This window comes from Trachurus japonicus, chromosome 17, assembly GCF_045865225.1.
Source record: "Trachurus japonicus isolate A0001 chromosome 17, Traja_1.0".
Lineage (NCBI taxonomy): Eukaryota > Metazoa > Chordata > Actinopteri > Carangiformes > Carangidae > Trachurus > Trachurus japonicus.
The window spans coordinates 8,012,924-8,141,365 of record NC_140923.1 but is presented as its reverse complement, the minus strand read 5'-3'; the positions used below and the strand labels follow the sequence as shown (position 1 = coordinate 8,141,365).

The 128,442-nt window shown below is 42.9% G+C and overlaps 2 protein-coding genes, 1 long non-coding RNA gene and 1 pseudogene across 3 annotated transcripts; 2 read left to right on the top strand and 2 right to left on the bottom strand.

Annotated features, from left to right (window-relative positions):
• Positions 1-13,933: 13,933 nt before the first annotated feature.
• Positions 13,934-55,364, top strand: LOC146970067 (transcription termination factor 1-like). Its single transcript, XM_085804584.1, has 14 exons — positions 13,934-13,998; positions 16,783-16,922; positions 17,401-17,586; positions 21,705-21,783; positions 26,731-26,855; positions 40,627-40,822; positions 42,939-43,031; positions 43,145-43,210; positions 47,729-47,814; positions 51,896-52,126; positions 52,594-52,655; positions 54,529-54,622; positions 54,723-54,892; positions 55,344-55,364. The coding sequence occupies exons 1-14, from the start codon at positions 13,934-13,936 to the stop codon at positions 55,362-55,364; spliced, it is 1,614 nt and encodes a 537-aa protein (XP_085660710.1).
• A 790-nt stretch (positions 55,365-56,154) lies between these two features.
• Positions 56,155-58,914, bottom strand: LOC146970066 (uncharacterized). Its single transcript, XM_085804583.1, has 3 exons — positions 58,874-58,914; positions 56,436-56,828; positions 56,155-56,338 (listed from the first exon to the last, which is right to left on the bottom strand). The coding sequence occupies exons 1-3, from the start codon at positions 58,912-58,914 to the stop codon at positions 56,155-56,157; spliced, it is 618 nt and encodes a 205-aa protein (XP_085660709.1).
• Positions 58,915-62,453: 3,539 nt separating this feature from the next.
• Positions 62,454-66,159, bottom strand: LOC146970065 (uncharacterized; annotated as a pseudogene).
• A 53,425-nt stretch (positions 66,160-119,584) lies between these two features.
• LOC146970064 (uncharacterized) lies at positions 119,585-124,166 on the top strand. Its single transcript, XR_015038020.1, has 3 exons — positions 119,585-119,681; positions 119,892-120,062; positions 124,110-124,166. It is a non-coding gene; the product is annotated as an uncharacterized LOC146970064 (long non-coding RNA).
• The last annotated feature ends 4,276 nt before the right edge of the window (positions 124,167-128,442 follow it).

Sequence of the window (128,442 nt, the reverse complement as noted above, 5' to 3'; positions counted from 1 at the left end):
ATGTAAACATAAACCATGACATCAAGATTTCAGCTTCATTAAAAAAATTGGCTGACCCACTGCTACTGTCTGTTGTGTCTTAAGTCCATTTGTGGTAATGATAGATCATAGATGGGTTAAATGCAGGTTAAATGTAGAGAAAGAATTTCACTGTACTAGCTGTATATGTGACAAATAAAGTAGCCTACCTTTAACCTTTAAAAAAAAAAAAAAAGTGTATTTTATTATTGTGGTTGTATTATTGTTATTGATAATAAAATAATAATAATAACAATATGATAATAATAATAATGCTTTTATTAAATTATTATTGATGATAATCATAATAATCATCATCATCATCATCATCATCCCCGCCGGGAGGGAGAGACCCCGGGGAAGACCCAGGACAAGATCCTTGGGATCCTCCCGGAAGCGCCAGAGGAAGTTTGGGTGTCCCTGCGCAGACTGGATGGATGGATTAGTGTGAAAATAAAACTCACATCCTCAAAGGGAATGCTACTAATGCCATTGTATTCAATGCATTCGTTAAATCTGGTACACACGTGCATTTTGAGCTGTATTGTTAAAAGAAGTCTTATGAGATCGGCTGAAAGCCTATTGACTAGGGATGTGGAGATTCACCGATTCATATCGGTGGTCCGATACAAACGTTTGCGATGCGACTGCACCGGTGGATTCAGGGTACATCGGATAAAATTCATGGTTGAATTTGCGATGCATCTCTGTAGCCTACATCGGTAAATTCCATGGTTAAATCGATCGTTTCATTTTCCGAGGCAACCTGAATGCACCACCGCTGAAGCCGTGTGCAGCCTCCCGTCCCTGACAGGTAACAGCAGCAGCAGCAGCAGCAGCAGCAGCAGCTGTAGTCAGAGGAGAGCCGCCAAGAAAAGTAAGTTTACAGTCCGATCTGAAGCGCTGGAGCCGTCACTGGCTGTAACTAGGAGCAGGGCCGTGGTAGTGGCTCTGGTTGTAGTGAGCTGGGAAGCGGTGGTAGCCGCGGATGCTAACCGCTAGTTAGCGGTAGCGGTTAGCATCCGGGACAGAGCTAACAGGGCTAGGAGCTCTGCTACTCTGCTGCACGGAGCTTCACCTGAGCTCTTTCACTGGCTGGAGAGAAAACAGACTCAGAAATGTCCCATGCACAACAAAACATCTGTGACTTGTCTCTTTTATGTTGTGTTGTGAAGCACTTGTGTTTTTAAAGGTGCTGTTTAAAGTTATTATTATTAAAACATAGCAAAAGACCAAAATGCAGACTTACCACCACACAGGAGTAGAAGCACATAGGTGATGATTAAGCTGGATTTCATTTGTATAAGTCTAGCATTTATTTTTGAGCAAAAACCTCTAGACTGTACCTTTCAAATATGAGTTGTTTGTCCCATAAAAATTAACCAAATAGGCTACCCTCAAACTGGTAGACAGTAAGGCAGAATAGTGGTATTGAGGTAAGAAACCTGATGTGGGTTAAGAAACTCTCGTATCACAACTGTATCGAACTGGATATATCATATCGAACCAACTCTCTTTGTAATTAAGTCATATCGTTATCAAATAACTTTTGAATCGCATCGTATCGTGAACAGGAGTGAATCGTATCGCATCGTATCGACAGGAGCTTCAGTGTATCGTTAATGTATCGTATCGGTGGCAGCGTATCGAATCGGCCTCAGTGGTGGAGATATACGACCCTACTGTAGACAAATTTTTAAACTGGCTCTTTGCCTTAACAAAAATCAGGAAAGACAAACAATGCAAATGTGTGTGAGAAAATAGAATATTTAGCCTATTACAACCAATATTAGTTTTTAGTTTAATGCTGCAGTCTTCACTATGTGTGTGTGCATGAGGTCATGTGTCTGTTATGGAAGGACTGCATTGGTTAGAGAAGCTCTCTATCAGATCTGATTACAGGTCCGATTTGATTTTCCCTGGGTTTTGAGACCAAGGTGGCTAAGGCCCTGGGGTGGGGGTATTGATGAGCAGCAAACCTATGATGGCCAGATGAAGCCTCATGAAGCATTGAAGCTTTTCATCAAATTGGTTCACTCAAGCACAAAGCTTCTTGGGGCTTCATTTGCTCTACTACGCCATCTACTGGCCAAAAAAAAACATCACAATGAGTGGTCTGTAGATAGACGTATATTTTGAACTTTGTACTGGTTTAAATAGGACATTTGTGTCCATAAAGAGTCATAAGGGAAAGTGGGAATGAGGGTGAGGACAATAAGCTTGTGTGACCGATGTTGTTCAGGCCATAGACTGTCTATAAAAAAAAAATAATTTCAAGTCTGCTCTGAGTGGGTCTCGAACACGGATCTCCCGCACCGCGGGCAGCGATGCTAACTGTTTCGCTAACCGCAACACGCTGACTCCGCTCCTTACTGGTGCCTCCTGAGTCGTGACTGTGACTATACCCGCGGATCTCCGTTACACTTCTGTTAACGAGGGTTGTGGGCAGTGAATGCGCTTGTTAGTTGAACTTGTGGAATAATTTTTATTCAGAATATAGATATAGATAATACTGTTGAAACACTTGTTGGAATCGATGCAGAAATAACACAGGATGCAGGGGAACCTCCACTGCGTTTCACTGTGCCTCCTATTTCGAATAGCGCACCAAATCGCGAACCGCTTCCTGAACCAGTAGGCGGAGCAACGGGCCGGCAAGGCTTCGGACGTCATCTCATACGTCATCGATACACGCTTCGATACGCGCTTCACAAAATACTTCCTGGATTACTCGACGCGCGCTTCGAAGCCTCGGCACGGCAAGACCCATCACTACTATACAGTGATGTTGATAGGTTTTCAATGTAGTGAGTCCCCGGGACCCACAGGTGGTGATTTGGGTGGGTCCCTGGGAAATTCAATGGGTCCCCAATAGGGTTGTCATGATACCAGAATTTCAGTAAATTTCCACGATTCTCGATACTTATTCGATACCACAATAAAAAAAAAAAAACTAGGGCCGGGACTTGATTAAAAAAATTAATCTAATTAATTAGAGGCTTTGCAATTAATTAATCGCATTTTTGATCACATATAAATATTTGACCTGACAACAGTGAGAAGATATTTTTTTTACTGTAACATGGATTTTAGTATACCATTTAATAATGACTGAATACATAAGCAAGGTGGTACTTAACCAAGACCAACAGACTAGGGATGCAAATTATCGATTAATTTGTTAGTTGATGGACCTCATTGATCAATTAACTATTAACTGATAAGCGGTGATTTTCCTGAGAACCTAAATTTAAGGTTAAAGTTTAAACTGAACATTCCTTATAGAGGACTCTACACTTGTTAGTTTATTTTTTAGAGTACACCACAATGAAAAATGTTTCAGTAACATGTTATTTAACCTTTAAATAGGCTAATGTTGAGGGTCCAATGTGACCCATTTTTACATTTAGGAACAGTAAAAACACCCTAAACATTTTTCCTCTGACTTTAAGTTGAACTTGTTCTTGACCAACAGAATATTTGATACATACAGATGAAATGGTCTTTCCTGCCACTATATGATTTCTGTAGTTAACTGCTTAAATCACAGAAGCATAAACTGATTTATTGAAATCAGCCTGATGTAAACATTAATAAAACTCAGTAACCAATCACACAGGCAGCTCCATGTTGTCCCTGTGTGATGTTCAGGGACAGGTCAGGACAGTCTGAAGACAGACAGCTCTGAGGGTGAAGTCCTATCATAATTAAATGCACCGTGAGCTGCCTACGTATGTCTTGACCACATGTCAGCTGTTCAGCTGCAGCAGAGGAAACTCCGCTGCACCGTGACGAGCGTTTTTTTTTTTTTTTTAATCTCCGGTAGCGACCGGCTAAAATACGGGAGGATATACCGGCGGATCCGGTGTGTTTATCAAAGCTTGGTCGCCGTGCTGAGGGACCGGGTCAGTTTAAGCTGCGTTCAGGCTGCATTAAAACTCCTCAGGCAGTTATCAGTGTCGGCGCGCGGCTTTTTAACTCGTTAAATGATTGTGCTCCAGTATAATCGGTACGCCTGAAACTCGTTCCGCGGTGCAAAAAGGCAACGGCAAAGTTGTATTTTTTCGGTACTCGCGGTACCGAGCGAGCGCTACTAGTTCCCATGATTTTAAACACGAGTTGTTGTTAACAATGTATCATTTTTCATGGGAAAAATTAGGTGCGTCCCCGGGACGCATGGATAGTGAGTTTACTGCGTCCTTTCAGATTTTAATGCGTCAGGGACGCAGGACGCGTACCTAGCAATATCACTGCTATATTTCCCTCAGTATAAAAAGCTGAACATTACATACGGGGCTCTACACCAGCGGTACTCAATAGGTGGCCCGTCAAACCTTCCAATCAGACCCGCGACTGAGTTCTACTAGTTTACATATTACTGTATACTGTATTTCTCGGGCTCCGTGCGCCTGTAAGTCAATGCGCTGGGACATGGAAACACGTGTGGAGTGTTTGTGTGTGCCTGTGAGGCCCTGCACTGGGATACAGAAACGCTGACGAACCCAAATCACCATGCGCGAGTGTTTGGGGGGCGGGCTGGACTGCAGGGTTTTCCCTGCCTGTCTGCAGAGACCGTGGGTGATTTTCACCGCCGTCTTGGTTCAACTGTGTGTGCATCATGCATGGGGGGCCGTTCAGATGAAGCGTCTTTTGCGCGCGCTCAAACCCATTCAATGTAGCCGCGCGTCATGCACGCTCACAACTCAAAAGCCGTAGCCGCGCCTATTTGATGAGATGCAATTGTTTTTCGTGCACGTCCGCGGCGCACAGCTGCACGACCTGCTTCTCCCCCGGTGTTGTGTCCCGGTGCCCTCGGCCTGTGTCTCTCCTACTGTTTCCCACTGAGCTCTGCCTCGTTTGAAAGGTGAAGGAAGCCCATGTGTGGAAAGACGTCGCCTCCGAGATGTAGAATGTGTATTATAGAAGAGAAACACACATTTCAGGACCAATGACTTGTATCCTCAGAACAGAGTCAGACATGTCCTGTGATGGTCAGGTCATATTTAAGTTGAAAATCACAGTCTGAGGATACAAGTCAGCAGTGTAAAGCTCCAGCATGATATGTAAATAATGATATGATAATGTCAAGATTTTCATTTTATATCATACAAAACAGCATGAAGTGTATAAATAAAAATATTTAAATTATTAGACAAAAAAGGTTAATTTAATTTCAATCTAGGCCTATTTGAATGTGCAACCCCCAAGGTGTCTGTTCAGAAAAATTCTGGCCCTTCGACAAATGTATTTGAGGGTTACACCCCGCCTTTCTGAAGCCCTGCCTTTCTGACAATAGACTTCCATTCATCTTAATAGCGGGGTTTTCTATTTTTTCTAAAGACCCCGCTATTCCGAAAAGGCTATTGGGGAAACCCCCAGCGCGCAGTGCGCATTGATCCTTTTTTCCTTTTTGGGGTCAAACGGATCATGTGCATAATTAACTGCAAAACAAGCAAATACTTCATATTAATGACATAATGTTCATTATGCTTAGCCTGTCTAGCCTCTACCTGGTCTTTTTACTAAACTCAACCAACTCCTTTCTTCATTGCCTAAGCCCAACCAAAGCATCTCCCTCAGTCAGCTGTCAGCACGAGCGGCGGCTGCAGCAGCCTCGCGCCCCTGTGAGCTCAAGCCGGCTTCAGCCGCGCTCGAGTGGAGCAGGGAGGGAGAAAAAGAGTGTATTTCTTTTACTGTGTGGGAGATCTCCCACAACAGAGTCGGGGAGAAAGCAAGTGGGACAGATCTGCCCAGTCCCTGAGCAGCGCACGTTTCACAGACAAGCCACAACGTTGAGTGTAAACAACGTCACATTGGACATTGGACAACTGCGGGGGGGGGGGGGGGGTGTCGGAACAGCGGGGTGTCGAAGTGGAGGTGTGTCGGAATGGAGAGCTGTCCCCGTATTTGAGTACCCCTGCTCTACACTAACGGGGACAGCTCTCCATTCCGACACACCTCCACTTCGACACCCCGCTGTTCCGACACCCCCCCCCCCCCGCAGTTGTCCAATGTCCAAGGTGTTGAACCGTGTGACGTTGTTTACATTCTGCTTTGTGGCTTGTCTGTGAAACGTGAAACGACTGGGCAGGTCTGTCCCACTTGCTTTCTCCCCGACTCCGTTGTTGGAGATCTCCACACAGTAATAGAAATACACTTTTTTTCTCCCTCCCTGCTACGCTCGAGCGCGGCTGAACCCGGCTTGAGCTCACAGGGGCGTGAGGCTGCTGCAGCCGCCGCTCGTACTGACAGCTGACTGAGGGAGATGCTTTGGTTGGGTTTAGGCAATGAAGAAAGGAGTTGGTTAAGTTTAGTAAAAAGACCAGGTAGAGGCTAGACAGGCTAGAAGCATAATGAACATTATATGTCATTAATATGAAGTATTTGCTTGTTTTGCAGTTAATTATGCACATGATCCGTTTGACCCCAAAAAGGAAAAAAGGATCACTGCGCACTGGGGGTTTCCCCCAATAGCCTTTTCGGAATAGCGGGTCTTTAGAAAAAATAGAAAACCCCGCTATTACGATGAATGGAAGTCTATTGTCGGAAAGGCGGGGTGTAACCACACTAACATTTGTTTGTTTACTTTAGGAGCACAATGAAAAATGTTTGAGTAGCATTTAAGCCTTAAATAATGTTGAGGGTCCAACATGACCCATTTTTACATTTGAGAACAGTAAATATAGGGCTTTGACATTTGTCCAAAAAATCATATTCGAACTTCGTTTGTTTATTAATATTACTATTCGAATATATTCGAATCAGCGTTTCCGCTAGAAAAAAATGTGACCGGACAATGTGACCGGCAGGTTTTCAATTTACCGGACAAATGTTTGAAATTCCGGTCATTATTAATAAATAATAGCCGACTGCACAACTGAAAATATTGTAGCAACCCCGCAGTAATGTTGTTGTTATGGTGTTTAAGTTCCGTAATTTCTGACTGACTGTGAATGTGTATGGTACGGGCCGGGCAGGTTGGATGAGAAGCTGAGGGGCCGGGGTGAGTGTGAGGAAGACAGCTGTAGGTGAGTGAGTGAGGAGGAGCAGAGGAGGAAGTGAGAGCTGTCAGATAAGTTTGTGTTATGTTGTTGTAGTTACGTCGCGCCGGACGCTACAATATCAATAAGAACGTGTGCTTATAGACGTCGGACGCGAATAGCCGCGGAGCGAAGCCAGTTTCCTTTCGGTGTCGTTAACCGATTGTGCCAGATGCGCCAGGGCGCACACCTCTGTGCCAGGCTCGCGCTCTGCCGCGATTTGTGTTTATTCATCACAGAGCGCGCAAGAGACACAGGCTACACACACATACGGGCTACACATGATACACAGACACACAGCTGAGGGGCCGAGGCGCGGCACGGAGAAATGCGCATCTGGTGGTGTGCCCCCAGTGGGTGCTCAACCTGGTCAGTGGGTGCTCGTGCCCCGGAGCACTGGCTCATTTCATAATAACGCGGCGAGCTGGCAACTTGACATGGGCTAATAATAATAAAAAGTCCGCTGCTTTGCAATAAAAACTCAACAAACAAACTGAAAAAAAAAATCCCTTGACAAGTTCTCTTTTTTTCTTTTACTTTTTACGCATTTTCGCATGTGTGAAATGTGCTGCAGCTGTTTTAAAATCTAATGTGTGCAGTGTCTCCATGCAGCTTGAAATGCGCATCAGTCTTGAGACTTTGCTCTCCACCAGGCGACTTCACTGTGCTGTTTTGATGCGATTCTGCAGAGTGAAGCCTCTCTCCACTCAGGGTAGATGTCGCTGAAATTTCCGATTTCGTTTTTGTTTTTTTAATAAAATTCAAATTGTGCTTGGACTCCGAGGAATATTTTCACCGGACTAAAGTTGCACGATACCCACGGTAGCCACGGTACCCCGCGGTGCCAAAACGTAACGGTTCCTACTATACTAGAAATTCTACACGACGGTACTACCGTGGATTACTACTACGGCGCCAGTTTCCGCTACATAGCGGCCGCCTCTCCTCTCCTCCCGGCTTCTCACTGCACGCACTCCCTTGTAAACAAAACCCACATGCACCCACTGCAACCCAACTACACAGCTGCTGAATGATTGGCTGTTTGCCTGTTACTGGTGATGTCCGGGGATATGATAGGCTGTTTCCGCACGCTGGATCCGCCCGTCTGTTATCTGATTGGCTGTTCATGGTTCATGCCGACAAGAACGGACTCTATGAAGACAGCTGAGACAGCTCCGGCCGCTTCGATAGAAATTCGCTTCAAAACAAACAACGAGCTAAAGTTCTGTCTCGCCCAGACGCGCACACGGCTTCACAAACATGAGACAACACACTGACCATGGCAGAAGCACCGGGCGCGAGCGCCGAGTCTGCCGCGGTGTCGTCGTTAGTGGCACTTAATTAATTTAGCTCTGTTTATTTTCTCATTGGCTAATATCAGGCTATATGCTCCGTGTACAGGCTGAGGAATAAAGAGTTAAAGGATGTCCAAGTGTAAAGCACCTAGAAATTGCATAAAAATGAAGGGAATCAGTTCCTGTTCATTGTATTTTGTCCTCTATGATTTATTATGTTGGAGAAGAAGTATTATTGTCAAATTTTTTTTTTTTTTTTTAACGACAGTGGATTTGTTTTTTATCCTAAGTTGATTATTTATATTTGTTAAACATAAATTAATGTGCAAGAGACTGAATGGTTATTTATTTTCAACCATATAAACTTCATTTATTTGTTTTTTATTGCTTATTTAAAAATATTTGTTTCAGTCTAATTCCTACTTCACCAGTATTATGTTTATCATGCACCAAACAACATTATAAGTAGCCTAATTAATAAGTATTTATAACTTGTACAAATACATTGCAGTTCATAAAAATAATAATAATAAAAAAAGGTTGCAGTATCGTGATATTACCCGGAACCGTGATACTTTGTCTGGTATAGTACCGTGGTTACTCATTTTGGTATCGTGACAACTCTACACCGGACATTTTGACCGGCGGGGTTAGAAAATTCCGGAGCAGCAAATATTACTACACGGTGAACGTGAGTCCTCTGTGCACAGTACATTCACTTAACATGATGCTACACAGATGTGCTAAGTTTAGCAGTACGTGAATCAAGTCCTCTGCTCTGTGCATGCAGTACACCAGGCAGTGAGTGACACAGCACAGTACGTGAACCTGAATCACGTCTGCAGCAGCAGCAGCAGCAGCAGTTCTCTGGTGCAGGTTCGCCAATCACGAGTGAGTGAGTAACAGCTTCCCCAGCGGCAGTTCTCTGTGTGTGCAGTAGGTTTGCGAATCATGAGTGAGTGAGTGGCAGCGCAAACCTGAATCACGTCCTTAGCAGCAGTTCTCTGTGTGCGCAGTAGGTTCGCAAGTAATGAGTGAGTGAGTGGCAGCGCGACCGTGAGTCACCGTGTCAGCTGAGCTCAACTACTGAACTGAGAGAGGAACGAGTCAGGTCAGGAAGTGATTCAAGTCACATTCACTTAAATAATTAGTTCCTTCGAACGAATCACTTGCGAACGACACAACACTACCAGGAAGTTAAGAAGCAGCGTGTCGTCCGGTGGTCGCGTGCAGCAGCAAGACGGACACAGAGGTGAGTTCAGAGCTCAGGAACTGGGTCTGAACCGGGTCTGGACCGGTGTGGGCGCGAGGGACGAGGTCTGACTGGTGGGAACAGCACCGATCAGGTGTGTGTGTGTGCGTGTGTGTGTGTGTGCGTGTGCGTGTGCGTGCGTGCGTGCGTACCTCGTGCTGTATAAACATTCAGCATGTTAAAGCAATACTTACCTTTCTGGAACTTTTGCACATTTCTTTGTCTAAGTTAAAATGCTATTAATAATCTGATGATACATTAAAATGTAAGAGAAGCCCAACAGGGTTAAAAACCCATCATTTTTTCATTCTCATATAATTCTGAGAAAAGTCTGACCAATAATATTATTCGGTCCGATTAATAAGATTTGACGAGCGACCGAACCTACTTAATATGTAATCACTTTGTGCACCCCTCTCCTCCTCTCCCCCCTCCCGACCAGGAAGAACGCTTATTGACAGAGCAGTAGCAGGACATGAGCAGAGGAGACTAGAGTCACAACACACACAAGGAAGAAGGTTTTTGGAAATAAATAGTTTTTTAAAAGACCAATAACTGCAGCCGCAGCTGGTCGTGGAGTTTCATGTCTGATATTGTAACGTTATAGTGAGCAGCCCCGAGTGATACGTAAACACAGGAAGTCACATGTGTCTATAAAGCATCCAGTGCTAACGGCTAGTAGCTATATAGGCTACTGTTAGCTCTGTGCTAACGGCTAGGCTACTGTTAGCTCTGTGCTAACGGCTAGGCTACTGTTAGCTCTGTGAGTTCTCAGCGGTCCGGACCCGGTGGAACTCCAGACCGGCGCGGCTCGACTCGGCTCGGTCTGGATTTATTTTCGGCCTGAACCAGCGCATCAGGTGGCGCTGGTCCGGCCCCAGCCCGGCTCGTTGAGAACTGTAATCTGTAACAATCACTTCCCCTGCGTCTCCAGTAGCAGTAGGCTAACAACAGTTTATTATAAAACTTATCAGTCATCATCACTGAGTCCGTTTATACGGTTTAAAACTCCGGTGTTGTGTTTGTTTGTGTTGTTCCCGTTTCACTCGCGCTCCTGTTCTGTTTACCGTTGCCATGCCAACGCATGCAGCAGGGAGGGAGGGGGCTCGTGGAGATGCTGCAGGAGCGAGAGGTGGGTGGGACTTGTGAGGGAGGTGGAGCTGTTGATTTTCAAATGTTTGTGCTGTGCTGAGTGAAATGCCAGATCGGTAAGTATTGCTTTAAGCTCCATGTTCTCTAATGTAACAGCTAACACCCTGGTGTTGTTGTTAATGAAAAGCACAGAGAGGTGTTTATTCATTCATTCTGGAGGTCGGCTGTACCTTTGACTACAGCCTAGAAGGGGCCACAGTGCTGAGATACCAGCAGCTGAAGCAGACCCGCCCCCCCCCCCCTCAAAGAAGAGCTAAACAGTTAGCCAGGTAGGCTACTGCTCAGTATGGGCTTTATGCAGCTCCACTACTTCCTGAAATAAGCCAGCTCCTTTATTTCCTGTCTTACATTAGTGGACAAACGGAATAATCCAGGTGTGTCTGACCATAGTTGTGAGGTCAGACACACCTGGATTCGCGTCGGGGTTCCATACAACCGACCAACTATACATTATCCCTTACGTGTTGTAACGTGACTTAAAGCAGAAGTAAGCAATCCCGTCGTTTTGGGTAATGCTGCGTTCCAGGCAGGCTTTTGAAACCGTAAATTACAGCTTCAAGTCACGACTTACGACTTTGTAGCGTTCCAGGCAACCCACTCGTAACTTCCGACCCGTGAACTCGTACCAGATCGAACTGGTACGACTTCACAGGTCGGAAAAACACGAGTTACGGGGTGCCTTGAACGCACCATAACGTCTTGTCACCCGATGGAGTTAGCAGCCCCCGCCCTCGTCATGGATCTATTGGTCCTCGTCCCTACGTCACCACATTCAGGCGCATCCCTTGGCTACACACACAGCCCTTCATGCCGTTCTCTCTCCTCATTGGATAAAACTTGTAGGATACGAGAAAAGTTTTCTCCTCGGCTCAGAGCAGAGTGACTGAGAGACCCGTGTTTCGATCCAAACACTCTATGTAAGTGATTGCTGTCGGAAGATATAACTATTTAATATTAACACAAAAATATCGCTTACTTCTGCTTTAACACAAAAATATCGCTTACTTCTGCTTTAACACTTTAACATTTATTCAAACAAACTCCGCTGTATCATAGCAACTACAAGTAAACATTTCTGCCGTGTGTTCAGGCCAAACCTCCCTCCTCCTCCCCCTCCCCCCAGAAGAAGAAGAAGAGGAGGTCAGAGACTCCTCCTCCTCTTCTGGACATCTGCACACCTGCGAGAGAGAAGAAGAAGAAGAAGAGACGGACAGAGGAAGAGGAGGAGGAAGTCATGTTAACTCCTCTTCCTCCTGACGAAGAGGAAAACAGAGAGGGAGAGAAAAAGAGAAAGAAGAAGAAGAAGAGACAGACGGAGGAAGAGGAGGATGAGGAGGTGAGGTTAACTCCTCCTCTTCCTCCAGATGAAGAGGAAAACAGAGAAGGAGAGAAAAAGAGAAAGAAGAAGAGAAAAGAGGAAGAGGAGAGTGTCGTTCTAACTCCTCTTCCTCCAGATGAAGAGGAAAACAGAGAAGGAGAGAAAAAGAGAAAGAAGAAAAAGAAGAAGAGAAAAGAGGAAGAGGAGGAGGTTGTTCTTCCTCCTGATGAAGAGGAGAACAGAGAGGGAGAGAAAAAGAGAAAGAAGAAGAGAAAAGAGGAAGAGGAGGAGGTTGTTCTTCCTCCTGATGAAGAGGAGAACAGAGAGGGAGAGAAAAAGAGAAAGAAGAAAAAGAAGAAGAGAAAAGAGGAAGAGGAGGAGGTTGTTCTTCCTCCCGATGAAGAGGAGAACAGAGAGGGAGAGAAAAAGAGAAAGAAGAAAAAGAAGAAGAGAAAAGAGGAAGAGGAGGAGGTTGTTCTTCCTCCCGATGAAGAGGAGAACAGAGAGGGAGAGAAAAAGAGAAAAGAGGAAGAGGAGAGTGTCGTTCTTACTCCTCTTCCTCCAGATGAAGAGGAAAACAGAGAAAGAGAGAAAAAGAGAAAGAAGAAAAAGAAGAAGAGAAAAGAGGAAGAGGAGGAGGTTGTTCTTCCTCCTGAGGAAGAGGAGGACGAACATAAAGAGGGGGAGGAAAAGAGAAAGAAGAAGAGGAAAGAGGATGAAGTGGAGAACGGAGGAGGAGAGAAAAAGAGAAAGAAGAAGAAGAAGAAGAAAGAGGAGGTCACCGTTGCCGCGGTAACAAGTCATAACGACTCCTTGGTTTCCATAGAAACTAATGAGACTGTAATAAAGGAGAAGAAAAAGAAGAAAGAGAAAGTGACAGAGATGACGAGAGGAGGAGAAGAAGAAGAGTGAGTAGTGAAGTACTTAGTTACTGTGATGAAGTACTCAGTTACTGTGATGAAGTACTCAGTTACTGTCAGGCTTGGGGAGTAACGGACTACATGTAACGGCGTTACGTAATCAGGATACAAAAAAAGGGTAACTGTAGTCCGTTACAAGTACAGAAAAAAAAAACGTAATCAGATTACCGGTACATTTGATAAAAACGGAGATTACTTGTCTGATTACTTCACATTTTAAAAATCAACCACAGGCTATAAAGCGGCCGTAGAAGCCACTCGCCGTCTCGCTGTGTTTCAGAGGTGAGGCACATAGAGCTGCTCTGCCTCTTCTGCCCCTACAGTGTGTGTGTGGCTGAGGCTACGCTGCCTCTTAAAGGGCAACTTCGGTTTTTTTCAACCTGGGCCCTGTTTTCATATGTTTTTCTGTAGATGTGAGTGATGGATAATATTTTTTTTGAGGTGGCTCCAGTATTGAGCCCGGCAGGCAGCCTGCAGCCCAGCTGATGCTCTTGCATGGGGCAAGTGGCTCCCGTCAAAGTTCGCCGTAAACGAGCATTTTTTTTCAAACTGACAGGCTCAGATAGTTACAATGAATGTCCGACAACATACTAGAAAGGAGAAATTAACGTATTCAGGGTTTTTTCTGGCCAAAATTTGGGTTGAGGCGGCCGCAGGGATATCTCTCCCTCCGGTCAAACGCCCCGTCCTGATCCACATCCACTGCAAGGTAAAGGTGCCGCCAGCTGTAATAGTGTAACATCCGCGTTTTTACAGCTGATTTTAGGATGAAACTCTGAACATAAATAATAGCCTAAATTACCATGGAGATCTATCCGGGTTAAACAGCCACCTTTGTAGCTGCAGCTCTCCGTCTCCGTCTCCTTCTCTCTCTCTTCACGCTCTGTGCCGGTGGGGTGTGTTTACACTCAGCACCAGGTTTGAACGGAGCGGAGTCTATGAGCCCCAATGAGCCCCGCCCCCGCAGGTACACAAGCAAGCCGCGCATCAACGGCATCTTGCGGTCTGGCCCGGAGCTGAAATCAAACACACCCCTCCTGCTGCGGTCGAGTTGAACCAGTTGAAAACAGCGCCGCTGAGCTTCCATACCGTAGCCTACATTGAGTTTCAATCAAGATTCCAGCGCAGCGGCAGACAATTTCAGCGAGGTCGTGCCGACCACAGGGTCTGGTATGTTGTCGGACACTCATTGTAACTATCTGAGCCTGTCAATTTGAAAAAAATGCCTGTTTATACCGCGAACTTTGACGGGAGCCACTTGCCCCATGTAAGAGCGTTAGCTGGGCTGCAGGCTGCCTGCCGGGCTCAATACTGCAGCCACCTCAATAAAAGTGTTATCCATCACTCACATATACAGAAAAACATAGGAAAACAGGGCCCAGGTTGAAAAAAACCGAAGTTGCCCTTTAACGTAACTCTACTAGTGTGAGCAGCACGTAAGTTCACGTTGCTTTCGTGAATTGTAAACAAACAGACGCCCCCTCGGTTTTAGCGTCCAGCAGTTTAGCGGCTAATTCAACAGCAGTGATGGATAACTCTACCGGAGAGGCTCAACAACGTAATGAGCTTCATTTGAGGAATAAACGGCAGCTTTTACCTGACGGGAGACCGACGCCTGAGCTACGGTAGCTAACAGCTAGCAGGTTACAGACTCTCTCTCTCTCCCTCTCTTCTTTACACACACACACACACGCGCGCGCGCGCACACACACACACACAGCCCAGGTTGTCTGTCACATCTGTTGTAAACCTTGTAATACTAGCTTGTTGAGTACAGTTAACATTATTGTTGCTTCGGTTTGAGTGTGGATTAACTCGTGGTTTGTGCCGCGGCTGTCACTAATGTTGATAAAGTGATGATTTACAATCAAGAGTTTATCCGTTGTGTTTTATTTTAAAATTTAGCGGATGCTCGGTGCGTTTCATTTCCTGTTTCCTGTGCGTGGATTGATGTGTGATGGCTGCGTGACTGAATTTGCATGTTTGGTATTAAAGTAATCCAAAAGTAACTAAATGTAATCCGTTACATTACTTTAATTTTGTGGTACTTAGAGTAAGTTACTAATTACATTTTCTAACAGGTAACTTGTAATTGTACTGGAATACATTTTTAAAGTAACCCTCCCAACCCTGGTTACTGTGATGAAGTACTCAGTTACTGTGATGAAGTACTCAGTTACTAGCGGTGTAACATCGCGGTTGGATACCTCGGTGTCGACGTCTCGGTTCGGTTCATTTCCCGTTCAGTAAAAGAACCAAATGTAAAACATACATTTACTTGTTGTTTATCAGGAATTTTTCTAAATCAAATTTACACGTTTTAGTCAAATTATTATAATTCTACTCACCTACTAATGTTATGTTGTACATCGTCCCTGATACAAATACACTTATTCAACTAAACTAAACCATTATACAAAATATGAAAGAAATAGAATACTGTTGTAAAGTGCTGCCTAATAAGTTCAATAAATTATTCTCAAATTAACAAAGCGGCGACGGCGAATATCGCTACATTTTAATTTTTTTAAGACGTTAGTTTAGGCGGCAGCTCTTTGTTGTTAAGGCGGCCGCCTTAACAGGAAAGCGCTGCGGGAAACCCTGCATGGCGTAACGGCTGCACGTGTAGCTGCAGGCGACTGTAAACACACAACTTCTGTTCAGGGAACTCACCGTGCTCAATACAAATACATGTATCATTACACCCAGAGTATTTATCATGAGTACTGTTGTTACTATGATAAAGTACTCAGTTACTGTGATGAAGTACTCAGTTACTGTGATGAGGTACTCAGTTACTGTGATGAAGTACCGTAATTTCCGGACTATAAGCCGCTACTTTTTTCTCATGCTTTGAACCCTGCGGCCTGTACAACGATGCGGCTAATTTATAGATTTTTACTGGCTAACGGCCTCCGGGAGGCGCTCTAGCAGGAAGCGCAAGTGAGACAGACATGTGGGGAAGGATTATGCGCCGAAGAAGACACTAGTTTTGCGTTTTGGTGCAGTGTTTTATTTTCTAACCAGTCATGTTACTGTCTGTTGGTGCTGTGTTGATGCCGTGTTGGTGCCTCCGGAGTAATTGTGATGGTTTAACTCGCTACATGACTTGTTACGAGTGAGAACGGAGGCTCTCTGTCTTCACCTGGCGTCTCACGGCTGAAAACCAACTTTGCAACATTACTGCAGCGCCTGGTCGCTGCCCCGTGTCCCAGCTCTCGTCTCTGCTGCACCGCAACACAAACGCGCTCCGTAACCCATAATCTTTTGTTCATGACGGTACTACACAAACACACACGCGTAACATCGTATGTTATGTAACGTTATCCACCGCTCCATTTATTGATTTTTCGCCGGCTTCGTTGTCAACAAATGCACATGGCTTCATTGTCAACAAATGCACATGGCTAGGAGCGTAACCAAAACAGCGGAAAAGCGAGCGGACTTGTATAGTTCCACACATCTTCCGTGTACTGTCTTTCTGTGTCTCATGTTACAACATGAAAAACCTGCGGCTTATATTCAGGTGCGGCCTATATATGTACAAAATCTATTTTCTTTTCAAATTTAGCTGGTGCGGCTTATATTCAGGTGCGCTTAATAGTCCGGAATTTACGGTACTCAGTTTGTTACTGTGATGCTGTAGTTACTGTGATGAAGTACTCAGTTACTGTGATGAAGTACTCAGTTACTGTGATGAAGTACTCACTTACTGTGATGCTGTAGTTACTGTGATGAAGTACTCAGTTACTGTAGTTACTGTAATACTGTGGTACTGTGTACTCAGGCTGGACTGGCGGTCGGTGGACAGGCGGTCGGTGGACGAGCTGCAGGAGTTTGTTCCAGACGTCAAGAAGAAGTCGCACTACCGGATCAAGAACATGCTGAGATACGACCTGCAGCGCTTCAAGTACTTCAAACAGCAAGGTACTAGTACTGCAAACCCCTCAGACACGTTACTAATACTGCAGCGCTTCAAGTACTTCAAACAGCAAGGTACAAGTACTGCAGCCAGGGTTTGAAATTAACTTTTTGACCTACTAGCCAAGTGGCTAGTAAAAAGTTACTCGCCAGACAGATGTTTTACTAGCCAAAACCAACAAGTTGCTTCACTATTGTAATTTGACATCACTAGTTATATAGTAGTCATAGTAGTACCATATAACAGTCATCCTGTTCTTCTAAATCAATTGTGCTCTGTAGATGCGAACCAGCTCAGTGGAAAAGGAGGGGAAACCCTACAACCCCGGTATATCACAAAACTATAACGCGCCCATTGAATTAAATTGACGTTCACTGTTCTTTTGCCGTCCATCATGGCGTCCGTAGCTACCGCGAGTGGAACGTGACGTCACGTGCAAGGGGTCAATACTATACTAGTATACTAATACTATGTACTCTGCAGGCGTGTCTCTGCGCCGCGGCCGCTACTCGCAGCAGGAGAACGAGCAGATCAGGAAGAACGTGTCGGACTTCCTGGTTCTGACGGGCATCGACTCGGCCAATCATCTGCTGTTCCCTGAGCGCTACGACGACCTCACGGCGGAGATCCGGAAGCTGAGAGTCCAGCACCGCTTCCTGGAGAGCCTCGGTACGTAGTCGCCATCGCCATCGCCATCATCATCATCGTGGGCGTGGTAGTGGGGGGAAAAGGGGCCCGAAAATCCTGAAAATCCTGACATTATTATTCTTTGTGTGTGATGTTTTTATTTTGAATGAATTGGGCCCCTCAGTTAATTGGTGTCATAATTTATTTCAAATATATTGATAACATCAACAGCAGTGGTGGACAGTAACGGAGTAAATTTACTTGAGTATTAGATTTCTTTGGTACTTATAACTCTTACTTGAATACATTTCCAAAGAAAATATTTTTACTTTTACTCGAGTTAATTTCTAGGAAGGCTGAAAAGTACTCGTTACTTTCAGGTCTGCTCTTTTTTTTCTTCTAAAATACTATTGGACTAAACGTGAAAATGACAATTGCTGTCCTCTTATGATCCCATTGATTGTATTTGTTTTTCTAGGTGTTTCTGCAGCTTTATATAACATTGTGGGGTAACGCTTTATATTAAGGTCCTTGTAATAAGCATTAGTTAATAGGTAATAAGGCCCTTATAAGTGATTACAAGATGCTTATTAACATTATTATGCATTTATAAGACTATATATGCATTAATAGACTCATTATAATATAGTTAATAGCAGACTATAAGAGATTTATAATAACTTATAACAAACTTAGTTAACTGTTTGTTGATGCTTATGAACATTAATAAAATCCTTATGAGTATCTTATAATTGTTCATAATAACATTACAAACACATATATTGACTCAACTAGCCCAATCATTATGTCTTTATTAATCTTAAGGTATGTGTAATAAGCGTTAGTTAATAGGTAATAAGGCTCTTATAAGTGCTAACAAGTATTAATAGTCTCATTATAACATAGTTAATAGCAGACATAAGAGATTTATAATAACTTATAAGAAACTTGTTAACTGTTGATGCTTAAGAACATTAATAAAATCTTCATGAGTATCAATCTAACCCAACCATGATGTCTTTGTCATGCCTTTATTAATCTTTTTTTTGTTTGATTTATTAACATTATACTTTATTGCTCATCTACATATTATAAGTTTACTTGTTTACAGTAAACTGTGCTTTTTGCAGGTACTGGATCTAAAGCGAGAACAATGTCTTATTAAGGCTGATAAATCTTTTATTATGCATTTGATTTTGGTTTTCAGAAAGGTGCGTCGGAGGAGAAGAGCAGACTTGTAGAGTTTCTTCTCACTTGAAACATTTTACCCTTTCGCTTTTATTTTGAAGGCAAAACAGCAAAACCGGAAGTTCCGGTTTAAGCTAGCAGCTGATAGCCCATGTGTGAAATGGAGGTAGTTGCCCAACATTTTTGCCCCCGAGTAGAATTCAAACCCATTCTGGGCCTCGAAAAGAAGCAGCTGACAAGAGGAAGCGTTGTGAGACGGAGGATGACTCTTCTGGTAAGTTTAACTGCTGCTAACTAGTTAGTACAAACTCAAACATGCATAGCTAACGTTAGCCGAAGCTAGTGTAGACCTAGCCGCCTCAAGACTGTTGCTGCCCTACGGAGCTCCTCTGTGTATCAGTGAGAACGTTTTTATATTAAAATGTAGTTTATTTTGTCTCCAGCTAGGCTTATATACATACAATGTACATTGTCGAAATATAGACTCTATTTAAAATGCTTGAAAATTCAACTGTAAAGTGTTATTGCAGGATGTATCGAGACTTTTATTTTTTATGTTTTTACATTAAACAAAATGTCATTATGAAAACTCAGATGTAAATTTCCTCTATCCTCATTCTCTCCCGACCCCTCCTCAGACTCCTCAAGCTCCTCAACCTCAGATGATGGCAAGAAGAAGAGGAAGAGGGAATTGCTTTTGATGCAAACAAGAGTGCAAAAGAGCAGCTGCGTTAAATGTTCAATGGAATTAAAAATTTAAAAAAATAAAAGTGTACTTTTTTTTCAAAGACCTGTTTTAGGTTATTTTTATACATTTTAAGTATAAAAATCATGTTGCACTTTGCAAAATTGCACTTTTTTGAGTTAAATTATTTGTATAATATGCCTAAATGTTTTAAAGGTGCTTTCTACCTGTTTTAGGTGATTTAGATTTTTATACATTTTCAGTAAAATGTCTCTTTACTTGACAGCAATGAATAAAACAATGTTGGGCTTCACTGTTGAAACATTTGTATTACTATGCAATCTTTTCTTTACATTTCATCAACCTTGACCACATGTATTGTTCATTACAGATGTGGAAGTTGTGAAAATCATTGTTAACCATTAATGAATGCATTACAAAAGATTTATTAGACTTAATAAGGCATTGTTCTCGCTTTAGATCCAGTACCTGCAAAAAGCATAGTTAACTGTTAACAAGTGCATAGTTAACTGATAATAAGGGCATAATAATGCACAATAAAAATATTTATCAGCCTTAATAAGACATTGTTCTCGCTTTAGATCCAGTACCTGCAAAAAGCATAGTTAACTGTTAACAAGTGCATAGTTAATTTATAATAGATGAGCAATAAAGTATATATTAATGTTAATAAATCAAACAAAAAAGATTAATAAAGGCATGAAAAAGACATCATGGTTGGGCTACACTCACTTTGTAATGTTATTATGAACAATTATAAGATACTCATGAAGATTTTATTAATGTTCTTAAGCATCAACAAACAGTTAACAAGTTTCTTATAAGTTATTATAAATCTCTTATAGTCTGCTATTAACTATATTATAATGAGACTATTAATACTTGTAAGCACTTATAAGAGCCTTATTACCTATTAACTAACGCTTATTACACATACCTTAGGATTAATAAAGGCATAACAAAGACATAATGATTGGGCTAGTTGAGTCAATATATGTGTTTGTAATGTTATTATGAACAATTATAAGATACTCATAAGGATCTTATTAATGTTCATAAGCATCAACAAACAGTTAACTAAGTTTATTATAAGTTATTATAAATCAATTATAGTCTGCTATTAACTATATTATTATGAGTCTATTAATACATATATAGTCTTATAAATGCATAATAATGTTAATAAGCATCTTGTAATCACTTATAAGAGCCTTATTACCTATTAACTAATGCTTATTACAAGGACCTTAATATAAAGCGTTACCCATTGTGGTTCTAAAAGCAGCACATCAGTGCAGCTGGTTTCAAAGAGTTCATTCTCAGAAACAAGAGTTAAAAGGTCCTTAAATTCATTTAGAAAAAAATATAGTAATTCATTGATGTGAAAAATAAGAAATTTACTCTTACTCTTACTTAAAGTAAATTTAAAAGCATGTACTTTTGGATACTTAAGTACCTTTAAAAGCAAGTACTTTTTTACTCTTACTCAAGTAACATGTCGACTGAGCTACTTTTACTTGTAACGGAGTAAATTTTGACCAGTAGTATTAATACTCTTACTCAAGTACTGGGGTCGGGTACTCTGTCCATCTCTGATCAACTGAGAGAATGAACTCCATGTCAAAGTCCTCCCGACATACTGGACATTCTGGGGTTCCCCTCTTGGAGGCGTAAAATGGTTTAGTCCGCCCATAGACAGCGGCCGGCAACAAGTGTAACGTCAGTGAGCCCAGATGGAATGAGGCTAGCTTAAACATAAATTGGGGTATCAGAAAAAGAAAGAGCAGAAAGAAAAAGAAAGAAGGCAGAATTACGGGAAGCAACTGTTAAAGGGATATTTCAACATTTTGGCAAATTGGCCCAATGCCATAAACCCTATAGTTTTAGAAGTAGATTTGTTACCTTTAATTGTCGGTGCAAGCTATTTTTAGAACGGCGGAGATATGATATGAGATAATAATGGAACGTTACGAGTTGTTTTCGAGGTAAATGCAAAGCCAGTATAGTGCCGAAAAGAGATTGCTTGCCGAAAAACCGCCCCCGACGGAAACACGCTTTGGCGGTTTTGTATAAATTTACCTCAGAAACAACTCTGCGCCTCGTGCACTGGCTTGGATAGAGATAGGGGCCCACTGACATTACGAGTGAATAGGGCCCAGAATTTGGTGCTACGCCCCTGATCATCGTCCTCCTCAGCTGGTTGCAGACGTCACCAGACTCTCTCTCTGTCTCTGTCTGTCTCTGTCTCTCTGTCTCTGTCTCTCAGCGGACGGCGTCCCGCGGCCGTGTCTCTGCGTCTACGCCAGAGCCACGTACATGTTTGATGAGAGGGACCACATGGGCAGGTCAGTGTCTCTGCCGCTGCGTCTCAGTGCAGCGGCTGCTTCCTGCAGCGCCGGCGGCTGCTTCTAGCCTCTCATGTCACAGCGTCGCCGCGCGGCCGGTCCCAGTCCCAAGGCCTTCCTATAGAGAGCCGGAGCAGAAGCAGGAAGTAGCCTAACGGTCGCCATGGGAACTCAACTCAGAAAAAGTCTCCATGTAAGTGAATGGGAGTCAAAGTTTTATTTCTAATGTGATTGAATAGTGTGATGATAAAACTCTCTGAGCTCTACCTGTTTAAAACACCACGGTTCATGAAGAGAAACCAGCAGTTTGTTGTAAAACTATTGTAAAATAAAACTCCTTAGAATCCGTAACCAGAAAGACTCCAGGTGGCGTAGTGACGTCACCACATGGCGCCCTTTCCCGTGTCAGTTGGTGACGTATTTTTAGTGGGACACCAGGGGCCGTATTCACAAAGAATCTTAGGGTTAAAAGTAGCTCCTAAGGGCCGAATTAGGAGCAACTCCTAAAAAAAGTGGGCGTGTCAGTCTTAAATTTAGGACTCCTAGTTTTTTTTAAATAAGAATAATTCACAAAGTATTTTAGGCCTAAAAGTAGCTCCTAAGTCTGGGAGAGTTTAAAAGTCCTCGTGAGGACTCCTAACTCAGTAAGACCTATTCACAAAGAATCGGAAATGGCTGCAGCCAGGCAAATGGTTTGGAGACAATGGAGGACTGCGAATTGCTGCAGAGGGGGGGTGCTGGAGCACCTGACCCTTTGCCCATTGATGCCCAAAGTGCCTTTTTGTCTGTGTTTTTTTTTTTTTTTGTTAGAGCAACAATATCTACAACATTTTCGCTATAAAACGGGAGTAGTGACGGTGACGGACTGTCTAATACAGGCGTCACAACGGTTGGACCGAGGTAACTGCGACCGCTGCGATGCAGTCGTGCTGATGTGAGCCAAAAATATTTTTTAAAAGTTGGTGGGTGCGCTAGACACATATCAGTTAGTAGAAGTAGCTCACGTGATAGGGCAGCTCCCCCAGAAAACCAAACTTGTTGTCAGTCTGGGTTCAAATCCTTCTACAGGCTACAAATTTGGGTAATGCATTTTCTTTTCTCATCATTATTATGATCACCATATATAATATTAGGGCTGTCAAAGAGTGTGAAAATTAATATTCGAATGTGGGAAGAAAAAAAAATCAGCGGCTGCTTTGCGAGTGTGCGCACTGACCCTCATAGGAGTTGCGTTTGCAGAGAGTCAGCGTCAGACCGCCGGCGCTCAACAACCAACCACCGTGTTGAGCGCCTCTAATTCGTGCACGAGAATTGACGTAATCCATAGCAACGGGGCGTCACCAGGGCGTCACTCTTAGTTTGCTCTTAGTGATTTATCCTTACTGTGCGTCCACACCAAAAGCTTCCAAAGCGTCAAAAACGCTCGAGGGTGGGCGTCAGACAAGACAGCTCCCAAAATGGCAAATATTTTCAGCTGCTTTGGCCGCTCGTCACATGACTGACGTCAAAGTTCGATCGCGCTGGTCATTGGGGAGCCGAAATACAAAAAAAAGAAAAAAAAGGCCGATGGACATCTCTATTCTGACAGGTTGCCGCCGAACCGCGTCATAGCTAATTACCCTAAAGTTAACCAGGGCTCAACTTCTCGTCTGGTGACGCTTTGGACGCTTTGGAAGCGCGGCGACGCCTGTTGACGCTTTGCACACTCAGTGTTGCCGGGCTCTCATTGAAAATGAATTGACTTCCGGCGTTTTGACACTTTGGAAGCTTTTGGTGTGAACGCACAGTTAGTATGAGTAGGTCTCAGTGGCTTGGTGAATTGCTTTTAAAGGGGACCTATTATGCTCCTTTTTGCACAAACTAAAATAGTTCCTGGGTGTCTTAAAGACATGTCTGTGACGTGCTTCGGTCAAAATACCCCAAAGATCAAACATCACAGCACTCTCAAAAACAGGGCTCTGCAAAACGGTCTGTTTCAGTGGCCCCTCCCTTTAAATGCAAATGAACCACTCCCTCAGCATTGCGTTACCATGACGATGTCTACTACTAGTACCTATACTGATTTGGCCAAAATGTAGTATGCAAACAAAAGCTAAATCTGCAGAAGGCAGATTGCCAGATCTCCAGTATGCATCTGACCAGTCTACATTGTGTAATGAAATGTGCCCATGACCTAGTCTCACCCTAACCAAAGATGGTATAGAGTAGTCTTTGCCATGTAGGCTATTGTAACCATGTAACATGTAATATAAAAATGCAAAAATAAATATATAAACTAAAAATATATGCAGACTGGTCAGTTCATTGTAAAACAGTTATTTATTGATGTAAATGTGGTGATTTGTGCACATAGACTACAGAGCTCCGCAGCACTGCTCCTCTCTATCCTCCTCCTTCTCACAGCTTAACTTTTCATTCAAACTAATTCAACTGCCACAATTGTAAGATTTCATCAATGAGACCAACATTTATCTCCTAAAAAGAATAACCACACGGTGGTAAACGTCTAAAAAACATGCGGGTATGTTTATTAGCAATGGTTTTCTCTACCGCGATGAGCATGGTCTGCCCGGCCAAGGAGGCCTGCAGACGGGCTCTGCCTGTGTGAGGAGCCGCTGCAGCTCCGGAGCTCCGGTGCTCCGTCGGTCCAGCGTTACGTCGGTCCGACGAACAACGTCGCCACGGCGGTACGTCGCTTCTCACACAGGTACAGCTTAGGGCTGGGCGATAAACCGAAAATTTATCGATATCGAAATTTACGACGATAACCGACGTCATTTTGCCCAGGTCGGTAAATTCGGTTTTAAAAAAAGAAGAAGAAAAAAAGAAACAAAATAAAAGTCGTTTTTGTCTTTTTTGGCTGTGTGTGTAGGTAGGCTGTGTGCATGTCCCTTTAAGAGCCGTACTCTGTGTTCAGCGTGTGTAGTCACGTGACTGCACCCATCCAGTCTGTAACAGGAAGTAGTTATCGTCCATTTATCGTTATCGAGGCAAACTGAACAATATATCGTGATATTGATTTTAGGCCATATCGCCCAGCCCTAGCTTCACTTACATGAAACGTCGGCGTAAACTTCTAAATCAAACGTAGTAAAGTGACGCTACAGCGCTAAAACATGCAGGGAAAAAGCAGGAAGTAGTCTGCTCCGCTCTCCGCTGTGACACCAGGCACAACAGAGCAGCATGGGAGGAGGCGGGGCCGGCTGGAGCAGAGACCTCGGCATGACCATGTAGGGGAGTCCGGCACGCCATGACGTCATGGCATGCCTCAAGTCAAAAAAAGTCAGTGCAACTGAGTGTAACAGGTGTGTAGAGAAATCCAAGAGAAATCCCAATCATCTAGCAGCAGTGTTTCCCCCAGAAAATTTGTTAGTTAAGGTGGTGTCTGACCTGTCGACGGGGGGGGGGGGGGCGCGGATCTGTTGACGGGGGGGGGGCGCGGGCGGATCGATCGCTTTCAACGCGCGCTGCTGTTATGCATGCGCGCTTCTCTGTGGTGTGTATGTGTGTGAGACAGTGTTGGGCAAGCTACTTGGAAAATGTAGTGAGCTAAGCTACAAGTTACTCTACATGAAATGAAGCTTCACTACACTGAAGCTACCCACCAGAGAAATGTAGCAAGCTACGCTACAATAAAATGACAAAAGTAGCTTAGCTACATCAAAGCTATTTTTTTAAGAAGTTAAATAAAGTTTTTCATTTATATCGGCCCATTGTGAGTGCTGAAAGATCTATGCAAGTACATTCCAAAAAAACCCGAGTGTCTTTTCAAACAGTGGTTCCTAAACTTTCTTGGTCAGATTTTTTTTTAATTCATCAATTAGGCTACTAGACATTTCAGGCGACCTCATTTGAATCTCAGGCGACCCCACGTGGGGTCCCGACCCCAAGGTTGGGAAACACTGTTTTAAAAGACGTCGGCCACGGACGGAGTGGGCGACATGCTGGGACAAGGAGCTTTCGTTTTAACTGCTGCAGCCTCTCTCCCTCTCGTACTGTTCAGGGTGTTTGGTTTGATTCATTAAAAGGCGCGTTCCTACAGGTACGAGCCCCTCACTCAGCCCCTCAGTGGCCGTGTCTCCGCTGCAGACAGGACGCACCGGGCTCTTGGAGCGACGTGCAACGGTGCGCGCGGTCGCTGTGCAGCGATAAAGTTGTTCAGCTACGGCTCTGATTCACGAACTTAACTATCCCTCCTCCTCTGTCACCTGCTGCGTGCTGCCCCGCTGCAGCAGACGGGCATCAGCAGATACGTACATTACGTCACATGGAAGCGGTGCGTTTAAGGTCTAGAAATCGCTACATTTTTTTTTTTTAAGACGTTAGTTTAGGCGGCAGCTCTTTGTTGTTAAGGCGGCCGCCTTAACAGGAAAGCGCTGCGGGAATCCCTGAGCAGGGTTTACCTCCAAATGCATTAACCTCAGGATATGACACTTCCACGGCCTCTAGAACCATTATCCAACATTTTAAACATATATAAAAGTCTGAAAAGCTGGAAAAGCATAATAGGTCCCCTTTAAGAAAAAACTCCTACGTAAAAACTTTTAGCACGAGTTAGGAGCACTCCTAGCGGTAAGATAAAAGGCTTTGTGAATACGGCCAGATCTGTAGTCCGTAGAGCGTCTTCACACTAAATACATTCTTCTGTTGCCGTGACAACAAACTGCTGGTTTCTCTTCATGAACCGTGGTGTTTTAAACAGGTAGAGGTCAGAGAGTTTTATCATCACACTATTCAATCACATTAGAAATAAAACTTTGACTCCCGTTCACTCACATGGAGACTTTTTCTGAGTTGAGTTCCCATGGCTGCATTCGGAGGAGCCTTCCAATCCGGACAGGCCTCGTGGCGCCGCTGTGATGTCATCGACCTTCGGATGGCGCTGAACTGGGACTCAGCGACTGAACCCGAGTGTTTACCCTCTGGTGTCGGTGTGTCTTCTCTCAGGTTCTCGGAGGAGGAGGTGTCTTCTCTGATAAAGTTACAGAATCTCCACGGCAACAACTGGAGGACGATCGGCGGGAAAATGGGCCGCAGCGTCAGTTCCCTGAAGAACCGCTTCACCACCCTCGGTAAATCCCCTAACAGCTGCTGCATCTCCTACTCATGTACTATTCAGAAGAGGTTTCATCTCACATTCAAACAGATAAGCTCCACTATTCACTAAGTATTCTCTTCTACCAGTTCACAAACTTTATATTTACCCTTTACCATCAGTTTAACATGTCCTATAGAGGTCCTATGTTCTGGAACCTCCTTCACTAAGATCTAGGGGTGGGAGAAAAAAATCGATTCACATAAATATTGCAATATCTTTTTTTTTTTGAATTTTTTTTAAATATTGTGCAATGTGCATTTGTTAGCCTTTTTTACATACAGAGAGTACAGGTTTTGAAAAGGGTTTAAGTTCACTTTATAATGGAGTATGTTAATTTATAGGCTCCTACAGTATTTGTGTGCAGATAAATTTTAAAAATGCAGACTAAAAATCGAGAGAATCTGCAATATCATAGAATCGCAATTTAAATCGAATCAAGCATAAAAAAGCATATCGTCCCAGCCCTACTAAGATCCAGATCTTCCTATTCACTCTTTAAAAAGCAGCTAAAAGTACATCTCAACTTCTCTTGAATTTCCTGCTCTCTCCACATCCCACATCCTACTCTGTCTTTTTATGATTTCAATTAATGAATTTTTTGTACCTTATTTCCATTGTCTCTATTTGTTACTGATTATTTTGTTCTTTATCTCTCAATTTTTTCTCATTTTGGTTCATTTTGCTCATATAACGTTGATTATCTATGCACTTTATCTCCTTTTTTCTATGTTTATTTGTTAGCTGTAGAAATTTGCCTTGCTGTAATTTGTTATAGGGGTGGAACTTATGTACAAGCCCATCGGCTGCGTTCCCTCCGTGCACCATTGAATTCAAATGTGTGCTAAATAAATAAATAAACCTAACCCTAAAACCTGAACAGCTCTGATTCTGGATCTACTAAAACCAGATGTGTCTCAGACCAGCACTGTGGCCTTCAGCACCGACACATCTGACCGGAGCAGAGCTGGTCTGAACTGGCGTCAGGGTGGAAACCTCCCGGTACCAGACCTGAACCTGGTCTTTCCCATCAGTCCCCTGCAAAATGTTTTAAAGGGATACGCCAACATTTTTTTTTTCATGTCTTACCTCACTCCCGAGTCCATGACCAGCAGATAGATACCATCCTTTCGACTGTGCGTGCAGTAACCATGGAGATAGAGCCGTATCGCCCGTAACTCCCGTTCACTAAACTGGAAGAACAAATCACCACAAACGACACACGTTTCATCTGGAAAAAACTCCAAATCATGACAAACTACAAAAAGAAACCCTCCTCCATACCTGGAAATGACAGTCAGCTTCCAGACACACTCAACTCCTTCTATGGCCGGTTTGAACAGGTACCGACTCCACCACCGCCTCTCCCTGACCCCCTCCCCCCCTCTCCTTTCACCATCTATGAGGAGGAAGTGAGGAGCACCTTCAAGGGACTCAAGAGGAACAAAGCTGCCGGCCCAGACAACATCAGCCCCTCTGTTCTCCATCACTGTGCTGCGGAACTGGCCGGGGTTTTCACTTACATTTTCAACATCTCCCTCTGTCTATGCTCGGTACCCAAGTGCTTCAAAGAGTCCACCATCATCCCGGTCCCTAAGACTAAGAACATCTCCTGCCTCAATGATTATAGACCCATTGCTTTGACATCTGCAGCCATGAAATCATTTGAGCGCATCATACTCAAACACCTGAAAACTGTCACCTCCCCCCTCATGGACCCACACCAATTTGCATACAGAGCCAATAGATCAGTTGAGGACACAGTCAACTTAAGCCGTTTTCCCACTAAAATTAGCGGGTCGACGCGGGTTTTTTAAACGCGGGTTGACCCGCTAACAATCGGCATTTGGCCCCTTTCCCATTGACCAAAATGAGCCGAGTCTGCCCCCCGCTGAGGGATCAGACAGAGCATAAACCAGTCGCCCCGCTCTCATCCGCGGTGCAAGAGACACACACAGTCATGCCACAGCCGCCCGCCGCGGAGTGTCCGTCCGCCGAGGCAGACTCTCTGGCTGACCTGGAGCACCAGGACCGCGGAGGACAGAGAGTCTGCTGCGGCCAGATGACGGACGTCCGCGGCACAACACGTCAGTTAAACAGACTGTCGCTTCTTTTCTTTTCTTTTTCTTTATCGTTTTTGGTCAGTGTTCTCTGATCTTTTGATCCCAGTCTCGGATGAGAGCAGAGCGGAGCAGAGCTTTGTTTTGGTACGTGATATGAGACGCGACCGGCGCGATGACGTAGCGTCACGTAACGTTCAGTGTCATCACGTAAATTAGCGGGTTGACGCGGGTCTGGCGTTCCCACTGCAAGCCGTTCGGAGCCGAGCCGATTAAAGGCGATTTTAACCCGCGTCGCTTGCCGAGTCGTTTGACCGCGTCGACGCGGCTCGGTGCACCTTTCCCACTGCCACCAAAAGCTGATTGTTAGCGGGTTTAAACGGGTTTTTTGGCCAGTGGGAAAGGGGTATTAGTAATTCATGACACACTGAACCACCTAGAGTCTGCAAACACATATGCCCGCATCCTGTTCATGGACTTCAGTTCTGCATTCAACACAATAAACCCGGCCAAACTGTTCACTAAATTAACAGATATGAACATTGACCCATGCATTTGTCACTGGATTTACAGCTTTCTCTGGAACAGGCAACAGAAGGTCAAAATCAACAACAACACATCCTCCCCTCTGACCCTCAGCACGGGTGCACCCCAGGGCTGTGTGCTTTCGCCCTGGCTATTCTCCATCTACACAAACCAGCTCACATCACACCATAGTTCTGTCAATCTGTACAAGTATGCGGACGATTCTACTATTGTAGGATTCATCACCAACAACCAAGAAATAGAATACCGTGCACAGATCAACCAAGTAGTGACCTGGTGCACAGACAACAACCTCCTACTCAATACATCAAAAACAAAAGCGTCAACAGGCGTCGCCGCGCTTCCAAAGCGTCCAAAGCTTCCAAAGCGTCCAAAGCGTCACCAGATGAGAAGTCGAACCATGGTTAACTTTAGGGTAATTAGCTATGACGCGGTTCAGCGGCAACCGGCGGCAGCCTGTCAGAATAGAGATGTCCGTCGGCTGCCTTTTTTTTTTCATTTTTTTGTATTTTGGCTCCCAATGACCAGCGCGATCGAACTTTGACGTCAGTCACGTGACAAGCGGCCAAAGCGGCTGAAAATATTTGCCGTTTTGGGAGCTGTCTTGTCTGACGCCCACCCTCGAGCGTTTTTGACGCTTTGGAAGCTTTTGGTGTGAACGCACAGTAAGACGCCAGCCATCTCTCAAAACCCCTGTGCTCATTAAAGGTGAACCCATCTCCATTACCGAGTCATTCAAACTGCTCGGAACCCACATCACCAATAACTTAAAATGGAAAATCAACACAGAACACATCTACAAAAAAGCTCAACAAAGACTCTTCCATCTCCGACAGCTCAAAAAGTTCAGAGTCAGGTCCCATCTCCTGCTCCGTTTTTACACAGCCATCATTGAAAGTATCCTCACCTCATCCATTACAGTCTGGTACAGCAGTCTTGATACACTTTCAAAGAAGAAACTACAGCGCATCATCAACAGAGCATCCAGAATCACTGGCTCCCCCTTACCATCACTTGAATCACTTCACCTCAAACGGACACTGCGCAGAGCCCGGAAAATTGTCCAAGATCACACTCATCCTGCACACTCTGCCTTCCAGCTGCTCCCCTCTGGGAGGCGCTACAGGACAGTGGCCTCCAAAACAACCCGCTTCAGAAACAGCTTCATCCCCACTGCAATAAATATCTTGAACTCTGTACACTGTGGAACAAGCATGGCACTATAAGTTGTAATTGTATGTTTGTCTTATATGTTTGGAACCTGTACCAATAAGCTGTACTGGAAGCAAATTCCACCAGCCTGGCTGTGTGGTCATTAAAAAAAAAAGAATCAATTAGCTTAGCTCAAACGCTGGAAGTGTATAGGTAGTGTTAGCCTGCCTCCACCTAAAGTCGCTAATTAGCTTAGCTCAAACGCTGGAAGTGTATGGGAATGGCTAGTGTGACGTCACGAGTCACTTCCATGACTGCTGCTAACGTACAGCAATGCATGTTCTTCATTGCTGTCCCCCCAAAACACACACACACACACACAATCATTTATAAGTTACATAGAGACGTTATAGAGGGATTACCAGCCTACGTCACAGAGGTTCTACTGCGCATGTCGCCTGCAGAAAGAGAGCAGCAAGAGCCGTGATCATGTCTTTTTGTGCTGGAAGTTGCACTAATTGTTTTGATAAAAATAACAAAACGCGCAAAATTTACATAATAGCGTCAACTCGCACCCCTTTCAAGGCAAACGAGAGAGAAAATAGTACATTGGCGATTAATTTCGAGCAATATAACGTGTTAGATACGTTGGTTTGAATGGTGATAAAGCTAAATGCTCACAGGCACAGCTGGAGAACTGCAGCGAATGAGTTGTGAAATGTTTACTACGACAGTGACTGAAGACGAGGTCACATACTAATGGAAAGCAAGCTGAGATTAATTAACGTTAAACTATATTGTTTTAGATTACCGGTACATACTCAGCCATGCACGTAACGTTACAGTTACGTTATGCAGTTGTTCCAGACGTTAGACAGGTCCGTCTCTTCCCTCTCTGACCAGGCAGCAGCTCAGTCCTCACAGACACTGAGTTTTGTAATCGCGAGTATTTTCCTGAACATTATTGTCTGTTAAATAACTGTAACGTTAGGGATGCACAGTGACAGTGTTGTTTTTACCGCTGACCGACCGACGCCGTGCTGTGAGAATCCGTGGCTTTGTCCCGTGGCTGAGTTGCCGTGGCCGTGGTACAAACTCGATCCTCCGTCCTGACGTTTTGTTTTTTTTTCCTGCCGTTATAAAACTATAAAACCGTCTATGTATAAAACACACACTACATCAGTAGGTGATAAACTGTTGTAGTAGGCTGACAACATCGCTAGCTAACACCGCTTTGATTACACTAGATCCATAGAGGTAACCATGACAACCGGTTCTTTCTGCAGTCAGGTTGCGCACGCATCCTGATTTGTTGGTAAACAGATAATCCCTCTATATGAGCAAACGTTTAGCGCTAGCTACTAGCTAACTAACGTTAACCTCCGTGACTGGACCACCGCGATCCACTGGTTCACTGGCCTCCTCCGGTAGTATTTACACATGTATACGGTCGCATTGTTTACGTTGTGTGTTTTAATTAATCCTGTAACGTTAACAAATCGTGGTGACCGCGGTACGGCACGGTGACAGACAGGCTCATTAATGTGCAGAGGGACCATAGACTGTATAAAAGAGAGGGACAGGGACGAGGTTAACTTTACAGCTGTTTCCTTCGTCCCCACAGTGACTCCCGACACTTAAACCTGAGCTGCTTCTATACTGAAAAACGAAGTCGAACTTTAGGATGTGTTAGAGGACTAATTAATCTGTCTAACCATCTATGACACCTGAAACGGTAAACACAGATGATCGAAATAAATCACTGAGTGAATTCACTTTCAGTCACTGAAAACAGCTGGTTCTTTAATGTAACTCGGTCAAAGTAAGATATAGCCTCAAGATTTTTTTCTGTTAGGTTATACATGATGTACATGCTGACAAAGTGCTCTGAGAAAATCGCTTTGTTACTTTCGTCCCACGTTACGTTCATCTTCTCTCTCTCTCTCTCTTTTCTTTTTTACGGTAAAAAAAAAATATATATATACTGTAGGGGAGAGCCGGGTCGATTGATACACGGGACGATTGATACACAGCGATTTCCTCGAAAACCACACCAGCTTGAGCCATCAGATTTTGTCACTATGTTCAGCACTCAACACCGACCAATCCTGGGAAAGCTTGTGAAATGACGTCACGCCATTCAAAAGTTATTAGCGCGAACCTGTTTTTTACTACGGAAAGTAAAATGTTACGTGCGGTAGTTTTTTTGTGATCAAAAGTTGTATTGTGTGTTTCATGCAATAATAATATGACCTAACAACAGATGAATTCGTACATAAACAGGTCCTAAACTATGCAATGTCATAGTTTTGAAGTTTAGAGGCAAAACAGGTTGAAGTGTCAGTAGTCGCTGCAGGGACGATTGATACAGCTGTTTCAATGTCCCTCACGCCTCCGTGCGTAGTGATTGTTCACACTGCGCGATCAATATCTGTGTATAAATCACCGTATTAATACTCTATTGTTCTGCAATGAACAACAACCGATTTGAATGAACAACATATTTTTAATAAACACCACATATTTTTAATGAACAAAACGTGTTTATGACATGAATCAACAGATATTCAGCAAAGTGAGGGGAAAATGCCGAGGGTAAAATGACAATATGTTCAACTGTGTATCCATAAACATGACTTAGGACAGGGAAATAAGTAAATAAAATGAAAATGCAGTCGTCCAACAACTCGTACAAAAGAAGAAAGGCGAGTTTAATCGAAATGCGGATCTTGACAATTACGCACGGGACAAAAATATTTATTTGACCTATTTATATTGTGAGAAATGATGTGACATTTTGGCAATAACGAGTACACTAGTATGTTGTCTGATATGCTGCATAAAAACGAGAGTAATGACAGTAGTTTCTGTTTAAAACATGCTGTTTCAACCGTCCCTCCTCTGTGTCTCAAACGACCCGCATAGGTGGGGCGTTTGAGACAAATGTCAACTCATGTTCAAAGTTATAAAACAGCGCGATCATCCAACATATGTGTTAAATTACACTTGTAACTAAGAGAATACACATGTGAGTTGTTGATCACATGATAAAAATGTTTGTGTACATAACGTCATCTTTGAAAAAGACGTTTAAATGAAAAGTGTATCAATCGACCCGGCTCTCCCCTATATATATATGCTATATTGTGCATTGAATTCATATACATGAATATGTGTTTATTTATTCATAAATGAAAGCTCCCGCGGTGTTTTTGACCCGGCTCTGCCTATTGTTTCTATACTGAATATCCTGCGATTGGACACGGAAGTGATGTTTTAGAATGTAATGACGTAGCCACTAGCCATTCCCATAGGTAGTGTTAGCCTGCCTCCTACCTAAAGTCGCTAATTAGCTTAGCTCAAACACTGGAAGTGTATAGGTAGTGTTAGCCTGCCTCCACCTAAAGTCGCTAATTGGATTAGCTCAAACACTGGAAGTGTATAGGTAGTGTTAGCCTGCCTCCACCTTAAGTCGCTAATTAGCTCAGCTCAAACACTGGAAGTGTAGTGTTGCCTCCTACCTAAAGTCTCTAATTAGCTTAGCTCAAACACTGGAAGTGTATAGGAAGTGTTAGCCTGCCTCCTACCTAAAGTCTCTAATTAGCTTAGCTCAAACGCTGGAAGTGTATCAGTGTTAGCCTGCCTCCTACCTAATGTAGCTAATTAGTAGGGCCCGACCGATTTATCGGCGAGCCGATTAAATCGGCCGATTATAGCCCGTTTGAGAATAATCGGTAATCGGCCAAAACTCGCCGATTGTCGCCGATATTTTCAGAAATAAAATGCAGGGAATAAGACTTGGTTTTACTTTGAAAATGTTCCCCCATTTGAAAAGATCCCCCGACATTAGGTTATTTATCCTGTAGAGGGCGCATCCAACTGCATCCACTATCCACCTCACAGCACAGCAGAGTGACTGATCTGCAGCAGGACACGCTCCGCCATAGTCAGTCACTCACACACATCACACAGCTTAACAACTTGATTAACTGTTAACTGTCTCAAAACCAGTGTTGCTGCTGGTTTTCTTTTTACTTTTTTTTTCTTTTCTTTTCTTTTACACCGCGGTCAGGTTGTGAATTAATTAATTAATGCTCGTTACTCCGGCCGTGTTGGGTCCGAGATTCAACAAGCCGGTCGGGTTTTACAGTTATTACCGGCAGTAGCTACGCCCGTTTATCACAGTGGATGAGGAGGGTGAGTGACTGAGCTCAGGCCGTGTAGACTGGGGGGCGGGGGCGGCGGCGGTGCGGGTCTCTGACTGCAGCGGGACAATCATGTCTCTGCTCCGTGACTCGGGGAGCATACGTCAGTCCGACTGCCCACAAGTCCGACGGCTCATTTCTCCGACTACCCATTCTACAGTGTTGAGGTTAGGTTTAGGGTAAGGTTAAGGGTTAGGGCTACTTAAGTCGGAGAAGTGGGAGGTCGGACTGATGACGCAAAAATAAAGAAATGTATGGTCGGAGTCGGAGAAATGGGTGGTCGGAGAAATGGGTAGTCGGACAGACGTCATGCGCCCCCGTGACTCTGGCTGTTTTCGAAACCGCATACTACCGTACTGCCTACTACATACTGCGTTATATGTACTGTATACTGCATACTCAATGTGGGATTCAGTATGCTACTTGAGCAGACCGACGCCGTTATCATCGCAGTATGCAGTATACGAGTTTCCCAGAATGCATTTCACGGCAACCGGTAGCAGTAGCTGTAAACAGGCTAAAAGCTGTTTTATTTCTCGCTCTAGCGCTGTAATTATGTAACTTGATTAAGTTTTAATATTTTTTCATGCGAGAAAGTAACTGTTAAGACCCCAAATATACGGCCAGTTGATCCAAATGACGGCTGTTTAAAAGTTTGCTCCGATGTTTTTCGGAGAAGTGAAGCTCCGCAGCGACCGGGACATCACAGAGGCAGCAGCCCGGCTCCTGACGTGCTCGGCCGGCCAGCACTACGACGTCATTCCGGAGGAGAAAACGGTCGCTAATTAACTTACCCGTAGGTTTTTAAAGGTTTACCACCGGCTGGTTAAATTATTTTAAGGAGGTAAATGTCGGTCTCATTGATGAAATCTCAATTGTGGCAGTAGCATTAGTTTGTTTGAATGTAAAGTGAAGCTTCTTGTGTGTAAGCAGCGCTGCCTCGGGGCTCTGGAGCCTAACATTACGTACAGAAATCACCACATTTACAAAAAATAAATATTTTACAATGAACCGATCAGTCTGCATTAAGTTTTATTTTATTAAACTATAGTTACGGTACACGGCTACACTACCGTCTTTGGTTACGCTCTGGTTACGTTAGGACGTCAGGGGAGCATTGCATTGTGGGATACAGTACGCAATGTAGACTGGTCAGATGCATACTGGAGATATTTTCCGAATCAGTACGACATCCGGGAACTTTTCACATACTGCAGATTTTGCTTTTGTTCGCATACTGCATACTACATACTACATTTTGGCCAAATTAGTACGTACTAGTAGTATAGTATGCGGTTTCGAATACAGCCACACTGAGGGCTGTGGGACCGGGGCTCGCGGCAGCACCCGCTAAACATTGAAAACAGCGGTGATACGTGCTTCCACGTCGAGTTCAACAAACCAGAAACGTCTGGAACAACACTGGAAAAAGTCGCTTTTCAAAAAAAAAAAGAGAGAGCGAGAGAGAGAGAGAGAGAGAGAGACCGCCGTGCCATGTAAAAACAACAACAAAAACAAAAAAGTGTCACGTGTCATGACTTCCTGTATCTGGCCCTTCAAAATAAAAGCCCTATAGCCTTTCACAGTTCAGTCATTGATTTTGACTTAATTTTGACAAGACAGTACTCCAAATGTTGTTGTTTTTTCCTGCAACCAATTGACCAATGAAAATTTGGCAGCCCTAATTTATAAATTATATATGTAGATATATTACTTAAATTAATAAAATTGTAAAACTTTATTAAAAAAATAATAATCGGCCGATTAATCGGTTATCGGATTTTTTCCCCCCTAATAATCGGCATCGGCATCGGCCCCAAAAAATCCATATCGGTCGGGCCCTACTAATTAGCTTAGCTCAAACGCTGGAAGTGTATAGACCTATACACTTCCAGCGTTTGAGCTAAGCTAATTAGTAGGGCCTACACTACACTACCTGTAGTGTTAGCCTGCTTCCTACCTGAGCTGAAATCAGCAGTCAGAAGCTGATTTTATTTTAGCTCTAAACTCTGTAAATATATCACTTTATCAATATTTCAAAAATTTTAGGCGAGAAAATAGCCATTTAGATCAGCAGTGTGTTTGTCTAAATACCAGTTGTTTACAATTTTGTTGGGACAAATTTGGCGCTACTCAAGCTAGCCGTTGTGACCAACGCACTTCCGGTTTCTTTCACAAAATAAAACACCCGTTGTCCTTTAACATACAGAAAACCATGACGATAGAAATAGGAAGCCAACCTACCCTCGATGTAGCTAGCTTGAACCAAAATAAACCGTCTTTGCTTGAACCCTCCGTTTTGACCGATCTCGTCAGAGTTTTGTCAGCTCTGAGACCAAGATCGGCCCGCCGGTTTCCGTTTAGAGTTGCTGAAGAGTTTCTCTGATGACTTTATTAGGTGGAGGCAAGCTAACACTACCTATACACTTCCAGCGTTTAAGCTAAGCTAATTAGCGACTTTAAGTGGAGGCAGGCTAACACTACCTATACAGTGGATACTAGTTTCATTTGGACGGTTTCACGCGAGATTCATAGGTAGTGTTAGCCTGCCTCCTACCTAAAGTCGCTAATTAGCTTAGCTCAAACGCTGGAAGTGTATAGGTAGTGTTAGCTTGCCTCCACCTAAAGTCGCTAATTAGCTTAGCTCAAACGCTGGAAGTGTACAGTGGGTACTAGTTTCATTTGGACGTTTCCCTCACGTAACGCGTGATTCACCCGTTGCGTGAAATTGTAGGTCACACTGTAGCCACTAGGTGGAAGCATCGTACTGAGATGCAGCTCAAAAGATTTTGGGATAATTCCACGTTTGACCACAACGTAGCTGCAATGGAGAGTGGCGCTGTTCATAGGCCATAGGCTACTTCATTTGCAGCTGTGGTCGAGAGAGCTAGAGAGTGGATTGAGAGAGGGACCGCTACGCCGGTCACAGATCAATGTTTTTTTTTTTTATTGTTTCACAGTGGTTACAGTAGCCTACGTTCAACAGGATCAGTGGTTCTCAGCCTTTTGGGGGTCCCCTGAATAGCCTGGCTGGGTGGCTGCTCCAAGTTTGAGTAGTTTGAGTTCTGCAAGTTCTGGTGAATGTAACAATCCACTCATAGCCCACGACCGCTACGTCCGTGTCAGCAGCCTGGACCCGATGCTGCTGGACTCACGAGCGGAGCAATAATGCACATCTGTCAGCAGCTGCTCTTGAAGGGACAGATTAGATGCTGATTTTGTTAACAGTGACTTTGTTGCATCCAAACATTTAGCATATCTGTCGGGTGCTGTCTCTTATCCGGTACAAAGTGGGAGATGACAGAACTACTTTAATCGAGGGAAAGCTACATTGTTGCGAGTTGACTCCGGCCGGCATGTGCACATGCACTAAGCCTGTGAATATTCTCGTTTGTCCCGGACTCCCGGTCATAGTTATCTCAAGGAAATTTAAACCGAATGCAACTGGACTTGGTTACAAGTTACAGTTGCATTCGATTTAAATTTCCTTGAGATAAGTGCACACTGTTTCTGCTGTCAATTCGGTCATAGTTCATTTGTAACGTGTTTTCTTCATTCTTCATTAGGCTAATGTTAACACTAGAACCACCCAGATGGTCTCACACAGACGTTTGTGTTTTTCTTACGTAAATTACTTTGTTTACATTAAAACTAGGTCTCTCAGTCCGTGACTTTTCAATAGCCGTGTTTCCACTGCAGGAACTTTGGGGTAATTTTACAGGGCCAGCCCCGTTGGTGCGTGTTTCCACTGCAGGAACCTCCCCCACAGGGCCATTTACAGGAACTTTTACGGGGGCCAACGGAGTACCTACTCCAGGGTAGGTACTCCGTTCGGCCCTGAAAAGCTCCTGGGTGGGGCTCGAGGTTAACCCGGCACTGATTGGCTAAAGCTAGAGCAGGCTCTGACGCTACCAGAAAGCACCAAAACAACCGGCCTTTTTAAAAAGGGGAGCAGAAGGGGAGCATTAGCCTAGCAGACACCGCTGTAAACAGCAGGAAGATGTACACAAATGGACCGACGGTGAGGTGCAGACATGATTGCAGTCTACAGCACCGAGGAGATTCAGAGGGGGTTTGAGTCATCGCGGCGAAATGAAAATATCAGCGCACCTCGACACACTGGGGATCCATCACGCCGCAAAACAACGCCGTGAAAAGTTAAAAAATAAAAAATAAAAAAACTCAAGCAGGATTACGATCATCCGCCATGTGCACAAACACACAAACCAGAAACGCGCCTACCGCCTCAGCTCCTTCCATCCTTCTTCGTTGTTGTTATGATTTTTGTGCATGTGCTTGTGACCTGCCTGGGTGACGTCATGGTTGAAACTGTCGCACGTACGGCGATTAAGCGGCGATCGAAACTCATGACGTCGCCGCGGGGTGACCGGGGTCCGACTCTGCAGTGGAAACACGGCCACTGAGAGGGCCGAGTGAGAGGACGGTTCCTGTAGAAGTTCCTACCCCCTCCCTTTACCAGGAACTCCTGCAGTGGAAACACGGCTCATGTGTGATGGTTTCTGAAGGTTACAACTTACACAAATGAAACATTCGATTTCTGGGCATTTATACCTCGGGCCGACAATAGCTTATTTTTTTCTTCAATTATTGTTTTCATCTACAGTTATATTTATCATAATGTGCCCAATTCGGGAGGGAGAGAGGGGGGAGAGAGTGCCGCGGTCACGTTACATAATGTAACAGTTTCCAGAAAAATACAAAACAGGATATTTATTCATGTTACCCTCTGTTTAGGTAGATAAAGGTCTCAGTCACATTTGAATAAAAATAATGCAATTAGGCTAAATATCATAGGATCTTTTTTTTTTAAAGATAGGCCTATTTTATTTTTAGTGCCATAATTCAGAGATGATTTTCACTTAACGAAATAAAACGAAACAATGAAGCCTACAGTTTTGTCCTCCGGCTTAAGAAAAGTGTGAGGAGAGGTAGCTAGCCTACTGTAAGAACCGGTTTTTCTAAGCTGACTGAACAGCTGTGTGAAGTTCTGTGGGGGGCAGGGCTGTAGCCTACTTGAGTGAAGTATCCACAAGCACACCTATTGATCAGAGATAAATGAAGGTGCTAATGTGTCGCTGATGTGTCTATTAAGCTGGCCCTACAGACCGCTGCATATAAACCACACTGTAGCGATTTTCACCTAGCCTCGCTTTCAATAAAACACACACTACCATTCTATAGCCTAATTGCAATCAGTGAAATATATGAAATCAATATAAAACAATTTAAATATGAGAGTTGCTGTTGCTCTAGTTTAATAGCGCTGCAGCTGCATTTGAAGCTGCTCATTGAAAAACTATACTGTATTATTATTAGGCCTATATTGCATTCCCCATTCGTGTTCACTGCTCCGTGCTGCTGTCTTATAGAGGCGATCTGCTGCTCACAGATGCCACCTGGCGGTTGTTTGGGCACATTGCAGCTTCTGGTGAAAACACAATTACTTTTTCAACACTACCTATACACTTCCAGTGTTTGAGCTAAGCTAATTAGCGACTTTAGGTGGAGGCAGGCTAACACTACTTATACACTTCCAGTGTTTGAGCTAAGCTAATTACGGCGATATGGCTCTATCTCCCTTGTTACTGCACGCACAGTGGAAAGGATGGTGTCTATCTGCTGGTCATGGACTCGGGAGTGAGGCAAGACATGGAGAAAAAAAATGTTGCCGTATCCCTTTAAAGCAGGACCCAGTTCAGGACCGATCCTGCTCAGCAGATCCAGACCAGGAACCAGCTGATCTCTCTGTCTTCTCTGTGTGCAGCTAAAGCTCGAGGGTCGTGGAGTCCAGACGAAGAGTCGCGGCTGCAGCAGGCGCTGAGGATCCACCTGGAGGACCGGGCCCAGCAGAGTCCAGCCGGTCCTGGTCTGAGCCCAGACCAGCTCTGGAACCGCCTGCCCTGGACCCAGATCAGCCAGCTGGTCCAGACCAGGTCCTGGATCCAGTGTCGCGACAAGTGGTGAGTGCTGTAGGTTTTCAGGAGAATATTGACGTGGTTTTACGGCGGGATAGGAGACTTCCTCCTTCAGATGTCTCTCATTCCGTGATGAGGACCGCTGCGCTGATGAGAAGCGGTACCGTTCCAATATTCTCCGGTCCGCGGTTTAATGGGGGGTGGGGGGGGGATAAGGAAGTACCGGGAAGGTGGAGTCACCTGAGTTCGGTGCTTTGTGACGTCAAGCTGCACAGCAATTCCGATTAGCTTGTTTTTTTATTTTATTTTTTTAAGTATATTTTTTAGACAGGAAAGGGGGAGGCAGAGAGAGGGGGAATGATATGCAGGAAAGGTCTGCCCGATGCGGGACTCGAACCGGGGACGTCTGCGTTGAGGACTCAGTGTTTCCTCCAGGATTTTTTTAAAGAGTGGCGGCGAGGGCGACCGGGGCGGGGGGGGGTCCAAATCCTCCGCGGCCAGCACGCGCCCTGCAGCGATCGCATCTTGGCAGTAGTCACACAAAGAAGCACGAGAGAATCCGGTCAATTTTCAAAATAAAACACCGCGATTGACAAATACGTCGGATGGTCTGATGGGGGGGGGGCGGCGGATAGCAATTAATTAGCGCGATTTAGCGCATATGTTTATTACCGTCATTACCTGTGTGTGTGTGTGTGTGTGTGTGTGTGTGTGTATTGTGAAGGTTTTTACAGAGGGAACTGTTGATATATCGTTCACAGCCTGATTTTATACATTTTATCCCTTTCTCTGTAAAAGGTTGAATAAACCAAACCACTTCTTATTACAGTTTTATGAAGTCTTGATTCAGCAAAATACAAATTCGTGAAATTATCGTTTACTTTTGTAAGTATATCTGTCGACTTTACTTAAGCAATATCACACTTGATGTTGTACTGAATATCAGCACATGTGACTCAGTCATAGGCACAAGGCTTTATTTCTCCTTAGAACACACTGTATTAGTGTGTGTGTGTGTGTGTGTGTGTGTGTGTGAGAGAGAGTCGCGGCCCCACAGAGTCGTTAATTAATGCTGGATGCGCTGGGTGATAGGTTTCGTTTTTACTGAGGAGGAACTATGAAGAACTCAGCTGTGATTGAAAAGAAAAGCACCTAAACCCAGTCGAGAGCTTTACATTGTTTTAACATTTAAAAAAAAAAAAAAATCATCATTCTGAAGTTGTGGCGGCTTTTATTTTGCCGTGGCGGTGCACCACGATCAATTACATGTAGCGGAAACCCTGGGACTGTAGCCTCTACATGGGGCGGCCGCTTTAACCACTGCGCCACGCACCGCCCCCCGATTCGCTTTCACTCCCAGACATGCTCCTGACAATATTTGGTATCGATTTCAAAGGAAATATCAGCAAATTTCTGGATAAACTGTTCTGAGATAATAGAGAGAAGAAGTCACAAAGATCATTCAGAGTTTTCAGTGACGTGACTCGCGCAGGAGGATAAAACATCTGTTCAACGACACGACTGGACAATGTACAGAGCAGCAGTAAGGGCTGTTCTCACTGGTTGTCAAAAGTTTTTGGGCGATTGTGAACCACATACAGCTTTCGCTGCTGTTTTTTTTCTCCCACCGCTGTATCAGTCAGTGAAAAAAAAGTCAGCTCGTATCTGAACATCTCTGTATTGCTGCTACTGCTGCCGCTGCCACCGCCGCCGCTGCTGTAGTAGCAGCAGCAGCAGCAATACAGAGATGTTGAAGCTGGTGAAACAGCGGTCTGATGCTGTCTATTGTCTGATGAGCATGATGCCCGTGCTATGTGTCCGTGACGCGTCTCGTTATGTGCGACGAAGTTGTAACGTTGTCAGGTGATGAAAAAGACACCTGATCACGTGTTTATTGAGTATAAAAACTGATTAAAAAAATTAATAAACGATGCTTAGCCTGACGGGGGGTCAAGGAAGACCTGGCGGGCCGCCAGGCTTATAATACACTGGGGGAAACCCTGACCAAGCTTTTGTAAAAAGAAAAACCAGAAAAAGACGAATACTCGACTCTGACGCTCAATTAGTGGTTTTGAGATTCGAATAGTCAGCTCTTCGGTGAAACCCCTAACAGGTGTTCAGGTGTTCATGTGTTCATCTGTGCTCTGTCTCTGTGTTTCAGGTTCGGCATCCTGGAGCGGAAGCTGTTTTCAGGCGGCAGAACAAAAAGCCGAAGAAGCAAAGGACTCCAAGTTAAAATCCTCCTCATCAACACGTAAGATGTTGAACACCTTCGCCTAACCTCACCTCACCTCACCTGAACTAACCTGAACTAACCTCAGTGTGTGTGTGTGTGTGTGTGTGTGTGTGTGTGTGTGTGTGTTTCAGGTTGTACAACATGTGTGTGGACGACGCTGCAGACATCGACTGGGACAAGGTTGCAGAGAGTGTTGGGTAAGGTCAAAGGTCAAAGGGAGCTGTCAGGTGGAAGTAAGTTTTTATCGTAATGTAACGCTGCGTTCCAGACAAGTCGGATCTTTCCCAGTCGGTACTCGGATCGTTCCCAGTTGAAAACTCAGAGTTCCGACTTTAAAGCGTTGGAGACGCACCATGCCAGAAAAACCCAAAACACGTTGGACCGGGACAAACTTCACATTCACAGTTCTTCATGTAGCTACTAGGGTCGGGAGAAAAAATCGATTCACATAATTATCGCAATATCTTTTTTGACGATTTTTAAATCGATTTTTTTTTTTCAAAAAATCGTTTTATTTTAATTTTTATTATTATGTTTTTTGAATTATTATTATTTTTGGGAATTTTTTATTTTTATTTTTTTTAATTTTTTAAATATTGTGCACTGTGCATTTGTTCGCCTTTTTTTTTTACATACAGAGAGTCCAGGTTTTGAAAAAGGTTCAAGTTGACTTTATAATGGAGTATGTTAATTTCTAGGCTCCTACAGTATTTGTGTTCGAGAGAATCGGCAATATCGTAGAATCGCAATTTAAATCGAATCGCCATCCAAAAAATCGTAGAAGAATCGAATCGGGTGAAAAGCATATCGTCCCAGCCCTAGTAGCTACGACATAAAAACATTAGAAAGGACACAAACTATTTAAAAATAACGTTTTGATGTATTTTGGCATTTAAATGCTTTTTTTTCCCCCATGTATTTTTATTGGGCATTTATAATACAAACATACAAACATAATAATTACAGAACACGTAAACAAAGACAACAGAAACAGAACATGACAGGTTGACAAAAAACCACCCCCCACCCCCTGGAGAAGACCCGCATGGAAAATATCACGAGAACCCTGCTAGCATAGAAGACCGAATATTAAGATGGGTTCGTATTAGCAAGGTACTGTATAAGAGGTGGCCAAGTTGCGTCAAATTGTTGGAGTCTGTCTTTCAGGACATATCTTATTCTTTCCAGATGGAGTGTATTAGTTAATTCCTCTAACCACATCTTAGATGTTGGTGTATTTTCACTCTTCCATAATAAAATAATATTTTTTTTCGCTATTATAAGACCATATGAAATAAAGCGTTGTTGTGCTTTGCTTAATTTTTTTTAAAGGTTTCAGACACCCCGAGAATGATAAGTAAGGGTTCTGGCTTTATCACAAACCTCATAACCTTGGACATTATATCAAAAACACCAGCCCAGAAAGAGTAAATTTTGGGGCATAGTACATAACTATGTAGATGGGTTGCAATGGAAGCTTTGCATTTATCACACATAGGTGATACTTCTGGATTATGTAATTTTTCCTTTGAGAAGTAGAGCCTGTGTATAATTTTAAATTGAATAAGACAGTGTCTTGCACTGTGTGAACGGGTGTTGATCTTCTCAAGGGCTCTGTCCCATAGATCATCTGTGATCGGTTCGCCAAATTCTTTCTCCCATTTGCTTCTATGCATATGGGCAGGGGGGGGAGTAACGTCAGGTTGTAGTCGGTTGATCCGGTGAACGATCAACTTTCCTTACTCTTTTAGTTTTCCTCTGGATGTAAACATGCTGTAAGAGACGATCACACAGACGCTGGAGCCGGAGGTTAGCAGAGGAGTCTCTGTTGTTAGCTGCGCTAGCCGCGGCAGCCGTACGGCTCCTTTTTAGCCGTAATTAATGAAAACAAACAATTTTTTCTACGTTTTAACACTGTAAAACTCGTTGTCACATGAAGGAGCAATACATCAGTGGTCTCCCCGGTGTCAACTCTTTCGCTTTCACCACGTGCTCTGTGGTGTGTGTATGTGTGTGACAGGATCGATCGTCCGACGGGGGGGGGGGGCGCGGCGAATATCGCTACTTTTTTTTTTTTTTACGGCGTTTGTTTAGGCGGCAGCTCTTTGTTGTTAAGGCGGCCGGAAAGCACTGCGGGAAACCCTGCCACGCCACTGGGAAGTTTAATATTTTTTTAATTAACAGAGCAGAACAGGAAAAACAATGCAAGAAGAATCACAGAATCACAGCTCCTAAAACAGTAGAAACGACAAGAGAGGGCAGAATCCATTGGGCTACATGTAATAAATGTCACCACCGACATGGGTAGCCCTAAGCAGGCCATGTGGAAATCCTTTGGGGTCGAATAAAACATAGGTGACACATCCAGCAACACCAGACAGGCATTTCTTCTCCATGGCTGTTGTCCCACATCTGGTGAAACAGTTAACACATAAGAGACATGTTACATCCTTGTCATCATCACTCCTGAGCTATTGGTCCTTACTCGTCAGTTCTCCTGATGTACAGCATCAATGTCTATGATTATTGATTAACTATATATTGCTCTGGCCCATACATTCTTCATTTATAAAAAAAATATATACTGTATATATTTCTAGTTATAGCTGACATAGTCAAAAAGGTGATCACTCTAGTTGCTGTTTATTTACGGGAGTCATAGTGGCTGCTGTGCTGGGGTGCATTACATTCAACAGTGTTCCTCTCCATTAAAATACTTGAAGGCAAAATATGAGCAACAATTGTTGAGATAATGCAGTCCAACACACAATGATCTCAACAAATAACATAAAGTACAATGAACACCTTTCTGATGTCAACAAAAACTGAACATGTATAAAATTTATGAAAGCAGATTTTATGGCACAGCTGGTATACTGCACTGCATGATGTTGCACAGGTGTATCAAATAATATGACCAATAGTTTATATAATGTTTAGTATGATTACTTGAGAACATGCCATGGCTAGATGTGTATTTTAATCAGTCAGTGGTTTAACAAATAAATTAGCAAATCAGAACATTTTCCCATGTTTGAGACAGCAGTCCAGAACGTCCTCATATCATAAACTTCACCCATCTTTCCGCAGCCTCAATGATATTAATTTTATGTTTAACTGCAATCACACTCCCTATACATTAACCTCGCTACTAGTCTGACAATTGACAGCGTTGGATTAAGTTATATTTAGAGAACAGAATTACATTTAGCAGCCTGTTGCATGTGTTGCTATCGTTAGCCAGAGTGCTAGCCTAAACTTTTATCTGTTAATATTCTCTAAATATTCAAATCTAGACGGGGATAATCCGCCAACATACTTAATTACTCATGTCGATTTAATTCAGATGCACTACTGATATGAAAATGCCATTTTTTAAACATTTTACCTTGAACAAGTGCTGCTCCGACCAGCTGCTCCATTGGAATACATTGAGCGGCGGTTAGCTTATGCTAACTTCCGGGAACTTTTGAGGGGCTCCATGCGCCGCCATTGCTGTGAAAAAACTGAACCATTGCAGTGAACCGAGCTGGCGCCACTCTCTCTCTATAGGCACTCTAGTCGGGGCCTGCTTCTTGTTGGTCGTTTTTTCTATTTTATCCTTTTTTTGACATACTGTAGTTTCTTTACATTGGTCTTTACAATGCACTTTTGTGTATCTTCTTGCGTCGTTCCGAGGATCTTAAGAGCGGATTTACAAAAGTTTAGTGTTTTAATAAAGATAAAGTTATCAGAGCTCGTGCGAACACGTCTTACTCCATCGCTCAACCATTTAAATGCTTTTTAACGATGTTTCACCGTTGGCGGTGGCCTGGTTCTGCACTGGGGCAGAGTCGGAGCTCTGACTGGAGGCGGCGTTCAGTTGCACTGTTCAAGTCCCAAGTCGGAAAGATCAGAGTTCTGGCTCCTCGTCTGGAACGCAGCATAAGTGTAATTATGCAGTACTACCTGCAGTACTACCTGAGGTACTACCTGCAGTATTACCTGAGGTACTATCTGCAGTGCTACCTGTAGTACTACCTGAGGTACTATATGCAGTAATACCTGTAGTACTACCTGTGGTACTATCTGCAGTGCTACCTGCAGTATTACCTGAGGTACTATATGCAGTACTACCTGAGCTACTATCTGCAGTACTACCTGTAGTACTACCTGAGGTACTATATGCAGTATTACCTGAGGTACTATCTGCAGTACTACCTGTGGTACTATATGCAGTACTACCTGTAGTACTACCCGAGGTACTATCTGCAGTGCTACCTGCAGTATTACCTGAGGTACTACCTGAGGTACTATCTGCAGTACTACCTGTAGTACTACCTGAGGTACTATATGCAGTATTACCTGAGGTACTACCTGCAGTACTACCTGAGGTACTATCTGCAGTACTACCTGCAGTATTACCTGAGGTACTACCTGCAATACTACCTGAGGTACTATCTGCAGTACTACCTGCAGTATTACCTGAGGTACTACCTGCAATACTACCTGAGGTACTACCTGCAGCATTACCTTAGGTATGACCTGCAGTACTACCTGCAGTATTACCTGAGGTACTATCTGCACTGCTACCTGCAGTACTACCTGAGGTACTATCTGCAGTACTACCTGTAGTACTACCTGAGGTACTATCTGCAGTACTACCTGCAGTATTACCTGAGGTACTATCTGCAGTACTACCTGCAGTACTAACCCCAGTACTGTGTGTATTTCAGGAGAGTGACTCCTGTGTATGTACAGCGGAGTTTCTCCAGACTGAAGGTTTCCAGAGTTCCCAACTGGGCCAGGCTATCACACAGAGGTTAGTATTACACCAGTACACACCTGAACACACCTGTACACACCTGTACACACCTGTACTACACCTGTACACACCTGTACTACACCTGTACACACCTGTACTACACCTGAACCAAGTATGAACTGGTTCTTAAAGTCCCAGTGTGTAACTTATTTGGCTTTTTATTATCAAAAATCAAATGTCTTTCATAAATACCGTAAATTCCGGACTATTAAGCGCACCTGAATATAAGCCGCACCAGCTAAATTTTAAAATAAAATAGATTTTGTACATATATAGGCCGCACCTGAATATAAGCCGCAAGTTTTTCGTGTTGTAACATGAGATATTTACACAGAAAGACAGTAGGCTATACGGAAGAATATGTGGAACTATACAAGTCCGCTCGCTTTTCCGCTGTTTTGGTTACGCTCCTAGCCATGTGCATTTGTTGACAACGAAGCCGTCGAAAAATCAATAAATGGAGCGGTGGATAACGTTACATAACATAAGATGTTACGCGTGTGTGTTTGTGTAGTACCGTCATGAACAAAAGATTATGGGTTACGGAGCGCGTTTGTGTTGCGGTGCAGCAGAGACGAGAGCTGGGACACGGGGTGAAGACAGAGAGCCTCCGTTCTCACTCGTAACAAGTCATGTAGCGAGTTAAACCATCACAATTACTCCGGAGGCACCAACACGGCATCAACACAGCACCAACAGACAGTAACATGACTGGTTAGAAAATAAAACACTGCACCAAAACGCAAAACTAGTGTCTTCTTCGGCGCATAATCTTTCCCCACATGTCTGTCTCACTTGCGCTTCCTGCTAGAGCGCCCCCTGGAGGCCGTTAGCCTGTAAAAATCTATAAATTAGCCGCATCGTTGTACAGGCCGCAGGGTTCAAAGCATGAGAAAAAAGTAGCGGCTTATAGTCCGGAAATTACGGTATGTACATTTTCACCTTAATTAAAAAGCTCTGGAGTAATTGTGATTGTTAACTACATGACTTGTAACTTGTTATGAGCAGTGGCGCCGCCAGGATTCAATTTCAATGTACGCACAGAAATGGCAAACACAACAAATGGGTGGGGGGGGGGTGTTTGTTCTGATGTTTAAGTTGTGTGATTTCTGACTGACTGTGAATGTGTACGGGCAGGTAGGGTATGGTTGGATGAGAAACTGAGGGGCCGGGGTGAAGACAGAGTCCTGTGTGTGTGTGTGTGTGTGTGTGTGTGTGTGTGTAGATGAGTGAGTGAGGAGGAGCAGAGGAAGAAGTGAGAGCTGTCAGATAAGTTTGTGTTATGTTGTTGTAGTTACGTCCGGTCGGACGCTACAATATCAATAAAAACGTGTGCTTAACATAGACGTCGGACGCGAAATAGCCGCGGACCGGAGCAGTTTCCTTTCGGTGTCGTTAACCGATTGTGCCAGATGCGCCAGAGCATGCGCCTCTGTGCCAGTCTCGCGCTCTGCAGCGATTTGTGTTGATTCATCTTAACAGAGCGCGTGAGAGATTAACACACACATTCACACAGGCTACACATACCCGCAGACACACAGCTGAGGCGCTTGCCGACCGGCACGGAGAAATGCGCATCTGGTCTGGTCAGTGGGTGCTCGAGCACCGGAGCACCCACGGAATCAGCTGCCGTTGCAGACAAGTGAGTTTGGAGCTAACGAGAGGAGAGAGTCTTCACGTAGCACCTTCATTATCGCTGCTCTGCTGCGTGTTTGTGATTGTGGGTTTGGATCTCTTTTTTTTCAAATGCCTGGAAAAGGCTCATCTGTCTTTTTGACATTTCTATACTGGACCGGGGGGAATCATCACATAGCGGTAGTGTACATAGGCACCAGAAATCAAAAAGTGACAGATGACATGACGTAAAGGACAATCACTGGCTTTTACGGTAGGCTTCAGTGATTGGTTTAACAATCAATGAACTGAGCACGTTTAGCCTGTTACAAACAACATCACACCCCCTCAAAATAAACAAAATTGCTTTTTTTTTCCCACCTATGAAACAAATTGTACACACAGTGCGTACAGGATTCCGGCTGGTTGCGCCACTGATTATGAGTGAGAACGGATCTCTCTGCCTTCCACCTGGTCTGAAAACCTTGCAACATTGGTGTAGTTACCTGGCCGCCGCCCCGATGTCCCAGCTGTCCTCTCTGCAGCACCGCCACACAAACGCGCTCCGTAATCTGCATTCTTTTGTTTATGACTACACAAATATACACGTCTAACATCGTATATATCCACAGCTCCATCTATTGATTTTTTGACGGCTTTGCTGTAAACAAATGCACACGGCAGAGGTGTAGCAAAGTAACGGGCAATTTCCACTGGGTGCGATTCATTTCAATTCTGTGTCAGTTTCATGCATCATGTGTTATGATTAGGTAGGCCTACTAGGTCTGGTCTAAAAGTTGTTTGTCTAGAGATTATAACACTTTGGCTTGGACTTTCAACACTTTGGAGCGAATGATTGTGACAGTGGCATTAGGCTAGATAACAATTAAACATTACAGTCTTGTTCAGTGACACTAAACTAAGTGTGGCAGTGGATGGTATTTCAATGACATCACATATTTATTTCAGTGACGTCACAGATTTGGTATTTCGATGGGGTCCACCCAGTAAATAAATCCCCACTACACCACTGGAACTGAGGCGGCCATGTTGCATCGCCATTTTTTAGGTTGAGTGGCAGCGTGACCGTAGTAGGTAACCACAGAAACTCAGCAGAGCTGTCGGCTCGGCCTGTTAAAACTGTCACCACTGTGTAGTGTGAGGAAGGACGGAGGCACTGGTGTTGCATTCAGGTGCAGTCAGGCAGACGGCCGTCAGCAAACCAACCAGATGTCATTTTACTCCACCAGAGAAAGACGGTAAAACAATACCACATCACCATGACAACATATTGTCACGCCTGTATTGTTTTGCCTCGTGCTGGCGGACCTCTTGTTTACATAGACGCTTGTTTATCCTGTTACATGCAGCGTCTGTTGTCTGTCTGACGTCTGCCCCATTTCACCTGAATGCAACATCAAGAATACGTTCAGATATGCAACCGCACCGCTGGATGGTTAGCCTGACAAGCCAGACTACATCATTAACATGTCTAGTCTGGCAACGACCGGTAGACCTCGGCTCAATCCAGGGGGCGGGATGAAGGCTGTCTTTCAAACTGCCTCTCCACCAATAGGGTAGTGCTACGACCAATCAGAGCAAAGAGCAGGATGACGTCGGTAGATTAAACTTTTCCCATATCCCGTCAGCAAAACACCAAATACATCCTTCTTAGAAATGAATGACTTCAGTGCAGTTTCTTGCTCAACTCAAAGAAAATGACAAGTTTAATTCTTTCAAATTTGATGCCAACGCCAATTCAAACGATTCCTTTGCCAAAGCTATCTTGTCATGTTTTTCACTGTCGCAAGTATGTCGTCATGGCGTTAAAGGGACAACGAGGAGTTTTGGAAAAGCGAAGCATTTTCGCACTACATTTATGAGCCTCTGCGCACCGTGGAATTCTTTGCCCGGCGCAAGACAGACTCATGTTTTCATTCATCAAGAATTAAAGTCAGAGGTTGGAAGACGATCAGATACCGTCGTAGTTCCGACCATAAACGGCGATTCGGCGGCGTTATTCTCATGACTCGCCACGAAACCGAAAGTAAGGAAACGCTGGTCGGCTCGCCCAGCATTTCCACCACCACTAATAATAACAAAATAACGATAGAGACAAAACGATATATTTATCGAAAATGGGCCCATTAACAAGTGTGGGTAACATAGATTCATCCACATTAATATGAGACTTTTTTATTGTCGCAGAATTTTTCGTCCTGCCGATGGAGAAACTCCTCGTTGTCCCTTTAAGCCCGCCCAACGACTCTCTAAACAGATAGAGCGCTTGATTGGTGAACACAAACGGTGTTCGAGACTCAAAAAGTTCCTATGGCTCGTTTCTAGACCTACCTACGGAGCAAATATATTTGCTGCCGCTAGGGTGCAGCTAGATTTCTAGGCTACTAGATGGGGGGAATTCCTACGTACTATACCTTTAACACATAAATGATTCTGTCCTCAGAGATCGTTGACTACCTGCAGCAGAAGGAGGTTCCTGTCCTGAAGGAGAGACTGGAGAAGTTCATGCAGAAGGAGCAGGATGAGCAGGAGGAACAGGAGGAGCAGGAGCAGCAGCAGCAGCAGCAGCAGCAGCAGCAGTTCCTGCTCTCCGACATCTTCAGCTCTCAGGATGAAGACGACCAGGACTTCATCGAGGTCGATAACAGTCAGCTGACCGCTGGCCAATCAGGAAGCAACCTGAATTCATAAAGTTTCCTCATAAACAAACTAAGGGTGAATTCCAATTCTCCCCTTAGCCCTAGCCCTTGGCCCTAACCCTTTGTTTTGCGCGTTCACGTGAAGTGGTAGGGGTGTCCCAATTCTGGTTCAGACGAGGGTTAGGGTGAGAGCATGACACAGGGAGAAGTGAATAAGTTATAAGACAAATAGATATAAGAATAAATGAAACAAGTAATAAAATACATAAATAATGAGCTAAACCTCAGTAAAATGGAGTAAAAGGTGCAATGCAACTTATTTAAAAGACAAACAGCAGCAGGAACAAATCTGTTTCTGTAGCGTGTGGTGTTTGACTCTTGTCTACCTGTCACTGTATCCAGCAGTAAACACAACTCAGAAACAACATCTGGTTTATTTTAGAGTTGTGATGTCACTTCACTTCTCAAACTAACATTATTTATTTCTGTTTTTGTTTTTTAGACTGGCAACCGAACTCTGACGAAGCCGACGGTCAAACCGAGAGAGAGAGGAGGGGGACAGAGGTGAGACACACAGCTTTATGGCTCTGTAGAGAAAACTATAATGCCACAGTGTCAATACTAAGTTTATGTCCTAAACATGTTTAAAACATATTTTTAAGTTCAATTTGAGGCAGATTTTAGGCAAAATTGTGTTGAGACTAGTAGATAAACTTCTTCTCGCTTGAAATATTTACGTTTCGGTCACAGACCTTTCTCAAGGCATCAAAAATTGTGGCAAAACTTTTTAGAAATAAATGAAACTTGATCAGTTCCTACTTCAGAACATGTTTTTTTTTTAGTTTTGTTTGTAATTTAGTTTATTTATACTAGTATTATACTGAGTATTAGGGCCACATTGAGAAAACATTTTTTCACAGACTCTGTGAATAAAGTCATTGTTTTACGAGAGTGGCAAGTGGCAATTTTATGAGAAAAAAGCAGCGATTTCCTCCATGTCCGCCTGGTTCTTTCTGCAGAATAGATGCATTTTCTTGCATATTTCTTTTCAAAGTCCTGATACTGATGTACAATGTGGTGCTGATGAGCCAAAAGATGAAGTATCTCCTTGTTTGTGAGGGAACTGCCCATTGGTCCGACCTCCCATTGGTTCGACCTCCCGTTACTCCGACAAAATCAACCACAAGTCGGACCAATAGGAGGTCGAACCAATGGGTGGTCCCGTTAGTTCGAACTGTCATCGCTACTTTGTGACAAGCTCTTCCATTGATAGGAGCATGCAGCTTTCTCTCTCTCTCTCTCTCTACGCACATCACACACATACACGCGCGGCCCAGAATATCACCATATTCAGTCAGAGAGCCAGATCATGTCAGATCGCGCACAACCATCAAAAATGCTGATCAAGATGTGTAAACTGATAATCAAAGCCCCCCCTCTCAGAGTACAGAGTAAAAGAAATACACTTTTTTTTCTCTCCCCCCCTCCGCTCGAGCACGGCTGAACCTGGCCGGCTTGAGCTCACTTCACGGGCGCGAGCCTGCTGCAGCCGCTGCTGCTGCTGGCAGCAGACTGAGAGAGAGAGAGAAAAAAAAGTAAATTTGGCTTTGGTTAGGTTCAGGCAATGAAGAAAGGAGTTGGTTAAGTTTAGTAAAAACACCAGGTAGAGGCTAGACAGGCTGGAAGCATAATGAGCGTTATATGTTATTAATATGAAGTGCTTGTTTTGCAGTTAATTATGCACATGATCCGTTTGATCCCAGAAAGGAAAAAAGGATCAATGCGCAGCCTCTGTTTCCTTTCTGATTGCGTCCGTCTGTCTGTTCGGAGTGGGAGAGAGAGACAGAGAACCCAATCCACCCGTCTGTAATGTAAGTTTGATTTGATATGAGTGTCAAGGTTTAATTACGGACACTAATGAGCGCGCAGCAGTGCGTAAAAGTCGTGCGTAATGACAGCTCCTCGTTGGTGAAACACAATAAACTGCACCTCTTCTTCCACGTGTGTCTTATTGACAGGTGGAGCCTATATGAATAATGATATAAATGCATAGTGAACGGTAAGAATGGAGAGTTGGACTAATAACTAGTCCAGTTCGATCTAATGAGGACCTCCCATTAGTTCGAACTCTCACTACTCCGATTGTCGGACCAATGGGAGTTCGAACCAATGGGAGGTCGAACTAATGGGAGGTCGGACTAATGGGAGGTCGGACCAGTGCCATGGACCCGTTTGTGAAAGATATACTGAAGTACAACTTCACAAAATGCTCCACGGCCTCATTTTAACAACTCTCCTCCTCTAACAGATTAAAATATTATGACTTGATCGTAATATTATGACTTTTTTCTTGTAAAACTATGACTTTATTTATTGATAGATTAAAATTCACAGATTTGAGTCCTAATAAAAGTGTGTGGTGTTTGTGTTTTTATAGGAGGGGGAATCAGAGAGTCGCTCTTCATCACCAGACAGGAGGGGGAGGCGAAGGAGGCGGAGGAGGAGGAGGAGTTGCCGGAGCAACGACCCAGGTGAGTGTCTCCTCGGAGACGTCGTCACCTCACTGCTTTTCAGAAACAAAGCTGTGATCTTCTGACTTTAACACAACTCCATTCAACGTGATCTCCTCAGGCCCCTCCCAGGAAGAGGAGGAGGGAGAGTACGGGGGGGAGAGCAGGAAGAGGAGGAGGTCCGACAGCTACTCCCTCACCTTCCACGACAGCCTGTCCTGGTGTGTGATTGGTGGACTGGGAAGTGGGTGTGACCGACGGAGCAGCCAATCGTCAGACTCCCACTGCACAGTGAGTCTCTCTTTACATCCTGAGAAAACACAACCTTCTTGCTTTTTAAAACTTTATAATTGACTGTAATATCAGACTGGTTTTTAAATGTCTTCATAACTGTGTATCATCCCTGTTTTCTGCACTGATAAAAAGACGCTGTAGCTCAAGCCAAGTAAACACACGAGCCTCCCACAATGGCGACTGCATTGTTCCCAAGTGGACAACATTATTTGGTCAGTCTGCCTTCTCAATAAAAGGGGTTAACCTATGGAACACTCTACCCACTCACCTGAAACTGGAGACTGACACAAACTTGTTTAATAGAGGATTAAAAGCATGGCTAAAAGCAAAACAACAATGCTCACATGTATAACTATGGACTTTTTCATTGTTACTATTTTTACTGTTAGGATCATGATTTCTGTTTACTCAATCTCCTCTTGTTGATCTTGTGCTCTGTATTTTTTAGTATACTACTGTCATGATGTAGTGTCATGCACTTGGTTTTATCTTATACTGTTGATAATATGTTCTGTGCCTTTGAATTGCCGCCTATGGACTGGTGTTGAAAATTAGCACATGTGCTAAACACACCCAAGCAAAGCATCTGTTCTGTCCACTGGAACAGTCTCAATGTATTTGTGATGTCCATATCAAATAAATAATAATACATTGGATTTTTATAGTGCTTTTCAAGGACCCAAAGCCGCTTACAAAAGACAAGAGGAGGGTAATGACAGACAATGGGGGAGGGACAGAAGACAACACAAGCAGACAATTATGATTTCATTTCATTTCATTTATTTAGATCTCCATTAGCTTTGGCAAAGGCCATCACTATTCTTCCTGGAGTCTACTTTCACAGTTGAACTGTCCATTGCAGTCAATAAATACAAAAATAACAACATCCATAACCACAACAACTCACAACGATCTACAGGACAAAACAAGACAAAACAACAAAACATAAACAATACAAACAACATATACATATTACTGGACCTTATTCATTTCCACAGTGTAGCTATTAACCATAATTGTGAAATAATCAGATGTTCAAAACATTCGTTCCTCATAATTACATTAACTTACAGAAAAAGTAACCAATACACAAGCAGGCTGAAGATATTTCAAGTAAATCAGACAAACACTAATTAATTAATTTAAATGATGCGAAGGGAGAATAGGGGAGATGAGTAGGGATTGGGAACAGAGGATGGAGGTGAGGTCAGGTGGTTATGGATAGGGGAGGTTGTAGGCTTGAGAGAAGAGGTAGGTTTTCAGACGGGATTTGAATATGAGGAATGTGGGAGAAGTGCAACAGATTGAGGGAGGGAGTTCCAGAGTCGGGGTGCTGTGCGGGAGAAGGCTCTGTCACCGAAGCTTTTTAATGGGGATGGTGGTGCGGTCAGGGTGAGAGTGGAGGAGGATCGGAGGGCTCGGGGGGGCGGTGGGGGATGAGGAGGTCAGACAGGTAGGGTGGGGGGGCAGGTGGTGGAGGGCTTTGAAGGTGAGGAGGAGTATTTTGAAGTGGATGCGCTGTTTGATGGGGAGCCAGTGGAGAGAGTGGAGGACGGGAGTGATGTGTTCACGGGACCGGGTGTGGGTGAGGAGGCGGGCAGCAGAGTTCTGGACCATTTGAAGTCTATGGAGGGAATGGGAAGTGATGCCGGTGAGGAGGGAGTTGCAGTGGTCGAGGCGGGAGGAGATGAAGGCGTGGATGAGGGATTCGGCAGCAGGGGGAGAGAGGCAGTGTCTGATTTTGGCGATGCGGCGGAGGTGGAAGTAGGAGGTCTTGACAACGGAGCTGACGTGGGGATGGAAGGAGAGGGTGGGGTCCAGGATAACGCCAAGGTTGCGTGCCTGGGGGGAGGGAGTGATGGTCGAGGTGTCGATGGTGAGTGAGATGGGTCCGGTTTTGCTGAGGGTGGATTTGGTGCCTATGATTTGGTGCCTATGAGGAGGAAATAAACATAACATAACATTTGCATTTAGTTTTTCAGTTTGTTTTTTTATTTCAGTTTATTTTTAGTGAGTTCAATGAGTGATGACGCGGTTTTAGTTTAGTTTTTATTTTTGAGGAATTTACTAGTTTTTATTTAGTTTTTATTTTGTCTTAGTTTTTCATGTTTTAGGAGAAACAGACCTCTGAAGATGAACTTCCAAATTCGCATCCCATAATGTTCCCATCAGTCCTCATCAGGTTCCATTCACTCTTATCTACCTGTGGGTCGTACTCCCAAGTCGTCCCATATTGAGCTGTGGCGTTTTCTAGAAAATTAAGACTAAGCTGATGTTTTCTGCAAATCGGTTCAGTTTTAGTTAGTTTTGCATTGTTCATTGTAGTTTTTATTTAGTTCTTGGAAGGTTACATGCTGTCATTCCAACATGCCACCATATATTCCGACATGCCATCGTCCCACCATTCCGACAAGGCTTTCAATATAAAGAAATGTGCGTTACTCAGCAGGTGACTCCCTTCTACTGACTCTACCTCACCTCTCACCTCTACCTGCTCTTTTTACTAAACTCAACCAAGCCCTTTCTTCATTGCCTAAGCCCAACCAGTGCAAAATCTTTTGGGGAAAAAAATACACTATTAAAGGAATTGTCGGAAAGGCAGGATGTTTAAAAAAAAAGAAGAAGAAAATACCGTCATTCCGACCATAGGAGGCAAGAATTGTCAGAATGACGGGACATTTGATAGAAAATGAAGTGTTGCCATTTAGACAGTTAGAGCCCTACGTCGGACTGGTGGGATGTCAGAATGGCGGTTGCCCCCCTTCTTGGAAAAGTTTGTGGAAAAATTGTCATTTTAAAATTATTTTCTTGTCTGTAACAACATCTATTGCACGTCTGCCACTTACTAATGTCCAGATCCATCCCCACCATCCTCAGAGCATTGAGCTCCAACTCTTTCTGGCTTAAAGCTCTAAAGACAGTGGAGATGTTTACCATTAAAACCTCACTACACTCAATAAGGTTCTTCACATGACAGCAGATTAACTGGGTAGCCATTGTTACACCAAATAACCAGCAACGCTGCAGTTGGTCTTCAGTGGTATGTAATATTTAGTAAGCAATCTGGTGTGCTTGACATTGTGACTGTTGAGGTTAGTAAACCACTGTAGGGATTTATTTAAGTTTCATTAGCGCTTTATGTTTGCACCTTGTAGGTGCCTCGCTACATAGCTGTGTCCTACATGCATACTGTGTTACATAATGGACTATTTTATCTAACCTGGCTACACTAATTTTTCGTGTCATCTTCCAATATAGTCTGTTGTATACATATAAAGAATGTGGTTCTTTTTACCAGGTACTCTGATTACAAATGCCTACATATCAGAGGACTCAATGTGTCATTTGAAATTTTAGTGTCAGGATAGTACATTTTCCAGTCAATTTCAAACAATATAACAGTAATAATGAATGAATGAAAGATTTTTTTCTTCTCGTGTCATGCCACCACTGTGGCCCATCCTATAAGGGATTACAAGACGCATTTCATGACAAATACAAGAAAAAAAAGACTAGACAGTCCTTCCTGTTAGTGTTACCTGCCACACAGGTGTGACATAAATAAACAATGTAAGATTACTTTCCGTATTCATATATATCGCTCTTTTTAAAAAAAAAAAATGTTGGGGTTTTTTCGCCTTTATTTGACAGCACATAGTGAGATAGACAGAAAAGGGGGAGGCAGAGAGAGGGGGAATGACATGCAGGAAAGGTCTGCCCGGCGCAGGACTCGAACCGGGGACGCCTGCGTTGCGGACTGTAGCCTCTACATGGGGCAGCCGCTTTAACCACTGCGCCACACACCGCCCCTATATATCACTCTTTGTCTCATTGCCCAAGCCTTTGTAATATTTGCTATCTAATGTAATGCTGTCTATCTATCTGTCTTACAGTGGGACAAAGTGGAAAAACTCCTGGGAACCAAAAGACAACATTCAAAATTAAAGCTACAAGCGGCTGTGATCGGCCCTCGCTCACCCGTGGAACCGCGGCGGCCTGAGGCTGTTGTTCATCCCCATAGTTTGCGTTTGTGGGAAGATTGGTGGCTGTGTTGAGGTTGCCACTATATTTTTAAAAATCTTCATTCAGTTTGTCGTATGTTCCTGTTGTAGGGAGAGGTTTAGGTAAGGTTAGGTTATAGGACTGAAGGGAACTTTGAAGAGGATCCAGGGAGAGAAGAGTTTTTACTTTGTTTACTACTCAATTCTTGTGTTGCTTTGTTTGCCAAACAAGGAAATTTGGCGGGGTATGTGGAAAATAACATCAGATCTTTTCATACCTTTTCCCCAGTTGTCCTACGTTTTTATGTTCATGAATGTGGTGTCTCACCTCTTCATTGATTTTCATATTGTCAAATTATATTAGTAGACCTATTTTCCCTGTCCTATTGATGTATGTGAATCCATTTAATAAATGTTATTTTTTCTCCTTCCACGGCTCTGTATTTTCGACTGCAGATGGTGTGCAAACTAACTGTGACGTAAAACCTGTATGTGTTTTGAATGGGATGTCTTGGGAAGAAAGCTAACATAGCTGGATTGTACTCACTTGTAAATTAGTTTGTTCATAGAGCAAGAATAAAACAAACAAACTTGTCCAGCAAGTTTGAACATGATTGAGGATAATGATTGTGGGCTACAAGACTTTGCTGCTCCCACGTGGAGCGCATGTTCTGGAACATTAGCGTTTTGTTGAGATGCTTTTTTTCATTGAAACACACACATAATTATCTGAAATGACCTATTGGACATTTTTAGGGAGGAATTTGTGTTGATGCCAGTGAAGAAGAAGTGCCAGAGTCCTGGATGTCTTATGCTGAAGAAGTTTATTTACTTGATCAAGGGGAACAGAAGAGTTGTCAACACAACATAAGTGTGTGAGGCCACCTTAATTCTAAGGGTCAAACAGTAAAGCTCAGGGCCCGTATTCCTAAAGATTCTAAGAATCCACTCAGAGAGCTCCTAACTTAACCTAAAAATTCCTAGCAAGGAGTCTTAGCTTAGGAGTGATTCCACAACACTCTCAGAGAACTCTGAGCAAGGAGTGGACAGAAACTCCTATCTTAGTGAGGAGGTGTGGTTGACCCCCGTTGCTAGGTATGAGTCATCATTTCAAACGCTGTGATTGGTTGATCCTAAAAGTTAGATAAAGAGCACCCGCCCCATGTGTTGAGGCTATAGTCCTCACTGCAGGTGGCCCCGGTTCGAATCCCTTGTGGAGCAGTCCTATCCTTCATGTCTTTCTGCCTCCCATTTCCTGTCTCTCTCTCAACTGTTCTGTCAATTAAAGGCCAAAATGCCCAAAAAATATACTTTAAAAAAAAGCTAGATAAAAAATATACTTTTGGTGATAATGGGCAAAGGATGGACCCTCAAATCGATAAATTTAACCATAGAATCCAATCTTATGAAGACTGTGTAATTGTAAAAATTATTTCACATAAAAGAAAATATCTGTTAAATGAATAGTAAGCTATACTTTAAAATTATCCTACAAAATGTGTGAAAACTTGCACAGTATTCACATAGTGAAACTTAGATTTATTTGCTTATATTAATTACCATGCTGGTAATTTTTGCACTTTCAACTTTCCAACTCAATTTGGTATTAACGAGGGTAAAATGGCTCAGCTTTCATCAGTGTCTGTGATTGCTGACCGGCCTATAAGCAGTGTTGGTTGGCTTTGAAATCTACCACAAACCAGTGAACAGCAATGGAGAAGAAAAGAACAAGGAAACCCAACTGGACAGAGGAACAGGAACAATCTGTAGCGTTTCATTAATTCACTGTCATCCAGTGTTTGGAGAATATCTCTCCTGCCTCTTCTGTCCACCATTTTGTCCTCTGCTTAGGGAACTCCTAAGCCACTTAAAAGTCCTCTTCCCTGCTCTTAACAGATCCCACCTTAGGAGCTCTCTTAAGAGCTAGGATTCTTTAGGAATAGCTTTTATCTTTACTAGGATCTACTCTTAACTTTTAGGAGAAATTCTAAGAAAACATCATGATTCTAAGAATTTTCTTAGAATTTGGCCACTAGGAGCAACTCTTTGCACTAAGAATCTTTAGGAATACGGCCCCAGATTCTTATACTAGAAAGGTGGACCGAGACAGCAAAGGGGAGATGTGTTAACATCCAATTGGCTATAGTGCATAGACATGAAGATAAGGATTCACACAAACTAGTGTTGCCCAGTGACGGTGAGCATTATCAGACATAATAAAAATGGGGTCTGATTTAGGCCTACTCAAAATCCACTGACAAATAGCTGTTGTGATTTCAGTTTTTGCATTATGTTTGGTTCAAGATGTCTGGTGGTGAGGACAGGAAGTAAATGGAAGGCAGTGGAGGTGGCAGAGTCACGCCTAAGGCAAAAGGCTCTGGTGGAGGCCTTGGCATCAGGAAGAGCCGGCTTGGGCTAACTCTCAGAGACCCAGGTCAGCAAGGCCTGGGGCAAGGAGAGACACCAACTACTCCAGGAACAGGTTCAAGCAGGCCTGGAGGAAGAAGGGCAGTGGGACTCAGGCAGCAGGCAGCATGGACAAGATGGGAGAGCACATTGCAACGCAAAGTCACCTGGTCAAACATCATGCAGGGCAGACTTCCATCACATTCGGTTCCTTGTGCATGCAGTCTACGATGTCCTCCCAAACTCAGCAAACCTCCTGGGGGAAGAGTGAGACACCCTCCTTCCCCCTTTGCTCTGGAAGAGCTCCTTAAAACACCTCCTCAGCAGGGTGTCAGATACAATATAAATTACTAATTCAGACGTAAATCTGTCAGATATGATTATCTTACATGTTTTTTTCTTATTTTTCTTCTTATTTTTCTTTTTTTATTTTTATTTGTGAGTTTTATTTTCACACTAATCCATCCATCCAGTCTGCGCAGGGACACCCAAACTTCCTCTGGCGCTTCCGGGAGGATCCCAAGGGGCGTGTCCTGGGTCTTCCCCGGGGTCTCTCCCTCCCGGCGGGGATGATGATGATGATGATGATGATGATGATGATGATGATTATTATTATGATTATCATCAATAATAATTTAAAGTATTATTATTATCATATTGTTATTATTATTTTTTTTTTTATCAATAACAATAATACAACCACAATAATAAAATATACACTATATTCATCATCTATGATCTATTATTACCACAAGTGGACTTAAGACACAACAGACAGAGTAGCAGTGGGTTAGCCAATTTTTTTAATGAAGCTGAAATCTTGATGTCATGGTTTATGTTTACATAGTGTAGATGAACAATGCATGTCAGCAGAACCCCACCCCCCAACTATTCTCAGATCTCCAGACACAGATATTGATGAAGTCAAATACATTCACTTGCAACAATTTTGAGGTACTTCCATGATGAAACCTATACTTTCACTTTCCCCAACATGGACAAATTTGTACATTTCACTATACTAAAACTGGAATTCAATATCAATCCAAACCATTACTAATAGTTTCAGCTGACATTAGTGGATGCAGTGATGAACTGTCATGACAGGCAAGGGCTTTATGCAGTGATGTCTCCTATGAATCCTGTCTGTTTTAATCCAGTGTCATCTGTCTACAATTCTTCTTCTGAACTGCTACTGTATTGTCCTGTTCACTCTCCTCTTCCTCTTTTTCTTCCCCCTCTTCTTCTGTGTCCTCTTTGTCTTCCTCAAATGGACTGAAAGAGGAGCTTGCATCCACAAGGACATAGGTGCTGGTCACTGCTCAGTTTCTCATTAAGAAGGTGCCGCTTGTGAAGAAGACAGTAGTGTAGTCCCCTGTATCCCTCTTCAGGCATATCTGGGGATGACACTAAAATGAAAAGAAAATGTTGATAAATAAAGCAGCTTATATTGATCAATGAAGTCTGGATCAGGCATTTTGAACATGTTAATGGATTTGTGACCAAAAAAGGGTGTTTAGATTTGATGAAACTGCAATAATTACATGACACTAGTGTGGTACTTTCATTACATGTCACTACATGCCATTTTACTGCTCAGTGGCACTGATTTATCATTACATAGTATTGTGTCATTGGCAGAGATGTTCACAAGTCTTTTTAGGAAGTCCAATCAAGCCTCAAGTCTCTAAAAAATAAAGCTCTCCTGTCTCTTCTGGTTGTAATGACCCTTCTATCATCTGCTGCTATCCAATCTGCTAAGAAATGTAAGAAATTCAAAGCATTTACTGTATTATCATCATCACCCCTTTATCTATTAGCATACAGTATAGATTGTTGTTTAGCATATGATCACTTTAACAGGGTATTGCAAAGTAGTAAATATAACAATATATGGAAAGTAAATATAATGAAAACACACAATGCTCTGGGGAAAAAAAAAAAAAAAAAACCCAAGCCAGTTCACCTATCACACCTGTCACTCTGCTGTTCCTCTCTCTATAGCCTGTGTTTGGCTGTACTTTGTATAAAAGGAGTTCAATATATGAAGATCTAACCTCAATCTGAATACAGATCATGTGGCGCTGCTCAGCTGTAGCAGTGTATTTTATAATGACAAAAATCGGCACAAGCCAAGAAAATAATGATTGCTCACGAGTCCAAAGACACAAGTCCAACTCAAGTCTGAAGTCAGTGTGTGTGCGACTTAAGTGCAACTCGAACTTGGTCATCGGGTTTAGAAAGATGTCAAAGTCACTGAGAATGCATCCTCCTTTTAGTAAGGGGAGATTGTGTGGAACCTACCGTGGTTCTTGATGTCCTGGTCAACCTGGCGAAGGAGGTTATCAAGTTTGCCCAAAGCCTTTCTCAAATATTGACAATGCTGGGTCATCTCTTTCCTTCCATTCACCTAACCAGCATGACCTGGTCAAACAGTCGCCTCTTCAAGCGTAGACTCACCACTGTTTTGGAAAAGAGAACAGATATGAAACCATCAAAGCATTTTACTACGTACAACAGTTCAGTCAGACTACTCTGGAATGAGAACAAATCATTTATTGAGCGTAAGCATGGCAAGCTGAAGCACAGCATAGGTATCCTTGAGCATGGCTGCAGCAGGTTTGGTGTCAGGCTCTGTCTCAGTAATTCGTTACCTGAATGATCTGCTTTGGCAGACATTACAGGGAATGAAGCAGACCCCCCACAGGGGATCAAGAGACAGAGCCCACAGGAGGATGCTGGGGAGGAGGTGGGTTTGCAAAACCTCATGGGCGGCAGCGAGATGTAAGCAGTAGCTGCAGAGCAGCGGCATCATAGCCAGGGATGAGCTGGGGGGTTTAAATAACCCGCTTCTATTTGGATGAGGAGAGCAGGTGACTGATCAGCTGATCAGGATGGGCGCAGCTTGACTCGTCTGCCTGGAGCTTCGCATTATTTGAATTCTATGAATTTCAAAATCACAAAAAACACTTGCTTACCATCTCCTTGCGCATCCCAAGGCAAAATGACATTGTCCGAGAGACTGCACACAGCTTCAATGTCAATTTTTGGCTCAAATGCAGGTTCAGCATTGTAGTGCATGATTGTGTCTTTCAGTTTTTTCTTGACCTCAGCTAGTCTCCTCCTTCTTCGCTGCGTCGTTTTGTTGCTGTCTGTGATTAAAAGAAATATTAGAAAAGAACAAAAATAGGAAAAGAACAAGCATAAGCTGTTGAGTGATGTAATACTTCATACCATTTTGTCGATAAGGATCTTTTTTTTTCTTTCTTATGGAATAAATCATGTCCTCTATCTCCCTCTGGAGCTCCTCTTGGCTACTGTCAGCACTACATGTAGGTCTCTCTCGAAAAATAGAAACAAGGCAAGATGTAAAACGTCATGTAGTCAAATATCACAAGACCTATTATACTGACACACAACCACCAACCACATTACACACCAGAGGCCGCCCACTGCTTCACATCCTCTACCCACTGCTCTGTGTCCTCCAGAGATATGTTCAGCTCCTGTTGGAGATGTTGGAGGTTGGCTCCTTCCACATCTGCTCTCTGTGTGGCCTATTTTGAAGGTTTGAAAAAGAGAGATGAATACAAGAGCCCAAGGTGTAAACTCTCAACATACAGCTGTTAACAATTAATTGACAATAAATCAAATTAATAAATAACCATTCCTTACAAACAATATTTTATTCCTACATGGTCATTGTTGATCTACCCACCGCCTCCTTTATTATTTTTGGTTAGATATATCAGGGCAAAATCTCAATTTTCTTCTCTCAAAAAACGATTTCCGATAACGATTTTTTGGGCAAGGCAAGGCAAGGCAATTTTATTTGTATAGCCCGTTTTTACAAACAGTTTGTCTCAAAGGGCTTTACATGGCATCGTAACAACATCCTCTGTCCTTAGATCCTCACATCGACTGAGGAAAAACTCCATGGAAAACCCTTTTAACAGGGAAAAATCGGAGAAACCTCAGGGTGAGCAACAGGGGAGGGATCCCAGGACGGACAGACGTGCAATAGATGTTGTTACAGACAAGAAAACAGTTTACAGTTTACAGGGGAAATGACAAACTAATTTATGTGTGCTGTGTCTTTTGATATGACGAACCCGCCCACCCAAGCTGAAGAACTCAGCTGTAATGGGAAAAGACCTAAACCGAGTCGAGCAGAACAGAGCTGTAACTGTGTAGTGGAAAAGGACCACTAGTCTTTGTGGCAACAAAGTCCTCACTGCGCCTTAGCAAACGTTGACATGTTTGTTTAGAGTGTGTGGGGAGAGCGTTATGGGCAGAAGGAGGCGGAAGTCACTACGGTACCCCAGCGCAGCCCAGATAGATGAATGGGGGCTGTACTGTATACCCTAGTTAAATAATGTCTGATTAATTTTCTAACATGGTCCTAACAAAATAATTGTGATTATGATTTAAAATCAATCAATCAATCAAACAGGCCTATTAGAACACCTGACAAGCACCAGGAAAAAAGGGAAAGAGAGGAAGACTGAAATGCAACAAAGAGCCACAGGTGGGACTCAGACCAAGGGCTGTAGCTGAGGATTCAGCCTCAGTACTTGGGTTTCACACTCTGCATAAATGGTGCCCTATTTCAACATACAACATAGACCCACAGACTTCTTACTTTGACAAATCTCTTGGCCAGTGCCTTGTGGAGACTCTCATGTTTCCAATTGTTCCATGCCATGGCGAGGACCGTAATCATGTCAGCTCTGCCTGCAATAAACAAACAAACAAAAAACCTCCTGGAAATTATGCAAACATAAAACTAAAATACATTTTATCATTTGATGCTATTTCCAAGCATATATTTTGCTTTTACCAACCTGACTTGGTCATATATTTTGTCGTGAGAGCTGCTCTTGACAGGAAGCTGTTGACTTGTTCGACTTCCTCACCAATTGTATTTCCTGCACCCTCCTGGTCCCCCCCCCCACCTCACCTATTCCAAAAACAGACAATAAGATTAAGACATTTGTATTAGAGTCATGCTTTCACATCCAACCTATTTGGTTAAGTTCCTTGTATGTTTGCTTGGTTAATGTGGTTCATTGGAGATGCTAACTGAGCTCTAGTACAGATTAAAAGTCCCACATTGAGACGAGATGGTTATCTTGGCCTTATACCAAATTGGCTCTGATCTGGTTCATACTGCAAACGCACCTCTCCAGACTTCAAGAACATGTGAGCATGTTAGTGCTATTGTACATGCTTAATATTTCTTTTGCTCAGTCATCTGGGGGCAGCATGCCTTCCTTTACAAGGCGTAAAACAGTGTAGGATTTTCAAGATGTTTCCTCAAAGTACATTCAGCATTATGATGCTATACTGTTCAGATAATCATCATGGTTATGAGCAAATGACAACTGTGCTTTTGACATAGGTTATGTCTCTGTCAGAGACGTATACACTAGTCGTGAAGACAAGGCCTTGTTCCTGTGTTTACTTTCTTGCTCCTGGACACACCTGACCTACACACGGGCATGATGTGCACACAGAACAGCACTTTAAAAGCATGTAGTGTATATCTCTGGTCCTACAGGAAACTTAATAAATGCATAACACGATTACATATAATAATCAAAATCATTTCATGGATGTGAACTAACATATCTGAGCTTGAAGAGATATAAATAAAGCTACAGTATATTTCTAGTGGAAGAGAAGAGGTAAGACACTTAAAATCAGTGTTGTGATACAAACATTTAACTTGCCACTGTACCTCACATTTGCCAGTGTGAGCTTTGGCATGCATTACTGAGAGAAATGGCTTCATGTCTACAAGAGGCTGGAGCTCTGGCAACTTCTCTGCCATTTTTTTCAGGTATGGCCAATATCTGTAATAGAAAAAACACCACAGCATTTGAGGTTCATAATGGTAAGGACAAAAAGCAGGACTTGGAGTGAAAAGGTTGGTATTGGTAGTGTTTTCAACTTGAGTCTGTGTGTTCATACGTCTGATGATTTTTTTTTTTTCACCACAAAATGAGTGTGGTCTGACCAGTGTAACAGAGCTCTGATAACCCATGCAATAAGAACTCAGTAGTAATTGCCACACCTGCGGAAAAGTCAACGGTTGTGACTACCTGCAAGTGATGTCCATACAAAAGAACGTCGCGTTTGCCTTTTCACACAATTCTTTCTGCAAGAACAGTGGATATGCATATATTTCCCCACGGTAGTGGTTCAGGCCTTGTAGCAACGTTCCATGGCGGCACACAGCGATTTCGAGCCCCTCCTCATTCAGCTTTGCTCGTGATTTGTGGGATGTTTCTCTGGCTGCTGTAAAAGTTGCCGGCCCACAAACATCATGACCAGTGCTCTGAAATTAGATACAATGTGTTACACATAATACTGGGACAAAAAGTAAAGAAGAATTAGATGGTTAAAAACATCCTTACAACTGTCCTGGACCCCTCCATATTTTTGATCTCTCCTGTAGCCTGGCCGGGTCTGGCTCCAAGTTTGAGTCTGTCTTTCCATAACCCAACCACTACTACAATATGCTTTGGCTGAGATGCATTACTTACTTACTTTATTTGAAAGAAAATATACAATAGATAATATATGATAAACTACAATGAAACAGTGCTGGAGAGGTTAGAAACCCTAGGAGGGCTTATCGAGAACCTCACCATAAAATAAATAAGTAAAATTAAATGTATCTTATCAAAATAAAATAACAAATGAATTAATGAGAGAAAAAAAACAAAATTAAAACAAAATAACCAAAATAGTAATTAATAGGGGATTCTCCAAATCCTCGATTCGATTTGATTTTCGATTTTAGGGTCACGATTCGATTCGATTCTCGATTTTTTTTTCTTTTTCTTACAACACAGATGCCTATGCTATTTTCAGACTAGTCTAGTCTACGATCATTGGTTTTATTCATCAAATTTTGTACAGTAAATCTTATTTCAAAAGATGGGATAAGTGATGCAATTTCCATAATGCATCACATTAGGCACTAATGGTCACATTTAAATAATTTCTTTACAATATAAAGGTAACATGCCCCCAAAAATCATGATCCAGGGGCCAAAATTGCCCCCAAGGTTTTGAAACAAATATAATTTATATCTGTACATTATCATAATTTAATTTTCATTAATTTACCGTTGTGTCTCATTATTCTCCTGATGTCGGCTTAATGTAATGTAAACAAGATTGCGCTGATACGCGAGAGTCATGTGACAGACAGCGGGGCAGAGCTGCAGCTGCAGCGCTGCGATGGAACTGATCAGACTGGCGGTGGCCCACAGTCAATCAGTCCCGGATCCTCCACCGTCACCAGATCCCCCGAAAGCCCTCGCAAGTAATACATCGACAAAAAGTGGCAAGTTGCACCTTTTCGTCGGCTTATTATTTGATTTTTTTTTTTTTAATCTTATAACGTCTCTGCAACATGCAGCTGTCAGTGCTTGTCGGTGTTGTGTAGTTAGAGCTGCGTCTCCCTCCTGTTTCCCAGGTAGGAGGGACAATAGCCCACCAGGGCTGGGTGATAAAACGCTATAAATTGTGAAATAACTTTTCTTCAATAGAAATATGAGACGTGGTCGATAGTTTTCATTCATCCATGTTTTGGCAAATAGCCAATGATATTGAGAGTTCCGCTGCGCCGAACCAATCATGTGGCTGGAATAGAGCCAGTCAACATGTGCATTTGTTTGGGTTGCTGCAGACGTGCACATCAGCTGACACCGCCGGTAAAAAAAAAAAAAAGAGAGAGAGAGCGAGGGAGAGAGAGAGAGAGAGAGAGAATGAGTGAGTGTTGTCTCGAAATAAAAAGTAAAGGAAAACTCGGACCAGTGACTGACAAGACGCTTGGTGCGCAATGGGGACAATGGACAGTTGTAGCTTGGGGAGGATCGTCAATCCTCTCTTTGACTTCGATGCTCGAGATCGTGACGTAGTTTCGATCGATTTCGATAAAAAATCGAAATCGTGACACCCCTAGTAATTAAAGGAGTCATCACCCAGAAATCACATTTTTCCTTGTTAAAACATGTATACTGGTGTTGGACCTCAGTGGAAACTTGCCTGAAAAGCTGGGGTTTGAAAGTGGCTGTGTTTTTCGTTTGGGCTCTATGTTTAAACCAGAGTAGCTATGAGGCTGCACACCACAAAATTACGAGATTTTGATTCTGCTCCTACGGTGACGTCACCATGGAGACTGCTTTCATAAACACACCTCTCTTCCACCACCCCGACTTCCGCCGCGCCGCCATTACTTATTGTTTTATTTCCCACTGTAGCGCTGTTATTTCGTCACTTTATTAAGTTTTAATAATTTTTCATGCGAGAAAGTAAGGGTTTAGATCCCCAATGTGCGGTTAGTTTATTCAAATGACGGCTGTAGAAGTTTTCTCCGCATTGGGAGAAGTGAAGCTCCAGTGAGCTGCAGCGAGCCGAGCACCAGACAGAGGAGCGGAGAAGTGACTGTCAGCAACCCGCCTGCAGTGCTCGTTTAGCCGGCTGAACGACATCGTCATGCCGCCGGAGGAAACGATCGTTAATTTATTAATTTTTAATATTTTTTCATGCGAGAAAGTAAGGGTTTAGATCCCCAATGTGCGGTTAGTTTATCCAAATGACGGCTGTTTAGAAGTTTGCTCCGCGTTGGGAGAAGTGAGGTGCAGCCAGCTGCAGCGAGCACCAGAGGAGCGGAGGAGGAGTGACTCCTCAACCCGCCTGCAGTGCTCGTTTAGCCGGCCGAACGGCATCGTCATGCCGCCGGAGGAAACGGTCGTTAATTTATTAAGTTTTAAATATTTGTTCATGCGAGAAAGTATAAGGGTTTAGATCCCCAATGTGCGGTTAGTTTATCCAAATGGCGGCTTAGAAGTTTGCTTCGCGTTGGGAGAAGTGAAGTTCCAGAGCTCCAGCGAGGCAGAGGAGCGGGTCAGCAACCCGTCTGCAGCACTCGTTAACCGGTCAAACTACGTTGTCATGCCCACGGAGGAAACGATCGTTAATTAACTTACTTGTAGAGGTTTACCGCCGACTGGTTAAATTCTTTGTAGGAGATAAATGTTGGTCTCATTTATGAAATCTAACAATTGTGGCAGTGGTATTAGTTTGTTTGAATGAAAAGTGAAGCTTCACACAGAGCAGCAGCAGCTTTTCCCGGGGGCTCTGTAGCCTACGTACAGAAATCACCACATTTGCATCAATAAATACATGTTTTACAATGAACCGATTAAATTTTGTGCACGACAGAGCAGCATAGTATGCGGTTTCCAATACAGCCTGCATGTAGCCCACTGGGCCAGCCACCATTCCGGCTCTGTCCTTCCTGCGTCCAATCAATGCGCGCCTCATTACATATTAATACAATGAACATCTGGACCAGTCAAAACCTTGCGCTCAGTTCAGTTCAGTTTATTTCATGTCCCCAAAGGGCAATTTGGGTTGCAGCTCATAGAATCACATAAAGGTAAAAACATACAACACAGAGACATATAGTGACATAGAGACGCATCATTATAAATAACAATATAAATAGAATATGCACTAATTGTGATCATATAAGAGATAAAATATAGGAAATACCGTTAAAACACTGAATACAAAATCCAAGATAACACTGTTAAGAACATAGTGGTCAAGTAAAGTGCACCGGATAAAGTGCAGTCTCACGAGAGAAAGTTGCCGCATGAAAAAGTGTCAGAACAAGCTCTGTGTTTGAATTAAAAATAAAAAAAAATGTATCCAATAAGTTTTAAGAACTGATTCAAAGCAATTTAAGGGGGATTGGATACATAAAAAACCCAGGTGATGACTCCTTTAAGCAATGGCTGAAAAGATAAATTGAGATAAATCAAAAGAATTGAGAGAATGAAACAAAAGATGAATTACAATGGCAACTGATAATTAAAAGAAAGCAAAAAAAAAAAGAACAACATCAACAAAGAAAAAACAACAACAGAGTATTAAGACAATCCCATGGCGAACAGATGATCTTTTAATTTAAAGATGGGTAGAGAGGGAGAGCTGTTAGTCAGGTGAATATACTTATTCCATAAAGTTACACCTTTGTATTTGATGGAAAACTGTGGTACAACAAAGTGGAATATGCAGCAGCTTCGACTGTCGAGTTGTTCTGGAGTGGATGTTTGAGTTATTTTGAAAATATTGTTGGAAGTGATATGGAAGTGTGTGTCCCAGATACTGGACCTTGAAGACAAAAATACATGTTTCCACAGTGTTAATATTGTAAATGGACAATATCTTTGATTTGGAAAATAAAGGGGCAGATGTGGCTGTGGACTCTGAACTAGTGGCTATTCTGATAAAACGTTTCTGAATTAAATGGAGTTTATGTAAGTATGTGGGAAAAGTACATGCCCAAACAATATTACAATAAGATAGGTATGGATACACAAGACTATAATATAACGTAAACAAACCAGACCTGTTAAGGTATTTATGAACTTTCCTAATAATTCCCACAGATTTAGAATTTTTTTTTTGACACATAATCAATGTGTTCTTTCCACGAACATTTTTCATCAACTAAGAAGCGAGTGGAATAAACTCTCTGGATTTCATTTCCTTCAATATAAACTTTGGCATTATCAAATTTCTTCTTGCCAGCAAAAATTATATAATTAGATTTCTTTATGTTTAACGATCATTTATTTAATTGAAACCATTTTAAACAAGCTAGTTTAGAGTCCAGAGTTAGCTTCAGAAATGAGGGTTTTAAAGTGTCGTCTGCAAATAAAGTGGGTGATATAGAGCTTGATACAACAGCAAGATCATTTACATAAATTAAAAATAATAAAGGTAAAGGTACTTTATTTGTCACATATACAGCTAGTATAGTGAAATTCTTTCTCTGCATTTAACCCATCCCTGAGGAGCAGTGGGCAGCCACGGTGCAGCGCCCGGGGACCAACTCCAGATTATGAGCCAGTGCCTTTGGTCAGGGACACTGACTGGAGGATCAGGCTAGCTGGCAGGTTTTTTTTTTTTTCAAGCATGTGTTTATTAGTTTTGTTTGCAATTTACAGTCAATCAAACAGGACATTCTTACAAGCAAGAAACAAAGCAAACTTTTTCTCCCTATTCTCCCTCCCTTCCCTTCTTCCCCTCACTAAATAATTAAAACATTAAACCTACAAAAACAAGATGAAAATAAAGCAAAAAGGGTGGAGTAATAATAATAAATAAGTAAATAGATAAATAAAAGTAGACAAATACTGATAACAGTTATATGATGAATTTCAAAGGTGTTTCTCAGGATATTGTATCACACAATCTACTCCCTCAGAGCCTTCTCTTGTTGAAGCAAATTACCAACATTAACATCATGTCTTAAAAAACGTATAAAAGGACTCCAGATGTTATCAAAAACATGATGTTTCCGTTTAATAATGTATGTTATCTTTTCCAATGCCATGTTTGATGCCATTTCTTTAATCCATCTTCCAATTCTTGGTGCATCAACGTTTTTCCAATTAAGGGAAATTATACGTTTAGCTTGTAATATACACATATCTACTAATCTAGATTCTTTACTTTGTAAATATGGGATAGTTGGATATATGCCCAGAAGGAAAAGCTTAGGATCCAGTGGTAACTTCTTAGTTAATATTTTATCGATCATGTTAATAATATCTTGCCAGAAGGATTTCACTTTTACACATTCCCATATACAGTGGTACAACGTTCCTCTTGCTTCATTACACTTAACACATGTATCAGGGATGTTATTGTTAAACATGTGTAATTTGACTGGTGTTATGTATACACGCATCAGCCATTTATATTGAATACGTTTCAGATTACTATTAATCGTTTGTTTCTGAGCTTTCCTGCATGCCTCTTTCCAGTCTTGTAGTGATATTTCATCACCTATATCATCCACCCACGATCTCAATTTATGTTTTGAAGATTCATCAGACCCGGAAATGAATAAATCGTACAGGGATGAAATTAAACCTTTATCATAGCAATGTCCTATAATTGCTTTCTCTAAAGAAGAAGTAATAGGTATGTCCAATGAATGATTTTGAGAGGACGATATGAAATTCCTAATTTGAAGGTATTTTAAGAAATGTGTTTTGGGGATGTTAAATTTGGTTGATATTTCTGAAAAGGACATAAATATATCATCTTTTCTGTACAGATCTTGTATTTTCCTTAATCCCTTTTCAGCCCATATTCGAAATCCTGGATCATTACTCCCTGGTTTGAAATTGCCATTACCCCAAATAGGACTAAAACGTGACCAAGACGGATTGATGTTCAAATATTTACAAGTATCAAACCAAATATCAATCATATTTAATACAATAGGGTTGTCTGTATTTTTCCTCAGACTTTTCCGGTCCGCTGAATACAAAAATAAATTCAGTGGTAAGCTAGGTCTCACCGAGCAGGATTCCAAGTCTACCCAAGCAGGGGTATTTTCAGAAGAGAAGTAAAACATAATGGAACGTAGTTGAGTTGCCCAGTAGTACCACTGGATGTTTGGACACTTAAGGCCTCCTCGATCATATGGTAGATATATTAAAGATAAACGTAATCTTGGACGTTTATTTTGCCAAATAATGTTGGTAAACTATTTTCTAATTCTAGTAAACAAGGAAGAGGGAGGGGGCAGAGGAATATTTTGAAATAAATAAAGGAATTTAGGCAGAATGTTCATTTTTAGGATATTTATCCTGCCAATCATTGAAATTGGTAATGATGTCCAGCGCTCTAAAGACGAAGTTGTAATTTCCTGCAGTGATTCATAGTTCATTTGAGAAATTTTGTTTACCTCAGGAAGGATTTTTATACCCAAATAAGTGAAATTATCTGTGGAGTTAAAAGGAGAGACATGAACATTATCATTTACCCTATCTGATTCATTAAGTAACATTATAGAAGATTTTGAGTAATTTATTTTATATCCAGACATTTTCCCAAAGTTATCAATAAGACCTACAAGCGCTGGAATCGAACTATTCAAATTTTTAAGGAACAAAATAACGTCGTCGGCAAAAAGTGCTATCTTATGTTCCACCTGACCCTCCAAAATTCCATAGATATCTGTTCGCGTCCTAATTGCTATAGCAAGTGGTTCTATTGCAAGAATAAACAGTAATGGGGATAGAGGGCTTCCCAGTGGGCAGCTTCTAGAAATATTCAAGGGTTTAGAGACCACATTATTAGTTAAGACATCTGCAGTGAGTTCTGTACAAAGCAACCTGACCCATTTGCAAAATCTATCTCCAAATCCAAAGCGAGTAAGCACTTCGAACAGATAAGGCCATTCGACCCGGTCGAAGGCCTTCTCCGCGTCAAGTGAAAACAAGGCTGTGTTCTTCGCCGCTCTTTGGCTATGTAGAATATTCAGTACCCGCCTGACATTGTGAAACCCTTGTCTGCCTTGGATAAATCCATTTTGATCTCCTCCCACCAGCCCTGGAAGCCGGCCTTCTAATCTTTTTGCAAGAATTTTGCATAGTATTTTTGTATCTGAATTTAGGAGGCTAATTGGCCGCATATTTTCACACTTTGTATTTGGTTTTCCGGGTTTGGGGAGCAATGTAATTAGGGCAACCCTCATGGATGTGGGGAGGAGACCATTCCTGAAGGATTCCTGAAACATCTCCAATAAGGGTATCAGTAATTTGGACTGAAATGTTTTGTATAGATCTATGGGAATACCGTCAAGGCCTGCGGCTTTTCCAGCCTGCATAGAACCTATTGCATCTGCTATCTCCTGTTTTGTTATTTCTTCATCCAATGTTTTGCTCTCCTCTTCAGAAAGTTTGGGGATATTAAGGTCATTCAAAAATTTTGTCTGCTCATCCAAGTCGGAAGAGCATTCAGAGCTATACAGTCTCTCATAGAAGACCCTGAAAGTCTCACTAATTTCTTCAGGATTCACAATATTTTTCCCATTTGGAGCTTCTATATAATTAATTGACTTTTCTGTTTGTTGTTGTTTAATGCGCCATGCTAATATCTTCCCAGATTTTTCCCCTTGTTCATAGTACGATTGTTTGAGTTTCAATAAGTTGGCAGCTACTTTGTTAGCTGATAATTCATTATACTGAGATCTGAGAGAAAGAAGTTCTGTATGCTTTTCTGGTGAGCTAGACTTATTTTGATAGAGTTCAGTTTCAAGTTTTTTAATTTTCTAGCATCCTCATTTCAAGTTGTGCTCTCTTTTTTTTTGAATTTATGAAACAGATAATCTGACCCCTAATGAAGGCTTTGAATGCCTCCCACCTAATACTAGCCGAAGTTTCAGAAGTGTTACATTCAAAATACAGGTCAATTTGTTTCGCTATGAAATCTACAAATACAGGGTCCATAAGCCACTCTGGTTGGAAGCGCCATTTAGGGGGGTCTTTTACAAGCTTGACATCTTCATATATCAAAGATACTGCTGCATGGTCAGATAGAACTATGCTGCTATATTGGCATTCTTTAATTTTGGAAACAAGTAGTGCTGAGACTAGGAAAAAATCTATTTGTGAATGAGTTTTATGGGTACTAGAATAGCAGGAGTACTCCACCGCATCTGGTTTTCCATATCTCCATATATCCAATAAATTTAACTCTTTCATAAAATGATGTATTATCTTCCTTGACCTGGTTATGAGTGTTATCAAAGCCTGAAGATCTATCTATTGACGGCTCTAGTGTGCAGTTGAAGTCTCCAGCAACTATATAGTGTCCAGAGAGATTTGAAATAGTCAGAAATAAATTATTATAGAATTTGGGATCATCTTCGTTTGGTCCATAAACATTTATCAGATTTATATTTTCATAACAAAGTACCTTGGACCATGATGTATCTGCCAGCAGGATCCGCTATAACATTATGAATTTGAAAGGGGACTGACTTATGGATTAATATCATGACTCCTCTAGCATGAGTAGTATAAGGAGCAGAGAGCACTTGACCCTAGCTGGCAGGTTTTTAGTGGTGGGGGAAACCGGGGAGAACATGCAAACTCCACACAGAAAGGACCTGGGCGGCCGGGGATTCGAACCTAGGACCTTCTTGCTGTGAGGCAACAGTGCTAACTACTGTGCCACCGTGCCACCCAAGGACCAAGAACTGAACCTTGTGCCACACCACAGGTCAAAACATTTTTGTTGGTGTTGGAGGAAAAATAAGATCCAAAACAGGGCCAGCTGCGATCAAGGATCCTTTTATTCCAACATGTAATTAGTACAAAATTATGGTATCGAATATGCTCAAAGGTTATAAAAGTTGTTCATCAAAGTTATAAGAAAAATCCCCTCAGAGTATCAGAATAGCTCCACAAGGCGATCAGAGTAGACTGAGCTTTGGTGCAGTAGAGTTTACGCTGCTTAGAAAAAATGGACATAAACCCGAGCCTGTTCCGGATCAGACTAAGTTGCTATCTCTTTGTCTTCGCTTTTTATTTACGATTTCTCCCTTCTATTCAAATGACGGTTGACGAAAAATGGTTCGACTGCGATCTACCCCGCTGATTTGTTCAACTAAAATTACACGACATCGCACGATGCTAATCCCCGCCTTCATGGACGTGTCTTACTATGGCACGTGTTGGGGTTCATCCCAAGTTCAGCTTCATTGGCGCCACACAGTTTTTTCTGACGCCCGTTATCTACTTCACCCGGCCTTGACTCCCCCTGCAGGTGGCTACACACAAATCTACTACATTATATCATTGAGCGCACTCTCTGTCTAGCTCACTCGCCCCTCCCTTCTCCTTTTCTCTCTACTGTCCCAAAGCTCAGTGTCCTTTTCCTTTTTTCAGTGCTTTACCTTTTTCCTTTACCCAACATTGGACATACAGTTACTGAAATAAACAAATTGACAACATAGCTCTTGAACCACTTGTACACATCAGCTTGGAACCCATATCTAGACAGTTTTAACAAAAGGACCTCATGGTTCACCGTATCAAACGCTTTAGACAAATCAAGGAAAACAATTAGTGCAAACTCGTTGTCTAGCACAGAGTAGATTTGTTCAGTGAGATGTAGTAAAGCCATGTATGTTGAATGACTCTTTCGGAAGCCATATTGATGGCTATACAAAATATTGTTTGAATTTATGTGCTGTAAGAGTTCTTCTGTATACCAGTTTTTCAAGGATCTTTGAAAAACACGGCAGTATTGAGATTGGGTGATAATTAGAAAAAATACTTTGATCGTCATCTTTATAAATGGGAATAACTTTGGCTATTTTTAGGTCATTTGGGACAATGCCAGTTTCTAATGAAAGTGAAAAAATATAAGTTAGTGGTTTGATAATGGAGAATTTTACCTCTTTAACAAGATTTGCTCTGATGTCATCATGACCTGCTGCTGAAGGTTTGAGTTGATCTATTATTTTAAGTACTTCATCAGCATCAGGAGGATCAAAGCTGCTAAAAGAAGAAAAACAGCCATCAATATAGTCAAGGGGGCTTCCACTTGGAGTAGGAATCAATTAGTTTTTTAAATGAAGTTATATTTTTTCTATTAAATTTCCTGTAAGGGACTGTTCGTTATTTATCATCAGTGCCACCGGAGGGATTCACGGGACTTTTTTTTTTTTTTACATGACCCCCCTGTCGGAGTCAGTAAATTTTAACATGACCCTGCATTAAGCCTTATCAAAAGATACATGACCCCCCCCCCCCCAGCCATCGACACGTGACATCGCATCACGTAGCGCGTGACACTACATTATTTCATTTTGACAACCATGTGTGCAACACCTTCTCATCAATCCATGCCATTTATCAGCTGTCCAACTCATCAATAACAGAATCGCGATTTTGGACCAGCTCACATTACACAACAAGACATTAACAATTAATCCACACTCAAACCGAAGCAACAGTAATGTGAACTGCACTCAACAACGTATTATTGCAAGGTTTACGACAGATATGACAGACAACTGTGTGTGTGTGTGTGTGTGTGTGTGTGTGTGTGTGTGTGTGTGTGTGTGTGTGTGTGTGTGTGCCTGCGCCTGCGTGTGTAAGAAAGAGAGAGAGAGAGAGAGAGAAAGTAGGTAAAACCTGCTAGCTGTTAGCTACCGTAGCTCAGGCGTCGGTCTCCCGTCAGGTAAAAGCTGCTGTTTATTCCTCAAATGAAGCTCATGAAGTTGTTGAGCCTCTCTGGTACAGTTATCCATCACTGCAGTTGAATTCGCCGCTAAACTGCTGGACGCTAAAACCGAGGGGGGGGGGCGTCTGTTTGTTTACAATTCACAAAAGCAACGTGAACGTACGTGCTGCTCAGACTATGTAGAGTTACGCAATGAGGCAGGCAGGCAGCGTAGCCTCTGTACGGTAGTGAAGTTAAACTCACTCACCCATAAAACACGTGCTAAGCTGCCGGCGAATCCTTACTGAGTTCTTGGCGAAGCGGTTAGCATCGTCGCCTGCGGTGCGGGAGACGCGGGTTCGAACCCCACTTAGGGCAGATCAGAACAATATAAAATTACGTTGTGATTTAGGGGCCGTTGCTCTCATTGCCGTCAGTGCTTGCAGCTTTTAAATGTCCCGTTTTTGTTTTGTTTTTGTTTTTTGCGAGCATTGCAGTGTCCTCCAGACAAAATGTTGAATGACCCCCCCTCGCTGACCTTTTTTTTTTAGTGGACCCACCCCTCAACAAAGAATATTATGACATGACCCCCCCCCATTTTCCTCCGGTGGCCCATTCCATAAATAACGAACGGTCCCTAAGTAACTTTATCAGGAAATTGTTTAAGGGAGAATTGAAAGAGAGGGAAATGGTCTGAGATGTCTACACAGAGTGTACCCGAACTGAGCACTTTATCACCTGAGTTGGTCAGGATGTTGTCTATCAATGTAGCAGATTTATCTGTCACTCTAGTGGGTTCGGTGATAATAGGAAAAAAATAGTTGGAGTATAAATCATTCAAGAAATCCAGAGTTAATGAGTTTGTAACACATTTGAGGAGATCTATATTATAATCACCAAGGATATATGCCATTTTTATTAATTCCAATGTATGGGTCATACTGTCATTGAAATGAGCAATGTCTAAATCTGGTGGGTGATAGACACATCCAATGACTATTTTCTTTTCACTTCTAGACAGAGTTATTTCGATAAATATGGACTCAATATCCTTGTTTCCTGTTTTGAGCTTAAGGTCGTCTCTCTTACTGAATTGTCTTGTCTCTATGCACAAACAGGGAGACACCACCACCTCTCCTGCTCTCAGTCAGCTAAAAATAAAATCAATAAAATCAAAGGAAAACCATACTAAAATTATAGCTGCTGCGCAGCGATGGGTCGGGTCCGGGCTACTTTTGGGCATATTTAGGCAATTCTGAGCAACAAACAGGAGAATAGGAAGACAAGACAGTTGACCTTATGATGTCCAATTTGCATCAGTTGAGGACTGAACCCACAACCTCGGGAACCAAAGACCGTTGTCTATCGCACTGAGCTAATTGACAGGTGGCAGTTTAACAGTGGCTTCACAAATTGAGTAAGCAATTCACTGCCGCGCAGGCAGATTTGAAACCACAGTAAAAAGAAAAATCCGTTTTTGAGGTAAAATAATGATATGTATTTGTTAAACATCTACTGTGACTCTAAGATGTTAGGAGCCTTCGCACATGGTCCAGTCCAAGCTATTTGGATTTTTAAATTTAGAGGCTTGCTGTGATGCCACCATAGGACAATTGTCTTGTGTTTCGTGTTGAGGACATCTGACATTTTGATCTGTCATTATCATCATCATCACCCTTGCTGGGTCTCGAACCCACAGCCTCTGACACCAAGAACCAGCTCCTAACTCGCTGAACTAATTGGCTGGTAGTGAGACCTACTGTGTAGCTTCATTTATCGACTCAGGGAGTCAATGCCCGGGCAGCTGTCAAGGCAGGTTTCCAAAATGGTCAAAATGTCAGAAATTCTGTTATCTAAACAAAAATCTGATAATACATGGGATCTGGCATGGGGTCGGACATTTCTGTAAGGTTTGGTGAGTTTTCACCCATGGGAAGTATGATTTCCTTGGAAGTAGAAAGAAGACGATGACACTGGACCTTTGTGCAAAAATTAGTGAGCTTTTTTTAATTTAGAGGCTTGCTGTGATGTCACCATGAGGATTCTGGCATTTTGATGTGTCATTATCATCATCACCCTTGCTGGGTCTTGAACCCACATCCCCTCCACCATAAACCAGCGCTTAACTCAGTGAGCTAATTATCCGGAAGTGAGACATGGTGTGTGTCTTCTCAAATAGACTCAGGGAGTCAGTGTCTGGGCAGCTGTTGTAGAGGCAGATTTAAAAAATGGTCAAAATGTCAGAAATTCTGTTATCGAAACAAAAATCTGTTAATACATAAATTGCATCTAGACAGCTTGAGGACATCTGACATTTTGATCTGTCATCATTATCATCATCATCACCCTTGCTGGGTCTCGAACTCACAATCTCTGACACCAAGAACCAGCTCTTAACTCGCTGAGCTAATTGGCTGGTAGTGAGACCTGCTGTGTAGCTTCATTTATCCACTCATGGAGTCAGTGCCCGGGCAGCTGTTGTGATGAAATGGTCAAAATGTCAGAAATTCAGTTATCTAAACAAAAATCTGATAATACATAAATTGCATCTTGACAGCATGGAAATGTTGGTGATTTGTTTTTAATGATAAGTGTTTTGCTTCATAAGAGAAAATATGATGTTTAAAAATTCCACTCTCACATTGACTGCAGTTGTTCCCATGAGAGCAGAATTCAAAATGTTCTCAGAAATTCAGTTTTTGAATTAAAATTCTGATATTTGCCAAACTTCATCAACCATGACTCCAGAATATTGTCATTTTTTTTCAGGAAGATTGAAAATGTATTTAGCAAGAATTTGATGGTATATGTTTACAGTAGTGTTTACAGTCAAACGTTTTCATGCACTGTAGGCTCAATTTTTGCTTAATCAAAAATCCGAGAAACAAGTTTTGTGGAGGACGGTCTGGAGATGCTCTGTAGCAAGTTTGGTGACAATTGAGCAAAAATTGTGGGAGGAGATACATTTTAAAAGTTTTACAGTTATTGAAAAAAACTGAGTGATGGACTTTATAATTTGTAATGAGTTTAAGTGGACAAAAGTTTCAGCAGTATTGAGGCTACATTGTGGTGAAGTTTCAAAACTGTAGCATCTACCGTTGGTTTGGTAGGAATTTTTAAAGTTTTAAAATTTAAACGCTTATTGGAGTTGAGTGAATCGGGCACGGGTTTGGATGTTTCTGTGAAGTTTGGTGAGTTTTCGCCCATGGGAAGTATGACTTCCTTGGAAGAAGAAGAAGAAGAATTCCTAGGAATACAATAGTGTCCTGGCAGCTGTGCTGCCCGGACCCTAACAACGGCACCATGCACCAATCTCTGAAATGACAAAAAGGAGTTACTCTCCAACAATACACATCATCAATGTTAAAAGCATTAAACAAACATTAAACAACAGATAGAAAAAGGAAACAACATATTTTGGTATTTTTTATTTTATTTTATTATTATTAATTTCACCAAAATCCATCACATGATGTGTTTCAGTTTATTTTCACTTTAAATATGGATTATCAGCAATATAATTCAAGTTTTGTAGATTTATTTTTGTATTTCTTTTATTTTTACAAATCTGAGCTTTTATTTTGAAAGTTTGAGGACATGACGGTGCGTAGCTTCCTTTCTCCCCAGTCTGCGCTGTCCCTCACTGGGAGAGGTATGTTGTTTTGCTCTGGGATTAACAAATCATATTTCTTGAGTTTAAATGCAAAATTAATGGAAGAATATTGGTGTACAAATGTTTTTCGAGATGTGTTTATGGAGGTCTTTGCGTAGTGGCGTGTTTTAGGAGCCATTTCGAGCGAGAGAAGGAGAGTTTGTTTTGCTGCGACTTTTCCCTGTATATGTGTGCGTGAGTGAGCGAGTGAGTGCGTCCGTGCGTGTGTGTGGGTCGGTCCTCCATGTTGTAGCCTACATGCTCAATGTATTTTATTTTTTTGTGTGTGTTAGGAGTTATGTGGAGAGGAGATGACCATTGCACTCACATTGTGTCTCATGTCACCGTCATGCAGGTATGTGTGTGTTTGGCCGCCATGTTAGAAATGTTTGTTTACTTTACTGTGTGGAGAAATGTAGTAGTGAGTAGTGAGTCTGCGCTGTCCCTCACTGGGAGAGGAGTTATGTGGAGAGGAGATGACCATTGCACTCACATTGTGTCTCATGTCACCGTCATGCAGGAATAAAGTTGAATGTGAGAACCAGCCCCGTGTCCCCGGCCACTGAATGAACGCAGAGTACTACACACGAACAGCGTAGTCGGGACCCTGCAGACCCGTTCCGGTGTTACAAATCAACTGGTTTTCACGTTAACTGGTGACTTTTGTTTACAAATGTTGGGCCGCTGCCAGATGCTCCGATCACGGAGAGAAGATGTAGGTGACCTCGCGAATGCCTGAATGAATGAATCTGTTGATCTCTCGCTCCACCTCATTAATCCAAGCATGATGCTTCATGTTGTGCATTACAAGTGTGGGACCCGAAATGCTGGACACAATATTGTGTATAGGATTCTCAAATAAAATTTAAAAAAAAAAAAATCTTGTAATGGGATTCGAACCGAGTCTATCACCAGCTGGAAAATGTATGAACCCATGCTTACCCATTACACTACACGCTTACGGGTGACATGGTTGCCACAAGATCATGTGATGACTGTTGAGACGTGTATATAGTCATGGCTGTCAAAACAGTCACCACGGGCCAAATTAACTTGTGACCACTGTTATTTCAATGACGCCGCTGTAGCGACAGGGGGCAAGCTTGCATTGAAAAACATTTTACGATGAATAAGACCAAGTCTGGTGAAGATGGTCGTGGAATTTGTCACAAGATCATAGAATTAGCCTACTGTTGAGATAAAAATGATGTGGCTGTAACTCTGAGAATAAGTTGACGGAGGCAGAGATATTCTTCAAGCATGTTTTATTCGAGACGAGCACTCACTCACAAATAGGGGAATTAACGTCCAGCTTCCCCAGATAGCCTACATGACATACATTTATACATTTTCAAAAAAAAAAAAAAAAAAAAGACATCACAGGACTTGAACCGAGTGCATCACCATCAACAAAGTCTTCATGTCAGAGTGATTAACCATTACACTATACTAGACAGAACGTTTCAGTATCAAAGTCGTACATTCATTGTTGAAATAAAAATGTGTGTATTGTCATGGCTGTCAAAACAGCCGCCACGGGCCAAATTAACTTGTGACCACTGTTATGTCCACAAGCACCAAATCGCATCTTTCATGCTGTGGGGCATGTAAATGATACCATGTGAAGCCCTTTGAGACAAACTGTTTGTGAAAAACGGGCTATACAAATAAAAATTGCCTTCCCTTGCATTACAATTGTGGGATTGGAAACACTGGACAACATATTATGTAAACATTTTCAAAAAAAATAAATTTCATTTTTAATTCACCACAATTGGGACTTGAACTAAGTTCAACACAAAGTCCAAGGTTTCCATGGTGGAATGCTTAACCACTACACCACACACCTACATGGCAAGGTGTTGGCACAAAGTGATACAATCACTGTTGAAATAAAAATGTGTGTATAGTCATGGCTGTCAAAACAGCTACCACGGGCCAAATTAACTTGTGACCACTGTTATTTCAATGACACTGCTGTAGCGACAGGGGGCTTGTTGCACTGCAAAACATTTTACGATGAATAAGACCAAGTCTGGTGAAGATGGTCGAGGAATTTGTCACAAGATCATAGAATTAGCCTACTGTTGAGACAAAAAATGATGTGCCTGTAACTCTGAGAATAAGTTGACGGAGGCAGAGATATTCTTCAAGCATGTTTTATTCGAGACGAGCACTCACTCACAAATAGGGGAATTAACGTCCAGCTTCCCCAGATAGCCTACATGACCTACATTTATACATTTTCAAAAAAAAAAAAAAAAAGAGACATCACAGGACTTGAACCGAGTGCATCACCATCAACAAAGTCTTCATGTCAGAGTGATTAACCATTACACTACACTAGACAGAATGTTTCAGTATCAAAGTCGTACATTCATTGTTGAAATAAAAATGTGTGTATTGTCATGGCTGTCAAAACAGCCACCACGGGCTAAATTAACTTGTGACCACTGTTATGTCCACAAGCACCAAATCGCATCTTTCATGCTGTGGGGCATGTAAATGATGCCATGTGAAGCCCTTTGAGACAAACTGTTTGTGAAAAACGGGCTATACAAATAAAAATAGCCTTCCCTTGCATTACAATTGTGGGATTGGAAACACTGGACAACATATTATGTAAACATTTTCAAAAAAAATAAATTTCATTTTAAATTCACCACAATTGGGACTTGAACTGAGTTCAACACAAAGTCCAAGGTTTCCATGGTGGAATGCTTAACCACTACACCACACACCTACATGGCAAGGTGTTGGCACAAAGTGATACAATCACTGTTGAAATAAAAATGTGTGTATAGTCATGGCTGTCAAAACAGCCACCACGGGCCAAATTAACTTGTGACCACTGTTATTTCAATGACACTGCTGTAGCGACAGGGGGCTTGTTGCACTGCAAAACATTTTACGATGAATAAGACCAAGTCTGGTGAAGATGGTCGTGGAACTTGTCACAAGATCATAGAATTAGCCTACTGTTGAGATAAAAATGATGTGCCTGTAACTCTGAGAATAAGTTGACGGAGGCAGAGATATTCTTCAAGCATGTTTTATTCGAGACGAGCACTCACTCACAAATAGGGGAATTAACGTCCAGCTTCCCCAGATAGCCTACATGACATACATTTATACATTTTCAAAAAAAAAAGACATCACGAGACTTGAACCGAGTGCATCACCATCAACAAAGTCTTCATGTCAGAGTGATTAACCATTACACCACACAATACACAATGTTTCAGTATCACAAAGTCGTACATTCATTGTTGAAATAAAAATGTGTGTATTGCCATGGCTGTCAAAACAGCCACCACGGGCTAAATTAACTTGTGACCACTGTTATGTCCACAAGCACCAAATCGCATCTTTCATGCTGTGGGGCATTTAAATGATGCCATGTGAAGCCCTTTGAGACAAACTGTTTGTGAAAAACGGGCTATACAAATAAAAATTGCCTTCCCTTGCCTAACTAACAACTGAGTATAAGAATTTCTTTTAACAAATAAAAGGAAGGATTCGTTTCTTTTTTTAAATAATACAATAAATAATGACACCACTGAGGTCATGTAAGTGTGCCAAAAATAACATTCTACAATACACACACCACTTGCCCCACAATAAATTAACATTTGCCAGCTGTGTGTCATGAGCAATTAGGTCGAGCCTAATATGATTTGGGTTGGACCTAAGGGCAGAAATCATATTTAAGAGAAGTGAACATGAGTGAACTGCTAGGCAACAATGGATGGCAAAATCGTTCAAGAATTGAAGGATTACATAATCCGAAACAAGTTTACGATGGGCTCCAACAAAAAGGAGCGTTACGTTATAAAACGAAGAGCTTCCAATTTCCTAATCAAAGGTAAATATCCTCATCCAAACTCTGTTCCAGGGCTCTCAAGTTTTAAACTTTGCTTGGAGTGAAATTTCTCAGCAATTTTAGTTTAAACAAGAAGAGTTATGATATTAAATACTATGACCTGGACAAATGAGAATATCCACAGGCTTTAAACAAGAAGCAAGTTGTTGGTAATCAACAAGGGAAAACTAGGGCAATGATTCACTAACAAAAATATTGGGGCATGATTTGAACTTACTGTCTTGACATTACTAAGCCAGTGAGCTATCCACTTTACCATCAACACAATCAATAGTTTAGCAAAAAGTAGAAAATAAATAAATGAGAAATACAATGCATGGTGTGTGAACGGGTGGGAATGTGTGTGTCACACACCAAATGTGAGACTTGAGAGCCCTGGATCAGTGACTTGTGGTCCATGTGGTCCATGCCATGTCATGGGTGGCAAAAGGAGGTGAAAAGTTAGAACGCTTCCAAGGGACCATGACTGACAGAGGCCTTATTGAAACATACATTTATGTGTGTAAATTGTCATTGTTCATCATTGGTAGACATTAAAATAATTTATTTACACTCTACACATTAAAGAAGGTATTGTGGTCCTTGTACATGGCATTAGAGTCCAAAATACAGTCTGAACCACAGGTGTTGTAGAGGTTAGTCACTAAATATTGAACAGTTAGTGTTGAACCACAAGAGTTGCCACCACAATGCACAGTATAATTGAAAGTGTTGAATGGTGTGGTCACAGCATGCATGGTTGATAGCCTATATCCTGTGCCTGGTGGTTTGATGTCTTTTCATGGGCTCAAAAGTGTTGTTCCTCTGTCAATTCAACAACCTCACCCTCTGTAGATGGGGAATTGTTCTATATTTGTAGGCGAAAGCAGAATCAGGAGGAGCATGTGGCCAAGGTGGTCACATCCCAAAAGGAGGCTGATCAAGTTTTCGTAGATTTTCACTGCAGTGAAATTGGGGCACACTGTGGTGTTGACAAAACTCACCATGCCATTATACAACGATTTTACTGGCCAGGCATGGAGGGGGACATAAGGAAATGGGTAAGTGAATATAGCACTGTAAGTTTCTCATTAACCACATACAATCCACTAAATGATTAACATGTGGTAATGTGATTATTAGCATCTATGATTCAGGCACAATATTGTGGTCACTATGATATGAGGACATGTGGAATAACTTTATGTCCATTCGTCCGGCAGGTCAGTCAATGCCCAGTGTGCCAAGCAAGGCGGATCAGCCTCAAAGAAAAGTGCCAGTACGTCCCAATAGAGGTGAGGTGATTTGTGTGACTGGGTTTGCTGGCTAACATTTTCACTATAGTATACAGTGGTTAACCCTCAGTTGTATCTTTCAGGTATCAGAGCCATTTGAGCTTGTGGGAATGGATCTTCTCAAGCTCACTGTCACTGAGGGTGGCAACCAGTACATATGTGTAATGGTTGACTACTTTACGAAGTGGGCAGAGGCCTATCCTCTTAGAAATAAAACAGCAGATGAGGTAATCCATTGTATTCTTGATTTTGTATACAAATTTGGGGTACCTCAAAGACTGCTAACAGATCAAGGGACAGAGTTTAAAAACAAGGTGAAATAACAATGCATGTTTACTGTAGGCTAACCCAGAATGTTTGTCCATGCTCACTTGTGATTCTCTATTGGCATGTTAAAGATTAACACCAAGCTCTGCGAGAAGCTCGGCATAAAAAGGAGCTACTGTTCACCCTACCACCCCCAGACCAATGGGCTGGTGGAAAGACTGAACAGTAGTATCCAAAGGTAAGTTGCATTCATAATGCTCAGGACCACATCACAAGTTAATTGTAAAAATATAGCGATGTTATACTCCCATCATGTATCTGAACACATTAGATGTCTGGGCAAGCTGGCCAGGGAGAAGCCAGAAAACTGGGACCAATACCTCGCCCAAACAATGTTTGGCCTCCGCACAAAGGTCCATCATACAACAAAATACAGCCCCTACTATCTAATGTTTGGGAGGGAGGCGAGGTACCCATCACAAGTCCTCAATGACTACGAGGTAAGGACATCAAGTTATTTAAATGTTTAACATATAGTCATAGTGTGTGGGTGTCAATCATGCACTTATGTTTCTGTTCTTGTAGGTAACGGATGACAAAGTTGAGACGTTGGTGGGGTCTGAGATGGTGTGGGATGGCATCAAAGACCTCACCAACGTCTATAAAGAAGTAAAGGCGAATGTCATCAAATCGCAGAGCAGAGTAAGGAAAAGGAAGGAGAACAGGGGTCATGACGATGACTTTAAGGCTGGAGATCATGTCCTCTTAACAAACATCAAAGAACAGCAGAGGAAGGGGGGGAAACTGGAAAAGAGCATGCTGGGGCCTTACAAAATCATGGACATCAACAATAAAACCGCACACATTCAACCACTGACAGGCAACGCAATAATCATGGCCAACATTGACCACCTCACACACTACATTGAGCCAGAGGAGAGGGTTCCAGCCAAACTTAAAAAAAGAGAGGCAAGTCCCTCTCCTCTGGCCTCAGACAGCAGCCCATCAGTTTCCACCCTGACATGCACCAGCAGCCCAACTCACTCCCTGCCATCTCCAGCCCCAACCAGCAGCCCACCTCACCCCCTGCCATCTCCAGCCCCAACCAGCAGCCCCCCTCACCCCCTGCCATCTCCAGCCCCAACCAGCAGCCCACCTCACCCCCTGCCATCTCCAGCCCCAACCAGCGGCCCACCTCACCCCCTGCCATCTCCAGCCCCAACCAGCGGCCCAACAGATCCTCGGCGCACTAATGGTATGTAAATGTATGTGTATAGTATCATCATTCTGTGTTGTCTTACAGTAACATACATGTTGTTTTCCAGTCATGAACATATGGAGCCAGAGAGGAGAAGTTTTGTGGGCAAGGCTTGGGCCATACAAGATTTTCACTGCTGACCTCCGAAGCCTTGCCCCTGGACAGGAGGTCGAAAGTGAAGTATGTAGGCTATTCAGTCCTGAGCATGTGTGGCAAATCTTTGGCAGATCTGCCTATTACTCTTTGCAGATCTTAAATGCATACCTCTGGCTGGTGGCTAAACAGGTGCCACTGAAAATCTTTGTGGTGGACAGCTTTGAGATGACGGCGATCTGGAATGGTAGTTCTCGTGGGCTGCGAAAAGTGAGTACCCATTTTCTTTCTTGTCAGTAACTATCTAAATGAGCTCAGCCCAGAATTACAAAAAAGAAAACGACACTTGCGTTTAATATTAACATTATTGTCACTCTTTGTAGCTGGATATATCAAATTATGATATATTGATTGGGGCAGTCTGCCAAGGGAGGCACTGGATGCTAGTGGTGAGTGCAGTTTTGTCCAATGGTATACATCTTTCGCACACTTGCAACAGTCATGCACATTTAAGACTCATCTGTATTTGACAGGCAATGTACCCACACACCCGGGAAGCTGTATTTATAGATCCATTTGGGGCAACAGCTTCCCAAATGAAAAACTGCTGTGACACAACAAGGTAAAACAAACTTAAATGATTCCTCTTAGTGGGCCAAAAATCTGGTGTGCTAAATGGACACAAAAGCAGTGCCTCATACTTTGACCTCTTAATTCATGTAGAGCCTTCGTTAGAAGATTCTTTAATGTGTCACGGTGGACGTGTGGGACAGTTGTCCACCCTCGCCAGCAGGACACCACATCATGCGGGGTGCTGGTTTGTAAAGTAAGTTTTGTAGTCTCAATTAATCCCTGTTTTTGAGTGAGATGGCTTAATCCAATCTGTATTCAAGATGGCAGAGAATATCATGAGGGGGACACCACAGGACTTTTCTGTGGACCCAGAGGCAATCAGTGAAATGAGGCTGGATATGGCAAGTTTGCTGATTGGAGAGTCAGGTATGAATTTGATTGTCTTGCATATATACACAACGGAAGGTTATGACAGTGAGTTAAATGACTTTATTCTGACAGATTCCATAACAGACCTCTGCCACTGCTGTGGGGAGATAAGTGACCACAAAGAAACCAGTGGGCAAGTTGACTGGGTAAGAAACCACAGCTCTGCTTCATGATATTGACTTCATTCACTTTGTGATCCTGACAGATGATTTGCATTTCAGATCCAGTGTACATCATACTCCCGGTGGTATCACTGAGGGTGTGTGGGAGAGCCTCCAATAGATGGGGACTACTTGTGCCCTGTCTGTGTTCTGTAGCCTAGTGGTGTCATTATTTATTTTATTATTTAAAAAAAGAAAAGAATCCTTCCTTTTATTTGTTAAAAGAAATTCTTGTACTCAGTTGTTAGTCCTAAATTTAGGCAAGGGAAGGCTATTTTTATTTGTATAGCCCGTTTTTCACAAACAGTTTGTCTCAAAGGGCTTCACATGGCATCATTTACATGCCCCCCACAGCATGAAAGATGCGATTTGGTGCTTGTGGACATAACAGTGGTCACAAGTTAATTTAGCCCGTGGTGGCTGTTTTGACAGCCATGACAATACACACATTTTTATTTCAACAATGAATGTACGACTTTGTGATACTGAAACATTGTGTATTGTGTGGTGTAATGGTTAATCACTCTGACATGAAGACTTTGTTGATGGTGATGCACTCGGTTCAAGTCCCGTGATGTCTTTTTTTTTTGAAAATGTATAAATGTATGTCATGTAGGCTATCTGGGGAAGCTGGACGTTAATTTCCCTATTTGTGAGTGAGTGCTCGTCTCGAATAAAACATGCTTGAAGAATATCTCTGCCTCCGTCAACTTATTCTCAGAGTTACAGCCACATCATTTTTATCTCAACAGTAGGCTAATTCTATGATCTTGTGACAAATTCCATGACCATCTTCACCAGACTTGGTCTTATTCATCGTAAAATGCTTTTCAATGCAAGCTTGCCCCCTGTCGCTACAGCGGCGTCATTGAAATAACAGTGGTCACAAGTTAATTTGGCCCGTGGTGACTGTTTTGACAGCCATGACTATATACACGTCTCAACAGTCATCACATGATCTTGTGGCAACTGTGTCACCCGTAAGCGTGTAGTGTAATGGGTAAGCACGGGTTCATACATTTTCCAGCTGGTGATAGACTCGGTTCGAATCCCATTACAAGATTTTTTTTTTTTCAAATTTTATTTGAGAATCCTATACACAATATTGTGTCCAGCATTTCGGGTCCCACACTTGTAATGCACAACATGAAGCATCATGCTTGGATTAATGAGGTGGAGCGAGAGATCAACAGATTCATTCATTCAGGCATTCGCGAGGTCACCTACATCTTCTCTCCGTGATCGGAGCATCTGGCAGCAGCCCAACATTTGTAAACAAAAGTCACCAGTTAACGTGAAAACCAGTTGATTTGTAACACCGGCTACAAAAGCACATTACCGATTGTTTGTGGCCAAACTCCTGCTGTCGTCTCTGCCTGACGGTGCGTTAGGCCTTCGTCACTGTGACTATATGTGAGATAATGTTTAACCTCTTAATGCACGCCCCTATTTTTCATGTTTTTTGCCATAATGCCATGCCCAAGTTGTGAGCAGCACAGATCCCACATAGTTTAAGATTCAGAGATGTGCCTGGTATCATTGTAAAGGTAACACTCTCAGGATTACTGTTAAGGTGTTTTTTTGATTCTGTGACTTTACTGACAAAAATGGCAAAGGTTAGAATGATTAAATTGTTTCCCCGCCCATAGGTTTGCCTATAGAATGACATGGGTTCAGACATTTAGGGACCTCTCAGCAGGCTATAGACACAATTAGGCCACAGCCACAGGTCTTGGCTTCCTGCAGTCCAAATTTCAAGTCAAAAGACCAAAAGAAACAAAAAAAATACAACCGCTAAACTCCTGGCGCGCAGTAGAGGGCGCACCCCTAAAAGCAGTGGATTATAGAACTATACGCCTATCCGCATTGTGTATTTCTATGCGGCGGAGCGGGTGGCGCGCACGTCGGATACACGGGGGTTTGTTTATCAGCAACCAAACATGATGGCGTAGTGTCATACACCGTTGAAAACCTCAGACTATTGGCTAAAAAGTTATCGGCTTCATTTCACGGACAATTTCTATTGGCTCAAGCAGCTGTCAATCAAAGTCACGTTGTCAGTCTCATCGTCACGTGTCCTCATTGGCTTTCGAGACATGTCCCGGCCCATCCTCGCCACCGATTGGCTACTGAGTGGTGTCGTTTGAAGCAGGAAGACCTCACAGATGTAAACATTCAGTCACATGTAGTCACAGATCGCCGTGCAACTCGTAAAATGCGGTAACAGGGCCGGTTTTTGTTTTGATCCGCGTGTAATACGTTACGCATTGGACTAAACACATGGACATATTGAGGAAAATACTTCGGTTAGAAGGAAACGGATTTCATATTTCACAAGCATGGGTACTTGGCGAGCTGTACAAACGGTCTTGTGTCATAAGATGGTCGCTGTAGATCAGCTGTGGATAAAGGGAAGACTTGAAAGGTATGTATGCATCATACGTTAGCTTAGCGGCTAGCCGACCTAACTGCTAATCCTGTTAGGGCTGTGAGCAACCAAAAAAATCATGGGTGGTCTTGAATTGATCAGGGATCTAAGCTTTCTAACAATGTATAACATGAATATATATGCTTAAGGGCTGCTGTTAGAAATGTTCGGGAGTAATTGATGCTAGCGCCACCTTCTGGAGCCGTACCGTGGGCGGTACGGGTGTGCGTTAACTGGTTAAGTCTCTGGCATAAGTTATTTTAAAACAATTTAAGGTTCCGGGTATTGCACAAAAGTAGAAAGAAATCCAGGATAACTGAGCAAGCGCGGCTTGACCTAAGTCTGATCGGCGCATCTTGGCTTAATTGGTTGGACTAACACCGAGCCAGGCTGAGGAGCAGCGGCTTGGTCAAGCCAGGTGGAACTAATTCTCTCATCAGTAGACCACAGAGACTGATCACAGATTCACCGATGAGAGGACAGGTGTGGCTACTTTCCTCCAATCAACAGGAACCTAATGCTGACGGCAGGTGACTCACCTCTTTAAAAAAAAAAAAAAAGCACCGCTGTCGTAAAGCTCAGAGAGAGCGCAGCGAACAACTGCGGACTGATTGAATAATCCAAAACTATAATCACAACTCAAGTTCCTTTTACAAATGAACAGTTGTGCACTTTGCCTAAATGATGAGCAGTGGAAGTTGATTAATTGCACAAATTACTTATAATAATAATAATAATAATAATACATTTTATTTGTAGGCGCCTTTCTAAACACTCAAGGACACCGTACATTCATTAAAAACAGTGCAACACAAACAATAATAGAAACAAACGAGTAAACAAATGATCAAGTCAGGTTAAAATACAACTACAACAACAACAACACAGTGCAAACGAGGTCAAAGGGAAAAGGCAGTCCTGAACAGATGGGTTTTCAGTTGGGATTTGAAGTGAGGGAGTGAGGTAGTGTTTCTGAGATCCGGTGGTAGGCTGTTCCAGAGATGGGGAGCAGAACGGCTGAATGCTCTGGAGGAGGCGGATCTGAGAGTGCGGGAGGGCGTGGCAACGTGAAGGAGGTCAGACAGGTAGGGAGGGGCAAGGTTGTGAATCGACTTGAATGTTAGGAGGATTTTGAAGTCAATTTGAAATTTTATTGGGAGCCAGTGGAGCTGTTGTAGGACGGGAGTGATGAGGTGGATGGATGGGGTCCTTGTCATGATGCGGGCAGCTGAGTTCTGGACTAACTGGAGTTTATGGAGGGATTTGTGAGTGACACCGGAGAGGAGAGAATTGCAGTAATCGAGGCGAGAAGTGACGAGGCTATGAACAAGAATAGAAGTGGTATGGGGGGTGAGGGAGGGGCGCAGGCGGTTGATGTTGCGTAGGTGAAAATGAGCAGACCGGGTAATGTTATTGATATGAGAATGAAAAGATAGAGTACTGTCGAGGATGACACCCAGACTCTTGACCTGTGGGGAGGGGTAAACAGTGGAGTTGTCAATAAGCTATTGAGAAACTGTCGGTTTTGGATAGTGTTGATTTGGAACCAATGAGGAGAACCTCGGTTTTGTCCCTGTTTAGCTTGAGGAAATTGGAGCAGAACCAGGATTTTATAATCTTAAATACATAACAAGTAATACAAGTTCATACAGCACAAGTGGCCAAAAGTGCAACAGGTGAAAATGAATTACCGGTAAATATAAAAACATTATGCAGTCTGCTGCTTCAATAAATTGCTGATAACACTGGGCCTCATTCACCAATATCTTCTTAAGAATCTTCTTAGATTCTTTCTTAAAGCAGATATCAGTGGCACGGCCGTTTCGGCTAATGCTGTGTTCAAGGCAGGCTTTTGAAACCGTAAGTTACAGCTTCAAGTCACAACTACGACTTGGTAGCGTTCCAGGTAACCCGTAGCTCGTGTTTTTACCGTCCTGTTGTCTGTGAAAGTTCCCTATAACGGCCACTCGTAACTTCCGACCCGTGAACTCGTACCAGATCGAACTGGTATGACTTCACAGGAAGGAAAAACACAAAGTACGAGTTTCCTTGAACACACCATGAGTTAGCAGCCCCCGCCCTTGTCAGGCATCAATTGGTCCTCGTGCTACGTCACCACATTCACGCGCATCCCTTGGCTGCACACACAGCCCTTCATGCCGTTCTCTCCCCTCATTGGATAACACTTGTATCCCACAAGGAAAATTTTCTCCTCGGGTTACAGCAGAGCAGAGTGACGGAGAGACTCGTGTTTAGGCTGAAATACTTCATGTAAGTGATTGCTGACGGAAAATAGGACTATTTAGGACTTATATTAACAAAAACATTCCACTGATATCTGCTTTAAGTTGTTTTTAAGAAGTTCCTTAGAAAACCCTACGCCAGGTTCATCAACGCGTTTGTAAGCCTCAGAATTGTTCGCAGCTGTGTTCTTATGCCATCTCCTCGTAAGTTGAGGGCGTGTGCCAGGCGAGTCTAATTAACATAGGATTAGCATAGGTAACCGCTCCATCAATGCCCGTAAAAGGGCATGAGACTGCAGAGCCGTGTGCAAACAGAACCCACAGGCACAGAGCAGAGAAGGTGAAGTGAGAAAGAAAGTTGAAATGCTCAAATGAAAATCTGGGAGGGAGCACCAGACTCCAAACGTAAAAAGAACTTAAGTAGTGAAGTGGCGCTACTGCGGCAGGAATGAAACAAAGAAACAAACGAAAGGCTTATATTTAGTTTATATTTTTGTATTTATATTTAGGCTATATTTAGTAGCGTCAGCAGTGGATGCAGCTCTTCGGTTGCTATCAGAGAGACCACACTCTCACGTGTGTCATCATAAATATCATCATATTATCACATATTTAAAAAAAAAACAGCCCCCCCCCCCAAAAAAAAAACAAACTGATATGAATTAAGTGTCTATAATGTTTTTTTAAGAAACTGCAATGATTTGTCAATTATTATTATTAACTCATTGAGTGCCAACCACGTAATTTCTCGTTTTTCGTTCCCATGCGTTGAGTGCCAAAAACGAGATTTTACGTTTTTTGCTTTTTTTTTTTTAATTATGAAACCGCCGGTCTTCATCTGGAGCAACACCGTGTCCTCCCGCGGTAAAATGTGATGGTCTCTGGGCCAAAGCAGACCGGCACCGACCCGTACCACAGACGGACCGCGACCACCGGCGGGACCGGTGTTCCGGGCCTGCTGTGGCCGAGAGACCATCACGGCAAGAGGCTGTGACACGGCACGGTGCGTCTGTGTTATTGTTGTTTAGTGGCGCCCCCCCCGCCCCCGATGGTGGATTTGTGAATAGAACAGCAATTGTTGTATATATTTATCTTACACGAGCCCTTTGATCCAGAAATGCGAGTGTCAGAAGAGCGACAGGCACAAACAGAGCACCTTTCATAAAAGACGCTGTATCTCCTTTTCTAGAAAAAAAGGAGGGATTTTGGTGAAACCCAGCCATGTTTAGCTTGTGGCCATTTGAAGCATAAAGTTTTACCTTTCAAATGAGCTACAGTATGTGTTGGTGGCAATAATATAGAATACACTATGACATAAATCGTCAAAAATGGTCTAAATTGCCGGTACACTTGACTAAAACTTTGGAAAGGAGCGCGGCACTCAATGAGTTAATATATGATTATTAAAAACATCATAAAAGATAAGAAAATAATTCTTATTCAAATCATATAATATCATACAACTGCAGAACAGAAGAAAACGCTATAATCGGTTATTTTTGCAGAAGTCTCAGCACTTAAAAGTGCGTAAGTATACTCCTGACTGTTCGTTGATTTTGTTCTTAGTTAAGAACAACTTCTGGATAAGAAAACATTCATGAATGCCACAATCTTCGTAAAAACGTTGTAAGTAGGACTTAAGAACAAATTTGTTCTTAAGAACGGTTCGTGAATGAGGCCCACTGTTCACATGAGGTGTATAAATTATTTGGAAGTGGACTCACTCAATTTTATTCTTGTTTTCTTACCTCAACCAATATTTAGGCCAATATATTAACATTTTATAAAAAATAAATCTATATGCCATTTTTGCTCCATTGCTTTTTATGAGAAAAAATATCATAGATGGACACATATTTGTAAATGTATTTGTTTGGTTATAAATCAGGCCAATACGTACATAAGAACACGGAATAACTCCTCAGTTAGCCTCAGACAAGAGAACAACAGACTCAAAGAGACCAATCACTGGGGTTGGTCTCCGCTATGCCTGTGAGACCAACCCCTAGATACACCTCAACTCCGGAATCCTCACAGGCACAGACGTCTCCATTGGCTCTTTCCTTGACCGGCATGAACGACAGTGTACCAGAAGCTGGGGGTTGACCGCAAAACAATAGCTGACCTGGCAGCGATTTCAGAGCTGCATGCAGCAGCTCGTGACACATATCAGGAGATGCGGGCTGCCCTTGGAAAAAAGGAAACGTTAAGCGCCTTCTCTGCCCGGTGCAGAGAAAAAATAATAAGTGATTCACTGGAAAACCTCATAGAGGAAAAAAAAAATCAGGGGAGTTGCTTGAAATTCACTCGAGACCAACCCTAGACACACCTCAACTCCGGAATCCAACTTCAACTTCAACTTCAAATTCATTTTGTCCCCCGGGGGGGCAATTGGTTTTGCAGTAGACAAGCAAAAGGGACATAGGGATAACACAACCCCTGAGACAAAACACATACACATCCAATTACACAAACCACATAGTTCCATCAACACAGGGATGGTGATCCGCAATGCACAATCCACAAGTCAACAATAGAAAGATGCATGTCAGTAGTACAGACATCAATATCTGTATAAATATAAAGTGCAACAACACTGCATGTAAAAATAAAAACAAGGTGCAAAAACACTGAATGCATGTAGCATGGGTCCCAGCCAAAGAAGAGCTCTGTCAGGTAAGAGCTGGTTAACTCCTCCCCTGACCAGAGTTTAAAATGGAGATGGCTGCAGGGATAAAAGAGTGCTTGTATCTGTTGCTCTTAACAGGAGGGAACCTAAACCTGGCACCAGAGGGCAAGGTCTGAAATTCCCTGAACAAGGGGTGGGTGGCATCTGACAAGATGCTTCTGGCCTTCCTCTCTATCTGTCTGGTGAACAGGTCAGAGAGTGTGCTCTGCTGAACTTCCAGAATCTTGCCACTCATCTTGACTATTTTCATGAGTGCATTTTTGGATTTAACATTGAGGTTCCCATACCAGCACATTATAGAAAAAGTAAGTACAGACTCCACACAAGATTTATGAAACAAGGTCATGAGGGACCTGTCCACATGAAAGGATGACAGCTTCCTCAAACAAAACAAGTACTGCTGCCCCTTTTTACATAGCATGTCAGTGTTGTCATTAAAATTCAGCTTTTTGTCAATGATAGACCCCAAGTACTTATACCTCTCCACAGACTCTATCACCTGACCCTTGATGATAGTAGCCTGGGAGGGTGTGGGCTGCCGCCTGAAGTCGATGCTCATGTCCTTTGTTTTAGCAACATTCAACTTCAGGAAAGATTTCACACCATTGTACAAATTCTTCCACAACAGGACCATGATTATTTTCAGTGCCATGTAGAAGACTTAAAATGACAGAGTCGTCCGCAAATTTCACAATGTATCTGTTCTCATACTCACTCCGGCAATCATTAGTCTACAGTATGTAAAGGAGTGGTGAGAGGACACATCCCTGGGGGGAGCCTGTGGATGAGGTTAAAACATCTGACATGTGCCCATTTACCCTGACTCTCTGTGTTCTATTGGTTAAAAAGTCAAGGATCCAGCCCACAACATTAAAATCCAAACTAAAATCATTAATAAGCTTATTGATTAGAATGTGGGGCTGAATGGTATTAAAAGCTGAAGAAAAATCCACAAATAAGAGTCTGGCATGTGTTTTGCTCCCCTCAAGGGGTCTCATTCATGAAACGTGAGTAAATCTGTGAGTAGAGTAGCACATAAAACCTCACGCTACTAAAACTCTACTCCGGATTCATGAACGGCGCGGGAAACTCAGATTTGATCGTAAACACGTGTGTAAGATGATGAATGCCAACCCATCGTAAATTGACAGCGCGCCCCCGGTGATCAACAATTAGCATAGATCTCCGCCCATGAATAGCAAATGACCACCATATAAGGGCATAGGTGCATCCGCTCGGCCTGCGACCATGGCGCAAGGAAAGAGAGAGAGAGAGAGGAAAAAAAACTTCTCTGAGGAGGAGATGGAGGTCATTCTGGGAGAAGTGGAAGTCAGAAAACAAATTTTATTTTCCTCAGTCAGCTCTGGCATTAAAGGGACAGGAAAAACAAAGGCTTGGAAGGAGGTAGTTGATGCGGTTAACTCTGTCTCCTCTGTTGGGAGGACCCTCCAGGAGGTCAAAAGAAAATGGTTTGACATAAAAATAGATGCCAAAAAACGAATAAAAATAAATAAAACAAGCACTTCGGCCACGGGAGGAGGAGGACCGTCCCAGCCAACACTGAGCCAAACGGACCTACGTATTGCGGGCATCATTGGGGAAACTGCACTATCAGGGATAATCCCTGAAGGAGATAGTGACATGCCTCCTTTGGAGCTGAGCCAGTCACCATCACATTCAGAAGGTAAGGTCACACATGTCATTCGTTCACAATACATTCTGAAAACCATCTATAGCTCAGTGCTTTGTCATGTGCTCTCTAAATTGAATGAATAGGCAACCAGAAATTCTATTTTGTGCTAATGATAAACTTTAAATAAATCAGTGATGTCTGTCGGAATGTATAGCTACTTAACACTTTTAACAAATAAAGACAACATTTTAGTCTGACGAAAAGCACACAGCTCGAAATACAACACGGTATAATAAATTATTTATTTTTGCAAGAAGTCAGTGTTGCGAATCCTTCATCCTTTTTTCATGACAATACATTTGACTAAGCCTGCCCTTTCCTTATGAGATGTGCGTGTCTCTATTCGATTCGAAGACAACCTACAGCATTTAGGTCATTTAAATTTAATAAAAAACAAATACATTTAGGTTTGTGGTGTTCAAAGTAGGCCCACTTAATTTTTTTAAAGCAAGTTCTGTTTTTACAAGTTCAAATAAATCCACTCTTGACTGTAGCCAATGTAAATGTTTTCTCTTTTTTCAGAGCATATTTATTGATGTTTTTTTTTTTTAATTGTTTCAGCCGGCGAGTGCTCTTCCCGCGGTGCCAGTCCTCCACCTGCTGCTCCTCCTGCTCCTGCTCCTTCTGCTCCTGCTCCTTCACCCAGACGCCGAGGCCGGAGAGGTGACCCGGTCCTAACCGAGGAGGTTCTGAGGAATCAAGTGGCATTAGTTAGGGCAGTTGAAGAGATGAACTCTACCCTACAAGACATAAACACCAGCCTTAAGGCAATCTGCCAGGCACTTTTGCCCCCCAAAAAATAAAATTTACTTTTTTTTCCCAGTGTCCCCCCTGTGTGATGTTTGGTTATTCTGGGTAAAAACATTTGGAGCTGTGGAAAATAACGCAATGCAATAACAAAGGCAGTATTAAAATGAATTGATGAACTAAAATAAGCGGGATGTTGGATAGATATCAAACAAACGAATATATTTTTGCAACAAAAAATGTTCAGAGTAGCTTTTTTAATGTTAATGGTAGCTTGTGCAGTACTTGTGCAAGCAGCATTTACCTTAAAATCGCTCTATAAGTCGCTGGCGTACCAGAACAGCAGCCGCATTCCTGATCTCACGAGCTGGTTCTGGAGGCAGCCGCTCAGGTGGATGTGGGACATCAGGTAGGGGAACTCCCCTCTTAATTGAAATGTTGTGCAGGACACAGCAGGCCATTATGATTTTGCACACCTTTTCGGGTGCATAGAGGAGGGTGCCACCTCTGTGATCCAGACAGAGCCATCTTGCCTTGAGAACCCCGTTTGTGCGCTCTATAACGGCCCTTGTGACGGCGTGGGCTTCATTATATCGCAGCTCCTGTGGTGTCTGTGGGTTGGTCAGGGGTGTCATTAGCCACCGCGTAAGAGGGTAACCCCGGTCCCCTATGGATATAAAAAGATAAGTCTCTACATATAAATCACATGCATTTGTGAGTATATTCTTACCGATAAGCCAGCCGTCTCTCACAGCTCCATTCTCCAAACGGGTGCCAACTGCGCTATTGCGCAGTATGAAGCTGTCATGCGTCCCGCCGGGCCACCGTGCCACAACGTTGAGCAACACACACTTTGCATCACAAATCAGCTGCACATTCACGGAATGAAAGTTTTTCCGGTTTATGTATGCAAATGCATCATCAGATGGAGCCTTGATGCGTATGTGTGTGCAGTCTATGGCACCGATTACATTGGGCATGTTGGCCAGCGCGCAAAACTCCTGCTTTACTACTAGTTGCCCTTGTGCGCCATAGGGGAATTGAATGTACTCCGGCATTAAATTATTAATGCCGGTAAGTACTGTGGGCAAAATGCGGCTCATTGATGGCTGGGATATTCCAGCTCTATCTGCTATCTCCCGCTGGAAGGTCCCTGTGGCAAGGAATCCCAGCACGGAGAGTACCTGCAAATGTGCGGGGATGGCGTGGCTTCTTTGAGTTGGCCTCGTCAGATTAGGCTCCAGAATGTTGCATAAATACAACAGAATTGGTCTCGGTAGACGGAAACGACTAATCAACCACTCATCACTCTCAGCCAACAAATCTGCCCGGTCCCTGAAGTTCCTCTCTCTCCAGATAGCACCTTGTGCCAAATCGTGCAAAAGTGCAAGTTCAGCCATTGTTACCATTGTCTAAAACCGAAGTCCTTTTTATACTGTGGTAGATTTCAAATTGACAACACCTGGTGAGCACTATTTTGGCCGTGATAATAGTTTACATTTTTGTGTGATTTTATTATTATAATACCATTTTCCAATATTTTTTATTGATATGTAGAAAGCACGTGTTGTCTGTGGTTTTAAACAAGTAGTTCACATTCTAAATAAATCTAATCTATATCTTAAACCTTTAATTGTCAACTTGTTTTCTGTAGAAAATTTTTATATTTTTTAATATTTTGTCATTTGTCGCATATTGCGTGTTTCAAAGACATGAGAGAGAGTAATACGAATTAAAATTGTAATTTTCAACAGTGACAAGCAGTATTTATTTGCATTCCTACATTTACACAAGCGCTACACACAGTCCGGAGCAGGTGTAGATTTTGTGAGTAGCTACGAAAAAATCAGCACTACTAAAAGATTGATGAATGCGGAAATCGCACGTAAATCTGCGCTGCTCAGGGTTTACACACAAATCCGTGCTGCTCACGTTTCATGAATGAGACCCAAGATGTTTAAAGACAAGGGGCCCTAGTTTGGTGGCGCAGCGCAGGTGGCGCAAGGTAGCGCAGCCGGTGTAATGCAAGTTTCGACCAGCGCAGCCTAGCGCAAAGTCAGATTGGCAGATTGGTAGATCGCGCTGCGCTGAGATAGGCGTGGCCGCGCAGCAGGGGGAGGCGTCACAGATTCAGCTTGGTGCAGTGGAAGTTTTGTGCGAAAATGTCCCGGCGAGGTTGCGCTGAAAGCTCGCCACCTCGGTTACATGCTGCTATTCCGACATGCCGCTATTTCGACATTGACTTCTAATTGTCGGAATAGCGGCATTAACATTATTTTTCAAGCTTCCCACTATTCCGACATTTTTTTTTTCATTGTCGGAGTAGCGGCACTTTACTATCTTTCAAACATTCCGCTTTTCCGACATTGATTGATTACCTTATAGTCAGACGTGTCCTTCTGATTTTTTTTTTTTTTCATCTGAGACACTGTTTCTCATACACAAATACATAGGCCTATTCGAGAAGAAAAAACAAACCCTCCAAGTTTAAAAACACACAGGCAGCTGAGATTTGGGAGGTTTTTGTTTTTATTGTAGCTTATTAAAATGCAAGATCATTTTTCTGACTGATTTATTGCCCGATGCCATGTATCTCGCTTTCCCCCCCCCCCCACCGCCCGTTGTCTTCGTTGTCACTTTGTTGCCGCTCCACGTGCTGACCATATATGGTTGTGTCTAGGCATTCCGGGGCGGAGGTGTGTTCATGTGCGCAACGCGCACCATTCTTGGATCCAGTTTGATTTATCAAAGAGAAATTGCGGAGAGTTGTGCACGCACAGTTTGATAGATCTGAAAAAGGTGTAAATATTGTTAGCTCCGGCTAACAGGGGACTACGGTGTCTAACGTGCAGGAGAAAGGACCACTCTGGAGAGGAATATGTCGCTTTGACTCACTTTACTGAAGGACGGCAGCAACAGGTGAGTTTACATCACAGCCGAACGCTCTAGCCCCAGTGCAGACAGACTTACGTCCACACCAGAGCAGGCGAGCGATTCCAAAACACTGAGCTGTACTAAAACCGGAACTTCCTGATAACAACACGGAAGTCTGTCTCTAACCCACAGTTCCGGCAGGGGTCAAATGTCACAACTACATAACTAATCTGTTCAATAAGATAATGCAATATAATAATAACATTAGTAACATTAACAGCATTACACTACCCCCCCTTTAAGCATACTGAGTCTCTTCAGTACTAACTAGTGTTAAGCAGTAAATACAATTATCTGTTATTAGCTATAACATGAGAAATGAAAACCAACATTATTAACTGGGCTAAACTTTTCTTCTAAGCATCTTGATAACGAACTGGGGGGTGAATTTCCCGTCCTCTCAGTGTTCTCCTCGTTGGGGGTCTCCGGCTGTCCTTCTCCAACCCCGAGGTACGTACTTCCTCTTGGTGCAGGCGCAGTGCAGCCTGTCTACGCCTGCGTGCTGCAACCCGACGCTTGCCTTTTGTTGCAGGCGGCGTAGGAGGATCCAGCCCAGCTTCATCCAGTTCATGGTCACTACTGTGATCAGTACATAGAGGCTGTCGTGCATCGGGGCCTTGTTCAGTTGGTTCTGGCACTGAGGGATCTGGGTTCTGGCACTGAGGGAGAACTTTGTGTCTCTGTCGCCTGATCCATGCAGGAATCACATCGCTTGTGTACATCTTCAGCCGATCATGGTGCATGACTTTTCTTCCACGCTGAGTCAGGATCTCATATAGCACTGGACCAAAGCTGGCTGTAACTATATATGGGCCTTTCCAGGGGGCTTGTAACTTGGGGCTGAAACCTTTCTTTTTTGTGCTGTCTCTTACATAGACCAAGTCTCCAACATTGTAGCTGTGCTGTTGAGCTCGTAAGTCATGCAGCCTCTTCTGTCTGTTTTGAGCTGCTTTGAGGTGCTGCCGAGCCATCACATGGACCTCATTAAGACTCTTTTCCAGGTCTTGTACATGCTCGAGGGGCTCCTTTCCACCTTGATTCCGCTCTGCCACCCCCAGCCAGAGGTCCTGAGGCTGATGGACTTCTCTCCCCAGCATGAGCATGTTAGGTGTGAATCCAGTACTTGAATTATGTGCACTGCGATATGCTGCCGCCAGTAAGGGTAAGTGTTCATCCCAGTTCTTCTGGCTTTGATCTACGTAGCAACGGATCATCTGGAGAAGCGTACGATTAAATCGTTCCACCTGTCCATTCGAAGCAGGATGATAAGGTGTGGTCCTTGTCTTGGAGATCTGGAAGAGTTGACAGACGCTCTTAAACAGCTCACTCTCAAAGTTACGTCCCTGGTCTGTATGTAACTCTAACGGGGCTCCAAAGCGTGCGATGAAGTGGTTGACTAGAGTCCTAGCTGTTGTTTCAGCTCCTTGATCTGGGATTGGGAATGCCTCCACCCACCGAGTAAACTGATCCATGATGACCAGGATATACTTGTTCCCAGAGGATGAGATGGGGAATGGGCCCAACACATCAAGATGCAACCGGTCCATAGGTGCTCCAGCCTGGTAAGTCTGCAGCCTGGCTCTTGGTGTGGGACTGCTTGATTTTTGAGCCTTGCACTGAGGGCACCTTTGGATGTACTTGTTTAGATCTCCACCCATGCTGTACCAATGGTAACTTTGTCGGAGACGTTGCAGAGTCTTTGCCTCTCCTAGATGTCCAGACTGCGGAGGGTTATGACAAGCCTGCATGACATCAGTTTGCAATGACGTGGGGACCAGTAGCAGCAAGGATGGATTACTTCTGTCAACATTCTCCCAGCGGTAATGAAGGACTCCCTGGCAAAGTTCAATTTGAGGCCAACAGAGCCAGTACTTCCTCACTGCTGGGCTTTCCATTGTTACCTGTTCCCTAGTTGGAAGAACTCCTGATTCTTTCCAGCTGTGCAGTATAGAAAGCACTGGATCATCCTTTTGTGCAGATGTCAACTGCTGGCAGGTCAGAGGTTGCAGCCAGTTTACTGTGGAGGTATGGTGGTCGGCTCCGACTTGCTGCCGCAGTTCTGTGCTGTTCCCGGAGTCCTGTATGGTAATCTGCCTGATGACCAGAGGCACAACATCATCCACATCCTCTTCAAATCTTGCCCACTGTTCATGCAGTCTTTGGCAGTGGGAACATCCTTGACAGGGCAGCTCTGTTGTTTCCTTGCCCGCTTGATAGCAGTTGCAGTCCGTTGGACCCTCTGTGCTGCACCTAGACAGCGCGTCTGCATTAGCGTGTTGTCGTCCAGCACGATGTTCAATCTCAAAGTCATATTGGCTGAGCTCCTCGAGCCAGCGAGCCAACTGGCCTTCCGGATGCTTAAAGCGAAAGAGCCAAGTCAGGCTGTTGTGGTCTGTTCGGAGGAGGAACTTCCTGCCAAGGAGAAGGTGGCGGAACTGCCTTGTGAATCTCACAATGGCCAGCAGCTCCCGTCTGGTCACACAGTATCTTTGCTGTGCAGGGGTGAGGTGACTGCTAGCATAGGAAATAACTCTCTCCTCCCCCCACTGGAACTGCGACAGCACTGCGCCAATACTGTGGTTAGAAGCATCAGTGTCAAGGATGTAATGGCCAGTAGGTGTCGGATAAGCCAGAACCGGAGCAGTAGTTAGCCTCTCTTTGAGCTGCAGAAAGGCGTTCTGTTGTGGTTCGCCCCACTGGAACTCTGCTGCTTTTTTAAGTAGATTATTCAGGGGGCTAGCAAGCTCAGAAAATGCAGGAACAAAGCGGCGGTAGTAGTTGCATAGTCCTAGAAAAGCTTGCAGTTGCTGAGTGCTCTTGGGAGGCTGCCACTCCTGCACATCCTTAACCAGGGCTGGGTTGGGACTTATCCCCTCTCCACTGACCACATGTCCCAGGAAAAGGACTTTGTCTCTCAACAACTGACATTTCTTGGGTTTGAGCTTCAACCCGTAGCTGTGGAGGCGCTCAAAGACATCGGCCAAACGCTGCAGGTTTTCCTCAACACCTCCGCCTAGGATAATTATATCATCCAAGTAGACGAGGAGTGTCTTCCACTGAAATCCTCTGAGAACCAGTTCCATGGCTCTCTGGAACGTTCCAGGCGCGTTACAGAGGCCAAATGGCATCCTTGTGTATTCGTAGAGGCCGTAGCGGGTGATGAACGCTGTTTTGTCACGGTCTTTGGGGTCCACAGCAATCTGCCAGTATCCAGATTGAAGATCCAGAGTTGAGAACACAGCGGCTCCTCCAAGAACGTCAAGACACTCGTCGATTTTTGGCAGTGGATATGCGTCTCTCTGTGTAAGACTGTTTAGGCGCCGATAGTCCACACACCAACGGACACCACCATCCTTCTTCCTTACGAGGACGATTGGTGATGCCCACTCCGAAGAAGACGGTACAACGACTCCTGCCTCCAACATTTCTTTAAGGTGCTGCTCCTCTTCACCCTGAAACCCCAGAGGCGTCCGGCGAACTGGTTGGCGCACTGGTCTAGCAGTCCCAGTGTCAATCTTATGGGTAACAGCGGAGAGATGGCCAAGGTCTGTATCACTGGCTGCAAAGAGAGTCTTGTACTTTAGGAGGAGCTCAATCAGTGCTACCTGCTGTTCTTCGCTGAGAGCCTCACTCGATGCCGTGTACAAAGCTTGCAGATGTTCTGGTAAGTCTATTGCATTTCCTGTCACTCTTCCAACCATTGGCCTAGAAGTTTCACTGCCCTCTTCTTCTGATATACTCCCGAGCTGGTCACTTTCCGAGTCGCACATGATAAGAGGATCATCAGGGAAGGTTTCAATCAGGATACCAACACAAACACCGCGGGGCAGAGAAGCTTTGGCGTTTGAGAAATTGCAGAGTCTGACGGGGATTCTGGGGTCCATGTAGCTGGCGACACTTCCTGATGAGACAGTCTCAGTTATGTTGAGAGGCTCTAGAACTGCTGGAAGACCAGGTTTTGGGTTTTCAACTTTTCCCCACACGAGGCACTCACTTTCAGGTGGTAAGGTGATGTTGTCTTCTAGGAGCACACGTGCCACGGAGTAGTCTTCCCCATTACCTTCAGTGACCCAGGAGGGCACTGGGTCGTCGCCAACAAACACTTTGCGACCAGCGAAGACAGTCATATCAGCAGCTTGCATAGCATCAAGGCCCAGGAGGAAAGAGTCATGAATGCGGCCAACAAAGACTTTCCAGTTGAACTTTCGGCTGCCAATTCCCAGCGTCACCTCCAATTTTCCCATGGCAGACATTTTGCTTCCAACTCCAGCATTTCGAAGGGAGGTCTCGGTGAGAGGCTTCTGTGTTTCAATTGGGAGCATGTTATACACCTCTTCTGATATCACCGTGGCTTCAGCACCAGTGTCGACAACTGCTTTAATGGGCAGACCATTTACTGTCACTTCAATCTGCAAGCTGGGGCCTCTTTTGGTTGTGCGTCCTAGCTGCGGAGGAAGGGATTGGTCCTCGATGGCTGGAGGGCCCTTGAAAACATCTGAGTTGTTTGGTAGAGTGAGGTTCTTTGGGCGACTTGGACTTGGTGACCTTGAACAGTCTCTCCTAAAGTGTCCCATTTCCCCACAGCGGAAACAACTCATTCTGCTTGCTTGATTTGGGCTGGGTGACCGCATTCTCAAACTTTGTGAAGGCAGTTGCTGTGTTGGTCTCCTGCCACGGTCTTGTTGATGTGTCCTCTCACCATATGATGCAGAACGCTCCATGGAACCCACAACTCCACAGTCTCTCACCACAGGCTGCAGTTGCTCCAACTTAAGATGCAGTTGCTCCACTCTGTCCATCAGCACTTTAAATTGTTCCTCTGTGACATACTTTGGGCTCTGTAATCGTCGGGAAACAGGGGAGAGTTCATCAGGGCCAGTATCTTCTCCATCTGCCCAGGAGATACGTCTGGCTCTCCCTGTCCTCATCTCTGTTTCACGGCCAAGAGTTGCTCTGAAATTATGTTCATGGGCCTCAGCTTGCTTCTGTGCCTCTGCCAGTGAATGCGGATCACGGTTCATTACTTCGTAAGCTACCTTTTGGTTTCTCAGTCCCTTTAAAAAGGCATCAGTAGCAAGTTGGTCTTGTAAAAGTAGGTCTGTTCCAGGATAAGCCAGACTCACCAGACGTTGCACCTCCTCAGCAAACTCTGCTGTGGACTCTTTTCCTTGGCGCAGCTCTCCCAACTTCCTGCGAACAGTCGTAGGGGGATCTTTAACTCCAAACCGCTGTGTAAGTTGTTCTTTAAGGAGTGTATAGTCTTCACGGATATGCTCTGGGAGGGAACAGACATAGCGGATAGCAACTCCACGAAGACACTCATGAAGTCTATCAACTCGCTCTGCACCAGTCCATCCATGCTTGCGTGCTTGGCGTTCAAAAGGTAACAAAAATGAGTCCCAGTCCTCTTGGCCATCATATGTTGCTAGTTTAATTTTCCAAGCTTCATTGGGTGGGTGCCGCACCATATTTCCACTATTGCTGGCTGTGGCATATGGGTTATGTGAACTCACGTGTGCTGGGGCAGGACGTTGGTGCACCCGCTCCTCTCTGCGTCTCGCAGCTGGGTCATGCAAGCTTGGAATGTTAGATGGGCCTGTGTTTTGCGATCTCTGTCGAATTACCTCCAATTCCGCTGCAAAAGGTCCATCTGTTTGAGCACTGGATTGTCCTTGGGTCACTTGGAATGATGACTGTGGGGGTACTGCACCAGGGTGCTGGCCTAGGTTGCTTGGCCCGGCTCTAGTGGTTGATTTTTGCTCTGCAGCCACATGCTGGAGGATTGGTGTCACAAGCTGCTGGAGTTGCTGAGCCTGATGGTCCAATAGCGTTTTCAGCCAAACTGGTGGCCCTGGGTCTGTGGGTGCTGCTGTAGCTCCAAGCAATTCCTCACTTTCAGCCATTATTTCCTTCCTGTAGTTTCCTCCACTTTCCCTATTTAACTTGTATTTTTCTACAGTGTAGTGTCTTTAGGTTTTCAGTTTGCTGTCAACAATTCTTTACTTTAGTGTCCTTTAATTAACACACGTTTTTTTTTTTTAGTTTTTTTCTCCACTTAACTTTCGTTTTTTTTACAGTGTAGACTTCTCGCCGCTTCCTCGGCAAAAACTCCGGTGATTCTGTTGTTATGTTGCACTTGCCAGCCACAAGCATGCAGTCTGGACGGTGGATTTATTATTTTTTTTCCTTTTGCTTCTTGTCTTTTGTTAGTTCTCTACCTCGGTCTTGCTTCGGCGATTCATCCGACGTGAAAGTCCGTTTCTCCCGATCGTTAACTTCCGTATGGCCGGCTCGTAATCCCACTTCTGACACCAGTTGTTAGCTCCGGCTAACAGGGGACTACGGTGTCTAACGTGCAGGAGAAAGGACCACTCTGGAGAGGAATATGTCGCTTTGACTCACTTTACTGAAGGACGGCAGCAACAGGTGAGTTTACATCACAGCCGAACGCTCTAGCCCCAGTGCAGACAGACTTACGTCCACACCAGAGCAGGCGAGCGATTCCAAAACACTGAGCTGTACTAAAACCGGAACTTCCTGATAACAACACGGAAGTCTGTCTCTAACCCACAGTTCCGGCAGGGGTCAAATGTCACAACTACATAACTAATCTGTTCAATAAGATAATGCAATATAATAATAACATTAGTAACATTAACAGCATTACAATATTTTGGGTGTCTTTTCGCTGTAGGCCTAAGCAAAAAATTTAGTAGCAGCAGTTTTACACTGCTTACTAACAGTTTTGATAAATGAGGCCCCAGGCCATAAGCCCAGAGCCCAGAGACGCTCACAGCTGCAGCTCCGCGGCTCATCCGCGGCGCTGTCCGTGGTGCTGAAGGTGACAGGTTAACTTGACAAACAAACTGCAGCATAGTTCTGTTTGTTTATGATGTGTGTCAGTTTTGTTTGTGACTTGATAGTTTAGTTGTTGAGTTTAAGAACATCACTCCCTCATCAAACCAGTGATAGGCATGCTGAAAAGAAAAGAGAGAGACAGACGCGCCTGGGTATCGCAGCTTTAAAAAAAAAAAAAAGACGACGTGTCAGAATAGCGGTATCAAAAATTGTCGGACTACCGGCATGTCTAGATAGAGGGATGTCGTAATAGCGGGATGTCTAAATAGAGACATGTCGGAAGAGCGGGATGTCTGAATAGCAGGCGGACCCCCTTTCTAGTCCACATCACATCACATTCAATGTAATTTTTAATTAAATGAGTGAAATTTTATATTTTATCTGAAAAACACCGGCGTTGCCCATTACCTTGATAACGCCGGTGTGTACTCCATATTCCCATATTCACTGCGTTTTCTGCCCCCCGCCAGACCACTTCCGGCCATACCACAGTAAGTAACGTTAACTCTCTCCCGTTTCAGCCAAAGGCCTCTTTATTATTTCAAATCACAAAATGATATTACTGTTATTTCTTCCATTGTAGCACATCGTTTTAACTGCGGAGCTTAGTTTGAGTGTTTTAATATGATGCATTGTTATCGTTGTTAACTCTAGCTTGACCATACAGTCTAATAGGAGCTTGACTGACCGAACGTTAGCAGATTATGCTATTGTTGCATGACAACTAGCTGTCTCTGGCAAGATTTAGATTGTCAGTCAGTCTGTCAACCACCGAAATCAGTTAATCATTTTGTAGGAGCTGTTTAATTTTTGTGTTTTATTTTGTTGGGGTTGGGTTTGGTAACTTCCGCTGACGCATGAAGTGAGTAAGTTAGGGCACTACGGGTAACTTTGTTATTATTATTATTTTATTTTTTTTACACACACACACACACACACACACACACACACACACACACACACACACACACACACACACACACACACACACCTACACACACAACTGTCTGTAGGCTGAAATATGAAATAAACTTGTGCAGTGACTTGCTTGTGTCAGAGTGAATGTAGTATCTGATATTTGTACATTAAGGATTGGTTTGTATTGTACATAGTGGTTTTGATTACCGTAGGTTAAAATATTTGATTGATTATAGTATGGTCACAGAAAATAATAAATGCTAATTTATTTGAAAATTATTCTAATTATGTTTTTCTCTTTCTTGTTTTGCAGTTTCATTGCAACATTTACATTGAAACACACATATACACATACACACACACTCACCATGAAAACCAAAGGCACTTTTAAGAGCCATTCTGTTCTCTCTTCTCTCTCATTCTCTCTCTCTCTCTCTCCATTTTGTGTTCTTGTTTGTGTTTGTATTGTATTGTCTGTATTTGTATTTGTGTTTTATGTTTGAGAGCCATGTCTCTCAATTCTGCTGCAAGGATCTTTGATGATCCAGGAGAGGCTAGGGTGCACATGGCAGCATTAATTCGTGCTGCATATGTCCAAGAGGCCAGGGTGAGGCTTTTCATGATAAACAAAACAACTACCCAAGTCTAAATGATCATTGCTATTTCTTTTTCCTGATGCTGTACTGTTACTGATACTGTAATGTAAAGGGTCAGTTAGATCCTTTTGTGCAGCTGTTGAGTAATGCTTAATTTTAATTGTTGCCATCTTGTGTTTTAACTTACAACTTTGTTGTTACACTTTTTAAAGTTTGATCTCAAACTCTGCAAACATATAGGAAGCCATGGCCAAAGAAAACCCTGCTGTTGTTACTACCTCTGCAGCTGCACAAGCCAGATGGCACCCTGATCCTGAAGAAATCCTCCAGATGGAAGATCAGGAGTTGACAAGCCTTGGTGAGTGCATTGATTGTTACAGTAGTTCACGGTCTGTACATTTTTCCCATTTCCTCTATTTATTTACTCATCTAGTTACTCATTATTACGTGTTAAATTGTATCTATTGAGTTAATGTATGTTTGGTAGAGGCATTACTCTCTAATACTGTTAACGAGTTACATCATGTTGCTTTTACTATTCAGCAAATGAGGTGTGAGGAAAAAGTTGTGGGGCTGTTCCTGTTGTGACGAATGACGCACAGTACAATAATGGGCATTTAGCAGGTTTAGGCCATAGCCCTTGTGAGTAAGTATGCAAAACGCTCATCACCACAAACACGTTGCCCACAGCAACAATTATGCTGAATTATTGTGGTGTGTGCCATTCATTTAAAACAGAAGCAATGCTGCAACTTTTTGCTCAGACTTTGTATTTGTTTTCCAACGCAAAAGTTTTTTCAATATACTTCCTTAATATCAGAGGTGGGAATTGTGGAGTCATCAAGTCATCTCCATGCCATGCCGTTTTCACGTTTGCATGTAAACAGAGAAAAACGGAGATTTGGGTAGCCGACGTCAGACCCTGACGTCTAACCGTAACCATATTACATAACTTAATAAAATAAATAAATAATAATAATGATAAAATTTAATGCAGACTGATGTGTTTATTGTAAAACATTTATTTATTGATGTAACGTTAAATGGGGTGATTTCTGTACAGAGTCCCGAGGCTGGGCTGCTCTTCTGTCCAGTAACAGTTAACACACATGAAGCTTCACTTTTCATTCAAACAAACTGCTACTGCCACAATTGGTAGATTTCATCAATGAGACCAGCATTTATCTCCTAAAAATAATTTAACCAGCCGGTGGTAAACCTCTAAAAACCTGCATTGCATTGCAGAGCGGCCACTGTCTCTGTGATGTCCCGGTCGTTGCTCCACAGGTGGAGCTTCACCTCTCCGAGAAACATCGGCGCAAACTTCTCAACAGCCGTCATTTGGATTAACTGGCCGTATATTTGGCATCTAAACAGTTACTTTCTCGCATGAAAAAATATTAAAACTTTACACACAAGGTGGGCAAGTGACGTTGTTGTTGTTGTTGTTGTTGCTGTTGCTATCAGGTTGCTATGCGGGGATCATGTGCGGGATTCTGATTGGCTAACGTGGGCTTGAGCTTCTTGGCATGCTCTTGACGGCATATATACACGGGTTAGTGTAAACGAAACGTTTTCTGAAAACGGACTGGTGTGCACGCAGTGTTTTTTATAAACGGAGAGGGTGAAATGTCCGTTTATGAAAATAGCCGGGCACGTGTAAACGCAGTCTTAGTGTGGCTCAACAGCTGTTTTTTTTTTTTTAGAAACACGTCTTCAAGAGTTGAGGGACACTCTTGCAGCAGTACCGATTCCAGAAAAAACAAATGAGGTTTCTGCCTGGACACAGAGGCAGCTTCTCACAAACGCAAAAATGAAAATAACAAGGACAACACTTTTGGATTCCAAACTCTCTGCTGAGAGAATAATCAACCAGAAGTGCCACAGATGCTCTCTTCGTGAAGCTGTTGTGAGGTGCCTGGACTCTGTGCCCCTGGACATGGAGTTCCTTTGTGCAGAATGTGATGTGGAGGCCCACAAGAGGAATGTATTCCATGACAGGGAAGCATTAATCCATGGGTTTCTGGAGCCCATTCCCCCAACAACAGCTGTGGTGATGGGTGACAATGGCCAACCTCAGTTTTGTGAACAATCTATGTAAATATGAACAATACATGTCCAGTTATACTGAAATTCCTCAAATATTTTGTATCAATGCACATTTGGAATAGCTGGAAGAAAGCTGTGACCAATAGGTATTAATATTATGGGTTTTTATGCCCTATTTTAGCATGAGTTCAGTGTTTTAGGAAATGCATTTAAGGAAAATCTGTAAATACACCCTTAATAACTGTTTCCCCCTGTATTGCAGTATGCCATCTGCCTGTGTCTACTCAAGCCATCTGTGAATGCTCCCAAGACCTCACAGTCATTCCAGGGAAGCATATTTCTGTGGTCACCATCAATGGTATGTTGTTCTGGAAGCTCTACTTTTGTGCAAGTTAAGAATTGTATGACAGAACTTAACCACTGTGAGCAATGTAAACCTTTTTAATCACCTGGTCATTTTTCGGCAACTTCCAAATGCCATGTTAAATATCCAGTATATCATATGTACATCTCTGTAAAAAATACAATATGATCATGTGTAATTTGATTACTGAAATATCTCAAGTCTTTACTATGTCTTCTTGTTCACAGGAAAATATGATGTCTGCCTGCCTTAGAAATCCTGTCCATCCTGCTCCGCAGAATGGACCCCTGACATGAAAGATCTCCTTAGATATCGGTACTGGCCAGCTACCAGCAGCTGCCAGACCGTGTACAAATTTGATGTGTTCAGTACGTTTGCACATATGGGGCCCTAGTTTGCTGGAAGTTTCGTGCGAAAATGTCCCGCCGAGGGTGCGCTGAAAGCTCGCCACCTCAAACCAGGTCTACTCTCAGCGCAGGGCGGGGCACAGCAGGTGCAGTGGAAGTTTGGCTGACTGACCTGCAGTGCACACACGTCAGCAAGACCTCACAGGCAGATTTCCACAGTTCCAGTCACATTTCAATGCAATAAATATCCACAATAACCACTATTTAATGCAACTAATGGAATCAACACATGAATTTATATCTATATAGATTGTCCGTCACATCTGACGTCAGATCAAAGCAGAGATCAAAGGCTGTCGGTGCGTAATGGAAACTCCACCTGAATTAACACAGCAGGGACGAACTGGCACTGAAAAGCAGCTGCGGATGCAAGCAGGACTGAGGGTGGATGACTGCATGTCGCTGCCGTGTTGAGGCACTGTGCCCTGATCCCCTTTATTTATTTATTTACTTATTAATTCATTAGCGCGAGCGACCACGTCGTCACGCAGCCTAATGAAAAACAAAACACAAATCATCATCTCTCTTAGCCCACCACAACAGCCTCGGTATCAGATAGTCAGTATATAGCCTATACTCAGCATCTCTATCACAGAGAAAAAAGAGAGGAGGACAGAGAGAGAGAGAGAGAGAGCGTCCTTTACGCTGATTTCATTTCGTTTGTTTATGTTGTGATTAGTGTACACCTCTCATCTTTCTCATACAGGGTTTGAATAAATGTGAGTTTCTTTATTAGTTGTTGTTTCTTACACTGGGCAGCGGTTCTCAGTGTATCAGATCAAACCTGATTAAGGATATTAGTAAACTCATTATTGGTCACTCTGAGCTCGGACCACCGGACCAAAACAGCTGTTTGCTCCTGGGAGAGGTTCGGCCTCTGGTGTCGCTGTCTCCTCCGTCCATGTCAAAGTATAAAATGACAAACTTGCAGTGCGCATCGCCCGCGGCGCAGTTAAAGGTGAGGAGAGGAGTTTGTTTGATTGGTGAAGATCCGAATTGGCTGTGTTAATCCCACTTCTCCTCCTCCTGTCTCCCTCCCGCCCTGTCTCCTCCCCCTTTGCCGTTTGCGCCGGTAGGAGGGACGAGGGGAGGGTTTGCACTGGCATAAGTCGGACTGCGCGGCCCAGCAAACTTGCGAAATGGACCTGGACACACCCCGTTGGCGTGGCGAAGCTGCGCTGAGCATAGACTTCGCCCGGTCTAGGAAACTAGGGCCCATGAAGTTGACAGCACCAGCCATGTCTAGGCAGGCCTTTCTTAAAATGTTGGAGCACAGATCTGAAAAAGCTGGAAGGGTAAGTCTGCTTGAATAAAACTGAAACACACAAGAAATGTCATATCACTTTATACCAAATAGTTGATTGTCAGCATTTCTTTTAAAAAAATACTAATAAAATATTTTTACTTATACAGACAGGCACTGTTCCCTCTAAGGTGTTTTACTGTGCAATTGCGCACTGCTCCCCACCTCTTTGCGCAGAAGACAAAATAGTTGCGCACTCGAATATCCCCGACTAGTTTACGGTTTATTTCTCCCTAATGTGCGCTTCGAATTGTGAAATTTATGACCTCTGTGGGCGTTTATCACTGTAATGAGTGACAGTGACAGGGTGCTGTCAGCAAGTCATCATTAAAAAAACATGCCCACGAGGCGCTGCCCAGCCAATACGCAGCGGTTATTTAGCTTGACAGCCAATCAATGTGTTATGACGAGCAGCCGCTGTTGTGGCGTTTTTGTTATTGCATAGCAATTCAGCCATGGCTAAACGGGAGGGTTGTGAGACTGCCGGAAAGGTAAAGAAAAAACGCGCATCGTTGAAAGTGGAGTGGCTGTCACTGTCTGTGGTCACAGTACAAATACGGACGAGGGAACACCGGTGAAAGTCGGCGACATTTTTCTTTTTCAACCGAGACTGGAGTCGTTCGGAGTAAAAGGCGAGTTTTCAGATGGGAAAGTGTGGGCAATGTTTCCATCCCTCTCATTCAGCCTAGGTAATGTTGTCAAAATAATCTGTTATTAACTCATTGAGTGCCAACCACGTAATTTCTCGTTTTTCGTTCCCATGCGTTGAGTGCCAAAAACGTAATTAACGTCTTTTTCAAACGTAGTTCTGCATGTGGATGCAGCAGCTGCTCCGCTCTCACCCGCGAGGCTGCAGCAGCTCGGAGCCGAACAGGAAGCTCTCAGCCGACAGTCCCGCCCAGTCTTCATCTGGAGCAACACCGTGTCCTCCCCAAGGTCCTCCCGCGGTAAAATGTGATGATCCCTCGGTCAAAGCAGACCGGCATCACCGACCCGTATCACAGAAGGACCGCGACCACCGGTGGGACCGGTGTTCCGGACCTGCTGTGGCCGACAGACCCTCACGTTCCGCGGCGAGAGGCTGTGACACGGCACGGTGCGTCTGTGTTATTGTTGTTTAGTGGCGCCCCCCCCCGCCCCCGATGGTGGTTTTGTGAATAGAACAACAATTGTTGTGTATATTTATCTTATACGAGCCCTTTGATCCAGAAATGCGAGTGTCAGCAGAGCGACAGGCACAAACAGAGCACCTTTCATAAAAGACGCTCTATCTCCTTTTCTAGAAAAAAAGCTGGGATTTTGGTGAAACCCAGCCATGTTTAGCTTGACTTTTCTCAGGAACGGAGGCACATAGAAACACATGGTTTGTGGCCATTTGAAGCAGAAAGTTTCACCTTTCAAATAAGCCACAGTATGTGTTGGCTATGTGGCAATAATACAGAATACACTGTGGCTCTACAAAAATCGTCTAAATTGCCGGTACACTTGACTAAAACTTTGGAAAGGAGCGCGACACTCAATGAGTTAATCATTATATTATACATATACATACATATACATATAGCTACATTATGTGTGTGTGTGTGTATGTATATGTATAATATAATGATTAACTCATTTGAGTGTGGCGCTCCTATATATCATCCTATATATAGGAGCTCGCTTGAGCTTTCGCTCACAGTCGCTCAAGCAGGTCCTCAGGGGAGTTGAATTTCTGCTCAGGAGTTTTGAAAATTAGAGGGAACATTGCAGACAGGCAGTATCTGTGCTGATACATTTCAGCGCAGTTTCTTTGAATTTGCATACTGCAACTATGAAGAAGAGGACATGTGCCACATCCATCATTTCGATTGTCCGGCATGTTTTCCAGACATGTTGGCTGTAAGTTGTGATGGCAACAGAAAACATTATCGGTTTTCCAAGTCGAAAGGGTAGGTACAGACATTACACCTGTTTATTTTATGATTGTCTCGGAAAATTATTAAGAGAGTACTGCTAATTGATTTCTATTATTTACTTTCAGGTTAACTCAACATGGACAGGACTGAAGAGCCACCCTTATATGAAGGGTTGTTCCTGGCCAAGGACGAGGAAGTTGCCTCATTCGTGGACCTTGTCAGGGGCAACATGAGAAGTGTAAGAAACTTTTGGTTTGTTTATTATGATTGTTGCATACAGTTACTGTATCTTATATCAAAATGTGTGTAATGTGTGTTAGACAAATGACAGGGCTGTTTGTGGCACGGCCAAGTTTACAGCTGGCAGAGAAATGTCCAAAAAGTCTGGTGCCAAAATAGACGAAGAAGGCCTTCAGGTAGCAGTTTGCAGGTATGTGTCTGTGTCTGTGTGTGTGTGTGTGTGTGTGTGTGTGTGTGTGTGTGTGTGTGTGTGTGTGTGTGTGTGTGTGTGTGTGTGTGTGTGTGTGTGTGTGTGCGTGCATGCAAGGTCAGGATAAAGTCTTAGAATTGTAAGCCATACACACTTTTGATTTAGGAGTGGTATTTATCCATCCTTTTTAACAGTAAAATTTATATTTTGGTCTAGGCACCCAGATGATATAGATGCTATGTGCTTGAGCCAGGCTTTGCTGGGTCAGTTTATTAACCACTACTTTGTCTTCTGTTTAATACAGGCATGGGTTTCTCTTGCGAGGACTCAACCATTTCCGTGGAGAGATATTTGCCTATCCGATGTTCCTCCAAAGAGAGATGGCAAAGAAGGCAAATGTAACATTCTTCTGCATGGATGTTACATGCAGGTAATCATCTTTGTCTCATTGCAAATCCATTGCCAGTGCCTCATCTTTTTACTGATGTGATGATTGATTTTAGGTTGATATTGTTGTCAAGTCAATTCAAATAAAAGTTATTTGTAACAATCATAAGATGCAACTCTTCTTTTTAGGTACTGGCCCTACCTCAACAAAGTAGCGGAGGGGCTACCGGAGCTTCAGCTCCTGACAGAAATTAGACCATTTCTTAGCGTTATGCATGCTAAAGGCCATACAGCAAAATGCGAGGTACATGAATTTAATTTTTCAGCTGCTTGTGTGGGGACTTTTTCCCACGATCGAAATGAAGCTTCTATTATGTGAGATGTCAGAGACCTTTTTATGACTTTATTGTTCATCTATCAAAGCAATGTAACATAAAACTTTCGGTACTGTCCTGCAGGTGAAATGGGGTGGCAGAAGCCAGGATGGAGCAGGAAATACAGTGGGAGAAGAAGTGGAGCAAGTATGTTGTTGTTACTTTTGTAACTGTATGGATTGAACGAGTATAAATAGAATGGAAGATGTTTTTTTTATGTAAAAGAGACTAAACATTACTTGATATATTTGCTTTATAGGTAAACAGCTTTCTCTCTCGGGCAGCTCTTGTCACTAAATACATGACAAAGGCAGGTTAGTATTACACTTCCAACACACTCATTGATATGGCATCCTGAATAGTGTTTTTTTACAGATGATTTTAAAAACTGTTACATAGTTCCCTCCCTAGAAGTTATCATTGTATTCCTTTACTGTAATTACTAGTACAGCACACTTTTTATTTTTATTGGGGGAAACAGAGTGACAAGAACAAAACAACACAACAGAAACAGTAACATAAAACATAAACATGGTGAGTAGACATACAAACAACAATGTAGATGTAATATATAATAACAATATATTATGACATAACACACAGTACAACACAATACATATTTCAGTAGTTCAGCACACTTTAAAAAAATGTTTTTAGTCATGTCTGTAAGGTTCATCACTTAGTATTTTTATGTAAATTCTTACTTTTTTGCTTGCGGATGCATTTTTGTTTTAACTAGGAAGAGTGAACATGTTGACTCAACAGGCCATGGGTTGGAATCGAAGGAAGTCAGTCAGCCTTCATCAAGCACTAGCCCACAGATACAGTATGTCAAAGTAAGGGAAATTACATTTGTCTTCTCATCTGACACTACATGGTTAATGCCTGTATTTTTAACAGATTGTAACCTCACAATAGTTTTTTTTTTTGAATATCCAAACCTCTTGGGAGTCTATACTTTTTCCCTTGTTCTGATGACGCTCTTGTACCAAAAGCTTAGCTGAAACTGGTGGTTTCATCATTGTGGAGCTTTTGTTCTGTTTTTTTTTCCTCTTCAAAAGATCACAGACAGGGCAAAGGTGGAAGCTGCCACCCTCAGCAACATCACAAACGAGCACCATATCGATCAGGAAACCATTCAGCAGTGGGTGTGTGATGTCAGAAAATGGGCAGCCACAGGTAAAACATGGAATACTTTGATGTCTTTTCATGTTAATGACTTATTTTTACTTACAAAATATAAGGTGGCTACAAATGAGACTGTTACTGATTACATCACCTCTCAATTTTTGTTGTTGTCCTATTTAGAGAGAGTCTACACTCCGGGATCTACTGAAGACCTGAGGGCCGATATTGAGAACATCACTGTAACCCTTTTGCGCAAGAAGCAAGATCTATATCGTCTGCATGGTTAGTTATCAGACCTAACATGTAATTTAAATTTAAAAGCATGATTAAAATAATATCAAGGATAACACAAAAGTCACAGGACTTATTTCGATTGTGGTTCTTTTTGTAGATGGATGTTGTGGAGGTGTGCATGTATGTGCACGTATGTATGCACTCTTCTGTAACAACAAAAAATTTCTGGCATGGTTTTCTTTTCATTTGACTTTGCAGATAGCAATCAAACACGACAGAGGAAGCGAAAGAAAATTACAGAGCTGAAGAAGAAGCTTCACGAAAAGGTCTTGGAGTACAACACTTTGGTGGAAGAAGGTCAGATTGATGTGGAGTTGGCGTGCAGTCTGACAGATGGCTACATCCTGCCATGGGAAGGACAACAGGAAGGTATGATAATTCCTAAACCTTTTAGTCTATGTCTATTATGCCTATTTTTGATGTGAACTCCACTTCTTGCATGGTTCAGATTTTATCTCGATGTCAATGTGTTGGGGAGGGGCAAATCTTCCAACCCCTATATCTCTGGCCCCTTGCTTGAATCCAGGCCCGTGCAGAGACCTTTGGAGGGGCAGGTGCTCAAAAAAAAAAAGGCATATATATATATAACAGGATTTCAGGTCGGACTATGTGACGGGGGGGGGGGGGGGGGGGGGGGGGGGGGGGTAGCGCTGCAGCTTGGCAATTAGCGCGATATAGCGCATTTACCGTGCGCCCGTGTCTGTATGTGAACCTGTGTCTCGGGCAGAGAGGAGAGATGGTGTTTTTTTTAAGAATCATGCTAGCGTTTCACCATCTCTCATCTCCGCCAGTCAGCCTCTCAACCTGCCGCCTCTCTCGCGTGTAGTGTTGTGTCGTTCGCGAGTGATTCGTTCGAAGGAACAAATTATTTAAGTGAACGTACTGACTAGAATCACTTCCTGACCTGACTCGTTCCTCTCTCAGTTCAGTAGTTGAGCTCAGCAGCAGCGTGCAGGCCGACAGTGGAACTGCTGTGTGGTCTGTGAATCACTGAATCACCTGCCAATCTGGTGGCGGAGACTCTCGTTGCGAGGGAACGGTGCATGTTCAGTGATGCGTTCACTGACAGTCAGGGCTGAGGGCTCCAGTTCACTCTTTGTGCGCGTGGTTCACTGTACTGGGGACTGAGCTCCAGTTCACTCTCTGTGCGCGTCGTTCAGTGCACGTACTGGGGGCTGAGGCCGCCCATTCACTCCGTGTCGTTCGCGAACGTACTGACACGGTGATTCAGGTTCGCGCTGCCACTCACGAACCTACTGCGCACACAGAACTGCTGCTGAGGACGTGATTCAGGTTTGTGCTGCCACTCACTCACTCATGATTCGCGAACCTACTGCACACACAGAGAACTGCCGCTGGGGAAGCTGTTACTCACTCACTGGTGATTCGCGAACCTGCACCAGAGAACTGCTGCTGCAGACGTGATTCAGGTTCACGTACTGTGCTGGATGTGGCGCTGTGTCACTCACTGCCTGGTGTACTGCATACACAGAGCTGTGTATCATGTTAAGTAAATGTACTGTGCACAGAGGACTTGCGTTCACTGTGTAGTAGGGTGAATTCGCCTAATGTGGGACACTGCCTAATGTGGGACACTTAAGCTTAAATGGGTGTAGGTTTTCCTATAGCAAAAGAAAGTTAATGTAAATGTGGTCTCACACAAGCTGTGATATTGCATTATCAAAATCACATGACATCTCAAATGTCCAATCATAGATTTGGGAGGGACAGCCTTCAAACCGGAGGCACCCTGTGTGAAGACCACCAAAATGCTAGTTACTTAGGGTTTGGACAAAAATAATATTAAGGCCATACTTTATTTAAAAAAACAAAATGATTGCAATTTTTTTGTCAAAATGTGTTTATAATATGTTGATGCATTAAATAATATGGTGTAACCATTCTCAATATTTAGCATTTTGATCAACATTTCTACTGTCCCACTTTAGGAAACATGCTTTCCTAACGCGGGACAGGTGGTTTTTCCTAATGTGGGACAGTGCTTTTCCAGGTAAAACTAATAGGTTGAACAATAACAATGGTTGTTTACATGGTTTTATTGTTATAATGCATTGTTTTGAATATTTTACAACAAAAGAAAATTATATTTATTAACTGGAAGTGGTCATAATACTATTAAAGGAGTAAATGGCTCTGAATTTTTTTCTTTCTTGTTTCTAAATCTTGTCTTTTTTGATAATGTTCATGAAAAATGTTGTGTTTAGAAGTAATCAAAGGATAGCACATTACTGATTAATTAAATGGGATGTATTTCAGATCACAGTGGCAAAGAAGAGTAAGGCAATGGGATAAAATCAGGCAAAGAAAACATGGGAAAAGAAAGGAAAAGAATCAAGCAAGTGAACTCAACCAGTGGAAAAAAGACAGGATGAGGGGAAACATTACTGAATATAGGAAGATCACTGAGGATGGTGGTGTCCCACAATTGAAGTTGTTGACCAGGGCTGGGAATGACCCTAAGTCCACTCTCTAGCGCAGGGTAAAAGGTCACCTCCACCACACAGTTTGTAGAAAACCATTAATACTATAGAAGATGAAGCAGAACTAGGACAATAAGTGATATTATTGAACACTGGTTTGCAATCTAGCATTTATCATGTAACTTAAGATGACTTTTAAACAGACTTTTTAGTGTCCCACATTAGGAGCATGACTGTCCCACATTAGGGAACGGAGATTGCTGCAAAAAACTTTGCAATCAGAGTTGAAATATGTATGGTATTTCTTTTAGGAGTGTGATATCGGAATTTTCTCTTTGGATTCCATTAGATCACAACCTAAGGATTTCAGAATGGTACAGGATGTAGATTGAAAGTGTTTGCTTCATATCGCAAAATACACCAGAAGTCTAAATTGCAAAAAATGTCCCACATTAGGCGAATTCACCCTAATATAAAAATAAATATAAAAAATATAAAATAAAAAAAAGGAAAGGGGACGTACAGTGTACAGTACAGATATTCGCGGGAGATTTTTTTTTTTTTTTTCCACCGTCCCTTACAGAGAGTGGGGGGGGGGGCGACTGTAACGTCTGACGGGTGGGGTGGTTTTTTGAACGACTCATTTTAAGGAACTGATTCTAGTGATTCAGTACAGTCAAAAGAACTTCCGATCCCATCACTACTCGCGTGCGGGCGCACCACACGTAAACACACGTGAGGGGAAAAAAAGAAAAGAAAGAAATGTTAGACAATTTTTTATTTTTTTTTTCTGTGAGAGTGGGAAACACTGTGGGAAACACTGGTGATCATAATGATAATGAGAAAAGAAAATGTATTAACTAAGGCTCTACCTATGCTGAGATCCGAACCCATATTTGAGGAGGGTTCTGCTTAGTGAGAGAGTGAGCAGCTCTATCAGGTGAGCTATACATCAGCCATGTAGCTATGTTGTGTCTGCCGTCTTTAGGAGTTGGCCAGCGGTAAAACAGCTGGTCCCAACCGACTTTGATCTTGATCTCATCAGCAGGACTGCATCTTCACGCAGCGGTCGCAGTCACCTCGGTCTCGGTCCGTCCGTTGTGGCATTTGCCCACATCCCCCTATGGCCAGTCCGTCACTACTCCCGTTTCATAGCGTAAATGCAACATTGTTGCACGTGTGATGTCGGATTTTGGGCCGAGCCCGTCTCTCGCTGCGGCGGGGGCACGTCGGGGGCACGTCTTGGTGGATGATGTTACCCATGTTACCAAGTTGAGCCAGGTCATTTCATTTAGGCAACATAAATTATTATTATCATTAAGTTAAATGTTATTCTTGAAGGGCTACTGACAGGCCTTCACACAAACACACACACACACACAAAAAAAGCACCGACAAAAGGGCACTTTGGGCATCAAGGATCAAAGGGGCAGGTGCTTCAGCACCCTCCGCCCCCCCCCTCTGCACGTGCTTGCTTGAATCAGAATGATTTCCAAACTTGACCTCCATTTTGATGTGACCTATACACCTGTAAATTTTGTTATTTTATAGTGCACAGGTCAGACTTAATCGCAGTGTCAAATTACGTAAACACAGATAAACATTTAGCTAAATACCCAAAATGGCTTCTGTGGGTCTTCCAGATAACACCACATTTTCCAAAATAACACATAAACACACCAACTTGATATTTTTTTTTATAAAGAACAAATCACAATACAAATTGTAGGGTAGAAATTGAGTGGTGAGATCTGCATTGTTATTCTGATGTAGTAATCACAAATTAAATGCCTGCATTACCATCAAAATGTCACTATCTCCATCCTAATTATTTTGTCACTGGGTAATGATTACATTTTTAACTTTCGAGGGAACCAAAGATATCTAGTTATGTCGGAAACAATTGTCATTCTGTTACATTTATATTCATAATTATTCCTTGGCTTACTACTCCTTTCCTTTTCTCTACCTAAAGGCAACACCTTCAGGTTGAAGAGGTCTGTCTTTGACCAGGTAATGCTGCTGAAACGCTTGGAGGAGGAGCAGAGCATACTGGTGAAAGAAATGTCTCAGCACATCAAGTACCTTCTGAAGGAAGTGCAAGAGGTTGAGACACTCAGAGGACAAACTTTAGAGAGCATCAAAACCTGCAGTATGTATGAGATATTTTCCTCCACGCTACACATTGCATTTCTTAAGAGTAAAATACAACTGTGTTTAAGTGCAGGGGCTGAAGTCAAATTGTTCTTTCTAAAACATTCTGTTCTGGCCATCCTGTTTCATTATCAGATTATAATCGATTAATTTCAGTCAATTGACTAATTGTCAAGCACTGTATCAAAAATTAATCTAAAAAAGTTTACACTTTTATTGCTAACATCATTCAGTTTAAGATGCAATTACCAGTTTGTTATGTTTTTGCATATGCGCCATTTTAGAATGAAACGACAGTTGCAATTACCATGTTTTCTCTGACAGTGAGCCTTGCTACTATAGTAGCATGGCTCACTTGTAATGTGCATGTTTTTCCACTCACTTCCTCTACATATTTTGGTGAACTAACAGCGGATGCAACACATGGTCTCAATAGTGTCCTCAACCGGAGGTTGCAAGCACTCAAAGGGCAACACAAAGAGGCTGTGAATGTGTACAGTGGTATAGCTGCCATGGAACCAGTTTTACTTCACACACAGGAGGATATTGAGGAGTGGGATGACAATGGGCTACCCTAGCCCCGAGTCAGAGGAAGTAGAAGATTAAGGAAGTAGAAGATTAATGACTATTTATCTGATGACCCTTTGGAGGGGCCTGACCTATGTTGGGTACCACCAGACTGAACAGGCTACTGTATGTAAAGTAATTGAAACTAGCTCCATCTCCAACAGTAACACGTGCGAGTCTAACAGTGATGCTTCTATTCACTATTATTTAATAATGTATTTGTTTGTCCATATCTACACTATATATGCACATGCTATGTTGGATGTGAGACATTGGTGTTTATAGGCTGAAGTGACAAATGAGTCATTGTAATGTAAACAGACAGAATAATATTGTGATATTGTAAAGTATTTGGAGCAGAGTAAACGGTTTGTCCCATTTCTAACTTGCAGTACACCTGTGATTTTCAGATTTTGACTATTTGTTGCTCTACTTTTTTATTTTATTTTATTTGTTACATCTTTGTTGTAGGACTGTAGGAATATTTAGACAGATGTGTGACTTGTGTTGTATGATTGTTGATTTGTTGATCAGCTTTAACAGGAAGCCTATGACTTTGACCTAGTTCAGCGAGGCTCAACTGTGACTGTTATAGGCACAGTGAGGTCAAGGCTGCACATGCCAGTGGAAGATGTTTTGACCAAAGACTAACAATCTGTGCAAAGAGCTCATTCTTTGAATGTCATGTATTCTGTTACACTATTTTCTGTCATAGATGAGCAAATACATGCTGGAAGTCTTTAAGATCCCTGGACACAGACAACTTGACAAGGGATGTAACATTTTCATGAATTGCTGAAATAAAGATACACTGACTTAAGACTTCTATTTGGTGATAATTATTTTATAACAAGGATATTTTATTAGTAACTAAAAGGTCTTTACATCTTTTTTTTTTCAACATTGAATGAAATGGTGTTATATTGTTAAAATTCAACAATAAAAGTGAAAGTTGAAAACTTTTTTCATACTTTTTTACCATCATCTTTCTGGTCCACATCACATTTAATGTAATTTTTAATTCAATGAGTGAAATTTTATTTTTTATCTGAAAAACATTAATTCAAGGGTCAGAGGTCACTGATTAGTGTTAAATTTAACCTTTTTGACCCCGTTTCCTTAATAATCACATGAATAAATCACTTAGACTTTGATGCAGAAAGCTGAGATTTTGATACAGTAGGTTGTTCAGAGCACTGGGGACATCGTCTCTGTAGAATCTCAGACCTGTCGGACCTACAGAAGGGTCACAGCTGACCATCCAGGCTTGTTTCTCGGCCTTCAAAGCCTGGATTTAGAAGCCATCTCAATGGAAACGGTGGCCTCCAGAAGGCCGTAGAAAGTGTCTGTCTAAAGCCCCGCCTCTCGAGAAGTGTGGGTCCGATCAGCACCGAATGGATGTGTACGCGCTCGTCCCGGGACCCCAAACCACATACTAACAATTCAGACCTGCACGACTTTTAGAACAAAAGTTTCTCCAAAGCGGCCAGCTGCATAAGAGGGTGTAGAGGGCCATATGTCTGACAGCACCTGATTTTTCAGAGCAGCAACAGCCAATAGGCTCTATGCCGAGGGTCACATGACCAAACCGGAAAACGGGTAACTCCACTTCCGCTTAAATTCTGACAAGCACAACGCGCGGTAAAAACAAATCAAACACACCACAGCCAGCTACTTCTACGTGTTCTTTTGCTACAGGTAGTTATAACGTTATAGTCTCTATTATGTTGTATGTAATGTATAATGTTTTTTACCGCTTTTATGTTTGAAAAATGTTGAGTAAAGACAGGGAAAAGAAGGTGAAGTGCTAGCAACCACAGCTTTTGCTGTGTTCCTGAATGCCCTATGTCAGGGAGATTCGACAGCTCTGTCAGTTTACATTCGTTCCCCAAGGACGTGGACCAAAGAAAGAAGTGGATTCACAATATTAAAAGAAAAAACTTCATAATAAAAAAGAGCACCACCGTCTGCAGCCGGCACTTCCTTCAGACCGACGTCATACAAGGAGGTTACAAGTTAAATGTTTTTTTTATGTTAACAATGGACATTGTTGAATAAACGTCATATTTCATTCCTTTGTGTAATCTTTTTTTCAAACTGGTAATTGCAAAGTATACAGAAATATAGAGAAGGCATTTTTTAGAGCTTTTAACCTTTTTACCATGTCCACAAGATGTTTTTTACATTATAGGCTACATGAGGAAAATAAGCAGTGGAAGTCTTAAATGTTTATTTCCATGTTGGAATAGCAGTGAACCGATGACAGGCTCATAAAAACAGATTAACTCAGCCAGTAATCAATTGTGAGAATTTGCAGGGAACAAGTATATAACCTGGCAGTAAGTTAGGCTACAGACAGCGAGAGTTAGCATTAGCACAACTATTAACATTAAGCTTGTCCATTTTCGTGGTAGGAGCTTTAGATATGATTCGATGGACGTCGGACATGCTCAGATTGGGTAATTCCTGCAGGCATTGTGAATAAAAAAGTTGTTGTGCCATCCTGGGAAGAGCAACAACAAAATCGTGGAAAAATGAAGTGGGTTTGATTCGTTTTTACCGCGCGTTGTGCTTGTCAGAATCTAAGCGGAAGTTGAGTTACCCGTTTTCCGGTTTGGTCATGTGACCCTCGGCATGGAGCCTATTAAGAAAACAGCTGGGAATTTTGTTTTGTTCCCACTGGATTATAGTTCAGTGACATCTGAGTAGGGCTGGGCGATATGACTAAAAAATGTATCACGATATAAGTGTTTCATATCAGTCGATATCGATAATTATTGATTAAAAAAAAAAAACCTATTCTAAATAAAGACCAGGAGAAAAAAGGCTGAATTTAAATACTTTTATTTTAAATATAACCTTTAACCTTTAAAACGAGGTCAGCATTATGAAAAACAGTCAAATAAATGAAAATACTGGTCGATGTGCAAATATTGACATTAAATAAATGCTTAATCCAACAAAATGTGCAAAGTATTGTAATTAAGAAATTAGTAGTGTACAACTCAGGCTTTAAAGCCATACTGGTAACAATATATGCAAATAAATAACAGTCACATTAAGCAAGCAGAAACAAACATGTCTTACAGAATATTGTAAACATCAGAATAAACTTGCGTCTGAACATCTGTGACAAAACAAACCTGTTACCCTCTTCAGTCATTTATGGAAATATCAAACCAACTTCAGCATATTAAAAAAATAACTCAAGCAACTACTCAACCATTGCTTCACTGGCTGCAACAACTCAAACACTGCTTCACTGCAAGTTACTCAACAATTGCCTCACTGCAGATTTTGTGCAAGGAAGACAAGCTGATTGACCATCCCAGGTTTTAAGGCTGCCCTGGTACATGTCACAATATTACCCCCAGTACTAAAAATTCTTTCAGAGGGGGTGCTGGTGGCTGGAATGCACAAGTATCTTTTGGCAAGCTGCGACATTCTGGGAAACTTGCGCTCATGTACCTTCCACCACTCACTGGGCTCTGGGCTTAGGGCCTCATTTATCAAAACTGTTAGTAGCCTAAGCAGTGTAAACTGCTGCTACTAAATTTTTTGCTTAGGCCTACGGCGAAAAGACAATT

Bases quoted from the DNA above. Each gene is read 5' to 3' on its own strand.
- LOC146970067 (XM_085804584.1), top strand. From the start codon at position 13,934: ATGAGCCCCAATGAGCCCCGCCCCCGCAGGTACACAAGCAAGCCGCGC. The intron at 54,623-54,722 runs GTGAGTGTCTCC...TGATCTCCTCAG, and splicing joins TTGCCGGAGCAACGACCCAG to GCCCCTCCCAGGAAGAGGAG. The intron at 54,893-55,343 runs GTGAGTCTCTCT...TGTATTTTTTAG, and splicing joins CGTCAGACTCCCACTGCACA to TATACTACTGTCATGATGTA.
- LOC146970066 (XM_085804583.1), bottom strand. From the start codon at position 58,914: ATGGGGATGAACAACAGCCTCAGGCCGCCGCGGTTCCACGG. The intron at 56,829-58,873 runs GTGAGCGAGGGC...TCCTCCTCATAG, and splicing joins AGGCCGCCGCGGTTCCACGG to GCACCAAATCATAGGCACCA. The intron at 56,339-56,435 runs CCACTGGCTCCC...ACCTGTCTGACC, and splicing joins ACTCCCGTCCTCCACTCTCT to TCCTCATCCCCCACCGCCCC.